This window comes from Lampetra fluviatilis, chromosome 17 (genome assembly GCF_964198595.1).
Source record: "Lampetra fluviatilis chromosome 17, kcLamFluv1.1, whole genome shotgun sequence".
Lineage (NCBI taxonomy): Eukaryota > Metazoa > Chordata > Hyperoartia > Petromyzontiformes > Petromyzontidae > Lampetra > Lampetra fluviatilis.
In genome coordinates this window covers 868,197-1,001,423 of record NC_136291.1, presented here as the reverse complement: position 1 = coordinate 1,001,423, position 133,227 = coordinate 868,197, and the positions used below count along the sequence as shown (strand labels likewise).

The 133,227-nt window shown below is 54.1% G+C and overlaps 4 protein-coding genes across 10 annotated transcripts; all 4 read right to left on the bottom strand.

Moving 5' to 3' along the window:
• Nucleotides 1–26,115: 26,115 nt before the first annotated feature.
• GMDS (GDP-mannose 4,6-dehydratase) lies at nucleotides 26,116–36,005 on the bottom strand. Its single transcript, XM_078864228.1, has 11 exons — nucleotides 35,922–36,005; nucleotides 34,090–34,167; nucleotides 33,569–33,590; nucleotides 32,940–33,073; nucleotides 32,450–32,582; nucleotides 30,363–30,665; nucleotides 28,184–28,288; nucleotides 27,398–27,525; nucleotides 26,984–27,199; nucleotides 26,683–26,751; nucleotides 26,116–26,190 (listed from the first exon to the last, which is right to left on the bottom strand). The coding sequence occupies exons 1-11, from the start codon at nucleotides 36,003–36,005 to the stop codon at nucleotides 26,128–26,130; spliced, it is 1,335 nt and encodes a 444-aa protein (XP_078720354.1). The 3' UTR covers nucleotides 26,116–26,127.
• LOC144936802 (NEDD4-like E3 ubiquitin-protein ligase WWP2) lies at nucleotides 34,321–59,406 on the bottom strand. Of its 3 annotated transcripts, none has more exons than XM_078863959.1 (24): nucleotides 59,304–59,406; nucleotides 54,173–54,277; nucleotides 51,748–51,898; nucleotides 51,249–51,373; nucleotides 50,074–50,217; nucleotides 49,538–49,676; nucleotides 48,828–49,015; nucleotides 48,008–48,143; nucleotides 47,497–47,592; nucleotides 46,747–46,921; nucleotides 45,514–45,568; nucleotides 44,681–44,786; nucleotides 44,272–44,406; nucleotides 43,951–44,023; nucleotides 43,340–43,411; nucleotides 42,978–43,066; nucleotides 42,291–42,450; nucleotides 41,896–42,029; nucleotides 41,324–41,464; nucleotides 40,657–40,777; nucleotides 39,976–40,080; nucleotides 39,633–39,729; nucleotides 39,039–39,111; nucleotides 34,321–38,937 (listed from the first exon to the last, which is right to left on the bottom strand). In XM_078863959.1, exons 2-24 carry the CDS (start codon nucleotides 54,240–54,242, stop codon nucleotides 38,838–38,840), a joined length of 2,685 nt encoding a protein of 894 aa, XP_078720085.1. In that variant the 5' UTR covers nucleotides 54,243–54,277; nucleotides 59,304–59,406; the 3' UTR covers nucleotides 34,321–38,837. The 3 variants fall into 3 exon arrangements, 2 of the variants coding, with proteins under 2 accessions (XP_078720085.1, XP_078720086.1); XM_078863960.1 differs by having other exon boundaries at nucleotides 44,702–44,786; XR_013637483.1 differs by lacking the exons at nucleotides 34,321–38,937; nucleotides 39,039–39,111 and having other exon boundaries at nucleotides 39,713–39,729; nucleotides 40,657–40,734.
• Nucleotides 59,407–60,856: 1,450 nt separating this feature from the next.
• Nucleotides 60,857–72,787, bottom strand: LOC144936715 (uncharacterized). 2 transcript variants are annotated; one of them, XM_078863850.1, is made up of 11 exons: nucleotides 72,534–72,787; nucleotides 71,424–71,600; nucleotides 70,330–70,528; nucleotides 67,792–67,973; nucleotides 66,978–67,136; nucleotides 65,306–65,405; nucleotides 64,870–65,027; nucleotides 64,569–64,670; nucleotides 63,576–63,662; nucleotides 62,131–62,246; nucleotides 60,857–61,909 (listed from the first exon to the last, which is right to left on the bottom strand). In XM_078863850.1, exons 2-11 carry the CDS (start codon nucleotides 71,472–71,474, stop codon nucleotides 61,849–61,851), a joined length of 1,215 nt encoding a protein of 404 aa, XP_078719976.1. In that variant the 5' UTR covers nucleotides 71,475–71,600; nucleotides 72,534–72,787; the 3' UTR covers nucleotides 60,857–61,848. The 2 variants fall into 2 exon arrangements, with proteins under 2 accessions (XP_078719976.1, XP_078719975.1); XM_078863849.1 differs by having other exon boundaries at nucleotides 72,541–72,787.
• Nucleotides 72,788–74,823: 2,036 nt separating this feature from the next.
• Nucleotides 74,824–132,746, bottom strand: VIRMA (vir like m6A methyltransferase associated). Of its 4 annotated transcripts, none has more exons than XM_078863955.1 (29): nucleotides 132,631–132,746; nucleotides 130,184–130,299; nucleotides 128,377–128,463; nucleotides 128,196–128,244; nucleotides 124,223–124,418; nucleotides 121,609–121,731; nucleotides 120,777–121,163; nucleotides 120,397–120,592; nucleotides 119,484–120,262; nucleotides 117,362–117,545; nucleotides 115,633–115,963; nucleotides 114,180–114,397; nucleotides 112,624–112,778; nucleotides 111,004–111,086; nucleotides 109,304–109,406; nucleotides 108,727–108,963; nucleotides 107,420–107,742; nucleotides 101,235–101,473; nucleotides 100,503–100,601; nucleotides 99,747–99,897; nucleotides 98,675–98,916; nucleotides 92,881–93,034; nucleotides 87,848–88,057; nucleotides 86,425–86,600; nucleotides 84,948–85,047; nucleotides 79,052–79,224; nucleotides 76,406–76,740; nucleotides 76,045–76,179; nucleotides 74,824–75,701 (listed from the first exon to the last, which is right to left on the bottom strand). In XM_078863955.1, the coding sequence occupies exons 1-29, from the start codon at nucleotides 132,688–132,690 to the stop codon at nucleotides 75,457–75,459; spliced, it is 5,886 nt and encodes a 1,961-aa protein (XP_078720081.1). In that variant the 5' UTR covers nucleotides 132,691–132,746; the 3' UTR covers nucleotides 74,824–75,456. The 4 variants fall into 4 exon arrangements, with proteins under 4 accessions (XP_078720081.1, XP_078720083.1, XP_078720082.1 ...); XM_078863957.1 differs by having other exon boundaries at nucleotides 87,863–88,057; XM_078863956.1 differs by having other exon boundaries at nucleotides 108,727–108,960.
• Between the last annotated feature and the right edge of the window lie 481 nt (nucleotides 132,747–133,227).

Here is a 133,227-nt window from a genome sequence, read left to right as displayed (position 1 = left end):
GGAGAGGGGGAGGGAGAGGGGGAGGGGGAGGGGCAGGGGGACCGCAGCCTCCTCACTTGAGGCTCTGCAGCAGCTCCAGGAGATGCTCCCTCTGGGGGGCCCCTCCCGGGCCCCCTCTCCACGTGCTCCTCACAGGGGTCCGGGACCCCTCTCCCGTGGGGGGCGCAGTCTCCTGCAGGGCCCTAAGAGGCCGGGAAGGGGGGGGGGGCAGTGCAGGTGTGATTCATGGATATTTATTTAAATGAATGAAAATTACAGACTTCACTTGCCACTGATGTTAGCCGTGGTCGGGAATCGAACTCGTATGCATGGGACCGCAGTATAGTGTGCTACGTAGAGTGTGAAAGTTCAACATACATACACATTCACATACACACACATACACAACATACACATTCACATACACACACATACACAACATACACATTCACATACATACACACACATTCACATACATTCACATACACGCGAATTCACACGCACACGAAGGCATCGTCACAAAGACAAAGATCCCCCGTATAGCCTGAACGGACCTCTGGTGCAAGTGCTGTAAGCGAGTAGCCCCGATGAAGGCCAGCACGGCGCACGAGGGGGAGGGTGGACAGCACCACGCCCCCACCGCCTTTGTCTCCCGAATTGCGATGTTTACACATCGCACCAGGTACTCATTTGCGGCCGAGTCAACCTAGGGGAGGTCCAGGCCCAGTTCAGATCTACGTCAGCGGCGTTGGCCATGAGCGGGAATCGAACTAGGGTTCAATCAAAGATTGGTTGATTGAGGCTGTGCGCTAACCGCTGCGCCACCGATCCCCACGCAGACACACGCAGACACGCAGACACACACATACACACACAGACACACGCAGACACACACACGCACATACACACACAGACACACACAGACACACGCAGACACACAAACACACACACAGACACACACACGCACAGACACACACAGACACACACAGACACACACAGACACACACACGCACGCGAAGACGCCCACACACGCACATACACACGCATACACACACACGCAGACACGCACAGACACACACGCAGACACACACAGACACAGACACACGCAGAGACACGCAGACACACACACGCAGACACACGCACGCGAAGACGCACACACACGCACAGACACACACACGCAGACACACACACACGCAGACACACACACGCACGCGTCTCACGAGAGTCAGGTGTGTGCGGTGTGTGCGACGCAGCTCACCTGTGCACCTGGGCGCGCAGGTTGTTCGCGTACAGGTCCGGGTCCTTCCGCTCCTCATCGCTGGGCGAGTACACTGGCAGGTACTGCGTCACGGGGTACACGTGCACAGCGGGTGTCACGTGGTACACGTGCACAGCGGGTATCACGTGGTACACGTGCACAGCGGGTGTCACGTGGTACACGTGCACAGTTAGTGTCACGTGGTATACGTGCACAGCGGGTGTCACAGGGTACACGTGCACAGCGGGTGTCACGTGGTATACGTGCACAGCGGGTGTCACAGGGTACACGTGCACAGCGGGTGTCACGTGGTATACGTGCACAGCGGGTGTCAGCTACGCGCGTACGCACCGGGTCTGTGGAGAGTAATAATAATACTTCGTGCATGCTCTGATCGAGTGCTAATCATGACGTCGACTTGTAACGCCCTGAGCATCCGCTCGCTCTCGTGTCTACGTGAGTTGCACTTCTTTCGCACCGTACGTAGCCACCCGTGCTAAGAGGAGGTGCTCTTGAAGGGAGGGGGACGACTCCGAGACGGCAGGCGGACGAGCGGGAAGGCAGTGCGGCCACGCGGCGAGCCGGCGCCACCAACACTTGCCCACGCTCTGACGCCCTCTCTTTATGAAGTTGTTATCGACCCAATGAACGATGCTTAGTGTCCATACACGTGGGAGGAAACCGGAGCGCCCACGCGTGCGAGGGGGCGACGCTCTATCCCCGTACAGGTGTAACAGGTGGGGTTCCACATTTGCTGTTCTGCCTTCCCCGGGTGATCCACCACCCCCCGGCTGGTGCCGCCGCACGGCGGGCGGTGGGCCGCACGAGGGCCGCCACGTGCGGCGTGGCCGTCACGGTGGACGGTGCGTGCGGAACTCGTCACGTGGCAGACGGCGCTCGTCCAGCAGTGGATCGAGGCGCGCGGCTCGCGACGGTGACGCCGACCGCTCGAGCGACGTTCTCGGCAGGACCCTCACCTGGATGAGCACGCGGCATCGCGGCCGGCACATGGTCAGCCACAACACCTTGATCCTGCGGGGTGGGGCGGGGGTGGGGGAAGGGGTCGGTGTCATTGGTCGAGAGGTCATGGCAGCAGGGGGGTGTGTTGTGTGGTGGTGGTGGTGTTGTGTGGTTGTATTGGGTGTGGTTGTGTTGTTGTGCGATTGTTGTGTGTGCGTGTGGTTGTATTGTGTGGTTGTTTGTTATTGTCTGGTTGTTGTGTGTGGTTGTATTGTGTAGTTGTATGGTTGTTGGGTGTAGTTGTGTGGTTGCTGTGTGGTTGTGTTGTGTGGTTGTGGTGTGTGTAGTTGTGTGTGGTTGTGTGGTTGTGGTGTAGTTGTGTGTGTTGTGGTGTGGTTGTGTGGTTATGGTGTGGTTGTGGTGTGTGGTTGTGGTGTGATGGTGGTGTGGTTGTGGTGTGTGGTTGTGGTTGTGTGGTTGTTGTGTGGTTCTGGTGTGGTTGTGTGGTTGTGGTGTGGTTGTGGTGTGTGGTTGCGGTGTGTGATTGTGGTGTGGTTGTGGTTTGTGATTGTGGTGTGTGGTTGTGTGGTTGTTGTGTGTGGAGTTGAGTGGTTGTGGTGTGGTTGTGGTGTGGTTGTGGTGTGTGGTTGTGGTGTGGTTGTGTGGTTGTGGTGTGGTTGTGTAGTTGTGTGGTGTGGTGTGTGTGTAGTTGTGCGGTTGTTGTGTGGTTGTTGGGAGAGGGAGCTCACGGGGATGGTCCGTGCACGGCCCACGAGACGACTTCCTGCACAGAGACACCGAGAGAGAGAGAGACGCAAAGACAAAGAGAGACAAAGAGAGAGACACACAGAGACACGGAGACACCGAGAGAGAGAGACACACGGAAACAAAGAGAGACAAAGAGAGAGACACACAGAGACACGGAGACACGAGAGAGAGAGAGAGACACGGAAACAAAGAGAGACAAAGAGAGAGACACACAGAGACACGGAGACACCGAGAGAGAGAGAGACACGGAAACAAAGAGAGACAAAGAGACAGACACACAGAGACACGGAGACACCGAGAGAGAGAGAGACAGAGACACAGAGACATGATGGTTGGGCCAGTGTCGTCGAGGAGCAATGTCAAAGCCAGGAGGCGATGCGAACTCGAATGCGGTGTGTCCGTTCTGCGCGTCCGCGCTGGTCCACACGCGTGTGCACGTGTGTACGTTGAACTTCTTTCACACCGTACCTAGCCAAACGCGCTAATCGGAGTTGCTGGGGAAGGACAACACCACGCGGATAGAGGCCGAGTTTGCGCGTGCTCGCGGATGACTGTCAACAACAACACAGCAGCGACAACAACAGCAGCAGCGGCAGCAGCAGCGGCGGCAGCAGCAGCAGCAGCGGCGGCAGCAGCAGCAGCAGCAGGCCTGTGCCTACATCTCCTTCATGCAATGGGGGACTGAAGACGCGAGCCACGAGCAGCGCGACTGTGGCCGTGCAACCCAAGCGAGGGAGCCCCACAGTGACCCCACTGGGGCCTGGCTCCTTCAACGGAGGAAGGAGGAGGGGACAGCGAGACGACACCAACTCTCTCTGTCTCTCTCTGAATTTTGAAGATCACATTGATTATATTGGTAAAAAGACAAAAATTAAATTGGTTTTCTGTATCGACACAAGCACTGCTTCCCCCCTATGTTCCGTTTGGAATTGATAAAAGCTACCACACTGCCTCTACTTGATTACTGTGACATCGTGTATACATCAGCCCCAAGTACTGTACTGAAGAAGCTTGACTCAATGTATCACTCGGCCTTAAGATTTTCATTGAACTGCCCACGTAGGACTCACCACTGTGATCTCTACATTGGGTCAAACTTAACATCTCTCAATGTTCGACGGCTTGTGCATCAGATCGTATTTATTCACGATGTACTTACAAAAAAATCCGCAGATTACCTGCTGGATCTCCTCTCTGTTTCAAAGAACAAATGTGACCTAAGGTCTTCGCTCAATTACTAGCTTCACATTCCCTATTGCTGTACAAATACTGGAGGAAGGGCCTTTGCTATTGATGCCCCCAGGGTCTGGAATGCTATTGCCAATAAACTGCAACTTGAGTCACTATCTGTGAGAACTTCACTCAAAACTGCTCTAGAGGAGTTGTACACCCCTCGTTGGCCAGTGCTATTCAGTGGCCTAAAATAAAATAAAATGTTTCGCTCCGGATGATCGCTGCAAAGTATGATCTGTGTTTTGATTTAGTGTGCTGATCTTAAAGGTGCATGAAAAATATTTGCGGTGGTGGTGGCGGTGTCCCGGCGTGCGCGCCTCGCTCCTCACCGTCTCGTACTTGAAGAGCACCACTTGAGCCGCCACCCCCGCGGCCAAGGGCGCCTGGGAGGGGGAGGGGAGAGAGGGGAGGGCGGGGGGTGGAGGGGGGCGACGTGACCCCCCAGGCAACGCAGCGGCAACAACAACCACGGGGCCTCTCCCCTACCTCCCTCCCTCACCACCCCCCCAAATCTCGCACCCCGCAATCTCCCTACAAAATTGCCCCCACGCCCTAATCTCCCTCTTTGGCCCCCTACTCCCCCCACCGCCCCCACCCCTCACGCCGCCTTCCAGGTTCATGGCGCAGTCATCCAGCAACAGAACGACTCGACGGAGAGGCGGCACCCCCACAGAGGCCGTCCATCCACACCGAGACGTGCGCGAGCATGTTCTACCCATCCCATCAGCCACGTGGTTAGTGTCAGCAGCGCTGCGTCAACGAAAACTCCGGAGCGGTTTCGACATTCCGGTGTCTCATCATCGTCATCATCATTGTCATCAATCATTGTCATCATTGTCATCATTGTCATCATCGTCATCATCATCGTCATCATCATCGTCGTCGTCATCATCATCGTCATCATCATCGTCATCATCATAATGGTCGAGGCTTGCTTGAACGAATGCTGCTGAGACTGTCCGATGTTGTTCATCGGCAAGGACCTCCACTCCGTTGGCTCTGGGCCCCGCTTCGATATGACGCGCAAGGCAGACTCATCATTCACGTCGTTGTGGAGAACACGATGACGATGTGAGGGGATGACGAGGGAGATGAGGATGACAATGGAGAAGATGACGAGTGGAGAGGGTGACGAGTGGAGGGGATGACGAGGTGAGGGGATGACGTCTCTACTCGTGTTGGACTTCGGGAGGTGGCGCGGTGGCCTGAGCGGTCAGGGAGGTGGAGCCGGCAGCGCTGCTGGTGGTGACCCCGGGTTCGAATCCGGGTCTCAGTCGCCGTGCGCTAAACCACCGGTAGCTCCAGTGCAGTCAGTTCATGTCTCGGCCCGGTCACCAACGTCGATTTAAAAAAAATGGCAATCTTAAAAGTAGCAATTTGTTTGTCATGCAACGGACGTTACCCCTTAGCAGGGCATGTGGGAGAGCAAACCCCCCGAGTCGCTTGGTGCAATCGTTCTCAGCGGTAGCTCTGTGCAATCTGTTCCGCGGGCCGTGTTGTCCCGCACGACGATGGCGAGGGAGCTCCGAGTGAAGTCTTCGTCTGCGCCCGAGGCCTCAGGGTGGAGAACGTGGAGCCGTCCACTGGCCGCGTCAGCCCAGTGTCTCCCCCCCCCCGTCTGGCGGGTTGGGGATGGCCCCGCGGAAGAGGATACCAAAGGACTGCTTCTGGGAACCGTTCATTTAAGTTCGGCAAATTGCGTTTATGGAATTTTTTTTTTGAGAATTTCATAATGACGCCGAATCCTTCACCAACAACGCATCGTCGCGTTTCAAAGACTAGTCTTTTGGTGAGGTTCTGCTACATTGGGATGTCTCACCTAAACCCATTCACTCTTCTAGATTTGAAGCTTTCGTGACTGCAAGGATTCATACTCTTAGGTTTTTTCGGCAAAGTCACGTAGGTAAAAACAAGTAAATAATAAAGAAAAAAGAAGCTATTATTTTATTATTTACTTATAGAAATACTTATTTCTATTATTTTATTATTTACTTGTTTTTTGCCGACGTGACTTTACCGAAAAAACCTAAGAGTACCATTCACTCTTCCTTTTTGTATGTATGGTATTACGTTGAACTTCTTTCGCACCGTACGTAGTCAACCGTTCTAATCGGAGGTTCGGTTTTCACGCTCTCACCACACTCCCCCTCGCTCTCTCACCACTCTCACCTCTACTCACCACTCTCCCTCCCTCACCTCTCTCACAAGCGCTGCCGGCTCCTTCCCCGCCTCCGTCTCCTCCAGGAACACCGCCACGTGCCTCTGGAGACAGAACGCGGCCCGCACAACGATGATGATGATGCTGCTGCTGATTATGCTGCTGCTGATATTGAAGATTGGGATGCTGCAGATGATGCTGCTGCTGGTGCTACTGATGCTGCTGCTGATGATGCTGCTGATGCTGCTGCTGATATTGATTGGATGCTGCAGATGATGCTGCTGATGATGCTGCTGATGCTGCTGCTGATATTAGAAGATTGGGATGCTGCTGATAGATGCTGCTGATGATGCTGCTGATGATGCTGCTGATGATTGCTGCTGATGATGCTGATGATGCTGCTGCTGATGCTGCTGCCGATGATATTGAAGATTGGGATGCTGCTGATGATGGTTGGGCTGCTGCTGATGCTATTGATGATGCTGATGATGATGCTGATGATGCTGTTGGTGCCGCGTGCCTGTGGGAGCGCTCCCTTGGCTGCCCTCTCCACCCGGCGCCTCGTCTCCTCCGCCGCCCTCTCCGCGCGCACCGCCCCCTCCTCGCCTCCCACGCGGAACGCCTGCAGGGCGCCCAGCACGGCTAGAGGGGGGGGGGGTATTGATTGGGTATTGATTGGGTATTATTAGTTCAGGATTGAGTGGATGGGTATTGATTATTAGTTCAGGATTTAATGATTGGGCATTTATTATTCATTCAGGATTGAGTGATTGGGTATTGATTATTAGTTCAGGATTGAGTGATTGGGTATTGATTATTAGTTCAGGATTGAGTGATTGGGTATTGATTATTAATTCAGGATTGAGTGATTGGGTATTGATGATTAATTTCGGATTGAGTGATTGGGTATTGATTATTAGTTCAGGATTGAGTGATTGGGTATTGATTATTAGTTCAGGATTGAGTGATTGGGTATTGATTATTAGTTCAGGATTGAGTGATTGGGTATTGATTATTAGTTCAGGATTGAGTGATTGGGTATTGATTATTAATTCAGGATTGAGTGAATGGGTATTGATGATTAATTTCGAATTGAGTGATTGGGTATTGATTATTAGTTCAGGATTGAGTCATTGGGTATTGATTATTAGTTCAGGATTGAGTGATTGGGTATTGAGTTGAAGGAGACAAAGGAACTCATTCCCATTTAGAGAAACCCACGCCCCCCCTTTTCTGTCTCAGCCCCCCCGCCCCCTCACCCCCCTCACCCCCCGCCCCCTCACCCCCCTCACCCCCCGCCCCCTCACCCCCCGCCCCCCCCCCCATGGTCACCTCCCACGAGGGGCAGCCCCGGCGCCGCGTCCGCGTCACTGAGGAGGGCCGCGAGGTGGATCGCGACAGGGATGACGTCGAAGTGCGAGGTGTGGGGGGCGACGAGGAGGAGGGGGGCCTCTAGGGGGGTCGCGGGGGGCCCCCCCTCCTCCCGGAGCTCAAAGCCGCACAGCAGCCACAGCCAGCGCAACAGCCGCCGCAGCAGCCGCTCCGCCAGCCTGCGTGGAGCGAGTTGGACGGAGACACACGGAGACACACAGAGACACAGAGAGACACACAGAGACACACGGAGACACACGGAGACACGGTCACACATAGAAACACACAGAAACACACAGAGACACAGAGAGACACAGAGACACAGAGAGACACAGAGAGACACACAGAGAGACACACGGAGACACGGTCACACACAGAGACACACGGAGACACGGTCACACATAGAGACACACGGAGACACAGAGAGACACAGAGACACACACAGAGACACAGAAACACACGGAGACACAGAGACACACACAGAGACACACAGAGAGACACGGAGACACACGGAGACACAGAGAGACACAGAGACACACGGAGACACGGTCACACATAGAGACACACAGAGACACGGATACGCACAGAGACACGGACACACACAGAGGCACAGACACAGAGACATGGATATACACAGAGACGGGGACACACAGACACACAGATACAGAGACTCACGCAGAGAGACACACACTGCAGACTCGGGACCAGCTTCGACATTCAGGATCTCATCAGCAGCAGAGTCAGGCTCGCTGGCTGGAGAGCCGCCCCTCTTAGCGATACCATCAGAGTGTGGAGGCGACTTGGCTGGGATCACAAAAGCGGTGGCCACCGCATCACGTGGTGCTGTTAGATGCGCTTCTGGGGCCGTCTGGAACGCCTCTTCCTTCCGATATTCGGAAGCCACTTCAGCTATGCACCTTTAAATCATCATCATCTAGATTTGACAAACTCATTTCTTTAGAACCGTGTTTTTTTAGTGTGTAACTTGTCCTTCCCCCGTACCTCCGATCAGCACGGTTGGCTACGTACGGTACGAAAGAAATTCAACGTACACACACACAAACAGCACGTCTGTGGGTGAGTGGGTGACGAGTGGGCCGCGTGAGGCTCACGTGAGCGAGGGGGGCCGGGACAGCTGCGTGCCGATGCTGGCGACGAGGGCGAGCGCCCAGGCGGCGCTCGCAACGCAGGCGAAGAGCAGCAGCCGCGCGGGCACCAGCAGCACGGACATGAGGACCACCTGCACCCAGACAGAGGTCAGAGGGTGACCCCCAGAGGCGAGGTCAGAGCGTGACCCCCCAGAGGTCAGAGCGTGACCCCCAGAGGCGAGGTCAGAGCGTGACCTCCCAGAGGTCAGAGCGTGACCCCCAGAGGCGAGGTCAGAGCGTGATCTCCCAGAGGTCAGAGCGTGACCCCCCAGTCAGAGCGTGACCCCCACAGGTCAGAGTGTGACCTCCCAGAGGTCAGAGCGTGACCTCCCAGAGGTCAGAGCGTGACCCCCCAGAGGCGAGGTTTCAGCGGGATCCCCCCACCCCTTCCCTCCCCCAGCTGAGAACTCATCAAGGTGCAGGTGAGAGCCTCATGAGACAAGGGTGACTTGGGGGCATCAGTCTGCCAGTCGGGGGCGATGGTTGCTGCCGTCTGTACGCGTCATTCGCGGTGCCATTTTCGACAATTTGCCAAATTTTTATCCCGACCGGCGGCTCACGCGATGGCCGACTCTTGCAAATGACGCCAGAGGATCGTTATCGTCGGCCGTGCGGCAGACGACGCGAATTGTTGGCGTGAAGACGCTCCGTGGTATTGATCAGGGCGGCCGCTGGGTTCGAACCGTGAAAACCTCTTGCTACAAGTGGCGTGACGCGCTGCCGCTTGGCCGTGCCATCGTCCATCGTACAACTGCATCGTAAAACAAAAAAGTTTTGCTGGCTGGCTGGACGGTCACGCCCAAAGGACGTACGCGTTGCTGGTATAGTACTGCACACACACATATATCCATAATATACACACACACACACATCTATAATACACACACATATCTATAATACACACACACATATTTATAATATACACACACAGCTCTTCCCTGGCAGCGAGATCGTGCCCCGCTCTGCACGACTGAAGCAGCGCAGGGCGAGTCGAGGTTGGGTCGCGTTGGCCGCCCCGCGACGCGAATCCAAGCCCGGGAGCGGTGGCGCAGCGGTTAGCGCAACGCGGCTTGGCGAAGATGGCGAGGGGCCCGACCACCGTTTGGGACATCGGTTGCCACTGACGTCAGCCGGGGCCCGGAATCGAACTCGGGCGGCTGGGTTCAAAGCGTGGCGCACGCAAACAGCGGCGCCACCGCTCCCTCCTCGTGTGTCGTGCATGCTCCTCGTGTGTCGATGTCGCCTGCTGACCCTCCGCCCCTACTGGACATCTGTGCAATAAAGAGCTTTATAGCTCATCTGATTCCTCGTCCGCTTCGTGAAGTCAAGATTCTGGTTGTGTGTCTGTGTGTGTCAGTGTGTGTGTCTGCGTGTGTCAGTGTGTGTGTGCGTGTCAGTGTGTGTCTGTGTGTGTGTCAGTGTGTGTGTCAGTGTCTGTGTGTGTGTGTCTGCGTGTGTCAGTGTGTGTGTGTCAGTGTGTGTGTCAATGTGTGTGTCAGTGTGTGTGTGCGTGTCAGTGTGTGTGTCTGTGTGTGTCAGTGTGTGTGTGTCAGTGTGTGTGTCAGTGTGTGTGTCTGTGTGTGTCAGTGTGTGTGTGTCAGTGTGTGTGTCAGTGTGTGTGTCTGCGTGACGGTCGGTGGCGGTGGGCCCACGGCTCGCCCCGAGAGTCGCTGACGAGGCGAGTCGCATTCCACGTGGGGCGAGACGTGAAGCGCGCGGTGAGAGAGGCGAGGCGTGGTCCTGTCTGTGTGTGTGTCTGTCTGTGTGTGTGCCGTGTGTGTGTGTCTGTGTGTGTCTCTGTGTGTGTGTCTGTCTGTGTGTGTGCCTGTGTGTGTGTGTCTGTGTGTGTCTCTGTGTGTGTGTGTGTCAGTGTGTCTGTGTGTGTGTGTGTGTCAGTGTGTGTCTCTGTGTGTGTGTCTGTATGTGTCTGTGTGTGTCTGTGTGTCAGTGTGTGTGTCTGTGTGTGTGTGTCTGCGTGTGTGTGTGTGTCTGTGTCTGTCTGTGTGTGTGTGTGTCTCTGTGTCTGTGTGTGTGTCTCTGTGTGTGTCTGTGTGTGTCTCTGTGTGTGTGTGTCTGTGTGTGTGTGTGTGTCAGTGTGTGTCTCTGTGTGTGTGTCTCTGTGTGTGTGTCTCTGTGTGTGTCAGTGTCTGTGTGTCTCTGTGTGTGTGTCCCCGTGTCTGTCTCTGTGTCTGTCTCTGTATCTGTCCCCGTGTCTGTCTCTGTGTATGTTCCTGTGTCTGTCCCCGTGCCTGTCTCTGTGTCTGTCTCTGTGTCTGTCCCCGTGTCTGTCTCTGTGTATGTTCCTGTGTCTGTCTCTGTGTCTGTAGTGTCTCCGTCTCCGTGTTTGTGTCTCCGTGCTCTGACGTTGTGTCTCGGTGGCTGCGTCTGACTCGTCGTTTGTTTCTCTGACCCGAGTTCGATTCCCACTCACGGCCAACATCAGTGACAAATATCTAAACTGGTCCTGAACTTCACCTAGGTCGTCTCAGCCTTAAATGAGTACGGTGCCTGGTACGGTATGCAAACATCACCAACATCCTGTATAGGCTACACGGGGGACATTTGCCTTTATTTGTATGTGTTTATGTATATGTATACACGTGTGTATGTTATGTGGGTGTGTATATGTTACGTGTGTGAGTTTGTATTTATTATGAGTCTATGTTGTGTGTGTATACATTTGCCGTGTGTGTGTTTATATACCTTGTGTGTGTGGGTGTTTGTGTGTGTTTGTATGAGTCGACTCAAATGAGTACCTGGTGCGGGGTGTAAACATCGCCACTCGGGAGACAAAGGCGGCCGGGCGTGGTGCTGACCACCCACCCCCTCGTGCGCCGTGCCGGCCTTCATAGGTGCTGCTCGCTAACAGCACTTGCCCCAACAGTCTGCATGGGCTACAAGGGACGGGCCTTTGTGTCTTTATGCACTCTCTCTGACCCTCACCCTGGCTCTCACCCTGGCTCTCTCCTTGGCTCTATCCCTGACTCTATCCCTGGACTTTCTCCCTGGCTCTCACCCTGACTCTCACCCTGACTCTATCCCTGACTCTCACCCTGACTCTATCCCTGACTCTCACCCTGACTCTCACCCTGACTCTCTCCCTGACTCTCACCCTGGCTCTCACCCTGACTCTAACCCTGACTCTCCCCTGGCTCTCACCCTGGCTCTCACCCTGACTCTCACCCTGACTCTCACCCTGACTCTCACCCTGACTCTCACCCTGACTCTATCCCTGACTCTTTCCCTGGCTCTCTCCCTGACTCTCACCCTGGCTTTCTCCCGGCGCGACCAGAGCGCGATGGAGCCCCGTGGCGTCGCCTCCATTCGCCTCGGATCAGTGCGGGGCTCGGCTCCACGCGAGGTCACGAACACGCAGGGACGGCAGGGCGAGAGAGTGCTGGTTGTTGCTGGCCGCTTGACGTGTTGGACCTTGAGCCCCTTTGCTCAGCGACGCTGTAAACAAAACACGGGCAACGCGCACAGTCAATGTCCCGCATTGTCCCTGTATCACACACACACTCACACCTGTGTACCTGTGACACACACACACACACCTGTGTACCTGTGACACACACACACCTGTGTCTCACACACACACACCTGTGTCCCTCTATCACACACACACACACACCTGTGTACCTGAACCACACACACACACCTGTGTGACACACACACACCTGTGACACACACCTGTGTCTCACACACACACACCTGTGTACCTGTACCACACACACACCTGTGTGACACACACACCTGTGACACACACACACCTGTGTACCTGTACCACACACACTCACACCTGTGTCTCACACACACACCTGTGTCCCTCTATCACACACACACCTGTGTCTCACACACACACCTGTGTACCTGTACCACACACATACCTGTGTGACACACACACACACCTGTGTACTTGTGTAGAGTTGAACAGTGGTTCACGCGGCGCTGGGTACCCGCTGCATACCTCTCGGTGCGTCGTGTGTGGGCGTGTATCTAACGCGGGCATGATTTGTGTGCTTTGTGCATGTCGTGTGTGTGTGTGATTTGTGTCTATGTCTGTGTCTGTGTCTGTGATTTCTGTGTGTTTTATGTGCATGTCGTGTGTGTGTGTGATTTGTGTCTATGTCTCTGTGTGTGTGTGATTTGTGTGCTTTATGTGCATGTCGTGTGTGTGATTTGTGTCTGTCTGTGTGCTTGTGTATGTTTGTGTTATGGATGTATGTGTATGTGCGTATATTTATGGATAAACAACAGCATTGGGGAGACAAAGGCGCTCGGGCGTGGTGCTGACCACCCACCCCCTCGTGTGCCGTGCCGGCCTTCATAGGTGCGACTCGCCAACAGCACTTGCCCGCACAGTCTGTTAAGGCTATACGGGGGATCTCTGTCTTTGCGTGGGTGTAAGTTATTGATCAACCTACATTTGTGTGTACGTGTGTGATGTGGGGAGCGGTGGCGCAGTGGTTAGCGCAACTGCGCTACGAACCCGGCGACCCGAGTTCGATCGGCGCTCACTGCAAACATCGGTGACGAATATCTGAACCGGTCCTGTGCCTTAATAATGATCTAGATTAGCGTGTAAACAACAGCACGGGGAGACAAAGGCGCTCGGGCGTAGTGCCGACTCACAACACTTTCCCGAATAATCTAATCCGACTATACGGTGGATCTTGGTCTCCCTGCATGCGGGGTGTGTGTTTGTATGTTTGTGTGCAGTGGACGCTGTGTGTACCTGTGTGTGTCTGTGTGTATCTGTGTACATGTTGTTACGCTGTGTGTGCACGCCTCTGGCTCGCGCTCGCCTGTGGTACCCGTCACACACCTGAAGCACACGTGTGTACCTGTGTGTATCTGTGTGTATCTGTGTTTATCTGTGTGTACCTGTGTGTATCTGTGTACATGTTGTTACGCTGTGTGTGCACGCCTCTGGCTCGCGCTCACCCGTGGTACCTGTCACACACCTGAAGCACACGTGGCGAGAATGAACCTGCCCTTGTTCCCCGCAAAGCACCCGCACCTCAGGTGTGGGCGGGTCCCTTCCGTCACCCCCCCGCCCCTACCTCCTCCAACCCCTGATAATAAAAATAATAAATATAATAACGCCCCTTAAATTACCCATGCAAGCCTCATCGAACCTCAAGACTCGCTTCCAGGAGGGTCCTGCTACACCGATGTGTGGGGGCGCCACGGTGGCGAGGAGATGTTAACTACCTCGCCTGGTATGCAGGAGGTCGTGGGTTCGATCCCGACCCTGATGCTTGCTGTATATTTTGAGTTGGTGTGTCTCTCTCTCTCTCCCCGTGGTCGCGTGGATTTTTCTCCGGGTCCTCCGGTTTTTCCCCTCCACATTTAGAATCAACATCGCCACGCCTTTCGAGTGTTTGGCTGCTGTAAAATTCGACACGGTGCTAAGTTGACACTAAGTTACGTGATCACGTGTGGCCAGGTCACTTCTAAAAAAAGATCTGTGTATCTCAGTGGGCTTGACCTGGTGAAATATAAAACAAATAGCTGAAGTAGTTGAGTTTCTGTTTGGCCAATTCATTTGTTAACGCTGCGAGTTCAAATCCTGGCTGGCGGTTTCGACTCGGCTTGTCGAACACCAAAGGAGGACTCGGGACTACAACTGCTGACGAAACACTCCCGAAGACGAACACGCACACACGCACGCACACACGCACGCACACGCACACACACGCACACACGCACACACACACACGCGCGCACACGCACGCACACACACACGCGCACACACGCACGCACACACACGCGCACACACACGCACACACACACGCGCACACACGCGCACGCACACACACGCACACACGCGCACACACACACGCACGCACACACACACGCACGCACACGCACACACACGCACACACACACGCGCACACACACACGTACGCACACACGCACACACACGCACGCACACACACACACGCGTGACGCGGCAGTCGGGGCAGGCCGCGGGTGCCGAGGTGGGGGGGGGTCGAGACCGGCGATGGAATGGCAGCCAAAGGCGGGACAGCTTAACACGCGGGCTTTTGCGACCAATATTATTCACAATAAAGATTGGCCAGATCGCCGGATGATGCTGGATGTAATTACCAGCGAAACGTCGCAGTACTCACATTGTAAACGTTGTGGATTTACTCTCCAACACACCGGTGGGCTGAACTAGTAACTAATTGGCGTTTTGTCTACGTGACAAATCTCTTACTAATTGGCTGTGTCGGGTGGTGGAGGGTTACGACACAACATTAATACTTACGCGATATAACCCAAAAACCTTTATTATGAAAGGCGAGAAAACTCGCCCCGAGACTCCGGCCACGTGGAGATGGAGCGATGTGGAATCTCGCTCGTCGCGGATCGCGAGACCGTGACAAGTGGCGACCGCTTGGTGGAGGGGGGCTCCCTCCAGCAGTGGATGGATCATGGCCGATGATACTCGTGAGGATTCGCAGTGGAAGTGCGGCTGACCGTCTCTCTCATCCCGCCTCTTCATCTCGTCGTCGCCATCGCAAGGTGCCGCCTTCAAACAGCGCCCGAAGGTGGCGCGCGGTCAGACGGCGTCACTCCCACGAGGAGCCGTCTCCGATTGTCCAGTCGCGAAACTCGCCCTGTCCAGCGCTCCCTTCGCTCATGAGTCGAGCGACTTGGGCAGCGTTCTTCATCTTTATCCAATTCTTATAACTTATTTTTGGCGGGGTTGGGGGAAAGGCCTTCATCCAGCAATGGTTTGATAATGACTGCCACGGCTGATGATGACGCTGCTGCTGTTGCTAATGATGATGATGACGCTGCTGGTGCTGATGATGCTGTTGCTGATTATGCTGTTGCTGTTGTTGCTGACGATGATGCTGCTGCTGATTATGATTACGCTGCTGCTGCTGATGATAATGATGCTGCTTCTGCCGGTGATTATAGTGCTGATGATGATAGTGCTGCTGATGATGATAAAGCTGATGATAGTGCTGATGATGATAATGCTGATTATGATAGAGCTGATGATGATAGTGCTGATGATGATAGTGCTGATGCTGATAGTGCTGATGATGATAGTGCTGATGATGACAGTGGTGATGATAGTGCTGATGATGATGCCGATGTCTCAGTGTAAGGGGCCCAACCCCTGCGCGATAACTCACGACATTGGCACCACCGAGTGGGGGTGGGTGGGTGGGTGGGTTGGGGGAGGGGGTTGGGGGGGGCACGGGGGAACTTCAATTACGCGAGGTGCCCCGTGGAGCCCCGCTCTGCTGTAAACAGGTGCCGAGTCAGGAGCCCAGGAACAAAAAAAAACATCCAAAACTTAAACAGCCGCGACGTGTGTGGCCCAGCGGAGAGGGGCGGACATGGGGTGGGGTGGGGGGCAAGGGAGGGGGCTTTCTACTTGACCAGGCGCTGACAGTCTCCTGGTCCCAGGGCTGGACCAGTCAATGGTTCTCTCGCCCGCTCGACGGCTCTGCAGGTCCCCAGATCATCCAGGACCTCAGGAGCCCTCCTGCAGCCCCTCAAAGTCGTCCTCTCTCGTGCCAGACCCCCCCCCACGCCTCTGTCCACCCTGCAGTACAAATGGGGCGCAACCACACCAGGACATTCTGCTGTGTCGTGGCTATCGCCGCACTCGGCTTGGGGAGTTCGGAAGTCGCCGGTTCGATTCAATCTCCCGGCGCGGCAGTTTAAAATAACGGGAGCGAGTCTCAGAAACCGCCTGCCCCAAGCCACGCACCACAGCGAGTCGGCAGGCCGCGCGTGGTGGAGAAAAGCGTGGGGACTCCCACCTCTCCGCCCGGGCGTTTGGTGGAAGAGTCGAGGCGACATCCCCTGCCGAGGTGCTTACCCCGAAGCGCCCCCGAGTGGCGCGAGCACCTTCGCCTGAACGTGATCGGGGAGTCGTTGCGCGCTCCGCCTCCACGGGTCCCTTGCCCCTCGCGACTGCCGCGCCACGCGCCGCCTGCTTCGCTCTTAGCAGCGACCCGGGAAGTACTCAAAACGCAAAATTAAGCGCCGACCTACTTGCTGTGCTGCCTGCTACAGCTGGGTGCGTCTCGCTGCGCGTGTCTCCCCGTCTCCGTGTGAGCCAGCAACCCCTGACCCCGCAGGCGTGTTGTCGTTACGCGGGATGGCGTTCACGACGAATTTACGATTATCGAATGGGGAAAACAGATCGATTAGTAGTCAGCGCCGTAGATGACCCGATGAGGTTGACTAATCGATGCTATGAGTTGTATTTGTACATCATTGTTGACATCGAAATTGAGGACACGTGAAGTGTCGAGGGCTCAGATACAGGCACCCGCAGACACCCACAGACACCCACAGACAGACACAGACGCTCACAGTCACTGGCGCATCGACAGATACACGGGCAAAGACCCCCGCCCCCTCCCCGCCTAAACAGACTGTTGGGGCAAGTGCTATAAGCGAGCACCTATTAAGGTCTACAGAGATGCACACACAGACACACACACTGATATTACACACACAGACACACACACAGATATTACACACATCATCATCATCACCACGTGCCTGCCTACGAGTAGCCGTGCAAATCTGCGTGTGTGTGCGTGTGTGTGTGTGTCACACGCACGGAGCACACGTGTGCACGAACACACACACACCGCGGCAGGGCCGTGAGATTTCAAACACACTGACGGCTGAGTTTATGCGCTGGCCTGGCCGGAAATCTTTTTCCAAATAAACACAGATTGTCACTGCATGGGTGGCCTTACCAGCCCGCCCGCCCGCCCGAAACAGCGGCGGGCGCTGTGTGCCTGAGCGAGTGAGCGTGAGTGAGTGAGCTTGAGTGAGTGAGTAAGCGAGTGAGAGTGAGCGTGAGTGAGTGTGAGTGAGTGTGAGTGAGTGAGCGTGAGTGAGTGAGCGAGTGAGAGTGAGCGTGAGTGAGTGAGCGAGCGAGAGTGAGCGTGAGTGAGCGAGTGAGAGTGAGTGAGTGAGCAAGTGAGCGAGTGAGAGTGAGCGTGAGTGAGTGTGAGTGAGTGAGCGAGTGAGAGTGAGTGAGTGAGCAAGTGAGCGAGTGCGAGTGAGCCTGAGCGAGTGAGCGTGAGTGAGTGAGCGAGTGAGAGTGAGAGTGAGCGTGAGTGAGCAAGTGAGCGAGTGAGAGTGAGCGTGAGTGAGTGAGCGAGCGTGAGTGAGTGAGCGTGAGTGAGCGAGTGAGAGTGAGTGAGAGTGAGCGTGAGTGAGTATGTGAGCGTGAGTGAGTGAGCGTGAGTGAGCGAGTGAGAGTGAGTGAGAGTGAGCGAGTGAGTGAGCGTGAGTGAGTGAGTGAGCGTGAGTGAGCGAGTGAGAGTGAGTGAGAGTGAGCGAGAGTGAGTGCTAGTGAGCGTGAGTGAGTGTGTGAGCGAGTGAGCGAGTGAGATTAAGCGTGAGTGAGTGAGCGTGAGTGAGCGAGTGAGCGTGAGTGAGTAAGCGAGAGTGAGTGAGCGTGAGTGAGCGTGAGTGAGTGTGAGTGAGTGTGAGCGAGTGAGAGCGAGTGAGAGTGAGCGAGAGTGAGTGAGCGAGTGAGAGTGAGTGAGTGAGCGAGTGAGAGTGAGTTGAGTGAGCAAGAGTGAGTGAGAGTGAGTTGAGTGAGCGAGAGTGAGTGAGTGAGAGTGAGTTGAGTGAGCGAGAGTGAGTGAGCGTGAGTGAATGAGAGCGAGTGAGTGAATGAGAGCGAGTGAGTGAGAGTGAGTGAGTGAGTGAATGAGAGCGAGTGAGTGAGAGTGAGCGAGTGAGCGATGTTTTTAAACACAACCAGCGGTTGGGACCGCCTCGGACCCGACCATCAAAGACACCGGACGGTTCAACTGATGTCTCGAACACGGTCACTGGTCGGGGGAGGCGACGCGTGGGTTGGTGAGAGAGAGAGAGGAGAGACCGGGCCGCGATGGGTGACGGTCGGTGAGGTCCTATCGTTCTCTGCCTCTCAAGTTCGTCAGCTCGGTGATGGGAGGCAAACTTCACCGCGCGACTCCGCGAGTTCCACGTGGACCCCCCCCCCCCCGCTTCACGGTTGTTTGAGCCACCTCGCGACTGGCTGTGATGTGTGGGGGGGGGGGCACATACGACGGTGGTGCTGTCAGCAAAGAGCGCGGTAGGCGGGGTGGCGGGGGGCTCACCGCACACCTGCGCCGCGCGCGCGACTCCGCGTGGCGCCCCCCCCCCCCGCCGCTTTCCACGCGAGCGCTTCTCAGCTTAGACCATAGATGGCTTCGTCTGAGCCCCTCTCTCGTGTGGGCGAGCAGAGGGGAGGGATGGAGATGGAGCAGGGGGAGACGGAGGGGTGCTGGAGGTTTTGTTGTAATTACCTTGGGGCGAGCGACGCACGCACGCACGGCGGCGGAGAGAGAGCGGAGAGAGAGGGGAGAGAGAGAGAGAGAAAAAACGGTTGTTTATTGTTCACTGTTGATTTTTCTTTCCGTGTTGTGTCAACACGAGGGCGAAACACACGGGGCGAGATGTTTAATCTGAAGCGGAAAGCAAAACAATGACGGGTGAAGCGCCAGGCGCGCCGCTCCGCGCGACACAGCGCAGGTTCCAGGGCGCGCGGCCACCTCCTCTCAGCGACTCTCCAGAGCCAGGCAGAGACCGCGACTCTCCAGAGCCAGGCAGAGACCGCGACTCTCCAGAGCCAGGCAGAGACCGCGACTCTTCAGAGCCAGACAGAGACCGCGACTCTCCAGAGCCAGACAGAGACGGCGACTCTTCAGAGCCAGGCAGAGACTCTCTTTCTCCCTCTCACTGCGAGGCTGCAGTAGAGTCGTGGACTCGTGGATTGTGAGTTTGAGACGGTGTTGGTCGTTGGGACGCCCCAGGCGGGAGTCATCGAAAGCCCCCGTGGACCGATTTGATTGATTTGATTTGATGGTCACGGTCCTCTGGAGGAGTTTGCGGACTCGAGAGGAGGCTGCGTGGAGTGCAGGAATGTGGGCGAGCTCGGGAGCGAGTGAAGGAGCCGAGCGAGTGAAGGAGTCGAGCGATTGAAGGAGCCGAGCGAGTGAGTGAAGGGGCAGGCGAGCGAGTGGAAGATCCGAAGCGACTGGGTGAGTGTGGTGGTGGTGGTGAGTGAGAGATCGAGCGATTGCGTGGCGGACTGACCGAGTGGTTTAGCGAGCGAGTGGCCGGGGTGGTTGAGCAACCAAAGCGAGTGAACGAGTTGCCACGTTGGATGGTGGCGGTGCATCATCAACCCGAGCTGCGACTGCCCTTGCCAGTGACCGAGCGACCTCTCTGGGTAGACGCGTGAGCGACCGACTCGGTGGGTCGAGTGTCTGAACTAGCAGGTAGAGCGGAGTGACCGCGCGGGTTGCGCCAACGCGAGTCTCGAGCAGACGGGGAGACGACCTCACGCTACTGGCAGCGTGGAGAGGAGGCGAGCGAGTGACCGGCTGAGTGACCGACCGACCGACCGGACCCAGCCCACGCCGCCTCGCCTCGTCACCGCCGACGATGTCCTCCTCCTCCTCCTCCTCGTTCGTGTGCGGCGCGAACCTTCACGCGCTGGCCGAGAGCCTCTTCCTCTACCCGGGCTCCCCGGCTCTCCTCGCGGGGCTCCACGTGCCGCCCGCGCTGCAACGCGGGTGCAGCAGCGGAGCAGCAGCGGCGGCGGCAGGAGGCGCCGGAGGAGTCGGAGGCCTCGGCTTGGGCGGCTCGGCAGCGAAGGAGTCCCCGCAGAAGCCCCCATACAGCTACATCGCGCTCATCGCCATGGCCATCGAGAGCTCCCCGGAGCGCCGCGTCACACTCAGCGGCATCTACCGCTTCATCATGGCGCGCTTCCCCTACTACCACGACAACAAGCAGGGCTGGCAGAACTCCATCCGCCACAACCTCAGCCTCAACGAGTGCTTCGTGAAGGTGGCGCGCGAGAAGGGGCGGCCCGGTAAGGGCAGCTACTGGACGCTGGACCCGCGCTGCGCCGACATGTTCGAGCACGGCAACTACAGGAGGCGCAAGCGCAGGGCGAAGGCGGCGGCTGCTGCTGCTGCAGGAGGAGGAGGAATGGCTCCCTGTGTTGGTCGGGGCCCCTTCGGCAGGGATGGAGGGGACGGCCCCGGAGACCCGGCTGACGGGAGCTCGGGGGAAGGGGTCGGGGGTCGTCACCACCACGGATGCGCGCCGGGGCCGCTTCCCGTGGCACCGACTCGTGATGATGAGGACGACGGCGGTGGCGGTGGTTCCTCTCGTGATGCTGGTGGAGCCGCTGGTGGTGGACCCCAGCCGCTGATCGCGATCAAGGAGGAGGACGAGGAGGACGGAGCGGCGGACGAGGGCCTCGTACTCGGGGCCCCGAGTCGCGGGCCGCGCGGCGGCGTCTGGGCCACGGCGCCTTCCTCGGGCCGCGCTGACCGCGACCCCGACGCCAACTCGGAGCCCTTCCCCGCCAACAGGGACCGAGGGGACGCGGCTAAATCCGGGCGCAGCGGCGGCGGCGTGGGGGGCAAAGCGGCTCCGCGCGCCGCCGCCGCCGCGGCCGCCGCCACCGCCGAGAAGTGGAGGACTTTCAGCATCGAGGGGATCCTCTCGGGCTCGCGACCCCCGTTCGCTGCGGACCCCCCGCCCAGGGGGCCCGTGGCCACCGCGGGCTGCTGCGCGCTGTGCCGCTCCCTGTCCCTCGCGCCGCTGCCCCCCCCGCCGCTGCCGCCGCTACCGCCGTGCGGCTTCCACGCGGCGGGGCCGGCCCTGCTGCCGGCCTGGCTGGCACCCTACGGGGCCCCCTACGGATTCCGCGTCTCCCTGGCGGGCGGGGCCATGTGCGCGCCGTGCGCCCTGCACCCCGCTTGATGCGTGGACTCGTCAAGTGGGTTGACTGGGGACGCTCCCCGTCACAACCCCCGCGACGCGTCGGTGTGCCCAGGACGCACGGCGACTGCGAGGCGAGTGATGGACGTGAGCCCCCCCCCCCTCCCCCCCTGGAACTAAAGCAGCATCGCAGTAGTGGGAGTGTTGTTGTTGTGATGGATTCTGTCTATTTACAAGCCTCACCGAGTCTCAAGAGTCGGTTTCTAAGAGCGTCCTGCTAGCGACATTTGGGATGTTTGGCCAAGTCGGCGTTTTTATTTCATGGAGCAGAGCCGCGAACTCCAACCAGAGGCCGGACTCCTCCTCCACCGCCTGCTCCTGCGGCTCACGAAGACGTCCCTCGCGACCCTCACGAGGGACGCGCAGGGAACGGTCTCGACGCGTGGCCGTCGTGAGGACGCAGACACGTGGCTCGTTCCGAGCGCGTTCCGCGGCGCGGAGTTGGGGCCACGGCGCTCGCCACACCCCCCACCCCACAGCGCGCGACCCCGACTCGGGCACTCGGTGCGAGCGCACGGCACCCTGGGGGCACGCCGCACGGCACCCTGGGGTCCCCTGGGGGCATCGAGCAGCCGCCACCACCACCCGGCAGTTCTAGCGAGTACTCAGCCTCGACACCAAGCAGCAGCAGCACCGCCTCCTGGCATCATCTGGGTTCCACAGACCACACGGCACCACCCGGCTAGCCTGCACCACTATCCAGCAGACACGCGCATTAACCATCAATGACCCAGCATCACCCAACACCGCACCCGGCACCTACCGCGAACCACCACCCAGCGCCCCCCCTCCCCCATCTCCGTCACAGTAGACCCGAGTTGCGGATAAAGCGGCGCATCCACCCCCCAGATGTGCGGCGCGTGGTGGCGCTTCGTGAATGCCGCGACACAAGAGGGCGAACTCCCCCCTCTCCCCACTCGCTCCTCTCTGGAGCAGCCGCGCTGGGAGTGGCCGCGTGGCGGGCTGCTCCCCGATCGGTGAGGAGCCGGCCACTCGGTGCCCACGTGATCGCAGACGCTGCTGCTGCTGCTGCGATCCGGTGATGTGGGGGCAGCAGCAGCAGCAGCAGCAAGGGTTGGTGGATCACGCACAGATGTTGTGGGAGACTCTCTTCTACTCCCCGCGGGCGTTGAGGAGGTCCCGTACCCCTAGCTCGCCAGGAGAAGGCGGTACAGCAGAGTGTGGACTAATCGCCATCTGTTTCCATCTGTACGGGGATAGAGTGTTGCCCTCTCGCACGTGCGGGGCTTCTTCGGGCGTTCTCGGTTCCCCCCCCCCCACGTGTATTAAACAAGGGGACCGCCTCGTCACCAATATCGCCTCCCCCCCCCCGCACCGATTCGCGTTCACAGGGCGCACCCCGCGGTGATGGTGCTGGTGGCGACACACGACGCAACTGCTTAACACAATGACCACGTTGTTGTTGTTGTCGTTTATAAACTTTATACAGATTCTATATATTATATATATATGTGTGTGCGTGTAGAGAGACGAGGACAAGCATAACGGGGTTCTCTCTCTCTCCCGATGGGTGCGTTTTTTTATTCCGATGCTAAACGTGCGGTCGGTCGGTCGGTGGATCTGTCGTCGACTCCGCCGCCGTGCCGCTGCCGGTCTGTACCGGGCAGCTGTAACCACCGCTTCAGCAAAGTTACGCAATAAACAAAACGTTACCAACTTCTCACGTGCCCCCTCCTCCTCGTGCTTCCTCCTCCTCCTTGCCCCCGCTTGTTCCTGAAGGAACGCGCCGGATAATAAGACGCACCCCCCCCCCCCCCCCAACGGGTGCTTGGCGTCAGTGACAAGTCACACAAATGCGGCCACGTGGATTCGCACGCGCGCGGCGACCGGATTACTCGACGCATCCCCACAAGTTCTGCTCGAAACAAACAGGGGATGAAGTGCGCCGTGTCATCTGGAGAACACGGCGGTACGCCGCAGCGTGCTCCGGTCGCGCCACGGTGCGATGCCCGATGTTTCGTTCCGCGTGCCGCTGGCAGGGTCTTCTTCGGGAACGGAATGAAGGCAAAATGAAATCCCGAAGAAGCTCCCAAGCGGCACGTGGGAGCGAAACGTTGGACACCGCGGCGGACACCGGGAGTTGCAAACTCCCAAAAACGCGCCGTAGAGCGCGCGGCTGGAGCTCGTTCCTGCCGTCAGAGTCGGCGGAACGACGCACGGATCGCCCCCCCCGACCCCGTCCCCAAAGCCAAGCAGGGACGAGGCCTGGGCAGCGCAGCGACCGCCACCAGGCATCGCGCAGGGCGGCGGCACAGGCCGCTGCGAGGCCACGCGGGAGGGAAGCCGGCGGAGCGAGGCCACCGGTGTCGCGGGGAACTTCGACGCTGCCAAGTGCGGAAGAGCCCAGTGGCCCCCCCCCGCTGTCCCCCGCCCCGAGCGCGTGGAGCGGAGGTCGCTTGAAAACATCTCGGGAATGGTTTCTTCGGTATCCGCTTCCACGCTCCGCCACCAGAGCCGCCGTCACTCACGCGGCACGTCCCTTCAAGTTCACCGCGGCGAGTAACACGCAGCACGCGGTCACGCGGTCTCACCGTCACAGCCAGCGCTTCATACGGCACCCAACACATCCCGGGTCACCGGCGACTCGCTGCAGCCACCGCATTCATAGCGGGCGGGGGGTATACTGGATGTGGTGTGCCGGGTGTGTAAATATTCTCACCGTTTGCCGACCCGGAGAGAGGCGGCTGAAACTAAGCGCTGGCGGAGCGACGCGAGGCCTCACGGCGACGCCGTGAGGCCTCGCGTGGGAGCGGGGGGGAGGGGCGAGACCGGCGGGGTCAGGTCAGGTCAAATGGACGCTACGTGACGTCGTTCAACTGGGACCGACTGCGCTCCCACGAAGGTCTGGGACGCCGCTGGGTCGTTGCGTGGTTTGATCCGGGGGGGGCGGCCTGAGGGGTGCCCGGGGGGGGGGCACGGCTCGAGTCTGGGACGGCGTTTTCTGAACAAATAACTGACGAAAATATTCGTGGACAAAATGTGATTATTTATTTTATTTGAGCCGACGGTTAAATGATGACGACCGCTGCCCGAATCAAAGCTCGTCCACACTATGGAACCCCTCGTCGATCGGCGTTAGCGGTCAACCGCGCGACCCCCCTCTCACGCCGAGACGCGCGACACCGTTCGCCGTCGCGGTCAGCCACGGCAGCACGTCCGCTGCCGGATGAAGGCCCTCCCAGAGCCGTCGGCCGCCTCTCGCGACCCCGCGGCCACCGGTCCGCTCGGCCGCCCGCTCGGCTCTCCAGGTGGCGGGGGGCGGCCTCCGGCGCGGGGTCACTCCCGCGGCTGCCGCTCGGCCCCCGTTCCCGGCGCGGGTCTCGGTTCGGCTCCGACCACAGGGTTCTCTCCCGCTGGCGCGGGCAGCCGTCGGCCACGCCGTGTGCAAGCGCCACGCGCCGAGCCGCAGCACCGCGGGCTGGAGACCGACGTGTGGGACCGTGGTGTCCGCTACCGCGGTGTCCGCTACCGCGGTGTCCGCTACCGCGGTGTCCGCTACCGTGGCGACCCAAGTGCTCTGGTCCCCCTAAGCCGAATCTCTCCTCCTCTCCTCCCTCGTAGAAAAATAATCCCCCCCAACCCCTTCCATCGTGGACGGCGCTCATGTCCCTTCGTTGTCCAGCGCCTAGAGAGGGACTTCCACTCGGACGTTGCAATCTCTCGCACACTCACTCACACACTCACTCACACACTCAATCACACTCACTCACTCACACACTCACTCACACACACACTCATTCACTCACACTCACTCTCACACACTCACTCACTCTCACTCACTCACTCTCACTCACACACTCACTCACTCTCACTCACTCACACACTCACTCACACTCACTCACACTCACTCACTCACTCACAAACTCACACACACTCACTCTCACACTCACACACATTCACTCACTCACACTCACTCACTCACATACTCACACACTCACACACACTCACACACTCTCACTCACTCTCACACACACACTCTCATACACACTCACTCTCCCTTACACAGACTCACTCTTCCTAACACACACTCACTCTCACACACTCAACACAAATTGTTGTTCTGCACCGGGATCTTGTGGGAATGTCGTAGCCAAGCTCCTCCCCACAGCCCCCCCCTCCTCCTGCACCCCCTTCCTCCCACCCCCTCCCGTCCACCCCCCCCGACCCTTACAGAACCCCCCTGCCCCCCACCCTACAGAGTCACTCGACTCACCCCCCCCCCTCCTCAACTCCCCCTCGGAGGCCAGCTCCCTTCTACACCACCCACCCTCTAACACCCCCCCCCCCCGCCTCCCCCCACTGATCCCCACCTCCCCCCCCGCCTCTCCCCACTGATCCCCACCTCTCCCCCCCCCCCACTTTATTCTGGAACCTCCTGCCCCCCCCCGCTCCCCCCCCCCCCCGCTCCCCGGGGGTCTTCACGCGTTGGGGTTCTTCTTCATGAGCTCCATGTCAGCGCTCACCATCTCTTGCACCAGCTCCTGGTGGGGTGAGCGGCGAGGTGAGCGTCGCCACAGAGACGACGACAACAACAACAACCAAAATGACAAAGGTTCCCCTGTGTGGCCTTACCAGGCAGTTGAAGCAAGTGCTGTCAAGAGCGCCTATCAAGGCCGGTACGGCACAAGAGCGAGTGATGTGGCCGGCACCGCCTTTGTCTACCCATTGCCGATGTTTTACACACCACACCAGGTACTCATTGAAGACCAAGTTGACTTAGGGGAGGCCCGCGACCAGTTCAGATATTCATCACTGACGTTGGCCGTGAGCGGGAGTCAAACTTGGGTCGCTGGGGATGGCGACGTCACGCGCCCAGCTGACGTCACGTTCGCCAACTTTACGGGAAGTCACCCTGGACCCAACGGGAGCCCCCCAACTCCCCACTTGAGCCCCTGCTGCCCCCCCCCCCCCACCAGTCTCTCCCCGCTCCTCCTGCGTTTCATTCTCAACGAGGGCGGTGGACGAGGACTCACCTCGAAGGTGACGCGCGTCGCCCAGCCCAGCTTGGCCCGGGCCTTGCTGCAGTCGCCCTGGAGGAAGTCCTGCAGGGAGACGTGGGGCGGTGAATCGCGCGGCGCCAGCGGACGACGAGGCGCCTTACACCGCGGCGCAGGGCTAGCGGCGCAGGGCTAGCGGCGCAGGGCTAGCGGCGACTTCGGCGCAAACGATGGGCCGCAGTTTAAACCTCCCTCTCCTCGCCCCCAGTGCCTGTGCTCTTCCACAACACCCCCACCACCTCCGATCGCCCCCGTCTCCCCCGCAGCCCCCACTCACCACCTCGGTGGGGCGGTAGTACTTGGCGTCGACGCGCACGTGCACCTCCCCCGTCTCCTGGCAGCGCCCGACCTCTTGCAGGCCGCCGCCCTCCCACACGATGCTGCGGCCCACGCAGCGGAAGGCCCGCTCCACAAACTCGCGCACGCTGTGCACCTCGCCCGTCGCGATCACAAAGTCGTCCGGCTCCGGCTGCTGCAGCATCAGCCACATGGCCTGGGGGCGGACGAGAGGGCGGACACGCCGGTCGCTCGCACGCCTCGGGACGGCTTCTCCCGAGCCAGCGGTGGGGGGGGGGTTAGGGACCGACGGGGGTGGCAGAGCGCGGCCGCCCGCGGTGCGAACGGGAGACGGGGCGGGGGAGAAGCCGGGGCGCTGGGGTTGGCGGGTGGCGTGGGTGGCGGGGGAGGGCACCTCGATGTAGTCCCGCGCGTGCCCCCAATCCCTGCGTGCGTCCAGGTTGCCCAGGCTGAAGCAGTCGAGCTGGCCCAGGTGGATCTTGGCGACGGAGCGCGAGATTTTTCGCGTCACGAAGTTGGAGCCTGCGACGAGGTGAAAACGACGATTTTAGATAACGAAGCCACCACCACCACGACGACGATGGTGATAATCGTCATGATAACAACTACAACTGCGGCGGCGTCGTTAGCGTCTAACGAGCGCGACTTTGTCGTGCGTTCACCATCATGGACGATGACCGGGGAACTGGGGCCAAAGTTTGGGCAGTGAAACAACGGTTGAGGTGGTGTCCAGAACTACTTGTCAAGCCAAGCGCTGGTAGTCACAAGTTATGGGTCAAGGTGTTTGAGAATGGCAGTGTGGCCGAGGTAGCGGTGTGGTGGTGTGGCTTCTTGGCGGTGTGGTCGGATGGCAGTGTCGTCGGTTGTTGGTGTGGCGATGTAACTGGGTGGTATGGCCGGATGGTGGCGTGGTTGTCCGTGTGGTGGTGTGGCAGGACGGCAGTGTAATCGGGTGGTGGTGTGGCCGGGTGGTGGTGTGGCCGGGTGGTGGTGTGGCCGAGTGGTGGTGTGGCCGGGTGGTGGTGTGGCCGGGTGGTGGTTTGGCCGAGTGGTGGTTTGGCCGTGTGGTGGTGTGGCCGGGGGTGGTGTGGCGGGACGGCAGTGTAACCGGGTGGTGGTGTGGCCGGGTGGTGGTGGTGTGGCCGGGTGGTGTGGCCGGGTGGTGGTGGTGTGGCCTGACCCCGTCGAGGACTCTCGTGGTTGAAGAGGATGCCGTTGCAAGCGTACATCCCGTAGGCCTCGCGAAAGTTCACGACGATCCAGTACGCGTACAGCTTGGCCGCACCTGCACGAGACAAAGATCCCCCGCGTAGTCTTAACACTGTTGGGGCAAGTGCTGGGAGCGAGCATACAAGGGGTGGATGACCAGCACCACGCCGGCTGCCTTTGTCTCTCCGGCGCTGATGTTTACACACCGCACCAGGTACTCATTTAAGGCTGGGTCGACCTCGAGGAGGCCCAGAACCGGTTCAGATATTTGCCACCGATGTTAGCCGTGGCCGGAATCCAACTCGACCGAGCGATGCTTACCGAGTTCGTTGTCATTCACCGTACATCTCAAAAATGTTCATAGCAGCTGGCCACAACAACCCCTTCCACCAGGCCCCACTGACCAGCGTGGTGAAGTATGGTCAAGCAACCTCCGTGCCCGACACGGCGTTGGCGGGGGGGGTGGCGGGTGGGGGCCGGGGTGCTCTTCACGCGCTCGGCGCATCGACCGACCCCGCGACTCCCGAGGCGAACGCGACTGGACACCCGGGTCCCCCCCCCCCCCCCCAAGGGGCTGCGGGCCCCCCCCCCACGGGGCCCCCTGGCGGCCCGAGCTGCGTTCTGCACGCAACCCGCGCCGGGCCGACGCGTGCAGCGCTGCACAGCGCACCTCAACTAGAACGACTCAAATTTGTAGTTTAATTTGACCAGCTAATGCCCACCGAGCTCTGTAGCTCTTTTTTCAGAAGCGGCCTGGCCACAAATGACAGCTCAACGAAGTGGCTTATCGCGTGGACGTTGAGAGCAGCGACCAAATACTCTCTAAACGCGCGGTGTCGATTCTGAACGTGGTGGGAAAAACCTGGGGACCTCGGAGAAAAATCCACGCCAAGCTGCCAAGGGGGCCGGGGCTGGAACGGATCCTTTAACCGCAGTCGCAACATTCGCACAACTCGTACGTACACGCTTCCTACACTTGGCCATGTTGCTGCTGCTGCTGCTGCTTTGGCGGTGATGCACAAGCACCAAGAACAAGGGTCAACACATTCGTCAATAACGCTGCTAGTTTTGTGAATGAATCTTGGCAGGCAGCAGCAGCAGCGGTAGCCGCCGCCGTGTTGTGCTCAGTGGGAGCCAGACGCCCCGAGTCGAGGTCTGGTACTCGCCACGACGAGCGGTGCTTCACGCGGTGGCCTCAAGCTGTCACCGCCACCTCGTGGCCAATCACACCAGCACGTGTGTGCGTGCGCGTGTTTCATCCAAGAGTGGACCCATGTGCGTACAAACACATCCGTGCATGTGTAGGTGCGCGTGTGTAGGTGCGCGTCGGACCGGAGTGTGAATGTGCGCGTGTGCGTGCTCTCGTTCGCGTACACGTGTGCGCGTGCATGCTCAAGCACAAAACAAAGATCCCCTTGTAAAGCCTCAACAGACTGCTGGGGCAAGTGCTGTTAGCCAGCACCTATAAAGGCTGGCATGGCACACGAGGGGGTGGGTGGCCAACGCCACGCCCGGCCGCCTTTGTCTCCCCAGTGGCGATGTTTACATACCGCACCAGGTACTCATTTGAGGCAGATTCGAACAAGGGGAGGCCCAGGACCAGTTCAGATAATCGTGATTGGTGGTGGCCGTGAGTGGGAATTGAACCTGGGTTGTAGTGCACTTTAAGGCCACGTCAAGTGTCGAACGCCGACTGGCAGGTCATGGGACAGACCCAGGTGCCATGGGTGGACTGACTGAGATCACTGGCCGATGCACCACCTGTGCCCCCTATTGTGCTGACTTGTGTTTTAGCCACCTGGCGCTCCTAACATTGTTGTGAGCGTCGCTCCTCCGCCCTCCGTTGTTGCTGGAGGGCAACTGCCTCCAACTGCCTAGTAACAGCGTCCTTCACGAGCCTCCTCCACAGAGGCCGATCTTGACACCGCTGGTACCAGTCTTCGACAAGTTCACTCAGCTAAACATCTTCCCGTACCGCATCAGTCCATCTCTTCTCCAGTCCGTGTCCTGCCCATTTAGCCCCCTCTAACTGGCTAAACACAATCTGCTTGGGCATTCGGTGGCTGGGCATGCGGGCTACGTGACCCAACCAACGCACAGACGCACATGCACGCACGCACGCACGCACACACGCACGCGTCTGCACGCACCGTAGGGCGAGCGCGGGTAGAAGGGGGTGCTCTCGCTCTGCGGGATCTCCTGCACCTTGCCGTAGAGCTCGCTCGTCGACGCCTGGTAGAAGCGCACGCGGTCCGCCAGGCCGCAGGTGCGCACCGCGTCCAGCAGCCGCAGCGTCCCCACGCCGTCCACGTTGGCCGTGTACTCGGCCAGGTCGAAGGAGATCTTCACGTGGCTCTGCGCGCCCAGGTTGTAGATCTCGGCCGGCCGCACGGCACTGATGATCTTGACGAGGCACGAGCTGTCCGTCAGGTCGCCGTAGTGCAGCTTCATGCCTGGGGGGGAGGGGTGGGGGCAGGGTTGGGGGGGGTGATAAAACCGCCACGTCTTGAACGACGATGACATCAACGATTGTTAAAGCTCCCTAGATTAAAAAACACAACAACGAGAACATCAACACACCAAATCTCACGCCACGGCAGTAACACCGCAGAAATATAACACTGCAGAAAACACAATATCAACCACATCTACAACAACTTGTGCGGCTAAATTCCTTCCGAGCGGTGGCACAACGCACGAACGAGAAGCGACGTAGACCGGGAGAATGTTTCGCTGCTAATGAACTTCCTGCGCCCATCTCCCTGCGCCTGCACTCCTGGCACCACGATGGTCAGCCCCCAGTCCAGCAGCGCACCGACAGCAAGCGGTGTTTGTGTGACACCGTCCACTCGAGAATCCGGTTTGGCCACGCGTGGCCGACACCCGGACCTCGACGGTGCCGGCTCGGCGACTCTGACGCGAGAGGGGGTCGGCTCCCCGACTCACGGGGGCAGCTCGGTCATTGTCGAGGCGCGACCGGTTCTGCCAGATCCTGCCGCGCGATTCGGCTCTCGCCAAATGCCCCGGAATGCCCCACGGCCCCCGCAGACTCGGCAAGATCTGGGAAGTTAAGCGGAGGCTCAGCCTGGATAGCGCTTAAGACGGGCGACCACCGTGCATAACAGGCGCTATAGGCTGCTGCTGCTGCGGGATACATGGTCGGCAGCAGAGAGCAGTGCGGCAAAACCCATTTCTGCAATTGTGGTGTAACTCAGGCGAGTGGTGAGCCAGGTAGGATGATGATGAATCCATGGGGAAGGGTAAATCGTGTCTAAGTGGGACACTGTGTCTTTGTATAAAAATACAATTAAGTTGCTAGTCCATTCACCTGTTGGCTTTGCAGACCAATGTTGACCAGCAGTATTTGTTTAAAGCAATAGGACTCCGGGCCTCATCAGCAGAGTCGTTCTTGTTGAACAAGTGCTGCTGGACACAACCAGATGTTATTGGCAAGAGCACTCCGTATATACTACGGGGCCCCCTGCTCAATGGGAAATGCAATACTGCATTGTTTTAAAACTCATCATTATTCTGCGTGGTCTTGGAGCATTGTGGGGAAAGCCATACATAGGCAGAGCTAAGCTCTGTGTCTGCACAATAAATACTGGACTGGACTGGCTGCACATATTTCACCCTCCACGGTAAAAAACCGAGCAGGACCCTCCCGAAGAGGAGTCTTGAGACTCCAGTGAGGCTTTGCTGGGGCAAAAATCCGCGCAACACAATCACCTCGGTCTATTTACTTTCCAACCCTGTGTGCGCGATCCAACAGCAACTGTTTAAACAAGACAACTCTGGCCCCGGCTTCGACATTGGGGGGGGGGGGGGGGTCTCATCAGCCCAGGGCAAGCAGGGGTGGGGGTGGGTGTGGGTGTGGGTGGTGATTGTGAATTCAATCCACGGGATAGACCAAAAGGGTCGGGAACCAATAACAACAAGACGAGACACTTCGAATTCGGTATAAAAAAAAAACCCCCAAGCGATATTTCAAGAGCCGCAATGCACTGCCGCGGTGGTGAGCACGAGACGGTGGTGAGCACGAGACGGTGGTGAGCACGGGGGGGGGGGGGGTGGTGGAGTGGGGGGGGAGTGGTAGAGTGGGGGGGTGGGGGAGTGGGGGGGTGGTGGAGTGGGGGGGTGGTGGAGTGGGGGGTGGGGGTGGTGGAGTGGGGGGTGGTGGTGGAGTGGGGGGTGGTGGTGGAGTGGGGGGTGGTGGTGGAGTGGGGGGGTCACTCACTGCCCTCCTGGTGCGTGGCGGGGTTCTTGTACAGGTGCTCGATGCGGCCCGTGTTGAAGGAGCTGGAGCGCCGCACGATGCCGTGCACCTCGTAGCCCTTCTCCAGCAGGAACTCGGCCAGGTAGGAGCCATCCTGCGGGCACGGCCACACGGGGGGGGGGGGGGGGTCAGAATAGTGAATACAATGTCAACGATGACGATGCAAATAAAACTGCTGCTGTTGATTCTCATGACACTGCTACGACTGCTCCTGCCGGATGATAAAGCTGCATGATGATGGTGCCGATAACGGTGGTGCCGATGATGATAACGGTGGTGCTGATGATGATGCCGCCACTGATGATGATGATGCCGCCACTGATGATTATGGTGCCGATGATGATGCCGATGATGATGATGGTGCCGATGATGATGATGGTGCCGATGATAATGATGATGGTGCCGATGATGATGATGGTGCCACTATTCCTGGCTCCGTTAGACCGCGCACCTGCCCGGTGATGCCGGTGATGAGCGCCACCTTCCGCTCTCCGTTTCGCTCCGCATCGGGGGACGCGTCAACCACGGCCTGTGCGCCTTTCTCCAGGTCCACGAAGCCCCCCCTCGTGCCTCCCACCCCCTCTCCTGATCCCCTCCCTATGCCCCCCTCTGCTCCCCTCTCCTCGCCCCCCTCTGCTCCCGTCTCCTCGGCCCCCCTCCCCTCTGCCCCCCTCCCCTCTGCCCCCCTCCCCTCTGCCCCCCTCCCCTCTGCCCCCCTCCCCTCTGCCCCCCTTCCCTCTGCCCCCCTCTCGTCTGCCCCCCTTCCCTCTGCCCCCCTCTCGTCTGCCCCGCTTCCCTCTGCCCCCCTCTCGTCTGGCCCCGGCCCCTCAGGCCTGGGGCTGCTGCTGCTGCTCGCCATGCGACCGCGATGCTCCGTGGTCCTCGCTCACGTGACCGCCGCAGCTGATCGCGGCTCACTTCCGGCGAGTGTCGAGCGAGACGTCAACCAATGGCGCCTTCGCACGGGTGGAGGGGGGGGGGGCGTGTTAAACGGAGCCTTGGCCAATCGGGGGCGAGCACGCGCCGGGGATGGGCGCGTGCTCACCCCCGCGTGGCTGCCCCCCCCCCACGTGGCGCTACCGGCCACCCCCAGCGGGGGCGTCTACTGGAGGCAGGCCGAGGCAGGTGACCCCCAGGGATGTGGAGGCAATAACAACAACGACGGCGCTTTAGAGAGAGACGCTGGCCAGGCTGAATATTGAAAGTCAGACCGTGATGTGTGACACGCCTGGCCCAGAGGCGACGCTCCGTTATATCCCGAGGGAGCGCACGCGCGTTACCTGCTTTACCTGTCTAAGTTTGCATGTAATTTTACGTTTCTCGGTTGTAAATATGTAGCTGTGGAATGCTTTGCTCGGAGAAATATTATTCTGATTCTGCTCACCTGGTGGGGTACCGCATTAAACTTGCTGATTACCTGCCAGGTAACGCACTTGGCTACACGCGTGTGGGCTAATCGCGAGGGTTCTGCTAGATTCTTGGGCTACACTTGTTGAGTCATCCGACCTCCCTCCACGCCTGAGGCCAACTTTGTGACCCACAACCCCACGGCTGCCGGTGACCGTGGTGGTGGTCAGAGACCGGGCGCGTCACCGCCGCACGTTGTCCACGATTGCGTCCCGACTTGCCTCCGTGGTGACCTCGAGGATCCATCCCTCTCGCACCGCAGTTGTCATCGCCTGGCTCGGACAAGTGCGACTCACGTGAGCTCCGTGCAGTGTGGACCTCATGCGGCTGTGTTGCTGCTGCTGCTGGTCAGTGCGCATTGTTTTCACTCGGCGATACCCATTCACCCCACCACCCACCCACATCGATGACCCAGGACAATCGCATCGATTGTGATATCTTTATTTCGGATAAAGGTTCTAAAAAGGTAATCTTTTAGAGAGAATAAAAATAGATTTACACTATTATCCCAGCAATGGGCGCCGCGAGGTAACCTGTCTATCGTCGTTTCAAAGTGTTACAAACGAGAAGTGAGACGCTCATTTCCACGCTCAACGATCCACACTCCTGCAGCACGACGCTCCACTTTATAAAATTCACAGCTTTTCCCTAAATAGCGGAGAGGAGGGGGGGGTACGGGGAGGCGGAGGCTTTTTTTATATCGAAGAAAACAAATCATGAGATACTTTATAAAATTATATGTATATTATATTTGTACAAGACAATTGTTATAGAACCACTCATCAAAGTTTGCAGCCTTCGTTGTTTTCCCCATCTCATCAACAACATCATCATCACACAGCGCAGATTCCGGCACGGGCCTTCATAAGCATCGCGAAAGATGCTGCTGCTGCGGTGACCGCACTTACTCCCGCGGACGACTCACTGGCGCCACATCTCTCCAGGACAATCAAGACAGATGCATGAGCGGAGTCGTCAAAGAGCGTCAATATTCAGTAGCAAAGAAGGGGAGGGGGGGGAGAGAGTCCCAATGAGCAGCGGACAACGCCACACGAAAAGCGGGCAAACTGAAAACGAGCCGGGCGTAGCAGCCGTGAGCGAGCTTATGGGTCGCGGCAAGGTCATAACTGCTGAAACAAACGATGCCAACAGGCCAAATGACGAGCCATATATTGTTTACATAGGAATACGGAACGGAGGTCATCCTCAGTGTTGGTGATTACCGTACTCTGTACGACGTCGCTCACGTGCACGTGCAAGCACCTGGTAAAACCACTGATGGATGAGGTTATCTCCCATGCCATGCGGGTCGTGGAGGGGCTATTTAACCATACTTCACCAAGCTGGTTACTGCGGGTTGGGGAAAATAAACAAACTTAGTGGGACCAATTTGCTCAATAAGAATCAATTGTGTTACTTCACTCAAATTATAATATCGATCTATGGGGAATGAATGAAAACTAAGTTTATCTCACCACGTGGTACCAACAAGCACATATTTGTCCTGGCTCCGTGGGCTTTAGGGCTTGAGAATTAAGCATCGTGGACGAACTTTGGGCACAAAACTACAGTAGCCTTTGTCACTGGAAAATCCAGCTCACCCGGTGGAATCGCCGCTGCATTAGTGAAAGAGGGGAAAATGCGTTCCTTTGACAAGAGGCCTCCACACCCAGCGCCTCTTGCACGGCACCGCGCGGGTGACGCGCTCAGAGCCCTCCCCGTTCATCCACCACGAGCGACAAGGCAACACACTGGAAAGTGGCCCTAACGGAGTTGCTGGAGGCCAGGTAACAAGGTAGCCTTTAACGCCGAGGGCGAGTGCTCGCGGTCGTTTGGCTAATTGGTGATGGCTTGGGGTTCGGTGCCACCACCTGGTTGGCTGGGATGCGCCACATCCCAACACCGTTTGCTCCTCCCTCCCACCCTCTGCAATTAAGGCCTATTCAGGTGTTGGCCGTTTTTTGTATCGGGCGTTCAGAGCGATGTCACGCAAGGGGCGCGGCACATCCCGGCCACAACTTCCGACCATCGAAGGGGGCGCGAGCAGGGAGCGAGTGTAGACACCGCGGTCGTCCCTGCCGCTCAGCAGGTCAGGCGAGGTCACATCCATCTCGTGCAGTGGTTCTGAACATTTACTGCAGCCTTGCACCCCCCCCCCCTTTGGTTCTCAATCGTTAAAATATTTATGTTAATAAATACATAGGTTTGATGAAACAAAGTAGTTGTGCTTAAGTGCCCGTGCTTAATTTGTGTTTTGATGATTTACCTTCTAAAAAAAATCTGACATGTCTCGCACCCCAGGTTAAGAACCACTGACCTCGTGTTAAGTTCAACCTTGCCCACACAAAAAACCATCCCAGACTCCCATTCTTAAAAACATTCTCATGCAAGTACTCTTTTTCCCTGGGGCAGGGTTCTTAATCTGGCGGCGAGCGGATGACGTGTGGCTTGTCGAGCTACGACCCCGCTGAGAAAGAGCAACAGATTGGCGAGATGTGAGAGACGAGCAAGTAGGCGGTAGCCGGGAGCTGTAGACAAGAGGTAAACACGTCCTGTCTACAGCGCCACGATGCAAGGTGAAGTTTATCTGTACACGTGACACTCGTGAAGTTACAGAGATCCTGTGACATACGACATCGGCCCATGAGTACCTGCTCGTTTTATTATGTGAGTTGCCGGCTGAGCATCAGCTGTTGCTCAGAGGAGATATGTGCAACAGCCGAGCGACAGTGCGACCTGTACGTTGAACTTCTTTAGCACCGTACGTAGCCAACCGTGCTAATCGGAACCGTGACAGCGGCTGCCACACAACTCCGACCCAAACCCAGCCGTGCTGCCAGCAGCAGCAGCAATCAGCACTGTCTACGGTGCATGGCAATCCACCGACTCTGCAATCACTACCCCACACCAAGGCGAGTCAGCTTACCCCGAGGACGCCCAACCCTGTTGTCAGTAATCGATTCAAACCGGTGATTAATTTCGTGGCCAGGTCCGTCTGGATCTGCGCGCCCGGCACACCGCATCCAGTATAGCTCTTGCCATGGCCGTGGCTACTACTAGTTGTGCGCTCAATCCAAATTAAGCCCGGATTCTAATGGACTCGAGGGACCGATTCCTTCAGGTGAATCTTGGTATTTCGAGCTGGAGAGGCGTGCTGTGCAGGGAGGGTGGCAGCAGTGTGCGGACTTCGACCTGTGTTTCAATATTGCAGTGGAGTTAAAGTAGGCGTACATGAAGCCATCAGCTAACATTTGAAAGAAAAACATCTATACACAAGCGAAACGCACGGCCGTTCTCAATCAACGAAACAGCCAGAGGAGTTAGGAAAATATTAAACGGTTACCTATTAAAATAAACCTCGCTACAGTAATAGACCATCATCGTTACACTTTGTACATATTCCAATGCAGCAGCAGCACCACCGACAGTACTGCTCACAGCATGATGGGTCAAACGTCAGCCTGGGGTCAGACCAAGGTCATGTCAAAAAACTTGCATTGCAGTGCGCTCACCGCGAATGGTTTGTCTCTATGATGCAGCATCGCCCTGACCTCCCGAAGCCGGCTAGAGAAGTGAGATTTGTAGCTGCACGTGAATTTTTAGGGTGTCGCTAAAGCAGAGAGTCCACCATGTGACGTCACCGATTACGCACATTATTGGACGACAACGAAACCCAGCAAAATATTCCCGATCCTTGGGGCACGTGTCGGTAAAGTCTCTTCATTAAGAATAAAAATTCGCCTGGAGTTTACGTAGAGGACAGGGGCAACGGGAGGAGCAAAGGTCACGGCGCAAGCAAAGGTCAAGATGGGAGCATTTGGGGGGGCCCCGTCACGTTCTGCCGATAGCAACGAGACCACCGCACTCGCCCCCCACGATCGATGTGCAAATCACAATTAAAATCAAGTTATTACAGAATGTGTGCAAGAGATGTCCCACCCCACTTAAAATAAGCTCATCTCTAAAATGCAAAGGGTACACAACTTGCGCGACTTATATCTCTCTCTCTCTCTATATATATTGATAAATGACTATGTGTTACGTATATATACATGTACAGTCTCAGCGTCGAACATGTAAATCATTGCCGAGGACCGTCATGGAGGCACGTCCAAAAGCGGATGTCCATGAGCTCTGTGTGAAAGAGCGAGTAGACGGGGCGAGCTGATAAACGCGCCCCGAGAGCGTTCATTTACAAACAGATCCGTTACGAAAAATTGACGTCCCACTCACCTTGCCCCCTTTGCGTGATGGGGACAGGGCGGAACCACAGCATGACAGTGCGCGCACACACACGCAGCACGCACGTCACCGACACGCATGTTACACTTCATGTATGAAATTTTAAATCTCTGTGTGCAATTTAAGTGAAACACTGAAAGAATCAACGTAGAAAAGAGAGAAGAGACTTTTCTACTTTCGACTAATACAATACGATAAAAATATACACGTTTCTCGAGGGTTTAAAATCAAATGCTGGGAATTCACTCGCGCAGGCGGTCCCCCCACCTCCTCGAGCGTCTGGACCTGAGTTCGGCCATTCGGCAAAAGAAACAAACCCTCCGGCGCAGTGACGACGGACAGGGAGAGCAAAGCGCAGGCGCCGGAGGAGCGACGCGGTCACTCCGCACTGCCCCCAGGAGAGGTGGAGCCACAAAACTTTTAAAATAAACACGCGGGAGGCAGTCGCCTTGCGAGCGATCTCTACGGACGCCCCCGCAGGAACAGAGCCGCAGGTCCACGCGTGGCCCGCGACCACGGCGCAAAGCCACCTCGGAATAAACTCCCAATGCCGAAGAGCCGAGCGCCGGTGGCGAGCGGAGATAAACAGCGGGGGGTGGGGGGGGGGGTCGGAGGGCGGGCGGGGGGCCGGAGCTCGCGTGCCGCACGGAAGAAGGGGCGGCAGAGAGCGGCGGAGGGCAGTGGGTCAGGCGAACGGCGGTCACTCTTGTCCGAAGCCCTCGGTCTCCTCGATGGCGTACAGCAGCTTCTCCTTGAGCTGCTCGAAGCTCTTGTAGGGGGGCAGGTCGAGCCGGTTGAAGCTGAGGGGGACACGGGCGCACGGCGGTCACGCGCGGGATAAGGGACCTCCGCTGGCGCCAAGGTGAACACGGGTGGCGGCGGCTGCTGCGTGGGAACTCACCAGGTGTGACTCCGGGGGAGCCACGTCTCCTTGCCCACCTTCTCGATGCAGAACTTCTGAGGTCCGTTGCTCCCTGGCGTGGCGACACGCAGGGAATAGTCGGTACAATCCGGGTTCAAGCGAGGGAGGGGGGGATGCGAGTAATCACACCGCTTTGGAGGTAAGGTTTACTGGAACGCTTAAATATTTCCAAAAACCCCAAACTGTTTGGCAGCGAGTATGGCCTTGAACAGGATCCCATGATTTAATTGGAGTGCTCTTACCACTAACATCTGGTAACCCAGCAGCATTTGTTGAACAAAACCGACTGCTGATGATAACCACAAGGTTTAAATATGTCCAAGATTTGATTCGCTTCAATAAATGCTGCTGCACTAAAATGTTTTTTTTCTATTTAGAGACATGCTCTGCCACTCAACGGTTCATTCAGCAACATCTGCAGCCGTCGCGTGGCTCTTAAACTCGGACGCAGGATCTGAAGCGTTGCTACTCGCCAAGCCGTACGACAAGGAGGTAACAGCAGCCATGCTACTGGTGGGGCGGTGAGAACGCGCTGAGCCGCCACAGGTGCCGGTGCGAGGGGGGGGGGCTCACCGATCAGCTCGGCGAAGCCACCGACCGGCAGGCGGCACGTCCCCGTCACGAACTGCAGCAGCCGCAGCCGCTTCTCGTTGTCCATCTCCTTCACCACCTGCGTGGCGGCAGAGTCGGCGCGTGCCCACCACGCACACGATGACGCACCCGTGTAACCGGCTCACGATTCGAGCAGCACCGTGCGCACACACATCACACACTTGCCGTGCAAACCGCAACACTCGATAAAAAAAAAAGCCCACTACGAAACCCGACGCCCTGCCCCCTTCGACGCTACAGCACGAGGCCGCACGTTGATATCAACCGCGGAGGCCGTGAGCACGTGGTGGAGAGCGGGACTCGCCTGCCAGAACCACGAGATCTGCTTGCTGCTACGGTTGTAGTGCCTGTAGATGGTGCTGCGCTGCCAGTCGGCGAGGTCGATCTCCTGCATGCCGCACAGCATCACCTGCACAAGAACACATGCACGAGCGCGTGAACAACACGAGTAGAGTCAAACACGCACCACACATGCACGGGTGAGAAATTACTAGCCTGGTGAAACACGTAACACACGAGCCCACGTGCACAAACACACGTGTGTGTGTGTAAGATTATTACTGAAATAAAAGTATACGTAAATTCCCGTTTAGGCCAATAGAACAAGACGGAACAGGACAAAAGATACGAAGGAGACGAACAACAGACAGCTTGTGTGCTGCCAACAGGGGATGTTCATGTTTTATTATTTTTAAAAAAATACAAAATAAAATAGATTTCTGGCTTTCCGTACATATCGGAAATTTATTTTGTAAAAATAAAAGTCCAGCCTCATGTGTGGCTGCCGCTGGACCAATCACAAGCGCACACGCCGTTCGGTTTAAATTCTCGTGCACCAATCGGTTCAACGAAAATTAAACTCGATTTTGATCAATTCCAAGACCGTAGGAATCACTAATCGATTAAAGCCCTGGCGGCGGTGATGACACCGGGAACTTGGCCTCAGTGTAAACGCGCGGGGGGGGGCGGGGGGGGGGGGCGTCACCTCGAGCTCCCGCTCGTCGAAGTAGAGCAGCCACTGCAGCGGCACCACCTCGCTAAATCCGTCCAGAAAGGCCTTGGTCTGCTCCTCCACACCGCGCGAGAACCGCCACTCCGTCATGAGCCTGAGGCGCACGCACGCGCACACGGAGCGTTACACGCAGTAAGGCTCAACGCGCAAAAGGTCATTCTATAAAATAAACATTCATTGCTAGGGCTGCCGTGATGTAATTGTTCACGATACGATGTGAGCTTTCACGTGGCAATATGTAGATTATAATAACTTTATAACATGTATTAAAAACTGTATTGTATTGTACTTTTTTGTACCTCCAGCGTGAATAAAGATGAATGATACATTTTTCAAGTGAAGTTCACGAAACATAACCCAGCCATAAGTTTTCCAATCGTTACAACTTTACAATCTGCAATGCTGATACCGCACATGCTGTTGGTTACACAATCAATTATTAAATTAAGGTTGGAAACGAAGATGCACTTCCATGGCCCTCAGCTACTCCTTTAACGTTCTGCAGAAATCTAATTTAAGGGGTAAACGCAATTTATTCACCAGAGTTAAACTCGTGGCAATATTCTCATCGACAGTATCAGGACGACAAGCTAATTGGCCTCATCATCGGTAGGCACAGCCCTCGTCACGGCCGCCTCACCCGATGTACTCCTCCTTGTTCTCCTCCGTGACGAGGACGTCGCTGCCGTCTGGCTTGAGGTCGTGCGAGCTGACCTTGCCGAGCAGCTCCATGTCCACGGAGAAGAACATCTCCAGGCCACACTCCTCGATGTTGTTGTCCCTGCGCGGCACGCAATCGAGCGGGCGGTTAGCAGAGCCGGGCAAAATCGTCCGACGTCCCTTCAAGTGAACTGAACGTTGCATCGCGTGACCTCAACATTCAAGTGACCCTGACCTTGACGATGCCGGAGTGACCGCTGTTACAAAGCAACCTTCGGCGCCGGCTGAGGCTATCGGTGTGGAAAATGCCCACCGCGAAGCGGCTTGGCACTCCACACACACACACAGAGGCATACTTTGAAAAATATTTGTTAAGTAATGAAACTTTTTTTAAAATTCTGTTAAGCCTCATCGACACCTCGTGAAGGTACGTGAGCCGTTGTGCACTGGCGCAGTGCGTCTTTGACAAGGCCATCATGAGCCCCCGACTCAACCCACGGTCGATACCACAGAAGTAGCAAGTGGAGACAAGGAGCGGGAGGAGGGCATCACCTGAGCCAGATGAGGGAGTTGTAGAACTCGGGATCGATCGACTCCAGGTCCTTGATGGTAAGCTTCTTGTTAAGCATGCGTTTGTAAAAGGGCAGCGAGAAGCCCGTGTCGATAAACTTGCCGTGGTACAGGGCCTGCGGGGGGCAGCACGGGGCAGCACGGATCGACGTGAGCAGTGAGCGAACACAGCGATTGCAGTTGAAATAAAAATAGTCTTTACACTTTCTGGCAATAAAGCAAGTGTAAGAGGTTCAATCCCCAAATAGATGCCTATTGCAAGGCATCAAGTCAGCATTAACCACTGGCAAAAATGTCCCAGAGATACGAAGAAGCAAGCTGTGGGGGTGGCAGTAACCGCGAGCATGCGGGCCGTCGTGCAGGTCATTGCTAGTCACCATGGCGATGAAGCGGCCGATGAAGCGGAAGTAGGCGAGGTGGTCGGGGTTGATGCTTGAGGCCGGGTTGATCTGCAGGCAGTAGTTGTTCTTGCCCGCGTACTCAAACAGGCAGTACATGGGGTTGAGCACCTCGTGCGAAAGCAGGAAGAACCACTCCCTGCTCGCCGACATCAGCGCAGAGGGGGGCGGGGGACAGGCGGGGAGCGACGCCGTCAGGGTGGAAGACGCCGGTGGGGTGGGGACTAACGGCACGCGGAGCTCGATACGGACCGCGACTTCTTTTCAAAGGGCCTGCCGCGACGTGAGGCCAACCCACTTTGAATTGGCCCCGAAAATCCTTTAAATATATATAAACGATATTCTATAACCGGTGCTGTGCGCATCTTTGCTCGTAGCACCAGTAACAAAGGGACCCATAACATCGCTGAGAGACCAATGACTGCCTCTCTCTTACATAACATGCAGCGTCTTGAATTTGAGATGCTATACAACTCCACAATATAACGGTTTTGTTAATCATACTCAACACCTCATGGCTGCTCACCGACCTCAAACAACACCAATACACAACGGTGCACACTCATGTGTCCCCGGCCTCGTACGTGCACACCCGCACACGCACCCACACAACGGGCACACACAACCACCACCCCGATCTCCCCACACCAGCGCCACGGTAAGTACCTTGCGGGCCCCCCGTAGTCCAATCCCTCCTCTCCCCGAAAAATTACGTAGAGCCGCCTCCTCAGGTCGTAGGCCTTCATGTTCATTATCTGCGGGGGAAACGCTCCCATCCATGTTACAGGGCACTCATCACCGCGGGGGGGTGTGGAGGGTGGGGGGCAGGGGGTGTGGTGGTGGAGGGGGTGGGGGGGCTCACAAGGCAACCAGCACACCACATCCGGAGGACCTCTCACTGTCACCGTGGCTAATACCACCTGTCAAATTGCGTACCACTCTACCACTCTTTTTAAAGATATGAAGCCTTGAGTGTAGCAAGCGTTGGCGATGGGCAGCCAGGTAGTGGAGGAGAGGTATGAGCTCACCTGGTTGTAGGAGTCTTCGAACAGCGTTTGCCGAGTGACGCTGATCTTCACGTGGCTGGGAAGCGCGTTCGACTGCGGGCAGGAGAGAGAACTCTGTTGCGTTACACCACGGAGAGGAGCCCCCAACTCAACCTGCTCCTTCCCCAAACCCTGGTCTACTCTCATCTGGACTTGCACGCACACAAACAGCCCTTTTGTCCATCCACTGCTGGGGGAAATCCTCCCAACAATGGGGGCTATTTGACCATACTTCATCTCGCCAGTGTGGGTCGGTGAAGGCATGGAGCAAAGCAATCGCTTTTGCTGCACTGCCCTCTAACTGCCCACCGTGTAGCCCCCCCCCCCCCCAACCTCTAACAACCTGCAGTACATAGTGGTCACCCATCAAAGCGCTGTCCAGGTATAAACTGCTGAGCTGCCGCGATGTGACGAGGTCTGCTGCATTGCGGGTGATTTTATCGTAGGCTAATTTGCGAACCTGATGTGCAGATTGTGTCAATCTCAACTGTACGATTTGGTAATTCCCGAGTGTACGGCTTGTCGTATCATACACGTCGACGACTTCATACACGTCGGTCGCGCGAGCACCGAGGGTTGGGACGAAGGCCTACCTGGCAGAGGTAGCGGAACTGTCCGAGCTTCCACCTGAAGCTCCTCTCGTAAGCGATGGGATCACCCTTCCCGCTGGGAGACACGCATACACACGGGGACACACAGGGGCCGTAAGCTGAACGGACATTTCGACCAGCAACGTGTCCCACGTGTCGGGTAGAATTCCAAACTGTGGGTGGGACTGTAGGAAATGGGAAGCAATGTGGGCACCAAAGTGGCAATGCTGCAGACAGGTATAGGATCAAGCGAAGCGGGTGGGATGGGATCAAGAGGGAGCATGTGGGGAGCCGCTGTGTGTGTTTGGGGGTCGCCGTTTTTACCCGGCAGCTTTGGCGCCGGGCCGGGGGTCCTGGAAGGTGGTGGTGCGCATGGTGTGGTCCACAAAGTAGCGCACTCCCTCGTTGGTGAAGCGCGTCTCCCACCCATCGGGCAGCGGCTCCTCGCTCAGAACGCAGCTGTGGGACGGCGCGTGGACGGGAAAGGCAGACAAAGCAGGGAAGGACAGCAGACGGACACACACAGAGTGACAGATTCACAGAGAGCGGTTCAAATGTTACTGGAGTGAAACACGGAGCTGTCCGTTCACGCGTTATGGTGTTAAGGTGTGCGAGTATTGTGCTGTTAAGGCGTGAGAAGTTGTGTTGTTAAGGCGTGCGAGCGTTGCGTTGCACGGCGTGTGAGTGTACGTGTGCGCGCGGTGCATGCGTGCGTGTGCGTGCGCGTGCGTACGTCGGGGCCTGGGCGGCGTACCCCTGCGTTCGCGGGTCCTCCCACTGGGTCGTCCGTGTGTTGTGGTTCACGAAGTACATGCGCCCGCCTTGCTCTATCCGCTTTTCTACGCGAGCACACGCACGTGCGCTCAGAAGGGCATTTCACAGATCATGTCGCTATGCCGCTGAAACCTACGACTGCGAGGGGGCACGGGGGCAGGCCGAATCACTGCGTCCACGCTCCCAGCGCACGACACGCCTGCTGAGAGAGGCCGGGCTGCAACGTTTTACGCGAGTAGGAGACTGAACAGATGCGTTTGGGATTTTCTTCACATTGGCGATGATGAGTGGGGAGTGATATCTTAGCCGGTCCTGGCCCAGGAGCACCCCCCCCCCTACCTTCATCAACCCACACTGAGCAGCGTGGTGAGAAACGGTCAAACAACCACCATGACCAACACAGTGTGGGAACGTCCCCATCAAGCAGCGGATCGACAGAAGACTTTCACTGCGAGTGGACGTCAAGACGTCATCACGGCCAAAGCTGTTGATGCCACCGCGCTCTGCTAGCAACGCTCTCTACCGGTGCAGAGGGGGTCATTATATTATTATAAACACGATAAATAATGCCACAACTTGCAATCAATAACAGTTACACAACATCTGAACGAGAACAAACTCACCGGAACTTTGTCCTCCGATCGTTAAAAGAATTGCAATGTTTACTCTCCATTATTGTTTTACTTTCCCCCATTCATTAACACACACGCGTTGTACAATCAATGTCGTTATCTTCAGAAAGATTTAGCCAATTTTTACGGTCCGACGTTATCCTTGCGGGTGCACATTTACCCCATCCAGAGGGCAGGGCACCCAGGGGGTCGTTTTCTGTCGGCAAACCTCCGGTCTGAAACGAGGAAACAATGCCAGGTCATTTGCACCCACGCCCGGCAACAACCCCCCCCCCACCCCAACTCACGTTGAGCGTCCCGGCGACAACAAAACAATCGCGACGGCGGCAGTCGAGGGCGCGACGGCCCAACTACTGCGCGCGCTGCAGCCGGTTCCGACACTCGCACACACGCACGCACGCATACGCACAGTCCCGGCTACGCGCGGCACGGGCCATGCCGACCGAGAGAGACGGCGCCGCAGATCCCTGGTGGGTTCCGACGAGCACGCTCCTCAAGGTGCCGTGAGTTTACCGGCGAATGCGTTGGGCTGTTCGCAGGCTCGTGTACGGAGACAATTGAGTTTTACGGACAAAACGGCTCACGTGCTGATCTGATCGCACGTTCATTTTACGTACGAAACGCCAAAAGGCGACAGGTGGATCTCAGAGGATAGCTCTGTGATATCCACTTCTGTGGGAAGGTCTCTAACGCAAAGGAATGCACTGCTCTGTGAGAGACCCGAATGTATACTTAGTCTCGTGATATATATCAGACCCCAGAATTGGGATAAAATTGTGGAATTTTTTGTTTTCTTCAAACGATAAAATAACATATGTAAAGATGATATGCAAGTCCAAATGATATCCTATACATTATACTGGTAGGAACGAAGTGAACCAGCCTACAAGAGATTATATCGTCTGTCCGTCCGTCCGATGTCCGATTAGGTGTAGCAACATCGCCCCCTACTGCAAACACTTGGCAGGACCCTACAAAAACCTTTAGACTCAGTGAGGCTTTCCTGGCTAAACAAGTGTAACATTCCCTTATAATTCCCTGAGATAGTTTTTAATTAAAACATTTAAATTAAAAATTAACTCACAGCGGCCTAAAGCCTACAGCTAGGCCTAAAGCCTAGAACTAGGCCTCAAACTCTCCCTTCGTATCGTACCCCCGCCATTTCATTTTATTATAGCCATTCATTTGTTCGTTCCTACCAGCCCACCCCGCAGGGACCTGTTATAAACAGCATGCTGGGCAGGCAGGCAGGCAGGCGAGTGAGAGAGAACCAAGACAGCGAGGAAGAGAATGAGGAGTGAGACCGCGAGTGAGATGGTAGCGAGTGAGATCACGAGTAAGGGAGCCCCCGCCTGTGAGTGGGCGAGTTGGTGGGAGAACGAGCGGCTGGCACCTGGAAGAGGAAGCGTTGGTTGAAGAGCTGCATGGCTCCCTGCAGCTGGTTGCGCTGCGACTGCCACTGCTCGAAGTTGCGCACCGACTCGGTGGTGGGCCGCTGCCACGTGGTGGTGCGTGTGTTGTGGTCCACGTAGTACACGCGCCCGCGCACGTCCACACGCCGCTCCCAGCTGCCGCCACCACCGGGGTGGCGGGGGCAACAACGCACACAGAGCCACGTCTACGCTGGGAGCCTTAGTCAGCCATGACAGGGTGCATCACCAACACACACACCCAACACTCGCCCAAGAACAAACATGCCCCAATACACACACTCGCATGGCAATAAGCACAAAGATCCCCTGTATGACCTTAAAGACTACTGTGCTGTTAGCGAGCACCTCTAATAAGGTCTAAACGGCGCACGAGGAGCTGGTGTGGCTAGCACCACACCCAGCCAACTTTGCCTCCCCGATACCTGGTACAATGTGTTTATACATTGCACTAGGTACTCATGTAAGGCTGAGTTTATGGAAGAGAGTCCCAGAACCAGTTCAGAAAGTCACCACTCATGTTAACCATTACCTGAACATTACTCGTCGCTGGGTCTCAGTGCAGTGCAAAAACTTCTACAATCTTGTTGCCCAACACACACGCACTCAACATACACACCCCAACACACACCCCTTAACACAAACCTCACCACGCATCCCAACACACAAATACACAAATGAGCGCATCAATAAAAGCGGGTAACGGGCCCTACCCGGGCGGTAGCGGCTGCGGCCGCTCCCACGTCGTCGTCTTGGTGTTGTGATCCACAAAGTAAAGTCGGCCATGGGGGTCGGCTCGCTGCTCCCACCTTGCAGCACACGGTGGTCGGGGGGTTGGGGGGGGGCACAGCCGGTCAACGCAGTCGCCCCACAATGCGTAACGTCACCACCCCAAAGGGTGGCACAGTAGGATTTCCACAATGTAAATTTTTCACAAAATTACGACGAATATTGTGATATAATTTTCCCAATAATCTGTAATTGTAATTCACAATGCTACTGCATTGCAGTTCGCTCGAAATAAGCCTGGATAAGTTAGAAAATCGTGAGAACTTTACAATAAGTAATGCTGATAATGCAAATGATGTCAGTTACATAAGAGACAAATAATTTGATGAACTACTACTCCATTGCTTCACAAGCAACGAAAATCGGAAGGAACGATATTTTGCAAAAAACGGACAATACAATTATCGTGGACCCTGATGCAGTGGGACGTCTTACCCCGGCGGAAGCGGCGTTTGGTCCTGGCCCTGCAAGTCGGGCGGCGCGGAAGACGCGGGGGAGGGGGCTGAAGGAGGCGCGGGCAAAGGGACAGCGCCAGCAGCGGCTGTGGCGCAGGCGACCGCAGCCGTTCCCACTGTTGCCGACAGACAAGAGGAAGAGATTGCATATCATGAAAACACGTCGTCATTTCCCACCAATTTTATCCCGGTTGTGAAACAACAAATCGATTTGGATCTCTCGGAGCAGTGCAAACCTTCCCATGAAGTGAATATCACTGAACTACCACTGAGATCCCTTCAAGTAGCCTGGTCCATCAGTAGAGGGCAGCACCTTTACACCTACTCTGCCGTACGAGCGTAATGTTCGTCGCGTGACGTTCAACCCGATATTTTAAATTCTCAGACCTGAAATTTGTCCAAATTCGGTGCAGAACCAAATGTAGTGTGAATGTTGATTTTGTGCAGTTCTTGGTGTCCGGGGTGACACCATCAACTCACTTGCATTTGAGAACCTGGTTTAATCTCAAGAGGCTGAAACCAGGATTCGTACCCAAGCTGTCAGCGGTGCCAACTCAGCCCTCTGACCCCTAAATCACCCAGTGGGTGTTTAACAGACTATATCAACAGTGGACTAGATAAACCATAGACTATAATAACAGCGGATAGGTCAACTTTAGTGTTCATACAGCTGCAGCACAGCAATCTTTGACCTCTGAGCCACCCAGCCATCTTCGTGGAATACATAACGAAAGAGAAGCCGCCAGTGTGCGTTTGCAAGCGGGGTGCTGGCGGACGAACCGTGTGCCCGGCACGCTTACCGGTGCCGTTGGCCTGCACGGTGGGGGCCGGCGGCGCGGGCGGCGGTGGCCGGCGCGGGCGCGGGTTGCTGCGGCTGCCCGAGGGCCCGGCCTCCCCATTGCCGTTCACCCCCAACTCCACCATGGAGAGGCGGGCGTGGGTACTGTCCCCTGACGCCTCGCCCGCTCGTGAAGGGTCCACCTCGGATCTGCCGCGACGAGCGGACAGCAGGCGTCAGGAGGTATCGGTTGGCATCGTGACGCATTCGAAGTTATTGGGAAGTAGATTTCCTGACGTCAGGCAGCACGAGCAGTGCCACCTCCATGTGCAAGTGTTGAGCAACACAAGTGATCATATGATGTTGATACCAGTGTCCAGGTCATACGTGTAGAAAAACATTGAAGGACGGTGTCGAGTCGTAGATCGTGTTTATAAAATAAACAAATATCCACACAGTCCCCAATGTCGATGGACAGTAAACCTTCAGCTGGGTCAGGTGCATTCAACCCAGTGAGCAAACTAAGTGAGGTGCTCTGTGAACATGAGCAGCTGCGGCCATGGCTGAGGGCGCGGTCGAGGTCGTTTAAACGTCGAGGTCACGCGAGTCAACGCTGACGTCGTTGAAAGCGACCCGAGACAACGTTGATAATAAGATCCAACGCGTAAGCGCTTGGGTCACGGCGCGGACGCGAGCGGGGAGGGTCGCTCCGGGGTAGGGGAGGCCGCTTACTTGGGTCTGGGCCGCGCGGAGGTGGGGACCGGGGGGGGCGTCTGCGAGGAACGCTCCGGGCTCGTGTCGGAGGGGGGGCTGTCGGGCTCCTTGTCCTCTCCCGCGTGGCTCACGTCCCCGTTCTTCAGCGCAGCGGCCACTGAGACAGCACAACGACACCCTCCCTCGTGTCACACGAGAGCAAGTCACAACCCCGGTCAGAGGCAGAGCGTCACCCTCGCACCAACGCAAGTCCCCGTGCAATTTGACTTTATATGAATGACCCAAGTGATGAGAGTCACGGACCAGGAAATCCAGCGAGGGGTCTGGAGGGCAGTATCAGAGTGCTATTGGAACATCACACGGAGAGCATAGTAGACAAACGTGCAGACACACCAAAGGCAGATGGGTAAGATAAGAGGGGGGAAGATAGGGAAGGGGTCGACATGAAAGGATAGGGGACAGGAGGGGTGAGAAGAGGAGCGGAGGGTAGAGGATGTCAGTGGAGGGAGGACGGGAGTGGAGCGGCGAGGACGGGAGAGAGAAGTGTCGCGCACCCTCCGTGTCGCCGCTGTCCGTGCCCACGCACAGGGCGGCCATGTCGACCGTCATGGCATCGAGGCACACCTCCAGCTCGTCGACCGGGCTGCGCACCTTGCCGTTCTCGGCCGTCAGCGGCAGCTTGCAGCACACGTTCTCCACTAGGGGGGGGGGCGCGTGGAAAGGGGGGCACACCGGGGGAAGGGGGAGTGGTAGGAGCAGATGAAAAACGTAAACGCATAAAACACAACGCTGAATGCCTCTTGAGTTTTCGAAATGACGGCAGACAAGTCCTGATTGCAAGATTTTGCCATTTGGCGCTTTACTTGTGATTTGACATTCAGTCACTTTCTCAAAAAAAAAAAGTAATCATACACACATGCGCTGGTTTTTACCCAGATAATCGGATTAGTTGTGAGTCTAAACACCGCTATGAATCGGTAAAAATTGCCACTTTTAAAACCTGCAATGAGTATAATTGCCCATAATCTGAGCTTTTTAACTACAAACGTAGGAAACTGAATATACAAATAAACAGCAAGGTGTCAGCATAATAAACCAGTTTCTTGAGTTATTGTGCGAAGCGCGACGTCATCGGGCAGGCGCAGGAAAGCCCCCTGTGAACCCTGGGAGCTTTACTTCTGTTAACCCACCATTTGTTGTGTTGTGGGCAAGGTATCCAAGCGACCGTGTCTAAACTTTCCACCCAGGACCCCTGTTTTCCTCTAATTATTCGGTTGGGTCTCCCCTCCCCTTCCTACCCTGTGCCCATTCCCTCCTCCTCAGACTCCGCTTATCAACAAAGCGGCGGCGTTCCACGTGAATGATAGGGTGGCCCTGGGTTTTAAGATGAAACTCCACTCTCTGGACATCGCTGCCACCACCACCAATCTGGTGGTCCCCATGATGAGGAATCCTATCATCAGCACCGCCACCCACCACCACCATTATAAAACTCCGCCAATGTCACCACCGTCACCACCACCACCACGACCACCACCACCATACTACTGCCACCAACACTTGCTGCCATTGTTACCACTGCTTCCAGCACCACCATCATCCACCACCATTAACGCCACAACCATCACCGCCGCCAACACCAAAATCACCATCGCCACCACAAACACCACCACCCACCACTACCGCAACCATCATTGCCACCTCCGCTGCCGCTGCTGCCGCTACGTACGTCTGCCGTGATTTTCAAGCAGCTCCTTGTGGATGTCGACGACAGCACGGCCCAGGAGGGAGTTGTTCTTGAGCGGGTAGTATGCCCACACACGGAACTCCAGCCGGCTCGTGGGCGCCGCCATGCTGCGGGCAACAGGGCGCCAGTTTATCATCATTATCATCGTCGGCCATGATCAATCCACTGCTGGATGAAGGCATCCCCAAGTCACCCCTGAGCCAGATTCAGATGTCTCGGGGGAGGCCAGCGTAGCACGGTTTTGGTTCCAGCTCGGCTTAGAAAACCATCTGTACCATGAGGACCCTGTGCTAACTTGGAATCAGAATATGTATTTATATTGAAGAAATCCGATGAGCTATAAGGGGTTTTAATGGTTCGTGTCGGTATAAACAGAAGTCACAACAGGCTTCATCGGGCCGGCGACGGTGGTCCCCGCGGCATCGCTGGTCGGCAGCGGCACGGCCACCAGCGGGGCTGGGCGAAGCATGCGTGCGCTTACACGGTGAAGTGCTCGGACCACTGAGGGTTGGGAGAGAAGCTCTGCTTCTCCGTCTTCTTGGAGGTGTCCACCTGCCCGTCCACCAGCAGCTCCACGTAGGGGTTGCCGCCGATGAGGCTCCGCTTCACGCCGTGAAGTCGGGCGCTCACCACTGCCGGCAGAGGCGGGCACACAATAACAAACATTCCCGTGATAGCCTCAGCAAGCTGTTGGGGTGAGCGCCGATAGCGAGCACCTATGCGGGACAACACGGCGCACGAGGGGGTGGTGTGACCCAGCAGGCTGCCGTTGTCTCTTCAGTGCGAACGATCAGTAAATGTTGAATATAAAAAAATCAAACAATTTCATCATATGGATAAAGACGATGACAATCCAAAAGCAAGGTTACAGAGGGAGGGGTGGAAAGCAGGAGAAAAAAGGATGACAAAACCTGAGTGTAGCCGGCGCGATCGGGACACTGAGCATGACTACAATGGTAGGACCAGTTAAGGGAGCCCAAGGTCACGATCCTTGGACAAAATTATTACACCAGAAGATGCCAGAAGATCAGTACTGATCTAACAAGAAATACAGTGGAGAACGAACACTTACATTTGATGCAGCATGTCATGGGTATAATTGCATACTATTTGTAATTGTAATAAGTGGTGCAGTGCAATAATAACTTATGCTACCTGAATGTCAGGTTGCTGACGTAAGTCACACGAAGAATTAAGAGTCTTTAACCTCGCTCACTGACTATTTGTTATAAAATTATACGATTACTAGAAAACTGTATGAAAGGGGGGGAGAAGTGAGGGGGCAAGGTCTGTTTGGTATAATACTCGCCACTGGTGTTAGCTGGGGCAGGGAACCAAACTCTGTTTGGGTTCATTGCATGGTGGTGCTAAAATGATGGGACTTGGTTGGCAGTGGTGCACAAGTCAAAAATATTCATCGTTCACGCCGCCAAATAACTAAAAAACGACCCTGCTTTAGAAAGGAAAATCCCTGAAACCGTCAGCCTGTTTTACAACTTTCTGTTATCAGGAATCGTTCATGAAGAATGTGGTAAGTTGTTTTCATAATTGTTGATTGCGTGATTTCTCCGACCTGGTTGGCTGTGATTTAAGAGACGTGACGGGAGCAAAGGCGCTCAAACATTGCGAGCTACAGTGTGAAACCGCGTACGAGGGGAACTGACTCGCAAAAATATTTGACTCGGTCAACTGGTTTACTACCGCACATGATCGCCAAAGTATGTTTGGCTCTATCTTGGAAAAATTCTCAGCCAAGGCGGTGCGGTCAGGAGGCTGTCAATACGAGCGCTGTACCAGCCCATGAGCTTCCCGCGTCAACACGACGAACGACCACTCGCTTACTGCGCCATAAACAACCACCACCCCTCCACACCCGCATCGCCCATTACGCAACGGTCCATGTGATACACAGACAGGCCTTGCGCAAGGCAACGATGTCTAAAATGCTTTGAGAATATAATGAAAGCATTAAGAAGGTTGCACACTTTTTTTTCGTCAAAAGGCATTTCCACCAAATCTTGCTTACGTGCAAAAGACTTAATTAAATATTCAACACAGACCGAACCTGTCCCGTGCACTACGCACATACCACGCACTCAAAACACAACCAGACGCGCCTCAGGCAATGGGAACGTTGCGCACGGAAACCCGAACACAGTCAGCTTTCCCGTAACCAGGCGAGTCGAGATAAAAACGTTAGCGGCGCCGATTCCTTCCCAGGTACATGAAAAACACTTTATTGTACATTTTGGGAGGCCCCCCTCATCTTGAGCCCCTGTGCAGTTGTATGACTCCCCCCTCCGACTCCTCTCGTCAGACCTGCCTGTCGCCGTGACGCAGAATCGTCGCGTGCGAGAGGCTCAGGTAGCGTCACTGTTGTCATGCCGGAGTGCCCCACCCTCCATGGCACACGGAATTTCCAGGTGACTCACCGTGTGGGGGGGGGAGATGCGATTGGGTTTGCCTCGATAAAAAATTTCACAACACAATATCATGACCATCATTATCGGTCACGATCAATCATCTGTTGGATGAAGGCCTCTCCGCTTAGCACCTACACAAAAGCTGATTTCATCGCTCGATTTCCCCAGTGGACCTCCTCTATCCCCTCCATTCCTTGGCTGCCACTGTCACAATTCTTAACCACCATCCATCTTCCCTCATAAGTCTTATATACAACCAAAGCCCATTTACTTTTCCTACCAGTTTGAATGTTGTCTTTAACCTGTGTATATACTTTAATCCACGTTGGTGGCAGTGCCCACCTGAAACTATGTTTGTTGCGATGTGTAAAAACCATGATATGTTGTAGCACTGGCGTATCGAAATGGGTACCGGCACCCATTTCGGCACTGAGCATGTGTATGCTCAGTGCCGAACCGCGGTGACGTCGCTCGCTCACTCACCGGTGACCTGCAGCTGCGTGCGACCGGGCGAGGCGTTGCTGTCGTTGTGGGGAGGACACGCATTGGCCATATCACCGGCTGCCGTCAGCCGCCAAAAGGGACACCCTGCGGCGAGCAGCACAGGGCAACCACGTCACCAGTTAAATCTTCGACATTGAAAACGCCAACCACGTTACATTTGCAATGCGACCACGAAGTAACCAACGTCTCAGAGCGCAGGAATACAGAGGGAGAATGGGGAGGGACTGGGCAGGGAATGGGTAGAACCGAGCAAGGGAGAGAAAATGTATAAATTAAGGCAGTTTGTAAGAACGGGGGTTGAAGAGGAAGATTTCGAGGCAAGCTTTGAAAGCAGAGAGATAGGACCAGGGGGAGTGGTCTGGGCAGGAACTTCCAGAGGGTGGGGTGCGTCGTAACAACAAAGGCAGGATAGCAGTGGGGTGGCGATGAATGTGGGCAATGCTGCAGGCCATCCGAATACTTGAGTATCTCAAACAAATGCAGCGAAACAAAAACTCACTGTGCGTTTGTTGCGGAGTTTCATGGGGAAAAGCATTTGTAAGCAGAACTGCATCCTCTGCTAAACACACCTGGCAATTCGGCAGCAATTTTAACAAGCCCAGCTGACGATGGGATCCCGACAATTTAAATTGGTTTGACGTTTTCTCACTGAAACAAATGCTGCTGGATAATATTGGTCTGAAAAGCCAATAGGCTGGGATACAGAATGGAGATGTGCCTTTAGTTTAACAGAGCTTATCCCATAGCTACACACCTCGGGACTGTGACAACATTAAACAGGACGCGCCAGATATTGGAAGCTAAGCAGGATTTCAGCCTGGACAGTGCTTGGATGGGTGGCCACAATGTCCAAAACATGCTTCGTAGGCTGCTGCCTGGCTACATGGTGGGTGGTAGAGGGCCGTGTAGCTGCCCTCTGCTGATGTTTATGGTTCCTGCTTTCATAAACCCGCACTCACCAGCGTGGTGAAGTGAGGTCAATCACCCACACGGTATGGGCAAGCCCTCAACCAGCAGTGGATTGACAGAGGGCTTTACGTGTCCGTCACAGGCTGTACGACACAAGCTTGCAGCTTCATTAATAAGGCAGAGTATGCATTAAAGTTTTAGTCACGTCTATCACACGGTGGTCTAGGTGCGCACTTCATCTACCAGAGCCATTTGCCGTTTGGGCTGCATCACTCTTTAAGTTCCTTGTTCAAGTGTGCTATAAGCTTGGGACCACCATGTCATGCGGGCAGCCAGTGGAGCAGTTAAAGCGCACGACGTCGTATGCCGCACATCTCTTCAGACGGTCTGCACTGGCGCTTCACGTCTTGTGTTGTAATCAGACAGCTCACAATTCTCTGCAGATTGATTTATAAACAACCCAGATTAAAAATAGCACTAACTTTGACCGGTTCCACTGAATGGAAACAATTAACATGTTGCAAGCATGCATTTAAAAGCGGCGCCAATGCAGCATATTGATCTATTTTAGAACACGGGTCATATAACTAGCCATTGAGATTACGCATTACAGCAAAACGATTGGAAGCAGCCAAACTGCTTCATAGCAGCAGCAGAAGACTACATAAACACCACATGACCACGAGCAAAACGATTTTTCAATGCACAATGACTGGCTCTGTATACTAACAAAAAACAAAGAGATTTAGTAAAAGATGACTTGTCCTTTTGTAACAAGGCTTGATTTAGTATGTAATACTTAGCTAACCATACAGCGTATTATTCTTGGTTCTTTCGGTAAAGTCACGTAGAAGGGAAACAATTAGAAAAACGCCACTTTTTTCAAATTTTCTTGCTGTGTTTTTCACACCTGATGATGATTGCTTGTGTTGCAGTCGAAACGTTGTGAGGATTTTATTGTTTTATATTTTTATTATTTTATTGTTTCCCTTCTACGTGACTTTACCGAAATAACCAAGAATATGAATCCCTGCAGTCACGAAAGCTTTAAATCAAAATATATAGCTTATTATTTGCATCAGGTGAGATGGATCCTAGCTGATACATGGACATGCACACGGAAAACAAGGTTGATTCAGAAGCCCGCCGTGTTTATAACCTCCTGCGTGATCGTCAAGGTTGGCTGCCTCTCTCACACGTAAACATTAACCTGTGTCTGTGAGGCAGGCTAACCTGCCCTCTTGGACGGCAGCTACTATGGTGACCATGATAGTCTGGCACGAGCTAGGCTGGCACAAGTAGACAAACGAACCAGGACGGGAACTGTAACGCAGGGAACTGGCCAAATATAATTCTTGACCTCATATAAACTCTGTGTGCAAGCCACCTCATGCCCTGCTGTCAACACATTTAGTGTTGTATTACAGATCTCTGTTCCAATAGCCATTGTGTGGTGTGCACAAATCATGAATTAATTAACCTTGTGTTTGGCTGTTAAACTTTGAAGCTAGGGATAATTCAAAAGTCCCGATTGGGGACGGTGCTCATCTTCATATATTTTTCTCTCCAAATTCGAAATAACAAGTTGCATCTCTTCAGTCCCAAAAAACAATCCAAGTGCAGGGTATTCAGCATCAGTACCAAAGTAAAGTGTGACATTATGTAAGTTGTGACTATTTCGTGGGGTTTTTAGTCCATCGGGGAGCATTATATAAACGTTGGGATTTTCATATTTGCTAAAGAAATCCCAGGAATCCCAAGTGCAGTGTGTGCTTCTCGCAGGGGCATGTGCTCGACCGTCGTTTCGTGGCGACGCTAATCTCACGTAGCCACAACGCGGAGACATTTTGCCAGGTTTCCGGGCAGTGAACTCAACCTCTAATAGTATTATAATAATTATCCCCAACAACATCATTCCAGCAATATTTTTGAGGCCCACCAGAGCAATTGCTGCTTGCATGCACTTGCTCAGTTACCCCGCATGTCGGTACTGCTCCACACCCACCTTACTAATCTTTCCCAGACACTGGTTGTTCAGTTATGATTTAAGAATTATAAAATTCCAGGTAGCTTCAGCTGTCTGCCGCCTGATTTATAACGGACGATAGTGCACACCTCTGGCTACAAATACACGTTGTCCCTTTTAGGTAGGTATCTGAAAGCACAAACACAAGGTAAACCGGTAAATCATAACAATGCTTGTTGAGCTCGTTGTGGGTGGGATGGAAGGTACGCATGAATTTAGGGAAGTGGGTAAGGAGATAGCTAGAAATGTATTTATATTGGTAGATTGGATTATAGCGTACAGAGCTACAGATTATACCCATCTGTGAAATATAGCACCTTCATGATAGCCATGAGCTCTAAGAGTGGTGCAAATGTATACATTTGTCTTCTTAAAGAAAAGCACATGGAGAGGTGAGGGTAAGTAGGCAGGCATATATGGGTATGAGTAAAAGTCGGTGGTTGCATAATGAAATGACAAAAATCCATCTGAATGAAATCAAATATTTACAGTACATCAGGCCAAGGCTCCTACATACTGATGTTTTATAACAGCATTTGTTTACACAGGCAACCCCTAGACGGGTTATGACTTGAGAATCTCATAGTCAGGCCCGTGAAACACTGGACATCTGTCAAAAATAACTTCACAGCTCATTGGATTCCTCCAGTCTCAACATCCGAATGCAGGAAAGTTCGTTTTGAGCGTCAGTAAATCTTTGGCAATAACATTATAATAAAAAGTTACAATATGGCATTTGGTAGTAAGTAGACACTAATAATTAAAACTCGACACATGTATTGATACCACTACCTTAAAAGGAAAATATATAATAAGGTATGTGGGTATGTAGGAATTATGTTTAACTAACCAAGCCAGAGCCCAATAACACATATTGCTTTTCAAGACAGACCGGGCAACACGAGCAAGGGTAAATTGTTGAAAAATCAGGTACAAAGATGTTACTGTGGTTTCTTTTTTTGCCGATGAGCCTGGGTTTGGCTCCGGGCCTCGAGCATTTTCAGACGCGACAGCCTTCAATGTGTGTGCCTCGCGTCGGCCAAACACGCGCAGACTTGGCACCGCTACGCGAGGACGAAAGGAGTTCTCTCATTCACAGGAGGAGGCTTCCGAGGGTCACGACCGAGGTCAGACAGCCCCTGCACCTGGTCCTTGCACCAAAACTAGTCAACACTTAGTGCGCCCAATTTATTCCGATCTCGGACGCTGTGTTTGAGCCTGGGTATTATTTTGATGTGAAACAGGCCAGGGGATTCCAGGTACAGAACACCATCGGATACGTGCGGGTTTCTCTGCGTTCTCCGCTTTTCTGCCACATGCCAAACACTAATTTGAACAGAAATGTACAAACCTTAAACGTATTAGGACATTCCTGACGAAATTAAGTCTCAAGACTGGGTGAGGCTTTCCTGGGCGAATTAAAAACATTACTTACTGCCTGGCCAGGCGCCTCGGCCACCTTCGCCAGAAAGACGAAGTTTAATACTTGATGAACAGCGCGAGTCCACCGTCAACCAAGACGCCACCACACGACCGCGACTCCGAACGTGCACACAATCGTACGCGTACCACAGTGTCAGCGCCGAGTGTTTGCTTAGCGCGCTCATAAAACACGCGGCACGACGCTTACGAGGCAGTTCAGAGACGGACATTTTAGTTGAAATCGCGGTTCAGTCCGCGCCTCGCTTGCATGGCACAGACACGACACTAACTACACACACGGCTCTCGTCGAGTAACTTACATGCAGAGCGAGGCTGCGTGTATTTAATTCTAACTTCCGGCACACTGCATCTTAAATACTGTAGCTGGACTGTATCGTAACCTTACATCCGGAACTTTAAAGTATTTTTCTTCTCATTGACGAAGCGTAAAACTCGCGTCGGACACAGCCTCGGGGTGCAGCTACAAGATCACAGCGCCGAATCTCTTAGATCGCGTCTTCCTGTCAGGGGCAAAACATCCCTCACGCGCGCCCCCCCCCGGGGGGGTCTCTCAACCACGGGGCGGGGGGGGCGAGGCGAAGTCTTCCTGGGCGGCCCACTCAGGCAAGACAGTGGGCTTTGGCCTGCACCCGCACGCACTCGCCTGTCCACCAAGCCCCGCGTCGCCGAGCGGCGACGACTGAACCTCGACGCGACGCCCGAGCCCAAGCGTGGGAAGGGAGGCCGTCTCACCGCGGCGGCGCGGAGCGGAGGGGCGGCAGCGGCGGCGAGCGACCTGAGGAGGGTGCGGGTAATGCGCGGGACTCAGCAGCTCGCGGCCGCCATCACGCGTGACGTCAGGGGGTGGCATGACGTCACGGCACACATCGAGGACGGCGTGACGTTCACCCACACAATTTTCACTCGCGCGTGACGTCATCCGGTTAAAAGGATGTGCGCAAGAAGACATCGAAAAATGTCGAAGAATGACGCCATACCACATGGCCAACACATGTCGTGTGTGACGTCACGACCAGAGACTTCAGTATTTTGGGTTTCAATGTTTATTGGGGCGTTATAGGGATTGGGCTGTGAGCAAGTGATTATAATCAGCCATTGTCTATCACTGCTGAATGAATGACTCCAATCCACCTCTCAAATCTGTCATCTAACATCTTTCATGACATCTTGGGGGCCGTCCATAAATGACGTCACGCACCTAGGGGGGCGGGGGGGTCAGACATTTGTGTGTGACGAGGGGGGGTTTGAGAAATGTGACGTCACATCAAAATGCGCAACTTTAAATAAATATAGACAACACGTTTTATTTAATTAAATAGACTTTTTAATAAATGTTTTCTCCTACAACATCAGAGTGCAGCGCCACATTAAACACGCACTAAAATGACAATAGTTTAAAGCGATTTAAAGCATGTTTGGGGCCGTCCATAAATGACGTCACGCGATTTTTGACCCTCCCCCTTCATCACACGGCGTCACAAAAAGTCAGACCCCCCCACCTCAAATATGACGTCACAAAGCTCTGCCCCCCCCCCCAAATAAAACATGCTTCAAATCGCTTTAAACTATTGTCATTGTAGTGCGTGTTTAATTAAGTAGTACGTGTTGTCTATATTTATTTCAAGTTGCGCATTTTGATGTGACGTCACATTTCTCAACCCCTCCCCCTCGTCACACATCGTCACAAATGTCTGACCCCCACCCCCCAGGTGCGTGACGTCATTTATGGACGGCCTCTTTTATTTTTGGGGGGGGGGCAGAGCTTTGTGACGTCATATTTGAGGGGGGGGGGGTCTGACTTTCTGTGATGCTGTGTGACGAAGGGGGGGGGGGTCAAAAATCTCCAAAATCGCGTGACGTCATTTATGGACGGCCCCTTGGGTCTTATCTCCAACATCTCTCTTCTTCCCTCTTCTGAAATCTCCCACGTGGTCAAATGAAACGTATAACTGTAGACATCGTATCTTGCACATCCCTTCTCACGCTTCAATATTCTTCAGTCTCATCTCACACATCTCTCTGTCTCTGTCTCTCCTACATCTCGCCACGCCATCCCACTCACTTCGACCCTGCATGTAAAATTCCACTGGCCATGGGTAATACATGCACTCACGCAATGTTGAGAACAATCAAGACAACAAGAACCAGACGGCGTGCACACAGTTTGCTGTTAATCAGTGGCTGAGCTAGATAAATAAACCATGTCCATGTATGTCTCGCTCTTAACTGAATTTTAAATGCAGCAATCTCAGGCCAGAGTTACAAAGTTTAATAAACACCGTGAATTCCATCAACCAAGCCGACATTTTGAGAATATACGCATATATAGCATTAATACGACAAATACTTAGGATTTCGAGTAGGGTACAATATCGGAGTGGTTGTATTGCTTTTACTTAGGATTGGCAACTTAAAGGGACAGCAGCATACATCCACACACACCGCGCCTGAGTTCACAGTAGCAGTGGGTACCAGGCAGACGCTTGAATAGACCTCGGTCCAATGTTGATCAGCATTCCAGTTTGGTGGAGTAGTAGCTCTCGCTAAGGCTGCTATCTGCAGAGGGCCCGACATTAATAATAACTTTTAAAACGTTGAATGTACCTACTCTTGTAAATATCACTAAAAATACCAGTTTTCTGGGTCTCAAGAAGGGGGTGGCGTCACATTGCACCCTCATTGGATCCGCCCCCGCCTACGCCTGCCACAAGCGAGTGGCACAAATGCTGCAATGGCACAAATGCTGTAATGGCACAAATGCTGTAATGGCACACATTCTGTAATGGCACACATTCTGTAATGGCACACATTCTGTAATGGCACACAAGATCATTTACTAGGGACATGACAATTCATCCTCCAGTGATTAAATTAATTATCACGATTCGGAGTCACAGTTCGCTTCAAGAATATATATTTTTGGGGTCTAGTTTTGACTATTTAGCTCGCTCGGTTCTGCTTCGTATAACATTCGCGAAAAAGTCCAATGATGTACTGTAATTGGTCTTGGACAAACATCCCAATGCAGGAAGAGTCTGCAGACTTCAGTCTGGCGTTCCTGGGTAAATAAGTAACTAAATGTTTTCATGATTCGTATCCAAGATTCACTGCAAATATCATGAGCATAAGAATGGATTTTACCCGATGAATCACGGTGCAGTTACCTTCCTATTACTATGGCTTCACACATACGGACTTTCCCTCCCATGAAAGAGGTACACTTGAGGTTCTTTAGTTGCTGATGAGGATGCTCAGGAGCGGAGAGCTTAGCTTTTCCTCAAAAAGGTAGCTCCTCATCTCGGGGGATGTCCAGCTCCGCTTCCTCGTCGGGCGCCGGTCTGTCGGGTGACAAAACGACGTCACAGAAAATCGGGGCCAAAGTGTTCGCCGTGGCGAGGAAATCAACAACGGTCACCGGGCACCACCACTCCCCCCAATTAAAATATGAATCAGTTACAATCAATTTCCATGCCCTCCACCCCCCGCCACCCGAGCCTGCAGGAATGGTGCTGCCCATTACTGCCCATGGCATTGCGGTGAAGGGCAGGCGACATCTCACTCGCGAGTGGACGGCAGGAGCCAGGGGGATGCGTGGAGCTGCTTCCTGGCCTGAGCCGCGAGTTGGCGAACCTCCCGCTGCAGGGCAGGGATGAGCAGGCGCAGGGCGGCGACCTCCTGCGGCGGGCAAGAGGGGTCATGGCGGGTGGGAGCAGTGGGGATGCATATGGGCACCGTTCACAAAAATGACGGAAAGGCTTCCATGAGAGGGAGATCTAGAAAGCCCTTGTATACGACACTTGGCATATTATTCAACACTGGCCGGACATCTTGGAAGAGGTGGGAGTACGCGGTCTTCACATCACCACATATGACCTGCGGATGTACCCATTTATACTGCCGGGTGGACGGCGGTGGGGGGGGCAGAATACAATAAACTTGCCCATTGTTTCAACTGCCACGCTGCGAAAATCGAATTGAAGCGGCGACCTCTGGATTTCAAGTTCAGTGTGCAAACCGTTACATCACAGCCACACTAATAGGACCCAAATCTAGCAGAGTTGGATATCAAGCAGAGTTAGATATCGGTCCTATATAAATCTGGCAGTTTGCCAGCATTGGCACAAGCAAGACTGACCTTGCAGATGGGACATTGAATGTCAAAACCAGACCAAAGTTTGCTTTTGTTGAACCAATCCCGCTAGTTATGCACCCTCAGAAGACCATGCGGCTGATGGGATATGTGAAAACACTTTTGTTTATCTTGGAGGAAAAGTTTTGTGAAGGAGGAATATTGTCCGATTTGGTATTTTGTTACTAATAAAGTACTGTAACGTTAATGTGAGCAAACACCGTTTAATTGTTAATTCCAACCCATAGTAAATCCACCCACGACGTGTCGGTCATGGAGGTTGCTTGACCATACTTCCCCACGCTGGTCAGTGCGGATTGGAGAAGAGGTGTGGGCACCCAGGACCGGTTCAGATGTCACTCACCACTGGTGTTGGCTGTGGCTGGGAACCAAATTCAGGACACTGGGTCCGTAACACAGGGCACGAATAACCACTATGCCACTGCTCCACCCCTAACGCGGCAATAATAAGATACTGATAGCTACGTTCATCATTACGTCAGCTCATTAGCGATGATTGGGCAACATCACCTTGACATCACTCTTCCTGCGTATTTTTATTTGTCAACACAGTGACTTAAAAAAATGACATTTGCTATTCATGAAGCTGCAAACTTATGTCGAACAGCATGAGACTCACAACCAAAGTAGCATACATGTAAAGGCTATTTGTTCCTAGGGCTGGGTTGCATCTCACTGCACGACTTTTAAAGTTCCAGTGGGCAGCAACCTCTGTGTAGACTTGAACTCCTGTTTGCAAGGAAAAAAATGAGACCCTCCCCTGTCGAATTTCCCCCCTCTTCAGAGTCCAATCCATGGGTCCCAGTGCCGTTTCACCGCCTGCACACTCTATCGGTATGCCCGTGGTCTCTTACCTTCCCCTGGATCTCAATTTCCTTCCTTAAGCCCGTATTCTGGAAGCTCTTCGTCCGCAGATCATGGGGGAACTCCTCCAGGTGCTCCTGAAAGTGGGCAGACATTACGTAAAATCAACTGGCAGGGTGGGTGTTTAATCGACTGTATAAACGCTACCTAACAGCTGATGACAAAGCTGCAAGATTCGCCAAATCTGCTGCTGATCTATCCTGTTCTTTACAAACTCACCCTGGGGTCAACTTGCATCACCAAACAGCCATTGTGGTCGCAGCTTCCACCGCACAACTTCTTAACAACATCTCAGTGGTGGGCAGCGGAGCCGTCCCCATGGTACGGCAATTTGGGGGCGACCGCCCCAGGCCCCTCGCTTTGGGGGGCCCCAAGCTTCGACGTCACGGTGTCAGATTTAATACTTCCATTTTAGTTTCGAGGTGTCGGGGGGCCCACGTGGTGGGATTTGCTCCTAGCCCAACACCCCCCTTCTGGAAGTCCCTGGTGGGCAGCATGGACCTCGTCAACAGTAAGGAAACTTTTGTATCGATGACCCCAGCCATGATGAGGACTGTTTGTTGGTAGCTGCTATGTGAATTTTGATAATTTTTTTTAGACTGCGCTCAGTAGCCATGATAAAAAAAAAATCAACAGAATTCTGACCCGCAGCCTTGCCATTGGTGGGCTCAACTGAACTGCATTTGCACTGGACAAGTGAGACACAGGGACATGATGACTCAGAGATAGAGGAACACTGGGATACAGAGAAGTGGGAACAAGGAACCGAGTATGGGCTGTACTGAATGGTTTTGACACCGGACAAGGGCACCCTGCAGTCAACGAGGTCAGATGGGGCAACTGAGAAAGCCCAGAGTGTAAATGCAAACAGGTGCACGCTGCCTAGTCTGCCTATATGGACGAGCCGCCCCAGAACAGTGGAGAGGTCAACTTTCGTGCCGAGAGGTCTCCTCGATGGCAGGGTGCACACTCCTCCCCCCGACCTGTGCGACGCGGAGCAGCAGGGCCTCCTGGGCGAGGGCGTCCTGAGCCGCGGTGCGCTCCAGCTGCTCCTCGTCCTGCCGGCGCTCCTCTGCCTCCTCCACCTGCGGGCACATCCACCGCCCTCTCAGCGCCGGCAGCTGCACGCAACCTCAACATTCACGTTGGACATGGAGGTAGTTTGACCCCGCTGGTGCAGATACAGGAGAGCCTCACCGAGTCTCAGAACTCTCTTATCGGGAGAGTCCAGCGACATTTGGATGTTTGGCCAATTCTGCCGAGTGGTGTTTTGCGCGCCCCAACCTCCTGCTGCCGCTGAAGCGCTTGGAGCTGGCGCTGCAGCTGGGCCTGCCGCGCCGCCTGCAGGGGCCGCTCCCTGCCGTGGTACGCCCGCAGCGAGCGCAGGCTGGCTCGCGCTTCCTCCAGCTGCACCCCCGCCCGCTGCACCCGCCGCTCCAGCTCTGCACTCGCGCCGGGCCGAGCGGACGGGAGAAACTCTTGGGGGCTTGTTGAACGGCGCGATGTGGGTAGAGTGTGCGAGTAGCTCCCCTGCATTGCGAGCATTTGGACTTGACCATCAAGGTAAAAGGCAGAGTCGCAACCCTGCAATTGTTCTCTCTCGACACGACTGGTGGAATGGCCACCTCCCGAGGGAGCTCTAGAGAGCCCCACTCTTGGGTTTTTTGGACTCCTCTTACAGATATTGCAGGGAGACCGCAGCATTTGTGGCCGAACTTACCGGCTACGTCCTGTCGCATTGCGTCCTCCACGCGCTGCTCGTTAGCGATGGCCTCCGACATCTGCCGCCCGTGAAGATCCTCGAGGAGGACTTGCGCATTCTGCAGGAAGGAAGCGGTCAGCCGAGGTCAAAGTGGTACTTCCCGCAAGAATGCAAGGATGGCCTCAACATGAGAATTCCCTCGTCGCGTGCAAGCAGAAAGTAGGAGAGCGCTTCATGGAGGGGAGATACCGAAATGTTGAATTTGGAAAAGGACAAGCGATGAGGCCTCGGGGTACATTCTCAGAGGTGCACGCCCGATGCAGGAAGTTCTGGAAGAAAGGATGCTGGTGATGACGCGGTTTGGTATCATATGATAATAATTAATTGTTAACTTGTAATGCACGCCACGGTATCCACTCACACGCTATCCAATATCGACAAAACAGGTCGTGTCCGCATCTTCGCTGTACAATACTGCCCTCTCCTGGCAAGCGATGCTATGACACTTCGACGGCGGATCATGTCCATGGAACGCGTTACGATGCGATGTGTGATGATGCAGTGTGCGATGATAATCATACCTACTATAATCACCCAGGTATGTCCTTAATGCTCGTGACGTCATTCCACATCGACCAGCCCTCCTCATTCATATTCATGAGCAGGTGACGTCCTCCAAATGGACACCCCCCACCCCCCCCCCCATTATTATTAGCTACTATAATGAGCCAAGAATGTCTGTGTGCAACGCTCGTGACGTCACTCCATGTCGACCAGCCCCCCTCATTAATAATAATGAACAGGTGACGTCCTCCAAATGGACACCCCCCCCCCATTCATAATAATTATCGGGTGACGTCACTTCACATGGGGGGCCGAGGCGCCTCCTCCCCCCTCCTCGGCGTCAACTTACAACCCTCACTGCCAACGCAGAACCCTCACGTCACGCGATCTCCGTCACGCTGTTGAGACATCAAAGTAAAAAGGACGTCGTGATGAACAAGGGATTATAATCTTAAAATGGAATAGGTCTGTGTCACCGCGCCCTTACAAATTGCACACACATTGATGCAATGGATATCACGTCGCGGTCTGCATTTCACTTGCAAGTTTCAGATTCACTGCAATACACCCGTTCTTGGACGGACAAAAGGCGAGTTATCCATAAAAGACAAACGGATGTAGATTTGGGATTCACCTCTAGAAGGGTTAGAGATGGTAGGTCGAGGGGCAAACATTAATTAAACGATAAGTGATTACTTGAAGGGATGGATGCCATACATTAAAACAATGTAACTATTTATATTTGACCAGGTAAGACCTACTGAGCTAAAAAGCTGTTTTCAGACGCAACCTGGTCACTAATGATAGCCCAATGAAGTGCCTTATCACGTGGGAATGTTATCAGCCAAATACTCTAAAAGCACGTCGATTATAATTGTGGAGGGAAAAACCAGAGGACCCGGAGAAAAATCCACGCGATCATGGGGAGAACATGCATACTCCAAATGAACAGGTCTTAGGGTCGGGATCGAACCCACGAACCTGGAAACCAGACGAGGTAGTTAAGATCTCACCACCACCGTGGCAACCCTGCTCGATGGCTCCCTCCTTACAGGATGGAGGGAGCCATGGAGCAGCCACGGGGGGGGGGGGGGGGGGAAGCTGACAAGCGCGAGCCTGGCGGCACCTGGTGTCTCTGGAGCTGGGCCAGCGTGGCGTTCACGTCTCGGAAGGCCGCCTCCTCCGCCTCTCGGGTTTCCTGTGCCAGGCGCTCGTTCGCCGCCTCCAGGGCCTTGATGCGTTGGCGGCGCTCTGCGACGGCGGCCTGCCGGGTCTCCGCCAGATACTGGCCCGCAGCGCACACACAGCGGTGTGACGTCACGAGCGGGTCACGGGGCATGCGGGCTCTTGTTGATTTCTAAGTCTTTTGGAACATTTTTAAATATTGAAAAGTTTTCCCCATTGTGCTACCAGTGTCACGTGACCAGATACATTTTCTATTTGGACCTCTCGAAAATACGACACAAAAGAGCATATCACGGATCTACCTCTGACATGCCCTCAAGTGACCTCTTCCCAACACGGTAAGGGGCAGCATTTTCTTCCCACCTGCATTGCTGCAGAGAAAAATGTTCATCGGATGACAGTCAAACCGATATTTGTAACTCTAAAGAGATAATATTTTGCCACTTTAAGTGCAGAAACAAACTGGTGACCAGACTGAGACCATCACAGTTTCATCAGAGGTGGCTGCTTGGTTTCAAATCCAGGATCTCAGCGGTGCCAACTCAGCTGTCTAACCTCTAAGCCACATGGCCACCACTTTTCAGGATGGTCGACATGGGCCCTAGTGCAAGGCATTCAATGGAACCCCCCCTGTTCATTTACATTTCCCCCCTCTCCAACGTCTGGGCCCCTCCAGCCCATTGGCCCCAGTGCAGTTGCACGGCCTTGCACACACGGTGGCTATGGTGCGAAAAAACGTCAACATACATACATACCTCCAGCACCTTGACGTCGGCCATCTTCTTGCACAGGGCCTGGATGTCGGGGGGCGGTGGTGGTGGTGGCGGCGGACGCTCCACCCACGGGTGGCGGCACAGCAGGGAACACGAGGCGCCCAGCACCTGGGCCTGGCTGGGCCACGCAGGACCCAGGAATGGGCCTTGAGGTCCATGTTCCGCTGCCCAACGTGAATAGTTGTGAGAAAAAAATCAATTAAAGTGGAGTGGATTAAATAACAAATAAACGAATATGAAGGTGAGGCGGCCAGGTAGCCAGGAGGCTCAGAGGTCAAAGCATTGAGCTGGCACCTCTGAATCCTGGATTCAAATCCTGGCAGCCGTCTCTCATCACAGACATCAACGTGAATGCTACAGCCGGCAGTGGTGGCGCAAGCCTGTAGTCCAGCGCTGTGGAGGCGAGGGTTGGTGGCAGGGGCGGCCCGAGACTAACTGTCAGCAACTGGCGCCCGAGACGAACCGTGTCAATCGGCACCCCCAGCCCCAAACCCCAAGGGCAGATCTAGGCTGAGGTTTTTGGTAAATTGGGAAACATTTTGCCCATGATTTCCGTTTAATGTTTTTTAAGCGTATTTTTTTTTAAGAGGCATAATTATTTGATTTGTCCATCCGTCTGTCCAACCAATGTTTCTGAGGTCAGATAAAATAGAGACACGACATTTTTAGAAAAGATTTGTACACGAAGCTGGACGATATTTCAGTCCGATTCACGGGGTTTATTTTTTAAGTAAATAAAATATTTTACACTGATACATTCTCAGAAATGTTGAGAAATTAATTAGAATTCATATTCCCTCTGTATGTGCACAGGAATTTGAATAATGACATCTTCTTTATTTTAATTGTATCTACTTCTTTTTTCCTTGAATTTGGCGCCCTACTTAACTTGGTGCCCTAGGCGACTGCCTCGTCCGCCGATATGGACGAGCCGCTCCTGATTGGTGGATCGGACAAATTACAAAACGTTGCGAGACTCCCTTCCCGTAGGCATCGAGGAGGTGCAACACCCTGGCTCGCCGGCAGAATGCAGGACAGCAAAGTGTGGTCTGATATCAGGTGTCCCTGGCATATAGGAAAGTGTTAACTCCTCGCATGCATGAGTTTTCTCCGGGTCCTCCGACTTCCTTACACATGGGTAGTGACGTAAATGGTGTCACTAGGGTGTTCGCGTCAGCTGCTGCTACAGGAGTGCAACTGTGCGTCTGGAGCCTCTCTCCAGCACCAGAGTAAACACGACGTGTCAGCCAGCCCTCGGGGGCATCGTCCTGGCGATGGCCTGAGAGAGAGAGAGGGCAAGGGAGGACGTGGTCGCCTGAGTGGAGCATGTGATGCTCGGTCGGGATCCTTCGGGAAAGGTCTAGAAAGGGGGCGTGTCCGAAGGCGGAGCGAGGCCACGCCCAGGAGCATCAAGGGGCGGTCCCGGGCGTGTTCTGGGCTCGTCTGTGGACTCAAGCCTGGGTCCCGCGTCTCGTCGTCTCCGGGTCTTCGTCTCGAGTTAACGCGCTACTCACATCGTTAGCCACATCACCTGCTATAGAAGCTGAGTTACGTTCAGTGTTAACCGCTAGGAAAGTTGATAAATAAAAGTGTTGAGGTTCCAATGGTATTGCCTTCCAGTCCAGAGTGTGTGCCTCCGTGTTGAACACTACACATGTATAAGCACTCATTAATCCACTGAAAGCAACTGAATATGTAAAGAACTACTTCGCAGTGGCGGCTTGTGACATTTACACGAGGTGGGGCGCTTGTGAGTGACCTCTGAAAATATGGTGTTCTAATTAGGAAAAATTTCGTAATGTTATTGGTATGAATTTATAAACAATACGAAACAGAACAACAAAGCACTCAAATCCTGTCCCTATGAACCTCAAGTCCACACTGCACGACCCCTTTGACACTGCCAAAAGCCTCGAGCGTGGACCTGCTACATTTGCACGGTGCCACCTCGCGTCGTGACGTCGGCTCATCGCAGCCACGGGCGCCTTTTTAACCGCCCTGAATGGGTCTCAAACAGCGTGGCTACAATGCGCAGCTCATCGCAAGGAATGAAGGCATATCTCTCACTCGGACTCCTTTACAGCCACAAACAAAACAATTAAGAGAATAATATTTTTCATTAGAAAATAATTTCTCATTTCCAGTTGCTTGGTGGGGCGGTGCCCCCACGTCCCTGGTGGACGAGCCGCGCCTGCTGCTTAGCACGAGTTGGCACCGCCTCACAGCTCGGCAGCATTCCAGCTTGTCTGGGATTCTTCTCCGCATGTGAGATGCAATTTGCATGAACGACGCGATATAAGATTACTTATTAGAGTATGTATTTTTTTATTGATGCCACCACAACCTTAATGCTACAAGGTAGGTTGTGTAAAAAAAACATGTAAACAATTCAAGAGAAAATGTAATAAACAAACCAATACAAAAGTAAAAACTGCACAAAATCATACTGGTTTATGGCTCATCCACGATACATTTCCAAGCCAATGGTGAATCTCTCACGCGCCGTGGGTGACTGCTGACCTGGCCGAGGAGTTGAGCTCAGCTCCCGCGAGCTCCCTGCCAGGCAACCCAGGGGGTAGTCGGGCGCCCTGCTGGGGTCCCTCTCCCTGCTCCGGCGAGCCCTCCGCATGCCGAGACAGGGCAGGGTGCGCAGGCCACGCTGGGGGGCCCCTCCACGACCACAGCCGCAGGGAGACCTCCTCTCCCACCTGCTGTAGTCCTGCAGTCACCCACCAGCACCACGTGCCCAGCTTGAGTAAACCCGACAGGGCCTCGCACCTCCAACACACCAACTCCGCTCACCCTCGCAGTGGCATTTGGCTGGCCATCGAACAAAGATGGTCACCGCATTGCGCGCTTTTGGATGTGCTTCTGCGGCCATCTGGAACACTCTTTCCGATATTAGGAAGCCACTGGATCTGTGCATTTTTAAATCAAGATTTAAAACTCATTTCCTTGAAACTGCTTTTTGTGTTTAGTCCTTCCCCCACACCTCTGATCAGCATGGCTGGCTACGTATGTTTTGTGCAAAATAAGTTCAACACACAAATATGCACAACACTTTGCGCAGCCACCATTTCCGTATCCCGAATGTTGCCAAGACCCCTCATGCTGGCCTCGACGATTGCCACTCTCTCTTTTCAGGCCTCCTTTAAACCCTCATCACCAAACTCCAGATAATCCACGGAGGGCCGAATAGCACCATCAAATAATTCTGGCAGACCACACGTCAGCACACATCTTGGTGTAATCCAATAAGATGTATAGCTCGTCTTTACCACGCTAAATATGAAACGCTGTTTGCCAGATTAAAAATAGTTCCCTTTGATACCCCATTAGCACGGCCAAGATGCCTGCATTGACGGATATAAATTGTTTTATGGGCAGTGGCCACATGCACTTGTACATATCGGTTGAAACTTCATTTATTTCAAACTGCTTTTTGTGCTTAGTTTGTCGTTCTTCCCCGATTATCACGGTTGGCAATGCACGGTGCGAAAGAAGTTCAACAACGCACGGACATTAGAGGCCTTCCGTGGCCACGGGCCGAGTGAAATGAAGCCGTGGGTCATGTCCCACCCACAGGCCACTGGCTCCAACAACCCTCGACTCACGGTGCTGCCGAGGTCCTGGCACCGCCGCCGCACGTGGCCTTCGTCCAGCATGGCCGGCGACGAGAGAGCGACGAGAGAGCGGCGGCGGCGGCGAGGTTCAGCGGCGAGGTTCAGCGACGACGGACTTGCGACTCGGCGAGGAGGGCAGTGGGCAGGTGATCATCGCCCTGGCTGTACCTGCACGGCGATGAGATTGAATGCCCGTTCCAGGGGGCGATGCGAGTCCACACTCGTGGTGCTGGTACACGAGGTCCACACGTTGTTAAAGAAGCTCCACTCACGGCAGTACAAGAAGTATCAATGAACAACAATAAAAGATAAAATACACACTCGCGTAATAAGACTTGGCTCACAGGGCAGGCCACTGGGCACTCACCACAGAGGACAGCTGAGCAGGAAACACAACTCTCCCAACACTCACCACTGGTACAATACTCCTCACCACTGGTACACAACTCACATCACTGGCGGTACAGGGCACGCCTGGAACAGCACGCACTCACCACTGTCACCTCACCACACTCACCACTGTCACCTCACCACACTCACCACACTCACCTCACTACACTCACCACACTCACCTCACCACACTCACCACTGTAACCTCACCACTCCCACTGTCACCTCACCACACTCACCACACTCACCTCACCACACTCACCACACTCACCTCACTCACCACTGTCACCTCACCACACTCACCACACTCACCTCACCACACTCACCACACTCACCTCACTCACTCACCACTGTCACCTCACCACACTCACCACACTCACCTCACCACACTCACCACTGTCACCTCACCACTCACCACTGTCACCTCACCACACTCACCACACTCACCTCACCACACTCACCACACTCACCTCACCACACTCACCACTGTCACCTCACCACACTCACCACACTCACCTCACCACTCACCACACTCACCACTGTCCCCTCACTCACTCACCTCACCACACTCACCACTTTCACCTCACCACACTCACCACTGTCACCTCACCACACTCACCACTGTCACCTCACCACTTTCACCTCACCACACTCACCACACTCACCACTGTCACCTCACCACACTCACCACTGTCACCTCACCACACTCACCACTCACCGTGGTGGTTGCCATGGCGCCCGCTTCGCCCTCCACGCCGCCGCCGCCGGGCGCCATGAAACCGCGAGAAGAAACTTCCCCCCTGGGGGGGAGCGATCTCCCGCCTCGCCTCGCGGGCACAAACTCCACACAAACTCCACACAGCTCCTCACAACTCTCGCCTCGCCGTGCTTCCCCGCAGTAACGAGGTAACGAAGGGGGTTGAGTGACCGAGAGCCACCGCCCCTCCAAGGCGAACGCCGCGGGAAGCGAGGGACAACTTCCACCGTTGGCCACGTGGGGGCGCCATGGCGCTGCTGCTGCTGCCGCTGCCGTGTGCCATGGGTGGAAAAACACCTGATTTTTCCAGCGGCAGGCATCGGGTGTTTTCTTTAATACAATTAAACCCGATTTCGGGGAATTAAAACCTGCTTTAATGAATACGAAACTCCGATAGGCTTAGGCTGCTTCCTCGTCGGTGCTGCTATCATCGTACTCGGGGGGGGGGGGGGGGCGTCGGGCACGGGGTAGTCGTAGAATGCGGCGGGCAGGTTGGTCTTGATGAACACGAGGAGCTTCTCCACAATCGTGGGCGCCAGTGAGTTCCTTCGCTTGGAATGGATGAAGCCCATCGTTGAGAAGTGCGGTTCTGCAATTAGAACCAATTAAACCGGATTTCTCCCAATCTCAGATGATCGGGTTTAACATAAAAAGACAATTAAACCCGATTGTAAAACACCCGACTGTGCCACCCTTGGCGCGTGGGGCAGTGGTGCACAACCACGAACAGCAACTTGACGCGCTCCGTGTCACTGACGCGGTGCTCGTGGGGGGTTTCCACTTCTTTCTGGCAACAAAACTGACACCTTTTGCAAGGAATCGTGTTCACATTAACCACAATACTTGCAGTCAAATGCAAACAAAAAACAATACTCTGATAATGGATGCATTGTCCTTGAAACTGATTGGTTTTGTTGCCAGAAAAATGTGGGTAAACCCGATTAGTATATTTGGTACTGGCAAAGGAGGCCTCGTGATAGAGATGCTTACCCCGAGCTCTCATTACTCTGATCGTGCGTTGTCTTTGAGTTGTGCGCCTTTTGGCGTCATCTGGTCGAACACCATGAGACTAGGCTCTAAGAAAAGCTGTCTCTGGTGTGGCCCAATCAGTTTCAAGGACAATGCATTAATTATCAGAGTTGTGTTTTTTGTTTGCATTTGACTGCAAGTATTGTGGTTAATGTGAACATGATTCCTTTGAAAAGGTGTCAGTTTTGCTGCCAGAAAAAAGGGGAAAACCCCGATTAGTATATTTTGGTACTCATGATGACGCTGTGGTCGTCAAAGGAAACAAAATAAACATAGGCGACGTTTCGAGCATTGCCCCTTCGTGGATGTGCTATAAAGGGCCATTATCCGGAACGTTGGCTCTTACAGTATGTTTTTTTCCTTTAAAGCCCACAATTTGTTTGACGAATGTTGCAGTTTTTTAATTATCAGCAGCTGTACGAATTCTGTAATCATCATGGTTCATCAGTTCCGCAACATTTGTTCAAGCAAAGCCTGACGCAGTGACGCTGCTACCGATTCTGAGGCACCGAATGTCAAAACCGTTCCAGAGTTGTGCTTGCGTGGCCGATGGGGATGCGTCGAAATGAATGAAAAGGTCCCGAAAACGCAGAGCAAGGAGCTTCTCTGGTGGTTCGAGTCCCTGGGGGGTTGGGTCTTCGCTCAGGAGCCTGCACAGCCACAATGGCATAGCCGAGGGCTAACACTCATGGGAGTTCATTGCAGGGTGGTGGTCAAATCTGATAGCTAGCCTCTGGAGAGTGCCCCCACTGAGGGCATTTCAGGGATTGCTTACAGGTGGGCTTACCCTGCCGCCACATGCACATCCCACTGCTGGATGAGGAACTTCCCACTCCTTGTTCAGCGGGGGTTTGACCATGTTTCGCCAGGCTAATTAGTGTGAAGGCAGGGAGTGCATGTCGGAGCACAGGCCGGCGCATTTTGCCGCACCGCTCTTTTCCAAGCACGGAGCCGTGCAGTTGCCTGCAACACCAGTTTTATGCACGGTGGCCGCCCACCATCCAAGATCTATCTGGGCTCAGGGATGCTTAGCTTTTGAGATGTGACGAGATCCGGCGCACTCTGGGCGATTTGGGCACGGGATGGACGCGGATAGAAATGTACACTGCTCACACCAGCACACTGATCCACCTGGAGGCCAGGCTGGATATCACTCCACTTCTCACCTGTGCCTGGACGGCACGTCCCATTTTAATAGAAATTGCACACAATCAGTTAAAAGGTGAAAGATTTAAATGTTTATTACGAAGCGAATACTTACATTTGCTGTATACAAAACAAGTTTTTTTGCAAGCGAAAAAAAGTTAATTCTCCTAAGCGGTGAGCGCTAAGCAGACGTCACAGCGAAGACACCGACAATGCTCCATGTGTCCGTCTTGAAGTCCCAACCATCGGCCTCCAAAAGTTGGTGCAATGTATTGTCTCTCGGATAATAACTTACCGCTATGTTTCACAATAAACAAAAATAACAGTTCGAACATAACTAATGGAAACATAAAAAATCGTTCTTCACAGCGGAAATTCACCAGGAATGAAAACCAATTTACTTAACACGCGGTAAAATCTGGCAGTGTAAACAGGTCGTCCCGTGGTAAATGAAAGTCCAACCGTGATCCTGTTTAACCCAAAAAAGGCCAAGCCACCTAAGAGTTTCTTTACCCAGCCCACACTGATGGCAGCGCGTGGGGTGGGATTTGTGTGTCGTTTGGCCTGCACCCTGACGTCTTCTCCACCTTCCTTCATCACCTCCCTCCTGCTCCTTCCATTCATGCCAGCGCAAATTCAGGAGAGGGGCAAGCGGGTGTGGCGGGGTTGACTGGTGTCTCCTCCGTCGGCAGCAGGGAAGTCTTATCGAGTGAAGGAGCGGATGTGTCTGCCTCCGCCACCTCCCCGTCCCACAAACTTGCCGCGCAGGTTGTTGCCACCGCCGCCGCTGCCGCCGCCGCCGCCACCGCCACCGCCGCCACCGCCGCCGCCGCCGCCGCCACCGCCACCACCACCGCCACCACCGCCACCACCGCCGCCGCCCCACGGCACCACGCCCAGGTTACCACGACCCCGTGGGGCCCGGTCACGTGGAGCCGGCCGGTAGCCTGCACGCCGGGGACACGGGGCACAGGCAGGACGATGAACATGGGATGCGGACATACGGACACAGACATAAGTCATCATGAGTACCAAAATATAACAAGGGCATGTGTTGAAAGACATGGGGACCAGACATGGGTAGAGTTAAGAGACAAGCAGAGAAAAATAAATTAAAGACACCTTGAGATGCGTTAGCATGTAGGCCCTACGAAAACAAATTGCATCGTATTGCAATGCTTAAGTCTATAAGCTAGGGGGCTTCAATACATGAAATGCGACCGAGAAACCATTACACCACACGACAACAGTGGGCAGAGGACAGAGTGGCTAGTAGGCCAGACCCTGTACCGGTGGGGGGCGTCCTGACAGGCGGCGTTCGGGGGAAGCCACCCTGCACCCCCCGCGTGTCCGCGTAGCCCCCTCGCGGGAGCGCCTGCGACACCCAGCTGGAGCCACGGCCGCCCTCTCGCCGCCCGTACGTCCCTGGGAAGTGACGCAGCACACACGGGCAAAGCTTTACACAACCATAAGGAACACGCTGTGACCGTGTCACCAGCTGTATCACCAGCCATGTCACCGGTCGTGTCGCAAGCAATGTCACGAGCCGTGACCTGTTTCACAGCAGCGTCACGGCAGTGTCACGAGCAGAGCTACTAGCAGTCACGAGCAGAATCACTCGCGTCACCAGCCGTGCGTCACGATGACCGACCTTTGTTGATGGGAGGGTTGAAGAAGCGGCCTGGCTGGTGGAAGCTGCTGCCCCGGCCACCCCCCCTGCCCCCGGAGAAGCTGCCGCGCAGAGGCCCCTTGGGCATCCCTTTGGGTAGTCGCTTCACCATGGGCGGCGTGGGCAGGATACCCACGGGGGAGCCCACGGCCACAAAGTCGTCCACGTGCATGGACGGCGGGCGGCTCGTGTTCTGCTTGCGCAGCCGGAAAATGTCGTTCATGCGGCCAAGGCCGGAGAACGACCCACGGCCACGGCCACGCGGCGCCGCTGACATGTGGGCCCTCTTGGCCGGCTCCAGGTAGTCGGACTTCCCGCTGCCGACGCACGCAATCACAATTGTTACAACGGTTGCACTCGCATTGAATTCTTACCGAGAAATGAGGTGGAGCATTGGTGCCGCGGTTAGCACACGATGTTATGAATCCGGCGGCCAGAGTGAAATTCCTGGTCGTAGCTAACATCAGCGGCAAGGGATGTCCCAACCGGTCCTGGGTGCCCCCTTCACAAACCAGCACTGACTAGGGTGGTGAAGTATGGTCAAACAACCACCGTTACTGACACAGCGTGGGGAGGCCTATATCTAGCAGTGGCCTGACTCAAGGGTTGTTAATGATTATTATTGATATTGAATTCATATCTCATGCAATAGCCGCAACACATCGCCTTGGCAGTCTGCTCTACTGGTCGGTGGTGATGGAGACATTGGCCTATTTTTGCAAAGATCACACAAAAGGGAACGTTTGCAACATGTCAGTTTGACCCTTACCCTGCAAATACTTATGTTGAAAGGGAGTGCCTATCAATTACTGGTAAAGTGTTTGCACAAAAGCCACAACATGAGCATGAGCATCGTGCAAGTATTTTTCACACCGCCCGCAGTAATTGACATTATTGCAAACTGTAAATGCTTTCAAGAATATACAGGTGGGGAAACAACCGCGTAGGTTTTCGCGCCTGTGCGTTTTCGGGTCGCGCCACGTGTTGTTTGGCATGATGTCCGACGCATCGCTTCACGTGCTGGGGAGTTTTTCAACCCAACACTTTCTGAAGAAGCTACGACAAGTGCAGCAAAACGTCGGACATCATGCTAAATGCGTGGTACAACCAGAAAACACTTCGGAGATCCACACGGACGTGGGAATCATGGACGGTATATATAGCGTGCGCCCTGCTGGCATGCCGCGCCTCTCCTTAGCGCTGGTGAGGAGGAAGCATCCTGTTGAACTGGCCATCCGACGTGGCACACGAGGGGTGACGACACTAAGCCTCAGCTAAGGCTCGTTACCCGCTAGCGTTGGAGGTTGAATTTTTTTTATAAACACAATCTGGCCGGAAGCGTTTTGACTTAATGAGCATATTTGACTCCCAAGCTATTCTCACGCAAGTTATTTAAAGACGACCTTTTCGTGCTGTCACATCTGGGACATAAATCACTGACTCAGGACAACCTGTTCATCAGGATTCCACCTTGGGCGGCAAAAAGGCTCCGAGATATTAACTCTTGATCGATAACTTTGTGAATTCTGCCCTCAAATAGAACACAGTGGTGACATGCCATACATAGCAGACCCTGTGCGAGTCTGTGGGTCCCTGTATCAGTCTGTGGGTCCCTGTATCAGTCTGTGGGTCCCTGTGCGAGTCTGTGGGTCCCTGTGCGAGTCTGTGGGTCCCTGTGCGAGTCTGTGGGTCCCTGTGCGAGTCTGTGGGTCCCTGTGCGAGTCTGTGGGTCCCTGTGCGAGTCTGTGGGTCCCTGTGCGAGTCTGTGGGTCCCTGTGCGAGTCTGTGGGTCCCTGTGCGAGTCTGTGGGTCCCTGTGCGAGTCTGTGGGTCCCTGTGCGAGTCTGTGGGTCCCTGTGCGAGTCTGTGGGTCCCTGTGCGAGTCTGTGGGTCCCTGTGCGAGTCTGTGGGTCCCTGTGCGAGTCTGTGGGTCCCTGTGCGAGTCTGTGGGTCCCTGTGCGAGTCTGTGGGTCCCTGTGCGAGTCTGTGGGTCCCTGTGCGAGTCTGTGGGTCCCTGTGCGAGTCTGTGGGTCCCTGTGCGAGTCTGTGGGTCCCTGTGCGAGTCTGTGGGTCCCTGTGCGAGTCTGTGGGTCCCTGTGCGAGTCTGTGGGTCCCTGTGCGAGTCTGTGGGTCCCTGTGCGAGTCTGTGGGTCCCTGTGCGAGTCTGTGGGTCCCTGTGCGAGTCTGTGGGTCCCTGTGCGAGTCTGTGGGTCCCTGTGCGAGTCTGTGGGTCCCTGTGCGAGTCTGTGGGTCCCTGTGCGAGTCTGTGGGTCCCTGTGCGAGTCTGTGGGTCCCTGTGCGAGTCTGTGGGTCCCTGTGCGAGTCTGTGGGTCCCTGTGCGAGTCTGTGGGTCCCTGTGCGAGTCTGTGGGTCCCTGTGCGAGTCTGTGGGTCCCTGTGCGAGTCTGTGGGTCCCTGTGCGAGTCTGTGGGTCTGTGTGAACTCGTGTCTACTGCAAATGTTCTTCGAGGGCACCGGTGGTAACCACACCCGTTGTCCTCTGAAGCCAGCGGCTGAATTTACAACCTAGACATCGACTTTGAGTTGCTACTCAATTCACATCCATATGAAAGAGAGATCACACTCGGGAGCCAGCCAGGCAGAGGAAGGGGTTAGCCACGGCATTGTACCTGGAGGTGATGAACGTCTCGTGTTTGCGCTTGCCAAGCTTGGCGGCGCTCTTGGTGGCGCGGCTGGCGCCCCCTGGGGAGGAGGGCTCACGCAGCAGCGCCGTCTCCAGCTCCTCGCGCAGGTCCCAGTTGTTGCACGTCTTCTCTGCCAGCTCTAGGAGATCAACACGCACCTGCACAGCGCCGGCAAGACAAAGATCCCCCATATAGCCTTAATAAGTTTTGGGGCAAGTACTGTTCGCGAGCACCTATGAAGGCCAGCACAGCACACAAGGGAGGTGGGGTGGCCAGCACCACGCCCGGCCGCCATTGTCTCCCCAGTGGTGATGTTTACACACGCCATTGTTATTGGTCGCGAGCGGGATTCGAACTCGGGTAGCCGGGTTCGTAGCACAGCGCGCTAACCACTACACTACCGCTCCCCACAGCTCCAGCACTCTCACACACAGACACACATGGGCACGAGGGAGTGCCGTCACACGGATGCTACCATCTCTAGCCCCACCTAACCTAAACTATAAACGCAACAATTTTTTATTTTACCAGGTAAGGCTTGCTGAGCGATATAGCTCTTTAACAGAAGCGACCTGGCCACAAATGATATCTCAATGAAGTGGCTTATCATGTGGACATTTATAGCAGCCAAATGCTCTAAACGCATATTTCTAAATGTGGAGGCAAAAACCGGAGGACCCGGAGAAAAATCCACGCGGCCACGCGGAGAACATGCAAACTCCAAATATACAGCAGCAGCAGGCGTCAGGGTCGAGATCGAACCCACGACCTCCTGCGTACCAGGCGAGGTAGTTAACATCTCCTAGCCACTGTGGCTTCAGGGTCGAGATCGAACCCACAACCTCCTGCGTACCAGGCGAGGTAGTTAACATCTCCTAGCCACCGCGTTTTCCTGGTTCTCACAGCAAGTGCCACTGAAAAATGCCGAAGCCGAACTTGGTTTACATTCTTCATTGTAAACTTGACTTACACCCCATTGTTAGCCAATTTCTGTAGGAAGGCATCCCCCAGGCAGTGCCATTCTGGAGAGTTGTTTGACCATAAAATTTTGACTCGCTTGGTCATTGCCAGTTGGCCAAGTGGGAGGAGGGCAAGGACCGGCTCAGGTATCACTCTCCACTGATGTTAGCCTTGGCTGTGAATCGAACTCAGGTCGCCAGGTGCAGAGCTTAGCGTGATCCAATGCACCACCTCCACCCCCCCCCCCCCCCAATTCTACATGAAAGAAATATTATTTGTGCGAGTGAGCCTGTCAGACTCAGTACATACGCAAGTCAGTTGCAGAGTCAACTGCACATTCAGACCACAAAGAACCAGGGACATTGGTATTGACGATGAGAAATGTATAATCTGTGACATTTGACCGCGAAAAAACAACCCACAAACTAATCATTTCACCACATTAATCTTATTGGGAGTCTTGAAATGTCCAAATATTCTTCCTATATGCATTGTATTTTATCGAGCTTGGAATAGTTGAGAAAATAATACTATCCAGGTTAATAATACTAAGTCACCCCCCCCCCCCGTCTCCAGCTCCCACCTTGGTTAAGATAATATATACGCTCCACACCGTAACAAGCCCCGGCTAGGGTTGGCAGACCACCCAGAGGGCACAATCCCCGACAGGGAAGCCTTGCTGGTACGTGCATGTGCCCTCTGTCACATCCGTTGATATCGGTTCAATAAAAACAACAAAATATAATACAAAGCACATGCTGCTGCGTACTAGGATTAAATGTGCAATACTTGCCAATGTAGCGCATGCATGCTCAGCCAATAATCATTCTCAAAACATAACAAGAGATTATTACTAATAATTGCGCTCTCAGGCTGACATGATGGAGAGGTGCGCTCACACCAGCGAATGTCAGGTTAGATTCGCCCATTTTCGCCATCCCTCCAGAGTTTTGCCGAGCGTGCCCTGGCGATGCAAGGCGCACTCGCCGGAGGTGAGCGCAGCATGCGTCACCAACCGCACGGCAGGACTGGCGAGTTGGCAGCAGGACTGAACACCGTGGATTTAAGTAAAGCCTAGGGTGACAGCTACAATCGGCGTACGTTCCAACCTCTGCATGCAAACGAGCTAACCGGGCAAGGTTCTCATGAGACTGGAGTGAGGGCGGCTCTGTGCCCCGAGGCTGGAAGGGTGGCGTCAGCAGAAAGCAATGACGGCAAAGAGGAGGAGCACAAAAACATTGAAATTACAATTTACCGCAGTCGTGTCACGGACAGTACGTCCTCGCTCACGCGTTTTCGCTATAACGCGGTTCTCTCTGCGAGGGAACACTTGTCGCACTTTGTGGAACGCGCACAGCTACAACGCGGATTCCGAGCGGTCGACGACGAACTACTTTATTGAGCTGCGCGGCGGAGCGATAAGGGAATTCTGGGTATCCACGCAGAACGATACGGCACACTGCGTACCCTCATCTCAGTTGTCGGTGCATCCCCTACGCATTTGACTCCCCCAAATTCCTTCACCACTGGCCCTCCCCACCCCCACCTCTTACATTATATTACGTCTTATGGGCAAATTGTTTTTGCTTAATGCGGAACTTTTCATGAACACATCTATCATGTTAAACGAGAAATTAACGTAGATACAAACGACAAAGTACGTGTAAGTGCGAGAATTATTTCACAATTATAAATGTAATGAAATTACATGTTTAAATTACATGCAAGTTAGTTACAAAGGGAGCTTTTCTGACTTCATCTTAAGCACGAGCAGAATGTTGGATGGGAAATGAGCAGAGCTTGGCATAGACACAGTCCGACATTCAGACACACGCAGCAAATCACCCAATCACCGGAGCACCAACAAATGTAGCATCGATGTCGTTGTAGATAATATTTGTATTAGATTAAGGGATTACAATGGCAGAGCTTAAGTGCCGCCTTGTGTGCAGCAGAGGGCGACATAGCAAAATCTATTTCAGAATTGCAATTCTACAATCGCATGCACAAGGCTCGTTGCATTCACCAACCCGCACTAACCACCGTAGTGACATACGGTCAATAACCCCCACGACCTGCATTGTACGGCTAAGCCCTCATCCCGAAGTTTATTGATAAAGGGCTGCATGTGTTTATCATCAACATATCGTTGGCTAAGACAGCAGACAATGGGCCCTCTGCAGAGTAGAGAACCAGGGTAGATGGCCTGACTCCTTAGGTGCTACTCAACTTTAGGCAGAATCATGATACCGACGAGGGTCATTCAACAGAGGCAGTTAATTTAGTATGCATATAAAATCTAGCACCTGAACAAACTGGACAATAAAAAAACTTTACGTTTGTGAAACCGTGGAATTCCACAGTACTTCCTCAGATTTCTGTTGCCCTACCTGGCGGCCCAGGTAACCAGCACACCACTCCGCCCCTCCCTTCCTCCTGTTGCACGGCGGTGACCTGTGACCCCCCCCCCCGCCCCGGGGGAGATGGAGTGGGGGTGGGGGTGGGGGCGGGTGTCGCCGTGCCGTGGCAGCCGCTGATTACCGCTCTGGGCGAGCGAGTCACGCGCGAAGCCAGCCTACTGGCGTTTAACACGTCCTCACTCCGTTTCCTCATCTCCATCGCGATGGCGGTTTTCTTTCTTTTTGGAAGCTGCTGCCCTTTTCATCAATTCACCCGGAATACAACCGATCTCAAATCGGATCTAGGAAGTACATGAGCAAAAGCGTCGACCATCTGTATTCACGACTCGCTGCTCGTAAATGGCGTAAATTACAGCCCCGGTGCCCGGGTTTAATCTGAGAGGGTGCGGTTCATTCCCAGGGACTCATCTTTGACTCCAGGCCCCTGTGGGCAGGCATAGCATGAGCTCATCGCGACGTTTGCGAGACGTCCTAGCACACGCGCGCACTCGCACACTCACAAGCGCCACACGCCCCATTAACGTGGGCTTAGGATGCTCGCCGTCCTTTGCTGAAGGTTTGCTGTGGTTGGGATATGGGTGGGGACGAGCGGGGGTTTTGCTTTGACACAATGACATCGAGAACATAATCTATTAGACGCATAAAAGAGTGTAAGTGCGAGTTTATCTCCGGATAAGATAAATGTTTTGGGGGGGAGAGGAGTTCTACATGAGCGCTGTGATGGTGTATAGCAGATGCATTATGGGTATGTCAAGGATGCTTTACGTTAAGGTACAATTATGTTCGTAAGTTTGTGCTTGGATGGGTGACTAGAACGCACACGCAAGTGTTCATGGGGCTGTAAGGTTACGCAGTGAGCAGCAGAGGGCAGAGCAGTAAAATCCATTGTTCTGTACCTCTACGCTTCCGTGCCTATGCTCGCTGCCTTCAACAACCTACGATGGCCAGCGTGGTGCAGTACGATAAAATATCAAATAAACTCCATGACCTACACAGTGTGGGAAGGCATCCATCCAGCAGTAGATCGATAATGGCTCTAAGTTTTAGTTCTAAGTTTAATAAACTAAATAGAGTGGGGTTATTTCCCTTCCTGTTGTTAGGTGCTTGCTTTGCCTGGCTCCACCACCACGGCTGACTTTTCACGGAAGTAGCTACTCCCAAAGGCCAGGGCACCACATCACGCCATAGCTTTAAAAATATCTAAAATAAAAATCCTTTAAAAAAACAGAGATTTGTCAATGTTAAGAAGCCACCTCCCCCACACACACGTCAATCTGACCTCGGTGACTTGCAACCGCGGGGGCGTCTTGCACAAACAAGGATGTGTCACGGTTATGAACGCGCCAGCTGCGAATCACCGCCACGATCACGCGCCCCTCGAGTCGGGGTGCCGTGACCCCCAACAGACGCGGGGCCGACACGGCAAGCACGGCGACGCATCTCGTGCGTCGCCCCTCTTCTGCAAAGCCTCGGCTTAGGCCGGTGCTGAAACCAATGAGAGAACGTACGAATGCTCTCAAACGAACCCCGCCGTGTCCCCTTTGACGAGACTCGCTGCAAGCATCTCCGCCGCCGCCCCACCCCCCGTAGGGCGAGGGGGCGGATTTACTCCATAGGGCAGCTCCCTCTTTGGGGTTGCGGCTTAAGGTTGGTCGTATTTTGTTTTCACTGTCGCTACAAGTACACCTTGTCACAATGGTGCATTCCTGCTGAAACATCTCTAGAAGTCACGGCCATTGTAATTCGCGGGTATCTGTTACACGTGGCGGACGGAATGCGACGGGGGGAGGGGGGGTTCCACAGGGAGAGGGGGTGCGGGGCAGGGTGGATCGGGACGCCCGGCCAAACCGGCTCGCCTTAATCTGGCGGCGAGAGGGCGGCTCGCGGCCTACTTGCCAGGCAGCGAGAGCCGTCCCATTACCGTGTGGGCACGCCCAGGGACATTTAAACGTTTACGTGATTTTTGGGTCGGCGCGTTGGAAAAGTTTGAGAATTTCAAGTTGTGCGCCTCATACCTGCAGCATAGTTTAATATAAAAATGTATAACACCAATAACAACGTACTTAAATGAACATGAAAGTCACCCAAGACTTTCTTTTAAGTGAGTACTGGCTGGAACATTTGGCTACTTCCTTATGTGTGCAGTGTTAAGCGTACCATAACTTAACTGGAGTAGAAGGATATCACCCTCGAAATTCAGCAGCCTATTTGCTGTACTACCATCGACGTCGGTGCAGCAGGTTGTTGTCTCAAGACCTCACACGGATCAGCCTTCGAACAAGTGAATTGGTGAGCTGAACAAAGTGTTCACACCACTCGCTGTAGCCATGGAGTCTGGAGATCACCTCTGCGGCGCTTCCGTGTTCACGTAGGCCAGAGTTGTCATTGCCCCTGGCCGATGGACGTTTTGGGTGTTGGGGCCCTTGCATAGCAACGGTGTCAAAATAAATAAAATCTCCCAACGTGTGCACAAAGGCCCTCCCCCCCCACCCCCCCCTTACCATGTCCATCTCCAGGTCCATGTCCTCCACTTGCGAGGAGGAGAGGAAAGGCGACGAGGTGAATCGCTCGTCCGGAGATTCCGTCAGCACAAATACGGTCCTGCGGGGGCAGGGGGTGGAGGGGGCATCGGGGCAGAGGTTAAAGGATAACAGCGGCCAGAGACAACACCATCCGGGGCGGCCCCACTCCCCTCGATCCCCACTAATACCACGAGACAAGAGTGCTGACACCACTAAAACGAGTGCGCAGCGACGCAGAAGCTCAGACACCACTCGCTGGTCGTGTTGACGCAGCGCTACGCTCGATCGCGGCGAGTTCTGCGTGTTACCAATCTTCCATTAGTGTCACCGATCAATTAAACAAATTTGAAACACCCGACACGACGTCACAGCTACGCGCGCTGCAAACGCGAAGGATGTTTCACGTGTTTCTCGGGCACCTCGAGGCGCGCCGCGTCCTGCATAAAAATGGCAAAATTCCAATCGGCCGGAGCGGTGTCACCTGGGAGAGAAGGCGTCAGCAACTGCCGAAGAAGAGCTGCAGGTGCGTATAATTAAAGGCCACGTGTCTGCCAGGCAGTCCCAGGGGAGTTACCTTGTCCAAAACAAGACATCAATCTTGCAGAAGTGAAACGATTGTTCAAGCCGCACTTGGCTCGGCGGGGCCAAGCGGGACAGCACAGCGCGCAGGCCAGTCGCGAAACTCGGTCGCGTCAAGGAAACAGACGACCATCTCAATGAGTCTTGAGACTCTCATGGTTGCTCTCCTCCTCCCCATCGCATCATGCTCCCCCCTTCCAAGCACTTTACTTCTCATTCCATTCCCCTCTATGCACTCCGATTAGCACGGTTGGCTACGTAAGGTTCGAAAGAAGCTCAACAAAGAGACACTCTTCTACCTCTGCTTGCTCATCTCACTCAACTCCCCTAGATGCAACCTTGACCCCAGCAACCAAGGCTTTCTGCTGAAATCTGCAGTCACCATTCACTTAAGAGGGAGGTCGCTCATTCTCCTCTGCTGCCCCCAATTGTCCAGAACTTAATCTCCCCCAGCCTTCCGTGCTGTCGACTCCCTGCCCAAGTCCACGCTTAACATCTCGATGTTTACCATCGACTGCCTGTTTCTCTCTATAATACAAGCATGCCCACCTGATTCGTCAAAGCGTCTTGAAATGCGGAAAAGCTTAAGATGCTATACACATCCAAAATGTACTGTATGAAGATGATCATAACTAACATTGAGTTCTTTCTTTCAGCAAGAAGAACTTCACCGAGTCTCAATAGCAATCTTTTCCAGGAGGGTCACGTAATAAGAAGTCTTTGGCCAGCGGCAAGAGCTTGGGGCAGCCATCACTCAGCGGCAGGAGGCCGATCACGGCCCATGACGTTTTGCATTTGGGGGGGTAAATAAAACCGCGAGCGCGCAGAGAAAGCCCCTGCGTGCGGGGGGAGGGCGGGCGGGGATGACGACACGGACCTGGAGGTGAACATCTGCTGCAGGCTCTCGGGCGGAGGCAGCGTGGGCTCCGGCGGCACGTCGGAGTCCGCCGGCGGCAGCGGCAGGGCCCCGGCGGGCGAGTCGAGGGTGCGGCGCAGCGCCGACATCCCCTCCAGCAGCCCCTCCAGCAGCCCCTCCTCCTCCTTGCCCTGGTCCTGTGCCCCGAGCACACGCACGGCCGCCACCGCCGAGTGTCGGCGTCGACGCTACGAAGCCTGGTTGCGCGCGCCACTGAATCGTTGCGCAATCGGTTGCGTACAAACTCTACTCTGAAGCGACCCATTCTGCGATTTGTAATAACGATTTAGACAACATCACCGGACACATTTGCGCAACAGTGACTGCTGCCGATGCCCCCCCCCCCCCGTATCCGCTTTGCAAGTTCCTCGTTGTGCAACAACTTGCTCAGATCTTGACGATTGCTCAGGTGCGGTGCCAGCTTTACCGCCGAGCGGAGAATTGTCAGAGCCCCGCGTGCAACTAGGAAGCACGACGGAACCTGGAAAGCAGACGGCAATTGCCGTGGTTTTTTTGGAACGGGTCTTCCTTCAAACAAGACGCCACGCAGCCAGCGAGACGGCCAATCTCTCACGCCGGGTTTGGGTGCATTTCGAAGCAGATTCTAGTAAAAAAGAAAATAAGCAAGCGAGAAGCTTTGTACGATGCATGCAAATGTTAGAAACTAACATTTTGATTGATCCCTATAAATTGACTGGGACATTTAAATAAACATGTTATTTACATTTCTAAGTTAATTTACATTCATGTGCAGCGTGAAACATGGGCAGACAAAGCAGCCAACACAGATTTGTTCAGAATGAGGCAAAGACGCTGTGTGCAGCAACCGTTGTCACTGGCGATTCCCAGCGACGATCGTAATGGATATAAAACTCGTGAGCACTGGTGGGTCATGTGACATGAGGGTATGCAATCCTAGCGTCACAAACAGACGTAATGACGTCACCTGAAGTCATGCCATCTGCACATGTGACGATTAATCTGTAACTCAAATCTATTTCTCTTTCACCTCAATAATCTTCATCTCTGGTTAGCAGATCTCTCATCTCTATCTCATGTTTTGCATTCTCATCTCACAAATCTATCTCTTTACTTCCAGACCTCTAAACTCTATCCCCCTTGTTAATCTGTATCATCACACGGATCTGTTAATCTTATCTACAGTTCTCATTTGTCGTATTTTAATCTCAAGACGCTTTCCTGAAAATCTGTCTATCCCTTGTTAACATTTCATCTTCATAATCTAACTTTTTAGAACTTAGGCAGCCACATCCCTTGGCGGCACATAGCTCATCGGGCCACTCTTAGAGCCCGAGCGGGCCACATGTGCTCCTGCTGGCAGCCAGACAAAGAACGCTGCACCCCCATGTACCATGGCCTTTACCGTAGTTGCCTTTACCGTGACGAGTTTCTCCAGCTGGACGAGAGGGTGTTCCACCCCGAGCGGCTCCCCCCAACGGAACTGCTGCCTCGCCTCGGCGACGCTCATCACCCACGCCGCGGCGCCCGCCGTGGCGCCCGCGGCGGCCCCCGCCGTTGCCGTCGCCTCAGCAGAGCTCCCCTCGTGCTCCTCGCCCTCCTCGCCCTCGTGTCCCTGGAGGACGGACAGGAGGTCGCCCGGCGCCGGGGCGGTCGGGTGAGACTGGCACAGGAGTGGTTCTGATATCTCTTCAGTTTATCGAGTTGTTGATAGCGTCGACGACCATTTACGGAATCCATTGTCCATCCCGGAAGTTCCCGAATTGACGAGAGAATCCGATTTGGGGAACGGATGAACGGAATGGGCACGAAAGAACGTTGCAGCTCGCACACACCAGGGTGTGAATGGAAGCCGAGCACAGGCTCATCCCTGCTTGCTATGGAGATCTGAAGGGACCGGGCGCATTCCGGGCGATTATGGTCAGAGGCCAATCACCTGATTTATACTTCCAAACGTCATTCATAGGAATTGCTTTGGGGTGATAATCAAGCAAATCGAGTATCGGTCTCACTGAGCCACCGAGCCGCCTCTGGGTGGCACCTCTGCTGGAGCGAGCCACCCCCAAAGGGGCGTGAGGAGCAGCGCCGCACGCAGGCTGCCGGGTGCTCTCGCAGGAAGGCAGCTGCAGCTGAGACGGACACACAGCACAATGCCTCTGACACGCTGCGATAAACACACGATTGTCAGCCGAATCCCCACAGCTTAAAATAATAACAATGGTCATTTATATTTGCAGGAGAGTCTCAAAACCAGCTCTCAAGATCGCCCTGTATTTGGAATTCTCTGCTATTTTCTTTTAACTATTTTGCTTGTGGGAAGAAACCGGAGTAAAATGTAGAGGTGCAGCCCTGAAATTGCTTGCTTGCATCACTGCTGGGGGAAGGGCCTCGACTAGAGCAAACTCTAGAGGATATTTGGCCTACTCTTCCACGTTGCCTATCCTAGACTGTGGTGAACCCATTTGTACTGTGGGTGGAGAGGCAGCGGAGGGGATTTAAGAACGTTGCCACCTATGTTACTTCAATTGCCGCGCCGGGAAATGGAGCGGAACCGGCGGCCGCTGGATCGCAAGTCCAGTGCGCCGACCCGCTACATTACAGCAGATCTTGGAAACCAGAGTACCCAGAGAAAACCCATAAATACATAGATGACATCCAAAAAACGGTACACACTGATAGGTTGATAATCCCACTTGCTGTACTGCCATCTCCGGGCTTCCATCTCACAACTCGGTGGGATTTTGGGAGTTTCGCAAATCTCTGCACGACCCACCAACGCTTGCGTCCTCCGATTAGCACGGTCGACAATGTACTGTGCAAATAAAGTTCAACACACACATACAAAGTGCTGCATCGCAGGAGCACGCATCCCCACCACGCCCAGCTGACAAAAATAAATATCCGACGAGTCGGGTTTATCCGTCAGCGATGCAGAGCGGCCGCAAGCGCTCAGCCAGCAGCACACTTGGGGGATGGCAACGCAAGCCTCGCAAATCCATCCACTCGTGGCCGCACAGCACCAGAATCTGAATCTGTATTCATCCTGGAGAAGTCCGGTGAGCTGGGCACACCAGCAGCTCGCCGAATTATTATTTAGCCGTCCGTGCCACGGGCAAGAGCAACGATAATAATGCATGGCCCCGCATCAACAATATGAAGGCTTTTCCCAAACGGTGTCATGAAATTGGGTTGTTTGACCAGACTTTACAATGTGGCTCAGTGCGGGTTTGTTCAAGGGAAAGCTTAAGACCGGTTCCGATATCACTCGCCACCGATATTATCCATGGCTGGGAACCAAATTCCGGTCACTGGGTTCGTAGTACAGCGCGCTAAATATCGCGTGATCGGTACCGCATATGTATTCCATATGCTGGCAGTACGAGTGGGTATAATCACAGCATGTCTAGGTACTCCCAAAGTATGTCTCTATAGGCATATGGCGCATGGAAATGCCTGGATGAATTGCACCTTACAAGTGTACTTTTTAAAAAAATGAATATTATTCGGACAGTTTGTGTAGGTATGATCACCACAGTACGTAGGTATGCTGGCAGTATGCGTAGGCATGCTACACCCCTCAGGCTAAGCAGCCGAAAGCAGACTTAAAAACTTGAGTAACAACTTAAACAAAAACTGGAGATTCTGCATGAGCGCGCACACACCCACACACGCGCAGACGCACACAAGTGAACCTATTCGCAAATTTACACCCAAACAAAAGATAAAGATCCCCTCCCTATTGCCTTCAACTCTTGGGGCAAGTGCTGTTAGTGAGCACCTCTTAGGGCCGGCACAGCACAAGAAGTGCTTTTTATGTTTAGTTGGTTGCCCTTCTCCCGCACCTCTGATTAGCACGGTCGGCTTCATACGATGGGAAAGAGGTTGAACATGCATCCATCAAGTTCAACATACGATGGGAAAGAGGTTGAACATGCATCCATCAAGTTCAACATACGAGGGGATGAGGGTGGGTAGCCACGACCACGCCTGGCCGCCTTTGTCTCACCAGTGCTGATGTTTACAACATCACACCTGGTACTCGTTTAATTAGGGCTGAGTCGACCTAGCGGGGGCACAGGACTGGTTCATATAATCGTCACCGATGTTGGCCGTGAGTAGGAATTGAACTCTGCCCGCTGGGATCATAGCGCAGCGCACCAACCACTGTACCATCCACACAACCACACGTACACACACGTGGGCGAGAGATAAACTTTTGTCAACACCTGGCGATGCTGGATGCAATCTCCAGCGAAACTTCATTTCAAATTGTCAACACTTTGCTTGCTGTTCAACATGGCTCCTCCGGTTTGCTGAAACACCAAATCAATAGGAACATTTGACCACGCGGAAACCCAATTTGATTGGCTGTCAGGTGGTGGAGGGTTACAGATTCAAAATAAATGCATAACAGCTACATAATCTAACCCAAAATAAACCAATTGTGTGCCATGAAATTGGCCGTCAAAGTCTACGTGTGAGATTTACCCACATGCTCACTACACAAACGCAAAGAAAAAGATTCCCCAGGTTACAACCTTAACAGACTGTTGGGGAAAGGATAATTTTGACAGGACCTTCACGTTGCTGGCCGTTTGACATTTTGGGCCCGTGCTCAGCAATTGTGCTTAGAAAAAGTAATAAATGGACGTGGGAAAAACACGTCCAAAGTTATAAGCGGCGCAGTGCGTCGGGTCATCGATGTGCGCCACTCTCCGCTCCCCCCAGGCCGACAGCCCAGCGTTCCCAGCAGTTTCCCCGACGCTTCACGGTACAAAAATGTCATTACCTTTTACTTATTATTATTATTACCGCGCGTAAGCAAAAAGTCTTTTGCAATCGACCTTTTAACAACGTCAATCAAACAGAGGAGCTGACGCGAAAATGGACTGCACCAGTGGGGCGGCTCTCACTTGTCACTGGGGCCAGAGGCGTCCTTTTAGTCACCCTCCACGTGGCTCGTTAATTACGTTGCACGATGAATTAGCGCTCGACGCGCGCGCAGCCTGACGTGGACAACAATGCGCCCTGCCCTGCGGCGATCTAGCCAATCTGTACCACAATGAGCAAACTTACCAACATACAAGTACACGCACATGCGAAATGAAGATCCCCCGCGTAGGCTACAAAGACTGTTGGGGCAAGTGCTGTTCGTGAGCACCTAAGAAGGCCGCCGTGGCGCACGAGGAGGTGGTGCCGGGCGTAGCCAGCACCACGCCTGGCTGCCTTTGTCTCCCCGGTGCCGACATTTGCAAACCGCACAGCGTGCTCATTTTAAGTTCAGTCGACGTTCGGGATGTGCCCAAGACCGGTTCAGATGTTCAACCACTGACGTTGGCTGCGAGCAGGAATCGAACGCAGAGCGAAACGCACTCACGGCTGCTCCATGGCTCCCCACACACACGCACACACAAAGCAGCTCGCACAAACGTGTAGGCCTGCATTTTTGTGCGAGTCTGTAAGGGCAAGAAGTACGATGTCTGGTAAGCTTAACCAACTATTTTTCTTCACCCCCTTTTTAATAACCTCTCTCACAAATCTTCCGCCACACCCCTGGCGGAGGAACACATCACCGACGGACGCATCCATTTACAGCAGTGGGGTTCGACAAAGCCTTGCGCACATTCCACCCCCCGCTGTTTGCAAAACCCATGTCGCCGACCACACGGACAACCCCACGTCTTTCCAGCACAGGGCGCTTCAACGGCTAGGATCAGTCGAGAGCCGAGGGGCTCGCGGGTGTGGGGCGGCGCTCCTTTCATTCGCGACGTCTGAACGTGCGGGGGGGGGGGGCGGGAAGACTCGATGCTCGTCTCACAGGAGCCGCGTGCGTGCTCCGGGCTCCCGTTTCGAGGCGCCGATCGTGCCCTCGCTGCCCCAATGGTGAAGGGAAAAAGGGTCTTCAAAATATTGGTTTTAGGATAACTGGGTCCACCACCCCCCCTACCCCTTCTGCCTCCAGACGCCCTTTAAAAATAAATACGCCGAGCCAAAGAAAGCGCGAGAGACGCTCCCTTCCCTGCATAGCTTTGGTGAGTAAACGAGGGTGGCCACGGTTTTGCAGACGGCTGTGTGTCAGGTGTGTGGCCAAGCCCATGTTTAAACTCTGTCACCTCGTGGTCCTCGATCACCGCTTCCTTCAGAACACAGTGGGTGCACAGGAACGGTGTGGGTTCATCGCTGGATGCAGTGGCTCACCGGTATGAATCCAGTAAATCGCTCAGATTTGTGAAAGTCTCAAATCCGCCAGGCTATGAGGTGGCCAGGAGATGGCAGCTCAGCAAGACCTGCTCCATTTCAGTTCAGGTTTTGCAAGTGGCAGGGCGCGCGCAGGGAGAGCGAGGGGGGTGTGTCGCATGCGTGCAGGGTGCACGCAGGGTGAACGCAACGCGTGACCAGCGTGTGCGCGTGGCGCGTACGCAGCGGGGCGCTCGTTACCGCGTGCTCGGCTCCCAGCAGCGGGCGCAGCAGCTCCAGCAGGGCGGAGAGCAGCGCGGTCGTGTGCTCCGCCAGCGCCGGCGCCTCCCGCGTCGCGGCCAGCGCCACGCCGCGCACCACCCCGAACAGAGCGTGGGGGTGCTTCCGCAGGGCGCTGCGTGGGGAGCGGGAGGACACAATCACACAGACACGTGGACAGATGCAAAAATACAAAAGATCCCCCTTATAGCCTTTAACCGACCGGGGCAAGGTGCTGTTACAGAGGAGCACAGATGAAGATCGGCACGACACACGAGACGGTGGGTGGCCAGACAGACAGATACCCATAACAGCAGCAGCAGCTGCCATTTGCCACTAAGCGAGTGACGTCACCACAGCGCTTGTGCCACACTCGGTAGACTTTGAGGTTACAAAGAGTTGAAGGACCACTGGCAGGAGAACATGCGCTGCACTCGTTAGAAATAAACCAAGACACGCCACCGCGGTGCAGCAAATCAAGACGGAGGTCTGCCTCAGGCAACTGGCGAGCGGCACGATACGGCAATTTGGCGGGGCCATACAGATGGGAGCGCAATGTGGGTGGACGGCATCAAGAATGGCATTGAGGAATGCAGCAGCAGCAGAAGCTACAACAGCTGCAGCAGCAGAAGCTACAGCAGCTGCAGTAGCAGAAGCTACAGCAGCTGCAGCAGCAGAAGCTACAGCAGCTGCAGAAGCAGCAGCAGCTGCAGAAGCAGAAGCTACAACAGCTGCAGCAGCAGAAGCTACAGCAGCTGCAGTAGCAGAGGCTACAACAGCTGCAGCAGCAGAAGCTACAGCAGCTGCAGAAGCAGCAGCAGCTGCAGAAGCAGCAGCAGCTGCAGAAGCAGCAGCATCAGCAGCTGCAGATGAAGCTGCAGCAGCAGCAGCAGAATCCACAGCGGGATGATGAGAGGACACGTGGCAAACCCATCAGCTGAGCTCAGGAATGGGGAGCGACGGGTTTGCGCCGGTCTGCTTTGTTTCAATGCCGACGCACAAAGAGCCGGCTCTCGTCTGTGTCTTTAAATAGCAACTAGAAAACGCGAAATGAAAATCAGTATATTTCTAATCTCCCATGAAGAGGATTAATTAATAAAAATGATGAAAAATTCGGCCTGTGTTTATTATACAAGTAGATTTGGATTTAAGGACGTGTTGTGAATTAAAGCCAAGACGTTTAACTAATGTTTGGTAAACATCATTCAGTGAGATGAGTGCAAACAACCGCTGATCACGGCCATCGTGTTAAGCGTCCTTGTTGTGGCATCGCGCTCCCTTCATGCCGGGGAACCCAGCCGAACCCGCCGTCATGTTTCCACACGACGGTTTGCACAATTGATCATCCCGTGTTCTCGACAAATAAAGCAGCCGTGACTATTTTTGGGGCTATTATTTGTGGAACCGTTTGCCTGGCTGGGGCAAACCCACCAGGTTTCTCTGCACACAGACGATTTTCCCCCGGGAGGCTGCAGCAGGAGTGCAAAAGTAAATGAGGCATGGCCAACGGGGTGTGGCGAGACGTGCAGGTGATGAATGCTCAGGGATGGGTCACGGAGTTCGGGGCCACTCCTGCCGATCACGAGATAAAAAACGCCGCCGCCCATCGGGGCCGTGAGTGGCCCCACACCCAGCTGCTGCTGATGCTGCCGCCCAGAGATCCCCCGCCGCCCCCCACTCCACTCAGCCACAGGTAACAAGCTCCCCGCACCCCCTCCCCTTGCCAGCCCTGCCCAACCCACCTCGGGCAGTGGGCCATATTATTTGTAGCCATTACACAGCTCACTCCCTTATTCCCTTCCCTCCCCTCCCCTCCCAGTATCCATCCTATCCCTCCATCTCCTCTTCCCTCTTCACTCCCTCCCTTCCTTGCCCTCCATTCTCTCCCACCCACGCTCACAGAGCTCCATCGCTCCGTCCCCCGCAGCTCCACCCGACAATTATGGCTGCTGCACTGTGCTTGGAGCAGTCAAGCAATGTTTTACTACTTTAATTATTCAGCCACTGTTTGTGTTTGCACTGCGCAGGGCATCCTGTTACTCAAAATGCCCTTCGTGCTTCGCCCTCTGCATCGCACTATCCAATCGCTGCACCTTCCCCGGAATTTCACATTCCCGCGGCTGCTGCCGCCACCATTGCTGCCACTTCTGCTGGTGCTGTTTTGCGCCATCGTCAAGCAAGGCTGCGCCAACGTCACCACCAACGCAGGGCTTTTCTGGCGGCAGGCGCGTGCACACGAATCCCTGGAGCTTCACATAGAGTGGAATAATGGGGCGGCTCTCATCCAACAGTGGACTGATCATCGCTGGTGTTGGGGACGATGACCTCATGAAGGTACAAATGATGGGAGAAAAGGTTCTAACAGGTGATAAAAAAAATCCGTCAACATTTTTTTTTTAAATCAATACAAATGTTTTGTACTACCCAGGATTCACAAGCGAACGCCAACTTTAGATGGCTCCATCACCGAAGTTCCCGCCACCCTGATAATGCGTGCAGGCCCTTGTGTGATAATCCTACGGGGGACCCCATGCTCTGCGCGTGTCTGGAACGTGTCCCCAAAAACTGTGCGCCAGTGTCTGGCTTCAACATCTGATGGGCAAAACTGGACGCACGAGCCTCTGTGAACCCAACGCCTTCGCGTTTGTCAGTGTGTCACAGAGGGGCGTCCGTTTGTAATGTTAGGATGATGGGGGGGGGGGGATTAGTCACATGATGACGGCGCGCTACCCACGCCCATCCCAAAGACCCAGGGTTCACCCACGTCGCACATCGAGCACGTACCTCCCAGCTCTGATATTTACAGAGGCACGTTCAGCCCACCACCTTCAAACACTTACACAATGATCTAAGCCAGCTGAACGTTCGCACGGATGTCATTTAAAGTTTAAACTAACGTGCAAATGTCACCGATGTTGAGGCTGGGCTGGTGGCGTCGCGGACCATGGGGTGGGTACTGATAGATGCCGGCTGGCACGAGAATCATCGGCAGCCCGGCGGGCACCCAACGTTACAGGTCCCCGCACAAATCTCCAATTCGCTCTGCGACGTATTTTTTCGGGTCGTTATCGCGTGCAGTTTGGCGTGACGCGCTGGGAGTGCAACGAAGGACACGGTGCCAGAGAACGCGCCGCACGTCTCCAGCGCACATCGAAGAGCTACCCAGCACAACCACAAAAATCCACGCAGTGGTACATCTCTGATTACACGGCAAATCCTGCCATTATGTGCCACGCTGGTCCTCCAGGCCTGGGGCACACCTGCGTGACGCTATCAGCCGCATCTGCGTCTCCTAGCCCATCCCGGCCGCTCACAATTACCCTCCCAGCCCCCCACCCACCCCCGTCCCCACTCTCCATGCCCGGCAGCCCAGCTCGCTCAAACCAACCCACGGCTGGGGGCTACGAAGACAATCTCCCCAAACCGCCCAGTCGGGCGGGTGCCGCCGTAATCCACGTTGACGCGTCCGTGTGGAGCATATTAGGAAAATCTCTTTGATTAAAATTTCACCTGGCTGCCCCGTGAGGAGGCAGCGGCTGAGAGTGCGACCAGGTCGGGCCGTCTGCAGTCTGTAATTATCGCAGGCTCCCTCCCACTCCCTGCCCGGGGAGCAAGCTGTGCGGCTGCGTAGCGGTGAATGCGCAACGTGCAAAGTGCTCACAGGGTGCATGGAGGGCGCCGTGTGCTCTTGCTAACACTCCATTCCCTGCTGCCGAAGGCGGCAACGTTTGTACGTCCACGTGGGTGGATGGGGTTGGGGAGTAGCACTGCTCGTGGCGGCGGCGGGCGGCAGCACCGCCAAGCGGTGCCGGAGTTTGAGAGCGGCGCCCGCGGTGGCACCGCCGGACGGCGCACAGCCCAAGACGGCGCACGCGCGAGAAACCCTAACCCTGCTCGCCCATTAGAGAACCCCAGCGGGTTTTTTCTTCGGAGTCGCGTTGTTTACATACAAAACAGCGGCCCTGCCGGCGACCGCCCCGCACCTGCGGATTACCATTCTGCCGACGCAAGCGCGAGTTGGCTTTGCCCTACGCCACCCCCCCTTCGCGACGAAGCCACCGGGGCGTGCTGACACGCACCGCCACGTACACGGCTCGAGGCTGCCGCCCACCCTGGCCACCCGCCCACCCTCCTTCCCGACCACCAACCCGCCCCCACGGTACGCGAATTTTTGAAACCAAGCACACATTTTGGAATTCTATTTTGCAACATGTGTTGGCAGTGCTGTACGAGCACAGACCAAGAACATTCTTACTTTCGTCATTTACCCTGCCCATAATCAAAACAATATATTCTGACGCAAACAATTGGGGGAATTTCCTGAACATCGTAGAAATAGTTATTTCATTAACCTTGGCAGAATGCCGCCCTGAAATAATCTACACTTCTCCAGCGGTCGCATGTACAAAGTCTGTACAAGCAGTAACGTATGCTTGCTCACAGCAAGATGATTTATTTGTGCGAGAACTTGTAAAATGGAGCATCATAGACATTATCAAGCCGGGTCTCTTAAATGCAGTGCTGCACTCTTGGGTTATATTTTTCTTCGCTGCATTGCTACGTATAATAATATATTTATTTGTATCTAGCGCAGTCATTCATGCAAATTGCATCTCAAAACGCAGTACAACTCGTCACGTACCAGAAGCACAAAAACCAGACAAGTGGGAAGGCAGTCAGAACCAGTGCCAAAACCTGCCCAAGCTCTGTGATCCTATATTTGAATATTTAGCCTTTTTTGTCAGATGTTGCACAAAACCTCAAAAGTGCACGACAATCCAAGTCCCTGCCAGTGCTTTGTGGGTTAAGCGTCGCTCGTCGCGGCGCACATAAGCGTGATGTCATCCGCCAGCTCCGCGGCGCAGCATCGCGGAGCACTCCCACCGCCCCACCCCCCCCAACCCCCCCCCCCACGTGTGCTCAGCGTCGCAGCGACGCGACCCTCGCATATCGGATTGCAGCCGAGATCAGCGCTCGCGCTGCCTCCCGGCAAAGTGCCCGAGCATCTTAACGACGCCCTCCCCCCCAGCGGTCGTCATTCAACCAACCAGGCCGGCACCCCCCGCCGTGCGGCAGCAGCACTCACGGCTCGCTTACTTAGCAGACGTGGCCCCGGGCCTCCTGACCCCTGCTATTAACCCGTTCGTCCCCGTGCCCTCCTCTGTTTAATGGCAATTTACACCCCCCCCCTCCAAATTGCTTAAGCGCTGCTGCTTGTTCTCCGGGCTCATCCCTCCGCTCGAGGTTCCTGCTTAACGCTCGGCATTCACGTGCTCCCTGGCTCCCTGCTTTTACACTCGCAACGCGCAACCTCTCGTGCCCTGCTGTGTGTCCGCTACACCTTGACACTGCAAAACCTTAACCTTTAGCCTCAACACTTAATTTTATGGTGAAGTACACTAAATAATTTATGGAAAGATAAAGCTGTGAATGCAAACTCTCCACAGGAAAGACTTTTACGTAGTTTCACCACCTCCGATTAGTACGGTTGGCTACGTACGGTGCGAAACAAGTTCAATACACATACGTCACAAAAGAGTTGCCGCAAAAAATAGCATGGGTCACTCTCGGATGCAAACCAAGCGTCTGTTTAAGAAGCACACTGGACAAAACGGACGCGATGCATAATCCCACAAATCACAGCGCACGTCATGCCAGCCAGCCCGGCCCCACGAAAGCCGCCGATCTCCTCCTTTCCAAAGTCCCAACGCGACCCAGGGGCCAGGCGGCGGCCTCACCTCCCCACGCACCACGACGACGCCCTCACGGCACCCACCAGCGGACGTGGTAGAGGCCGTAGCTGTGCTCGGCGAGCAGCGCGAGGGCCCGCAGGCCGCATAGCAGGCCGCGGCCGGCGGGCTCTCCGCCGCGGCCCAGCAGCTCCAGCAGCGCGTCGCAAGCCGGGGCCAACGCGTCGCGGCAGGGCACGTTGTTGTTAGCGGCGAGGAGGAGGAGGAGCGGAGAGTCCTGGCTCGCGGCTGAGCCTTCACCCGAGACGCTCGGGCAAAGGCTGATGTCCTGGGGGGGAAGTGGTGGCGATAAAAGACAAAAACAATGATCGCAATGATGGCGGCGACGACGGTGAGAAATGTCTCGTGAAAACGACGGTAACAATAACGCCGATGGCGACGATGTTGAAAAGCACACCATGACTCGGGTAGGATTCGTGGATTGCGACTGATGGTTTGTGCAAAGGGAATCGTGACACCGCACCTACGGGGGTGGTGCCTGTAAAGAGGCAGCACAGCAAATATGTCACCCGCCTTAACCACACAGTATATCAGCGTTCTTCCTTGGCGCGTGTGGGTTCTGTCCGGCACTCTGGTTTTCTCGCACAAGCGTAAATGGCCAAACGGCAAGGCTCATTTCTGAACGAGACCTCTTGACACTCGGCAAAGATGTTGCTTAGAAAAAAAATAACCACTCTCTCCGAGGCTTCTGCGGCCACCCCACAGATCCGTATCACATGCACTTCATATGCTTTTTACTACTATTATACCGTTGTTGCGATTCATTGTTATTTCAAAGCCTTCCATAATGAGGCAATTGCTGAAGAGAACCAGGAAGCTACGATACAATGGAGCAGCTTTATGGCAAATCATCGCTGGCGATCTTCACCAACCACAAATATCACTTCGCATGCCTCGCATCACTATGAAGTACACATTTGTTCGGGGCATAGAGATGCAACGATGCATAGACCTAAATCAATTCTTCACGCATCGGATCGCATGTGTACGGATTAATGTTTTGTACTCGTGTGTGTTGTATGCAAATGGTTTCATGTGGGAGCAGCACCAGCGGCACCACCAGCAGCAGCAGCAGGCATGACCACGAGCGAGCGATACCTGATCGCACAGCGACTGCAGGATGGAGGAAACGCAGTCCTGCGCCTGCTGCTGGTGCACGGAACCGTCGACTGGCGCCCGTAGGATGGCGAGCATTGCGGGTAGCACCTCGGTCAGACGCTCGTCCCCCTTCACGCTCCCCGACACGATGCTGCGGGACCCCGCAGGGTGGCACAATGGGGGGAAATGTAACGACAACGCGCCCATCCATCGAGTCCATTTCATCATTGGGCTCACTTAACCCCTACGGCTACTCGGCACTATATTCACGACAATGCTAACGGGTATACCCGCCGTAACTTGCGAGGTTCGATCAATTCCCACAAGTGCTCTACCACCTTGCACCTGTGTTTACAAGAACAACGCCAATGAAGACGAGGCCGTGTTGGTAGTACTCGAGCTGGTGTAGGAAATTCCACATTCCGACAATGAGCAGCAGTGACCCTCCATTGTAACAATGCTGCCCACTACCCACCAAGTGGGATCAATCTTCGTCACTCCACATGGATGACAATGATCGGTGGGGATTGACCACAAACCGGATTTTACAAACTCGTGAAGCTTCGGACTGGGAATCGAGCGATCTTACTACAGGCGGCCAGATGGGCCGGAACTTTTTTTTTTACTCCAAATGAAAGTCACTTCCTGCTACGCATACCTGGTTGATCTGACAGATTGCTTACCTGGAACTGCACAGAAACTTTTACAAATGCAAATCATCGAGCAGGCGCAGTGGGAGTGGGAGTGGAGGGGCACCTGAGGAATGCTGCCTTGCAGGACGCGTGTGCTACCAGTGCATCCAGGAAGCCGAGAACGCGAGCGATCAGCGGCGAGCACAGACAACCCACGCTCTCACTGCAAAGACAACGTGCACACACAGACAAAGATCCCCCCGGTAGCCTTCACAGAATGCTGGAGCAAGTGCTGTAAGCGAGTAGCACTGGGGGTGGTGTGGTCAGCAACAAGCCCCAGCAGCCATCGTCTCCCCAGTGGTGATGTTCACACGCAGCACCGGGAACTCATTTAAGGCTCAGTCGACCTAGGGGAGTGGGGTAAAGTTTTTAGGTTTTAGAGGAGAGCCTATGGCTAATGTAAATGGGTTCGAGCGGATAACAAGACGAGGGAGTTCAAATTCTGGGTCAGAGAGCAGGATGGTTCGGCATTGGGTTTTTACCTTAAGACGTTTTCAGGCAACAAGGAGTGTTCATAAAAAAATGGGAGGCCGTAGAGATGGAAACAGATGGCGATTAGTCCCCTTGCTGGAGTGCTTCTCCTGGCGAGGCAGGGTACGGCTCCACATCCTCGACGCCCACATGAAGGGAGTTTTACAACTATTGTGCGGCGATCCACCAACCGTCGCTGCTGCCTTCACAGCGCTGGGTCACATGCAGCAGCAGCGCCCAGCAGTGAGCAATAGTATTGGGGATGGGTGCTAGAGATTCCACCGCGGAGTAAACGGCAGCGTCGGGAGTCAGGCTCCGGCCGTACCTGGCGGTGAGCTGAGAGTGCAGCAGCTGCAGTGCTGCTCGCAGCACCATGAGCGCTGGCACCGCGGCCAGGTCGGCCAGCTGCACGGCCACGCGGCGCAGCAGCATCTGCAGCGGCTGGCAGCCGGTGGCCGCCTGTACCGACATCAGCTCGGCCAGCGTGTCTGCCTGCGCCCGCAGGTGCAGGCTCCACAGCTTGCGCGTGTTCAGCGCCGTCGTCACATCCTGCGCCGACAGGGGCTGCGTAGCGGAGACGGGAAGAGGGACGCGGTCATTCGCCAGTGCAGGGCGGCACACCGTATAGCGGTGGCGTCATAATGGGGCCTGTGCCAGACTAGGTACACTTCAACTGGAGTGACTGCAACAAGAGCAGCAGCAGCAACAGCAGCAGCAGCCATTCACCACCGAGTGGCAGTGATGTCACCACGTTGCTCGTGCCCGGCTAGGTACCCATCAGTCAGTCACAACAACAGCAGCAGCAGCCATTAGCACTGAATGGTGGCGACGTCACCACGGTGCTTGTGCCAGGCTGGGTGTATCTTGGCCACGTGGAGAATGGTGGGGGCTCGCTGGCAGAAGGTCATGGGAATGTAGTCACAAGCACAGCCGTTCGTGCGGAACAGCACAAAGCAGCGCAGCCTCAGGTACCCTCACAGGAGGAAGTAAACCAAATGAGCCAGTGGCTCTTATTCTGCGGACAGATCTATAGCCTGCGTGTTCTGGCCTTCAATAAATACAACTTCCATCGTTAGAGTTCAAACTTTAAAGAGCACAATTTAGTGATCTTACTGCAGGGACGCGTTAGAAAGTACCGAAAACTCACAAGCGTGACGTCACAGATTTTATGGCGTTATTGTTCTCATTAACCAAGCTTCAAACTTGTGCAGGACATCCCGCGACGCACAGGGCTAGGTAAAAGGCACGTCAAGGCGCATCCATTCCTCGATCAACATCGATTTCGACACTTGCATACTCGGAGGTGATTCACGGTTCTGTCTCTCCAACAGACATCTACAAATTGATCAGCGAACCTGCTACGGGCCAGTTAGCGAGATGCTATGGAATGCGAAGACAAGAGAGTTTGGGCAGGACGTGTGGCTGGAAGGAATGACGGCCGTGGGCGTGCGAGTGCAAGTGTGCGGTAGTGGAGCGGACCTCGCTTGCGGAAATAGTCAAATGAAGGAAAGGCACCCGGGAGAGGGGGCGTCCACCAGGGAGATGGAGCAATGAAATCGGCTCGTGTGCAGGCTCGCGGTGGAACATTGTGCATCGCGAGACCGTGACAGAGGGCAACAACATGTGGAGGCCTTCATCCAGCAGTGGACAGATCATAGCCGATGACGATACATTATATGAAGCTCTGTCGTTCTGTTTAGTGAACTTGCTACAAGAGCAAGTGAGAGAGATCAGACAGAATGTAAAATTAACAATAAAAAATATATTTTTAAAATCATAATCGCAACCCCGAATCTTGACAATTAATCAAACCTCCAGACCCGCCCGCCTTGGTGAAAGGCGCTTTACAAACACAAAATAGAATAGAACGGTGACACACCGGTTGGGTATGCACGAGATCTGAGATAAGAGAAATTGGCTTTGTTGGGCTGCATCTTCCTCCTTTAAGCCCAAGTGTAAGCAGCGAACACACCCAAAAGGCGTAAATAAAAACACAACCACACCTACCGGCACGGCCACATACCTGAGCGCACGACTACTCTATTCATACATCATCACCGTTGTTATTTTAGCGCTCTACTTGTAGAGAGTAGTCTATAGAAAGGGACAGCTCAACTAAAATGCAACTGCCAGACTTGTCACCCGAACCTCTGCAGGAGTCCACATCATCCCGAGACTCTGATGCCCCCACTGGCTCCCAATCCATTCCTGCACCGACCGCAAGATCTCACTCACAAGTCCATCAAGAACCTCCATGAACTTGCTCCCCACCTCCCCCCTCCACTCCCGTCTTCCTATCACTCCCCTCTCACCTCCATCTGCTCCCCCCCCCCCTCCATGCAATCTCCGTTCTGTCAAAGCCCTTTGGTCAGTGCAAGATCACTTTATTCTCCTCGGCTGCTCCCACAGCATGGAAATTCCATCCCCCCTGGAAACGGCACTGTTGACTCCCTGTCCCAGTTCAAGTCGAGGCTCAAGACCTTCCCCTTTTTCCTCGGTCTACTGCTGCCTACACTTTTCTCGCTGTCGCGTAAACATGCCCACTGTTGATGCGGTCGCATCTTAAGACGATCCGTAAATCTACACTGCATTGTTACCCAGGCCCACGATTTGTAAACTCCTGCACCAGTCGCTACACAGTGCACAGTGGTACCACATCCCCTCATGGGCAGAGATCACGTGGCCAGGCCAGGGGCACGTGTCCTCACCAAACGCCGCACACCTGAGCGGGGGTTTTGCTTGGATCTGAGTTTGAAACCCACTTGCCGCCCAACATGAAAAGCGACCTTGGGCAGGCAGACGTGGGTAGGGAGGGAGGAGGGAGACCGCCGTGCGAGGGGCACGGCGGTGTTGACGCGGACGGTTGGAGGCCAATGCAAACCGGTCCATCTGGACACGACCAGACCCAACGCAGGTGGGACGAGCACGGCCGGAGAGGACCTCGCGCTCACCGCCACTGCGGGCCAAGAAGGCGCCGGGGGCCGATAGAGCGTCGCCACCTTTGAAGTGTAACGCCACGTGGTCGCCGAGCGTAGGCACAACATGTCAAGCTGCCAGCAACAAACAGCACGATAAAAAATTGCCGGAGATAACAATCAAACAAATTTCTGGAATTGATGAAGGAAATGGCTTGGGGGGGAAAAAAGGTGATGGGCGGGGAATTCAAAGTCAAACATATCTGAAGTAGAATATCTTCACCATATCAGCAGAGTGGAAAACTACATGTAAACACGTTGTCATGAGCGGTGGATTATTATGCAACTAACAAAAAATAAAATCCGGACGTTTAGTGTCCCAGGAAATTTTTCATATTTCCTAGGACAGCAGCTGCCTAAAGGGCAAGACGACAATCCAGAGAAAACCAGGACAGGTGGTGACTCGAGACCGAGGGACGGACCACCATCAACAACTATGCCCTTGTGCTCTCTCGCCCCACGCAAGGCAGCTTACATGGGGAGCGAACGCACGAGCGGCGACAGATAATAATCCCTGCACGAGGTCACCCAACAGACCCCTGGTGGACACCGGCCATTGTCGCCGACGGTTTGAGTGAGAACGGGGAGCGCGCCGAACAATGTCACGACAGATTACGGCGGCGGCGCGGCCGTGTCGAGTCACTTATCATCGGGCTCCAGGGTCGGCGACCGCGATTGAAGAATATTAATTCCCATGAGCCCCAGCGAGACACGCGGTCTTAGCCTGCAAGTCCTGACATGCACGCGCGGGGGAGAATATAATAAAGAAGTCAATTCACCGAGTCTGGCTGGCTCTTGGCAGCCTTCCCTCTACCAGAGCAAGCTCGCATTGTCCTTCCCCGAAGCCAATTGATAAATAGAAATTCAAGCCCTTATTTTTAGTTTTTAAGGTCTGATGAAAAAAAGTATTTGATTTCGATGAAGCTGCAGCATTCATCGCATCTGCTCCCCACGCCCCTGCACGCGTGCGGGCGGCGATAGTGGGACTCGATAGTGGGTCTCGATAGTGGGACTCGATAGTGGGACTCGATAGTGGGTCTCGATAGTGGGACTCGATAGTGGGACTCGATAGTGGGTCTTGATAGTGGGACTCGATAGCGGGACTCGATAGCGGGACTCGATAGTGGGACTCGATAGTGGGACTCGATAGTGGGTCTCGATAGTGGGTCTCGATAGTGGGTCTCGATAGTGGGACTCGATAGTGGGTCTCGATAGTGGGACTCGATAGTGGGTCTCGATAGTGGGTCTCGATAGTGGGTCTCGATAGTGGGACTCGATAGTGGGTCTCGATAGTGGGTCTCGATAGTGGGACTCGATAGTGGGTCTCGATAGTGGGTCTCGATAGTGGGACTCGATAGTGGGACTCGATAGTGGGACTCGATAGTGGGTCTCGATAGTGGGACTCGATAGTGGGACTCGATAGTGGGACTCGATAGTGGGTCTCGATAGTGGGACTCGATAGTGGGACTCGATAGTGGGACTCGATAGTGGGACTCGATAGTGGGTCTCGATAGTGGGACTCGATAGTGGGTCTCGATAGTGGGACTCGATAGTGGGACTCGATAGTGGGACTCGATAGTGGGACTCGATAGTGGGTCTCGATAGTGGGTCTCGATAGTGGGACTCGATAGTGGGACTCGATAGTGGGACTCGATAGTGGGTCTCGATAGTGGGACTCGATAGTGGGACTCGATAGTGGGTCTCAATAGTGGGACTCGATAGTGGGACTCGATAGTGGGACTCGATAGTGGGTCTCGATAGTGGGTCTCGATAGTGGGACTCGATAGTGGGACTCGATAGTGGGACTCGATAGTGGGTCTCGATAGTGGGACTCGATAGTGGGACTCGATAGTGGGACTCGATAGTGGGACTCGATAGTGGGTCTCGATAGTGGGACTCGATAGTGGGACTCGATAGTGGGACTCGATAGTGGGTCTCGATAGTGGGACTCGATAGTGGGTCTCGATAGTGGGACTCGATAGTGGGACTCGATAGTGGGACTCGATAGTGGGACTCGATAGTGGGTCTCGATAGTGGCTCTCGATAGTGGGACTCGATAGTGGGACTCGATAGTGGGACTCGATAGTGGGACTCGATAGTGGGACTCGATAGTGGGACTCGATAGTGGGACTCGATAGTGGGACTCGATAGTGGGACTCGATAGTGGGACTCGATAGTGGGTCTCGATAGTGGGACTCGATAGTGGGACTCGATAGTGAGTCTAGCACAACAATCTCACCGAGTGGGACGGCGCATGCTAATTATTAGGGCTGGTTGTATTCGGCTGCGGTGAGAAGGGCAAATTATTAGGATTCAGTGGAAAAATTGGCCAAACTTTATGGGTTGGGGGGGGGTTCAGAAGTTTGTTGGTGGAGAGTTCTGCATATGACTTTTACGAGCAGAAGAACTGCATTCCCGAGGCATCGCGCAGCCTCGCGGAGTTAATCCGAGGGGGGGCGGGGCAGGGGGCGGGGGGGCCTCCCGGAGTCGAAGCTTTTTTGGTGGGGGCTGCAGCTGCACGTCAAATTACACACGGGAGAGATGGGCGTTCACGAGCGGGGCTTCGACGCAACCGCGCACGCGAACGCTCGCGCATCCCCAAGGCGCGAGCTTACGCGAAAAAACAACTTATAAAACCCGCAGGCACTAAAACCGCGTGGGGCGCTTAACTGGCCGGGAGAAGGTCCGCGCGTAAGATTTAGGAAGGGTTCAGCTCAAAAGGAGAACGATAAAACGGCGTTTGAACTTTAGAACGCATCAATAAATATCACGCTTTCCTCATTGCCAACCTCCCCGGTCGCCGCTCGCACCTGTTTGACCACGGCCGCGATTTGTTGCGGCGCTAGGCACGGTGCGTAAAAGAACAACGCGGCGCTCCACGCGGGGACCTCGACAGGCCAAAGTCCACAAAATCCCAACGACAAACCGGCCGGCTGCGAGGCGGCCGACGCGGCCGCGTGAAGATGAGCGCGGGCGATAACGCGCCGCCGCCGTGCACTTCCTCCTAAAGGTCGGGGGGGGGGGGGGATGGCTTCACCAGATCCAGGTACAGTGCGGCGCGCCCAGAGCCCCCTCCGTCCCATTTGGAACAAGACCCACGAACCGGAGCCAACGCACGCAAACAGATAAAATTCTGTTTTGATGAGGAAACATTAAACCTATTTTCATTTTGCATTCCTCTCTAGCATGACATTCTTTTGACTATCTCCCCCACCCAACCCTCCCCCCCCACTGCGTTTGTTTTGGTAACAAACACAATTACGAAAGCAGCTCAATGCTTTGTGCGAATTATTATTTTTTACAACCGAGATGAGATAAGGGTCCAAGGTGTAGGCGTGGAGACCCTCTACCCGTGGCCGGAGATTACCGGAAAAATGCAAACGCGGCCTCGCAGCTCCCGGTCGCATCAAAGCAGCGGGCACCACAGGGGCCGGCACCGACCGCGGCCCAGAGGGCACGGGGTTTTTGCTCGACCCCGGGCGACCAGCGGACGAGCGGAGGACCACGGGGGAGACGTTGGAGCGCGGCACCTCACCTCCGCGGCGTGCATGGGCAGCGGCAGGGGCAGCAGCTCGGTGAGCAGCAGCAGGCCCGAGTAGAAGCTCTCGGGCGCCGCCAAGGTGCAGTCGAGCACCTCGCGCAGCATGAGCGACCACGTGTTGGAGGCGAGCGTGTCGCCCGAGCCGGCCGCCTGCTCGCCCACGCCCTGCGTGAAGGCCAGCAGGGTGTCCACGGCCAGCGTCTGCACCTGCTGCTCCTCGGCCTCCAGCTGGCCCGACAGTGGCACCGAGCACAGCACCGTGTGCAGCGACACCAGCGCCGCCGGCAGCCGCGAGTCGCGCAGCTCGAAGCCGCCACCTGCGCCGGGGACACGTCGTAAAGTTCGCAATGGTCAAACCGGTCACGTGGCTCGGAGAACACCGGCCTCCCGCGTGTACAGGGTATGGCACCTCAACCTCGGCCAAACTGTTCTCACGGGGCTTCCAAAAAGTATGTATATTGAACTTCTTTCGCACCGTGCTAATAGGAGGTGCGGGGGAAGGGCAACAAACTAAAACACAAAAAGCAGTTCTCAAGAAATGTGTTCTCAATCTAAATTGAAAAGTGCATAGCTCCAGTGGCTTCCTAATATCAGAAGAGCGTTCCAGACGGCCGCAGACGCGCATCTGAACGCGATTCACGACGGGGGCATAGAGCGGCATTGGGATTCTGTGCTTCGGTTTGGCGGATTGTTTGCGACACGTAGAGAAATTGTGGCCTTGTAAAACACGGTTGGAGCACGTGCTACAGTACGAGCGATCGGTTGGCTGGTGTTTGTGGATTAGGGGTAGGACGGGGGTCAGGTTGGTCAGTGTGCTCCGCCCCCTTACCCCTCCCCTACCAAGTACAGCTGTTTCACTTTTCATTTACGTGTCACCACTGCGGGGTCACTCACGCCGACAATGCAAGCCACGCAGGTGTTCTCCGTCATGGCAAAGAAAAAGCAGAGCGCTTTGCCAGAGCGTTAATGCGAGATGCGACCACAATATCCAGTGATGGCGCAGTGGTTTGTGCACTGCACAATGAACCAATGGTTCAACTCCTGGCCATGACTAACAACAGTGGCAAGCAGTAACCGAACCGGTCCTGAGCACGCCACCTTCACCAACCTGCACTGACCAGCATGGTGAAATACGGTCAACGAACCCTCATGACCGACACCGCACGAGAAGGCCGATAACATCCCATAGTGGGCCGACACAGTGGCTGTAAACGGAACTCTCTCGTCGTTACGGTTCTAGACCGTGCGACATGAGCCATCCCCGCTAGCCATCCCCGTCGACCCAGCGCCAGGCGCGGTACCTTGCGGCCCGCCGCCCAGCAGCTCGGCCAGCATGGCCTGCAGCAGCGAGAGGGCGCACGTGGCGATGGAGAGCACCAGGCTGCGCTGCAGGCTGGCCATGGCGCCGGCGTGGTGGCGCCACGCCTGCAGCAGCACGGCGCTCAGCTTCTGCAGCACGCGGATGAAGAGGTCGAGAGCGTCGGCCGAGAAGAGCTGGATCACGGCGAGGTTCCAGCGCAGGTCCTTCTGCTGCCCTGCTGGCGCGGGCACACCCATCCACACACACGCAGACGGTCGCAAACTTAGCGCGGGATCCAAGGGCGAATAACGACAACAGCAGAGGAAAAACCAAAAGTTGGGTCAAAGGTTAAAAAAGCCAGTGATATCCAACTGAAAATGAGCATTGAGATAGTGGCTCACCTCCAGCTTACCAATTGGCTAGAGGTAAAATGTTCACATCGACTCCATATGAATGTGTAGAACTTCTTTCGCACCTTACGTAGCCAACCGTGCTAATGGGATTATCAACAAGTTATCGATAATCATGTTAGCAAAGTCGGATAAAAGGCAGACTTTAGAAGCGATCGTCGCACGGACCTTTGATGGGCGGGGGAGGGCAGGCGATGTGCTTGAGGACCCTCAGTGCCGTGGCCAGGCCCGGCCCCTCATGGGCAACGTGGATCGTTAGACTGTCCAGGTTCTGCAGGTCAAAGGGCACACACGCCACACGTTACCCACACAGTCCTGACAATGCTGCCCAACTCCAGCCCTTGCCACCCACTCAGCAGCGTTGGCGGCAGCGTCCGAGACGATGCACGCAACGAGTAACCTCCGTGGGAGTTCCACAAATTGCCACATTATTGGCATTTGCTATATAAATTTAAGAAAATATTATTTTAGATCGTGTGCAATGTCTGTGTTGTATATTCTGTCGTGTTAGTTTAGACTGGTTAGGTACATAAGTGGATACTTTGCAATAACTATGCCTATAATAAATAATAATGTCAAGTCACTCCCGGATGAAGGCCTCCCCAAACAGTGTCAGTCATTGGGGTTGTATGACCGTGCGTCACCACGCTGGTCAGTGCAGATTGGGAAAGGGGCCCAGGACCTTGCCAGTGATGGTAGGCGTGGCCACAAATCAAACTCAGATCGCAGTGTGATAACTACTGCACCATCACTCCACGAACAACACATAGTTGGCTACATATTTGGAGTGTTAAAGGTTTCCTCCTGTAATTATTCCTTTTAACCAGTGGTGATTACGACAGAGGTGGCGAGACGTTTTTCCACATCTGCCTGAATGTTAATTCTTTTGTGCCTGGTACCAGATCTATCTGCAGTCGAATGTATCAAGAGCTGTGCGATTAATGTAAACGCATTAGCAAACCTTAACAATTCAAAAATCACCAAAATCACCCCCTCGGCCACAACCGATAGGGCTCAAGAGGACAAGCAGGGCCGCGCCGGTGGTGTTGTGTGTTATTCTAAGTGGACGTCATTCAATCACATGGCATTGTTTGCTCGCTGAATGCGGCAAGCCACCCTAATTCCACTGTCACACGGGTCTCACGAGACAAAACAGGTTTTTCTCAGCCTCCATTTCAGGTGCGGCAGGCAGAACGAGCGGCGGGGCGACACCGCACGCGAGACTGAGCTCACATCAACCGCGCGGATTCCAGCGCGGAGGGCTGTTGGTCGCACCTGACAGTGACACTCCTGCGAAAACCCGTTTGGGCTGTCGCGGCCGGGAGCGACCCGCGCGGTCAAACGGAGCCACAGAGGTGGCGGCGGCCGGGAGTCTCAGGAAACCGATGCCGCGTCGGGAGGCTACCGACGACCGGCACCACCGAGATCCCGAGTGTGAGTCAAGGTGTCGGCCACGTGCGATTAAAACCGGGTTGCTCAAGCGCAGCAAGTCGGTGGTTTCAGCAGCCTGGACGATCACCTGTGACCGTGTAAATATGCAACTGTGAAAATTGGTTGTTTAGCGTAATTTGTCTTGATCTTGGGTTGGTTTCATGTGACAAATACGCTTTGTTGGCGACGTCATCTTTCAGGAGCCAGTCTCACACAAAGGTAGTGGTGCACTGCACATTGCTTCAACGTGCAACAACATCGCGCCAATGGAGTCCAAATGGGGGTATGCACACAAAGAGCAAGAAAATGGAGGTTTGATACTGACCTTGCTACTGGATAACTGATACAGGGACCAGGATTTGCAATGCTGAATTTTGGACAAAGCAGCCACTGATGTAAGTGTAGCAATGTGCTGTGTGTGACCAGGTGCTACTCGCCTGTTTGATGTACTCCGTGAGTGCGGGAATGGAAGATATCTCAAAGTGCAGGTCCTTCACCGGCTCCAGCCACCTGCTCAGCTCTGTGATGACCCAACAGACGTTCGCTTGCATCAGCTTGATCTCATCGTGCCCGTAGAGGCCCGACCATTATTTCACCTTTATAATCCTGGACCCACATGCCCCTTCCCCCCTACTGCCCACCTGAGCTGGGAAGATTTAGCCCCATTCTACCATGACGGCACACAGCCGTAATTATACATTCTGTACAAATCTTCTGCGCTGTGCCGAATGGGTCTCGTGGTGTTCAGGAGAGCTCTTGCTAAAAAATCAGACTACCTCGAAATATTTGTTTAACAGGTCACATGCTGCTGAATGTTGAAACTGGTCTAGGGGTTGCATGTTTAAACAAATCCTCCCGAAAAAGACGAGGCCAAAAAGCCCATTCAGCTGATGTACCAAAACATTATATTATTTTACTTTACATAGTGACACACCACCATGCACGTTTATTAATAGATGTATTATTTATTTTAAACCTCAAGTGGCGCAGATACCATCGCGCCCATCCCAGCACGCAGCCATTGTGTTGAAACCCAAGCGCATGTCGCGTCAGGCATGACAAAATCCAATCGAAGAGTGACTCAAAAGCGGCGAGATTTTAAAAACTTTCCGCATTGTTCCAACTGCCACGCTGGAAAATAGAACCGGGGCGGGGGGGGACGACCTCCGGATCAAAAGCCCAGTGCGTAGACGGTTCCACCATGGCAGCATCCTTCACGTGGGAACCCGTTCGCAAAGCGATGGTTAATCCGTACGCGAATTACAGCGAGTTTCACGCGTCTGTTGAGTGTTGACGTGGCAATATAAAAACCGCGTCGGCCCTGTCATTAAACACAAAAAAAAGTGGGGCTGTACACCCGTGTGTTTGTACAAGTTCACTTCCATCACTCAATTACGAGAGCGGGGGGTGGGCACACCTGTTTGTGGGATTCTCGGAGCCCGGGCTGGCTCGGCCACATTCTGCCGAGCCGCTGGGCTCACGCCAAAAGGTGGCGTCTCTCTGCTTTTAATCCCCGAGTGTCCCCTTCCGCTGGCATCGCGCGCCACGGTCGCGGCAGCCGTGTGGTGCGGAGAGAGCGAGGCCAGTCCCGATAGAATGCGGGGATCGTAGAGGTGCAGCGAGTTGTCAACAATCTCATTGGGAAGAGGTTGCGTTTGTTGTCGTCGTCGTCATCACCGTCAACCACGATCAATCCACTGCTGCGCGAAGGCTTCCCCAAGCAGTCTACATCTCTCGCGGCCTCGCGACGCGCATTTAGAATATTAATTTAAGTAAAATCTCAATCTTCACCTTTGCCGAGTGTAAGCAAGATTTCGACTCGCGACAGGCGAATTCCAGGAGCGAGTGGCGCTTGCACGGTGCGTGGCGAGTTTACAGCACGTATCTATATGTACACATGTCGAACTTGTTAAGCGCTGTACTTTGCCAATCTTGCTCATCGGAGGTTGCGGGGGAAGAACAACAAACTAATCACAAAAAGCAGTTAATGAGGCAAGGGGAGTGCGCAGGGGGTGCCGCGTGTGTGGCGAGCGTGCGGGCGGGCTGGGCGGACGCACCCTGCAACTTGGCGTTGCCCTCGTCTTCCTTGCACAAATGCAGCAGTGGCGTGCCGTAGTGCTCCAGCATGGCCACCTCGCTGGACAGCTGCACCGCCAGCAGCACCAGCATGCACGCGTAGTTGGACGCCACGGACTTCTTGGATTTCACCTCGCTGTGGAGGAACAAGGAAGCGACATTTGAAAGACTCCTCTTCCTACAAACCAGCCCCTTCCCCCCCCCACTTTAAAGTAAAACAATTTCTAAGATAAATCGGTGCAGGATTGAGAACGAATTGTTTGGGGAGGTCGAGGACGACTTGGCGAGGCTTTTTGCCAGCAGTGGATTGATCGTGGCTAAGGCTACGATTTGAAAGTAAAGAAAGCGTCAAACCTAATGTGGTTCCTTTAGCACCCCACTCCTTCCAAAGTAAAATTATCATTATCAGCCATCGTCAATCCACTGCTGGATGAAAGCTTTCCCAAGCTGCCACCACCTCTCACGATCCCGCAATTTAACAATCGGAGGGCCTGTAGATGAACATTTTTGTATCGCTCCATCTCTACAATGGAAGTATTCACGGATGCATTTCATTCCTTGGCTGTTGTGTACAGCCGTTTCCACAAATTCACCAATTTTATTCATATTCACGATTTCTTTGAAACACCATCACTTCTGTGCCAAATCGTAGTCTTTATCACGACTGACAATGATGCCAACGATGATCTTTGAACATGTTTCATGTAGTTATCTCATGTCTTGAGCCTACCATCTCAGTTTCCATTCAGCCAGTGGGCACTGTTGTGCTATCAAGATAAATATTAAATAAATACTGGCATCCAGTACATAAACACATATATGCTAAGAGAGTACACGGTGCGTGACAGCTGCCACGATCAGCCACTATCAGAATCCTTACAAAGCCAGTTACCATCATCGAGAGAGTATATCTAACTCCATAGCACAAACAATGCCCACGAGAAAAGCCCCGAAACCCGGCCGCTCTCGAAAGCCGAGCAGAAATTTGAGCCTGCAATGCGCTTGGATGGGAGGCCAGCGTCGCTGAAGGAGGTGCTACAAGCTGCTGTGTGTCGTGGACGGCAGAAGTCAAGTAACTCTCGCAGCCTGGGCGGGTCGGCCCTCATGCACCAACAGATTTACAAAAAGACTGCTGTACCAAAAAATGTCCAGCTCTCCAACTCTGGCCAAAAGATTTATACATTTGGGTCCACCAATTGAAGCCTCGTGAACACAATGTAACGAGCACGAATCTAGAGTATTAAGTTATGTTACGGTTTAGGGACTCGCCCAATTGAAAGCTGGCGAATAATACAGAGCAGCAATCAAAGAAAAAATGACTGTTTGACAAATACACAAACGCCCCACTGGTCGGCTTCTGCCCAGCTGATGCAATACCCTCCAGGAACAACAACCGCGTGCCGGAAAGCGTTACGTAACCCAGCGACTCATTCTAGAGTCTGGCTGGCGGTGCCACCAATGGCAAAACCGGGTGGCACCTTCAGGGCGCAGGGGCGGCCATCGGGGCGTGCCCACCGCCCCCACGTCCCGCCCTTACCCCTGCTGTCCCTCCTTGCAGCACTGATCCACGAACGGGATGAGGCAGCCCAGGTTCCTGTCGAGGCCGAGCACGTGGCAGACAGCGGCGCGGCCCGTGGGGTGGAAGGTCATGAGGTAGAGGGAGTGCAGGATGCCCAGCACGCCCGAGTTGTCCGTGTCGCCCTCGCCGCCCACCCGCGCGCCGCACTCGAACAGCTCCGACACGCACTGCAGCGCCTGCCGAGGGCATCGCCGGGTGGCACGGCGCAGCGGGCATCACGATGTGCACCGCAGCACACCGGCGTCGCGACACGGATGTATGACGGCACGAGCGTTAAAACGCGCACGGCGCAACAACGGCGTGAAAACACAGGCATTGAAACGCAGGGACATCATATCAACAGGCATCACAACAAAATCAGGTGTCATGACAAAACATAACCATCACTACACACAGCATTCAAAATAAGTGAGCATTACACCACACAAGGACAGCACACCACACAAGGACATTACACCACATGGACATACAAATGCACAGCCATCACAACACGCACGCATCGCAAAATAACAGGAACACAATCCAAGGGCGTAACACAGGCATTGCAACACAGGCATTGCAACACGGGAGGCATAACAATACGAGCATAAAACGTAGGCTTTCGCAACCAATATTATCCATAAAAGGTTATTGGGTTAGATTTTCCACAACGCTAGCTGTCGCCTGATGATGCTAATTGTACCCACTGTTGAAATGTCGTACTCCAATTGTAAATGTTGTGGGTTTACTCTCCAACACATCGGTATGCTTTACGAGTAACGAATAGGCACGTTTTGTTAACATGACAAACCTTACTAATTGTCTGTGTCGGGTGGTAGCGGGTTTAACGAGACATTTATATTTACGTAATCTAAGCTAAAAACCTCTGTTATGGACAACAGGAGTAGTATCACAACATTTGGGCATCACAAGACACTGGCTTCCGACAGAGAACGTACAGCCACCAGGAATCCTACAAACACATCTCAGCGGCCTAAAATAACCATACCCAAGTGTAAACAAAACACATTTCCTCTATACCAAGTTTATAAACGATGGGTCACTATTGCTGCCAAAGCTGCCAAATATTATAGTCACGAGGTTAACCAAGAGGCGGCTCCATGTGCCAGTCTAGAGCAATGGCACCTATCGGCAGATGGGAACGAATCTCCCCTTTCCCGCCAGTTAAACGAAGACGCCAATCTCATCCTCCCCGCCTTCACAAAACAGGCAGGGTGATGTATGGTGAAACAACCCCTCAATTCGCACAGTGTGGACAGACCCCCACAGACAGCACTCCCAGCCAAGCTGCTCTCCCACGGACGTTCAGCTGGGCACCGTCACCGCTCGCGATACCCTTTTGTGAAATGGGCCTGTGGCCCAGGACGGATTCGCTCGCGCCTGGGGACGGGGTGCGACGTGTCAACCCCACCTGCAGGCTGTAAGCCAGTCTCAGCGCCAGCGCGGGGTCGCTGCCGGTCCCGCCACCGCCGCCGCTACCGCCGGCGACGGCGCCGACCCCTCCGCCGGCCGCCGGCGCGGGTCCGTCTTCGTGATCCGGCTGCTCGGCTAGCTGTGCCAGCGCGCGCACCAGCAAGCCGGCCGCCTCGGGGTGCGAGCCGAGGAAAAGAAGGCCGGGCTGCGTGGCGGCCAGGCCGGCCAGCACGTCGCGGCTCGCCTGCTGGACGCCGGCGTGCAGGCTGGCAGCCGGCGTGCACAGCAGCAGCGCCAGCGACTCCAGGAAGTGGTGCTCGTGCATGTACCTGGTGGGCGGACGGGCCAACGAGTTGGTGAAGTCGATTAAGGTTTTTGCGGTCATGCTGCACGCCTCTCCGATTTTTGGGAGGGGGATTTGCCATCAGATTAAAATCGATTTGTGTGCTCATGAAACAAAGCATCGAATAGTGCAGAGGAACAGCTTATTTGAGATTAGTGCAAATGATATGCGAATGTTAGTTTAGACTAATGAGATGGAAACAGAATGAACAATGCAAATGAGGCAGGGAAGATGGTACAAAATAAAACTAAAAACAACAAATTCTTGAAACAGTGACACAAAATCGTGACAATTCCATTAATCGCAGCAGGGTGACGACTCACTTCAGGCACAGACTTGGGTACAACACACCAAGACCCCATGTAGGGTTGTGTTTACGAAATCTGAGTTATCCACCTCAACCATGCAGAATGCAAATCAGAGGCTTGGGCATGACCCATCATTCGAGGGGCTGCTGTCTTGCCCAAGCTTGGGAACTGATGTACTTGGGGCCATCCATGTAGCAGGTACGCAAAAATCTGTCAAAACTTGACCCCTCCCCCCCTCCCTGTACGCACGCAAACTTTTTACACCCCTGCGTACGTACGCTTGACGCACCCCCGCCCCCCCGAATCCTATAGAACGGCCGATATTTAATCCACGCAGAAATTATCAAGGATTAATAATATTAACGTGTTTAAGCAAACAGACAGTCCACCGCCGGACTATCTAACTCATTTGAAGGCCAATGTAGACAAATAATTATCGAGGCTTCACCCCCCCCGCCCTCCGTTTCCTATGCGTACATTGTCAGTAGACCCCCCATACGCAAGCGTACGCATTTGGGTTAACCCCCCCTCCCCCCTCCATGCGTACGTACTAAATGGATGGCCCCTTATGCAATATAAACTTATATACTTTTTGTTATCCGTGATTTGCTTACCTTTCCTATACCTTACACTCTTGTCGTTTTTTCTATTGTTTGTCGTTGTAACTTTCTAACCTGCCCAGACTGGACAATTGTGAAAAAGAACATTGGATTTCTCCAGGATAAATAAAGATTCTGAATGAATGGCTGCCAAAAAAAATAATATGCCGGAGAGTCTAACGTCAACGAAATTGAGCAATAAAATAATATCAAGGAGTGAGATGGACCGTGTGGAATGGCAATAGCATAGATGTGCCTTTGTACAGCAGTGGATAGAGAATAGCTTACAACGGTGGAGACACAGAGAGGCTCAGATTCGGCAATGGAACGATAAAGGCTCCGAGCACTGCTGCTAATTAATTAAGGCAACCACGGTGTCGCCACCTCTCATGCGATGTAACAATCCACTTGGCACCTGATGAACATTCGATGGTAATGATTTGGCGGTAAATGACGCGGGCAGCATTGGGCAGTTACCGGAAAAGCGCGGGCATGGGATCGTCACGTTCCGGCGGTCCGGTGATGCGTGCGGGCGTTGGGAAGCACTTGATGGGCAGCTGCAGCATGCAGTGCGGCGCTCGCACCAACAACTCCTGCATCTCCTCCAGCAGCATGGCCAGGCGGTCCAGGTCACGTGCACCAGTGCCGGCCCCACCGCACACTGGCCACAAACGCACCACACAACAACAACAACAACCGTTACTCCACTATGTGACGGTGCCATCATCGTGTCGCTTGCGCCAAGCTTGGTGAACCTTGAGGCCACGTAAAGTGTCAAACGTTCGCTCGCCGGTGGTTACGGGACAGGCCTGGGCGCTGTGGGTTAACAGACAGGACTGCGCTACAGCATGAGCTAGAGAGCAGATGGGCTGATGTGGTTAACGAGGGCCTGATATGGACTTGCCGATGACTTGTACCAATGATGTCAAGGTTGGCCCTGTTGTTAGACAATTGGACGTGGGTTGGCACCTATCCTGATTTTTCGACGATGTCCTCTTGTTGAGGCAGCTGCTGTCCTTGAAATGTTGTACCTCTTCCCAGGACATTAACAGTTCCAGATTTGGTCACTGGCATAATAATAAAAATACACCACTCAAGACAATATATTCACATGTAGTTCTCCCCTATTCTGGTATTCTGAAATCTACTTTCATGATATGCCCAGGATTTTATTTTTCTCCAATATGGCAACTCTTAAGTTGGAGGCAGCCGCCCTCAAGCAACATAGAACAGAGGAGCGATGCTCACAAGAAGGCGCAAGCACACAGACAGAAACATGCGCACGTGCATGCTTGCACCCACGCTCTCCAATGCATTGGGGTGGGACTGTGAAGCCTCACCCCAAATCCCTATCGCAAGAAAGGGTAGAGGGGGGAGACTCGGTGTTGCAACCAGGACGACCAGACAGACCACCTGCCAGGGACGGGCGGATCCCGCAAAGCACGGAGGCAATCACCTGCGAGACTGACTGTCGTCGTTCAATTCATTTCTTATTCTGGCATCGTTTGACAGTGGCACCAGATAATCTCAAACCTGTGCTTCACAATGTGATGTCCCGCATGAGGCAGGAAGGCTGCAGCGCATTGATAAAAAGAGCAGGGTAACTTTCCCCGAAAGTGGAAATTTGACTCGCATGTTGCATCAAACAACGAGGAGCATAACGAACCGTGCGTTAAAGTTGACTCTTACATTCACAATGCATCCAGTACATTGGTGTGTGCGAGAATCAATTATTTGGCAAACGTGTGTAAATAGTTGAGATTCAATTAGTTCACACTACCATAGGTAGATTCTATAATCTTCTAATCTTAAATAGCTTCACAATGCCAGTTGAGGTGGTTCTGCCACCATGTAAGGATACTCCCCCTGGAACTCTACCGGGCACATCCCACTGGGCGAAGACCCCGGGGCCGGCCCAGTACACGCTGGCGGGACTATGTCGCTCGGCTGGCCTGGGAACGCCTGGGAATTCCAAAGGAAGACCTCGAGTCTGTGTGTAGTAGTGTAGTGTATCGTAGTGTAGTGTATAGTGTAGTAGTGTATATGTATAGTAGTGAATAGTGTAGTAGTACTAGAGTCTGTCGCCAGGGAAAGGGAGGTCTGGGCCGCCCAACTCAACACGCTGCCGCCGCGACCCTCACCAGGACAAGCGGCTTGAGAAACGAACGAACAAGCGAATGCTATCAAATCTAGTCGGATCCATGCAGGTTATATAGATGCATGCCACTACAGTACGACCTTTCCTCTGTCTATGACTGAATCACGAGAGGTGAATCATTAAATCCAGTGTCAATTTCTCACCGAATATTTTCAGTGATGCTGCGGGACTGGAGAAGGCAGCAAGGGACTCGTAGCCACAGTCAGAGTAACACTATGACACGTGGTGTGCTGGGTGTGGAAACATTTTACAGGTCGCTAACCTGAACAGACCCGATCCCTAATCACGCGTCGTTCCGTGTTGACGCTGGAGTCAACGAGGAGATCTACGCGGCTCACGTCGCTGACTCTGTCAATCGCAGACGCGTGCGCTGCGCGTGGTGTTCCTGCGCAAGTCGAATCGTAAACAAGCGGACGCAGCGATGGCCCGGCGGAGACGTACTCGACTCGGGGTCGTCCGTGTCGTCGGAGCTGTCCAGGTCGCTGTCGCCCGTGCCGGTCCCCTCAGTGCTGCGCCTCCGCCGTGGCTCCTTGGAGCCCTCCGAGAGGGCCTCGACCGCGCGCTCCACCTCCACCACCAGCTCGTAGAAGTGGCACTTCTGCAGCACGGCGCTAGCAGCCGTCGCCACGCGCACTGTCTGCTTTGACAGGATGAGGTCCAGCAGCCTCTGGTAACCGCTGGCGCCGCCCGCTTGGCCCGCGTCGCCCAGGAAACTCCGCACGCCCTCCTTGGTGCTCACCAGGCTGTCCAGGGCCTTCATGGCACCCAGCTTCAGCGAGGAGGCCATGTGCTCGGCAAACAGGAGGTCCACCACCAGCTCAGTCACGCCGGCCGCCACCAGCGCCCGCGCCTCATCGGCGCCGCACTCAGCCAGGGTGCCGGCCAGCTTGAGGCCGCCCTTGAGCTGACGCAAGTTGATGGCGATGGGGAGGACGAGGGCGGCGTCCAGGCCCAGGGCGTGCCGGCACCACGCCACGAGGCGGCGCAGCACGTCGCCGTGGGACGGGGCGGCGGTCGCTCGCAACCAGCTCAGCCCCTCGGGCAGCAGCGCCGGCGCCTCCTCCAGCGCTGTCACCCACTTGGGGCCGCTGCGCTCCAGGTCCTCCTCGTGGGCCTCCAGCAGGTCCCGCAGGCGCTCCGCTTGCTCCGCACGCTCCACGCTCCCTTCCTCCTGCTGCTTGGATTCGTTGGAGGCGATGCTCGCCAGGGCCACCTCGAACCTGCGCGCTCGCGAGGATCGCACCATTACGTCGTGTTGACAACAACCCCAGGGCGCGCTGCTTGCATCGTTCGTTCCGTCGGTTGGTGTGCCGGCGAAGGTGGCGACACACTTGGTGAGGTAAGCAGGGCTCACCGGGTGAGGTAGGGGGGGCTGAAGTGTGCGAGCGACGCCAGATCCTTGTCCAGAGGGTCGTAAGACATGGCGGGCACAGATGCGAGCTCCTCTGCTGTGTAGTGCTCCAGGTCAAAGTTCGGGTACTTATACGCTCCGTGCTCCGCGTCAGGGATGCACTCCTCATCACTCGATATCTGCTCGTACCCATCGTCCCCTGGGTAACAAAGGTGGAGAGAGTCAATTCGTGTGCATCGCCACTCTGAGTCGACGGGAAGTAAAAACTAATATTTTGACGATAATAATGACAACGATGATGGATATGACGATCATGATGACCATGACAACAACGACGACGACAAATATGACCAAGAGACAATGACAAACACAACAACACTGACGATGAAGCTTCGCCAGGCTCGTACTGTCTCCATCTCCCTCCTCATCGTCCTCGTCGGGCATGCTCTCCGCCGCGTGGCTCTCCCCTTCCTCCCCCTCCTCGCCCTCCTCAGCCTCCATCTCCTCGTCCACCACCTCGTCCTCGATCTCTTCCTCCTCCTCCTCGTCCTCCCCACCCGTGTTGCCCTCCTCCTCGCCGGCGGGCTCTCCCTCCTCCGAGAAGCGCTCCTCCGACGGCTGGGAGCACGGCCGATCTGGGGACACCGCCGGGAAGAACTCCTTCTGGGAGGCGGCGGCGGCGGCCGCGGCGACGATGGCGGTGGCGGCGGCGGCCACGGCAGCTGCGGTGGCGGCGGCCGCGGCGGCGTTCGGATCATCCCGCGAGATGGCTGCGGTCGGACAGCAAGGGGGCCGGTCGTGGCTTTAACCAGAACCTTCAGTCATATAGGTCAGATGCATTCTCCCAACCACATTATAATGTAAATAAGATTCATAATTTAATTTCGGGATTGGCCACGTTGGAATGTGGTCAATAGTTGTACATTAAAGTCCCCTTCTTAACCTCCTTCCGTTCCTCTCTTTTAGCTGCACCTCTTCATTTCCCATTCGCTTCCTCTTCTCTCGTCTTGCCCCTTCACTCCTTCCCATCTCTCCCCTACCCTTCCGTGATCCCCAAGTAACCCTCTACCCCTCAATCGCTGTCCTCAATCCTTGTCGTGCGCCCCTGCCGACTACATCATTCCATACGGTCTCCGTTTTGTAAAAGGGGCGTGAAGTTCTTCACAGATAGATTCAAGAATCCACTGCTGCCGTGTCATTGTCCGGAGGACTCACCGACTGGGAGGATGGGCACCTCATCGTCGTCGTCGTCAGGAGGAGGAGGACCAGGTGGGGTCCTGGGCCCGCGGGGCTGGTGGCGGGGAGGGCTCCGCACAAACTGCTCCTCCACGTCCCACTCTGCGCACAAAGACAAAGGGTCCCCCATGAAGCCCGACAGGCTGTCGGGGCAAGTGCCCTGAGCAGAACTTATGAAGGCCGGCATGGCGCCCGACGGGGTTGGTGTTGCCAGCACGATGCCCAACTGCCTTCGTCTCCCCAATGCTAAAGGTCACAAAAACCACACCGGGTCCTCATTTAACGTCAAGTCAACTCAGGAGAGGCCCAGGACCAGATCAGATATTTCGTGCCACCGATGCTGGCTGTGGCCGGGAATCGAACCTAGGTTTCAGGGTTGGTAGCCGCCGCTCCCCACACTGCGCACGCACACACACACATAGAGAAGCATGCGCGTACACGACACATTGCCACACCACGCAGCACCAAACCAAGAGCATCAGACCACAGCAAACACACCACAAGCAAGCGAGAACGCAGGGCACTGCGCGACAGCGAGCAGCAATCCTCCACCCCACAAGCAGAACACCGCATCACACCGCAGCACATCACACGGCAACACACACATATATATACACAATATACTATGCGGATCATATAGCGTATACATTTGACTGCATTTAACGATGTTGAACAAAATAAAATATTTGGGCATAAAAAAAACAGAGGAGAGGGCGTCAACCATACGCAGAAGATTAAGAAAATATTTTTTTTGCCTGGAATTATGGTTCAGGGCAGGGAGCTGACGACACAGATGGCTGGGGGAAGTTCCAGACTATGGGGATGGGGGTAGCAGAGGAGAACGAGCAACCTCTCACTGAGTGAATGTTGACGGGGGGGGGGGGGGCTTCCACAGGGTGGAGGGGAGCAGAGTGAGACGAGAGGAGATGGGCAGGGCAGGGGTGAGGCAACGTGGGCGGAATTTTAAGATGTTGAGAGCGATACATTCCACGATGTGGAGCAGCCCATCACCACCACCACAACAACAACCGCCGTCGTTCACCAAGTGGCGATGACATCACCATTGTGCTTGTGCCAGGCTAGGTTCACTTTCAATCTAAAAAAATCCTACCACACCACACGTCACAATACATAAAAATAAAATTCATGCAAAGAGTTTCATGAGCGGTGGAAGTTGTCGTTACTAAATGCAAACATTTATGTTTCTGTAACTCAAACACTCACTAGACAACGGGGATAAGTTTAAAACTGTTTAACATTTTAAGTGGAAAAACTGGTTTCCTTTGCCAAGGGCCCACAAACGTGACCACCCACACCCACGCGAGACATTCAAGGTGTCAACAGTGCCTCCACCGCGGTCGAAAGCCCACAGCCCCGGTCCAGCATCGCAAAGATGCCGCAGTCGTTTTCCCACCAAACGAGTCGGTAAACCACGGCTCGGTCTCGCGGGCCACCGGCACACCACGGTGGGACTCTGGCAAGGTCACCTCCCTGGCCGCGGGCGGGCGGGTGGGCGGGAGTCTGTCACCGCGACGGTGAAGGATCGTTTTGCGCACTGGCTGTGTTCGCCTGCCAAGCACCGAAGGATGCGTACCGTGACTTATCCGGGACCTTCCCTGCCCCCCAGCGCTCAAACCGGACAGGCCGCTTTGCTACGCACCACCAAGCCGCGCGGAATAGCAAGGGAGGGTGGAGAGGGTGGGGAGGCTCCTGGAGTTCAGAATTTTCATTTAGACTGGAGGAGTAATCCAGTGAGCGATGAAGCTCTTTTTCACAGATGTCCATCATGGGCGGGTAAGCAAGCTACAACAAACAATCCGAAAAACGATAGGAGTTGGGGAGGGGAAAGGAGGGAGGCTCCTGAAACGAAGGGCGGCCCCAACGGCAGTGCCACCGACGAAGGGTCGGGCGACGCAACCGACGCGCAAACCGCCGTTGTTGCTAGCGCAGCGCCGCCCTTTGTGAGTGGCTCGTTCCGCAACGCTCAGCTAACGATCGCCGGGTTCGACAACGGGGAGATTCCAACCGCCGTACGATGGCAAACACAATGGCATTTCACTTATTTGCCGATCACCTTGATGCACCTGGATGGTGTAACGTGCGCAGCTCAACTGTGATTCACGGAGAGAGAGTGGTGGCGGCGTATTTGCTTCCCTTTACATACCTAATTAAAATAAGTAAACAAACTTTTTGTTGTTATTTAAATGCCCAAACAGTATGACTGTCGCTCAACCTGCGAACCCCACCCAAATAAATACCTGAGAATGTTCAAAACACGTGTCGATTCTTAAGGCTCACGATTCGCGTGTGGAATCGTGCATGCAAGAAGCGATGATTTACGATGTATGCAAGTTTCACCTTGAGGCTAATGGAACGAACAAGACAACAATATATATATACACACATCTCGATGCAAGTCTACTGGCCTACATGCGAGTCCAGAAACCACCGTGTAAGTCCGAGTCTCGCTAGATCAGCGCGGTTGGCACGTGCCCTGGTGCAAGAGACGCTCCATAGCTACGCCACTGTGTTCGGGCGCACGGGGATTGGGATTCGGGAGAGTAAGGCTTGGCGGGGTGGAAGGGTTAGATACCTCGGCCTGCGACTTCGTCGTACTTCTGTGGCCGCTTGTAGGGCACCGGTTGAACCCCGGGATGCGGCGGGGGTGGGGGTGGTGGAGGGGGAGACTCTCGCTCGTGGGGGCGGGAGAGGCCCCTCTCCACCACCCCGTAGACGGCCAGCGTGAGAGTGCTGTACCAACCGCGCACCACCAGCCCATCAGTGTTCACCTGCACGCACACACCACACGGGCACACACAACCACACAGTGACACACAATACAGACACACACACAATAACATGGATACCCACACAATGAAACAGACCTATACACACACACTGCCACAAATACAAACACACAAACTTACACACAATGACACACACCTTGACACGAGCAAACAGACATTTCAATACCCAGATAAATAAACAAGAACCCTCTATAGCTGATATTGAGCACTTAGACAAAGGTCTGCATGGAGTGGTATAGCACCACATCAGGCCGTCTTTGTATCCCCGGTGCTGACATTTACACATTACATCAAGTGCTCATTTAAGAGTTGACGGAGTGATTAGTGATTAGCACAGCGTGCTAACCCCGTACACATATGTATATAAACACACACACACTCACTCACATAAAAACAACCACAAAGATACCCCGTTTCCATACAGGCTGTTGGGGAAAGTGCTGTTAGCGAGTACTTGCATGTTTTGTAAATACATACCACTACAGACATGTACACCCAAGGTCCAACAGAGACACACATGAAATCATGTGGATTCAAGGATCCAAACGGAATTACCAAGATATACACAATTGCATTTCACCCACAAAGACCATTTATGGGAATTTACCAATCGTTTTATTGGTCAGCTCGAGTTACTTTACGGATCACCAAGTAATTGTCAACATTCATTCGGAATATCTGCACATACATCATGTCTGTCTCTGCGGAAGCATTGTACGTTCATCACAGCTAAGACAAAAAAATACCGCTTGTCAAAATCTGAAACAAATCGCTGGTGGGGGAAGGTGGTTGGCGAGGTGGGGCGTCATAGGTTAGATACCGTGGCAGAGGAGGGGAGAAGTCACAATCGGTCTTATGCAAGGTCTTCAAAACGGGGAATAATATGGATAATATGAATGTGGGAATTCCAGACAGTGGAGGCAGCAGAGGAGAAGGAACGACCCCTCCACCCCTGCCTGCCCCCCCACTGAGGAAATGGAGCCCGAGGAGGAAGCGACAATCGTAAGGGCACCAGGCCCGCACTACTATATTCGGACAACACATCTTATCCCCTTTTAACAATTACAGCACTGTCAATCCAACACTGGATGAAATCCTCCCCATACCATGTTGGTCAAGGGGGTTTGTTTGACTATACTTCACCACACTGGTCAGTAAATGAGTGCAGGTTGGCAAAATGGGCATGAGGCCAGGTCGACCGGTGCAAATATCCGCTTGCCACGGATATTAGCCACGGCCGGGAATTGACCTCAGGCGACTGAGTTCATAAAGTACGGCACTAACCTCCACACCACCGCTCCCACTCTTAATGCATTTCCAAGCAGAGGACTGAATTAGATACCAAGGCCGACATAGAAATGGGAAAACTGCATCTCCTTGCCTAGCAGCGGCACATCACTACGTCTCTCGGTCCTCAAACTTTATCTCATCTACCCAGCCGTGCCTTGCATTTTAATGTTTGGCCAGCTCCTACTTTGAGTGTTCAACAGTTCAATTTAAAACAAAGAGCAGTGGCACAGTTGTTAGCGCAATTCGCTGTGAATCTGGCAATCTTGAGTTTGGTTAACGGGGGGTTGATCAACATCGGTAACGAATAATATCGGCACCGGTCCTGGGCCTTGCTGCCCCTTCACGAGTGTGGTGAAGTGGTAAAACAATCCCCATGAGTGGCAGTGCAGGGAGGCGAGTCGTGGATTGACGGAGGGCTGTACATTACACCGGGAGGAACCTCACATTAGATAGCAATAAACATCGCTCCCCCTACCACGGGTGGGTTTACACAACACAAGCCATGAGCACGGATGGCATTTGAGGCGCGTTTCTAGACTGAGTCACCCACCGCCTCTCACACCGCACGCTAAACCACAGCAGCAGCAGCAGCAAACCTCAGCAGGAGGAGATGGCGGCTAGAATCACGCAGGGTTTAATTTCTCTCCAAATAATTGACAGGTTGCTGATGTACGTGACAAGTACCGAGTGACCACAGCCAAATGCAAGAGGTGTTCTGGATGTGTCTGGATGTGGAGTGCCACGAGTAGCGACTCGGGACAAACCCGGGTGACTGTAAGCCCTCACTCCACACCGATCGCGACCGTCCCGCAGTGAAATCTCGTCGAATAACGAACGCCCTGCGAGCGGCACTGTCCAACTCCAGCGCGACCTCCTGAACGGTTCGCCCGCTCAGAGAGGAGCGCCGCTCTCTCTGCTGCCCGTGTATTGGCACGCACACGCGCTCACCGTTAACGTCACGTGCGTGGCAAGCCCTGACTCGCACCAAAATCCAACAGCTGCAACTTAATCAGTGGTGCCAGCTGAGCTACGATCCATTCAGTGCAAGGGGGTTTAAGGTAGGAAGGCCGTGGTGTACATTGTTTGGGCACCGATGGCCACACACACCCTACGAAGCCATGAAACGTTCAACTGTGACAATATATTCCTTAATAAGAAGCCACGATACTCTCACTGTGGGTTATTGGAACATCCTTTCAAATGAGTGTTTCAATCGTCTGCCGTCTAATCTTCTGTTACGAACCACTTTTTTACACCGGTTTGAACACTTAGACACGAAAAGAGGGACTCTGTGTGACATCCTCATCATACAGGGCTTGATGGAAGGAAAAATGAAGACTGGATGGCCCAAGATCAATTTGGATGGCAATTGTGATCATGTGGACGGATAAGACCAAGATTGCGGGGGCAAACTAAAGTGGATATTTGACAGCCGAGGCATTGGTGGCACCCCCCATCAACTACTGGGCATCTGTGAACAAGAGCTTTATAGCTCATTGGATTCCTCCAGTATAATAAAGATTCTGATTCTGGTCACTGTAGTTAAGAAAAAAATGATGGTGATAATGAAACCCTTCACCGGTAAATTGAAGTAACACAAGAAAACCGTACATGTGCATGGATTATGTAACACTTCCAGCACACATTTTCCCTTGAAAGTGTTTAATTAGCAATAATAATGGTGTCAGGCGAGCAGGAAGCAGTGCGTCCGTAAGCCGCGATGAAACAACAGGGATCGGATAGCGGCTCTGCTGGGGAGGGCGACACTTTGATCAATGTAGTCAGGCTTCCAACGTCAATGTCCCGAGTAGGAACACAACTTTTACAAGAAAATATTTGTTCACCTTGGATCACTTTACGGGAAATATGGTGCCCCCGCGTTAAGAGACGGACACACGGGCAGAGCTCATACGTTCACACTTTCAACCCAAGTTGGGAAGCGTTCACGACGACTTGTTAATATACGGTAGTTTTAACATTCGGGCCTGGGCTGCAGAATGTCTCTCCCTTCGACTGCCACCGCCAACCCATGCGCATGTAATTAGTGGGCAGCAACAGAGTGGAAAAAAAAAAGCCAAGAGACTGCAGGTGAACAGGTGCGAGCATAGGCATGCCGTGGGCAGCCCCACAACCTATGCTCGAGGCAGAGCAAACAGGTTTGGGACTGGCTTTGTAAAAACATAGGAAGTGTGCCAATACCACAGGCAAATCAGGTTTCATTACCATTATTCATTGGGACTCGTTATACCCTGCTATTAATCTACCAACTTAAATTAAAATGTGCCCAGGGTCTAATGCATGCGGCACATTAAATGTATTCGAGAAAACATTACGATAAAGTAAAATGCTCTCCTCCTACGGCAGAGCCATAAATTCATTTCCAATTATTCCAACTCATTACAGTTCCAATTTCATCATCGTAACAAGAGTGACTAGGGAGACCTAAGGGCACTCGTTTCTAAAACTTACCTTATTGTTCGGCTTAAATATGATGGATGAAGGCTCCTCATAATCAAGGCTGCAGGAAAACAAATTAAAGTGCAAATTAATTACTTGCCATGAAAATTCAATTCACATAGCCCATTGACAGCACAATATTGTCTTCACATTTTAATTATTACGTGCGTGCGTTCAGACAAAACCCCTTTACCTTCCGAGCCTCTCGAACACTGACAGATTCGGTTTGGTGATGTTGCTGAAAAATAGTTCCAGCTGAAACGCACGTGGCGTGGTCTCCCTGTGTGAATACATACACGCACACACAGGTAACACAAAATTGGCATTCCAGTCCCTCCAGAAAAACGCGGAGTTTTTTGGTGATTGTTGCAGGCAAAAATCGTTGATTATGCGGCACGTTTCCTTAAAAAATGCGATGGAATATGCGGGATATTTATGCAATTTTATGCGATTAAATTGCGGGAACTTGCAAAAATTGCGGGAATTTGCAAAAATTGCGGGAACTTGCAAAAACTGCGGTTTGATGAAAAAGAGAAAAAAAAGTGATTCCCCCAACACCCTATTCACTAGACTACCACTTTAATGTAAAGAGTCATTTCTTATTACTTCCTATGATAAGCAAGCATACTACATCACAGAAAGTGCTGGGAATATTTAAGTTCTCATCTTGTTTTATTTCAGACCTTAACAAACAGATGGCTCAAACTTACAAAACATTGAGTCGAACAAGTTCTGTAGCTTTACAAAATGAATATGCTACAACTTCTGTAAAAATGAATAAATAAAATATTAAAAAATAAAATGTGTGCTTCCTGTTTTACAGAGGTAGCTATGCAAAATAATTTGCCCCCACTGTCATGTAACACACTGGGGAACTGCTTTGCGCGGTCTTTTGCGCTTATGTTTGTTGGCAAATGAGAAAGATTTGCGGGCTTCATCATGGTTTCATTGGCATCGCGGGGTTTGCAGCTTTTCAATGATGTCGCGTAATGAGTGACGTCACTTCATAACGTTCCCATGGCAACAGGGGAAATGGCTGCGCTTGTGTGAAGTAAACGCAACATTTTTCAACTTTCTGCTAAGATATATGTGACTTTTTGCAACGAAAATGCGAGGATTATGAAATCATGCAAGCCCGCATATTTTGCGCGCGGAAATCTGCAATTTATGCGGCGAAAGTGCGGCGTATTTGAAAAAACGCACCCCCCGCATAAATATGCGGACTTTGGCTGATTTTGCGTGAAATCTTGCGATCGCATAATCGCGTTTTTCTGGAGGAACTGGCATTCTCAAACACTGGCACACTTAAGAAAAAACATGCCTCTCCCCACTGTCTGTGTGTGTGCAACTCAGTCCATGTGGCGATTTATCTCGGATTGATATTGCATGCACTTTCAGGTGAATGGTTCAGCACTATCTGCTTAAAATGATGACAGATGAAGAAAAGAAGCAAATAAGCTTCCTCGACTGCTGAGAATTCAATGTGAGCAGAACGGACAATCATTTGGGGAATGATTACGAGAGTGGCCAATTAAATGCGACTCTTTGAGCGAGCAGTGCGTGAGCAAGTGAGTGACTGGTTGACTGTGAGTGAAATTGTGAGGGTGAAAGTTCAAGTGATCTAGCTTGCGAGGTGAACGAGTGGACACGAGTTAACTTTGCGTGAGCGAGTGAGCTGACGGAGCAAGCTTGTGAGCTTGTTGACAGAGTGAGTGAGCATGTGAGTTAGTGACGGAGCAAACGTTTGGCTAAAATTTGAGTGAGCGCATGAGCGAGCAGCCAAATTAATTATGAGCGAGCAATGTAGGTTGAACTTCTTTCGCACCGTACATAGCCAACCGTGCTAATCGGAGGTGCGAGCAAGCGTGCGGGGTGACCGAGAGTCGGTGTGTAAACTAATTGTGACTGCATGTTGGTGTCAACCGAGTGAGCACGCATCTGTTCAAGCTGAACATGAGTGAGTGGGCGAGTGAGCGTGTGGGAAAGTGAGCGAGCTGTACCCATAAGCGCAGGGGTCCGGCAGGTTGCTGTGTGCGCGGACGCCCTGCGGGATGACGCGCACCTCCTGGATGAGCACAGGCCCGGGGAACTGGACCATGTCCACCTGCCCATTTTGCTGCAGTCCAACACAGGGGGGGGGTCCCCCCACCCCCATTATCGAGATGACGACGCTCACAGCGGCGCTCCTTCTGCTTGGCTCACACTCCCATTGCCGCAGCGCGTTCACACACTCCCCCCTTCATCGTAGCACGTTATAAACAGCAGCGGCAGTATCATTCGCTACAATAGCAACATTAGCAGCATTAAAATTAAGTAGTAGCAACAGCAGTAACACTCGTAAACAAAATGAACAGCAGGAACAGCAACAACGACCAATACAGGCGGGGGAAACAACATGCAGAGCAGGCCTGCAAGAGTAAGCACAGCCACATTAACTCCAGTAATAGCTACAGGAGTTTCAAGTAGCAATAGTTAAAGTAATAGCAGTAATCGTTCTAGTAACGGCAGCAATAGCAACAAGTGCAGCAGTATCACCAGGTGCGGCAGGAGCACGCATATATCAACAGCAGCTGTATTAGGTAGAGCAGTAAGCAAAAATCTGAAATATCTGCAGCAACAGTAGAACCAAATTTATTGACAAAGGTGCAGCAGTGATTGCATCAGCTGGATGTGATGCAGCAGTTATTACAATAGAAGTGCATGTTACAACACCCGCAGTAGCAGATACATCAGAATCATTAGTTACAGAATTAGCAGCATCGGCTACATCAGGTATAAAGTAGCAGTAGCAATAACAGCATCTGCAGCATCAATACCAACAGCAGCAGTAACACAGGTATCAGCAGTAATGACAATACTAACTGCAGTAGCAACTGCATTCGTTGTTTTAGCTTCAGAAATATCAGTAGCAGCAGTACATATAAATAAAAACAATAACAGCATCGGCTGCATAACGTGCAGCAGTAGCAACATGCACTCAAACTGGCAACAGCAGGAATAACATGATGGTCTTCATCGTCTGCTGCAAAACAGCCGCAGTAACAACACGATCTGCACTCGCAACAGTATATGCAGCAGTGACAATAGCATCAGCTGTTGACAGCACGTCCTGGAACATTAATAACAGCAACAGCTGCAGCAGTAACAGCATGACCAACCTGAACTGCATCAGTAACAGCAGCAACCATAGCAGTAACCAGTTAGCAACATCAGTAGCATCAGCAGCCATAGCAGTAACCAGTTAGCAACATCAGTAGCAGCAGCAACCATAGCAGTGACAAGTTAGCAACATCAGTAGCATCAGCAACCATAGCAGTAACAAGTTAGCAACATCAGTAGCAGCAGCAGCCATAGCAGTAACAAGTTAGCAACATCAGTAGCAGCAGCAGCCATAGCAGTAACAAGTTAGCAACATCAGTAGCAGCAGCAGCCATAGCAGTAACAAGTTAGCAACATCAGTAGCAACATCAGTAGCAGCAGCAACCATAGCAGTAACAAGTTAGCAACATCAGTAGCAGCAGCAGCCATAGCAGTAACAAGTTAGCAACATCAGTAGCATCAGCAACCATAGCAGTAACAAGTTAGCAACATCAGTAGCAGCAGCAACCATAGCAGTGACATGTTAGCAACATCAGTAGCAGCAGCAGCCATAGCAGTAACCAGTTAGCAACATCAGTAGCAGCAGCAGCCATAGCAGTAACAAGTTAGCAACATCAGTAGCAGCAGCAGCCATAGCAGTAACAAGTTAGCAACATCAGTAGCAGCAGCAACCATAGCAGTGACATGTTAGCAACATCAGTAGCAGCAACCATAGCAGTGACATGTTAGCAACATCAGTAGCAGCCATAGCAGTAACAAGTTAGCAACATCAGTAGCAGCAGCAGCCATAGCAGTAACCAGTTAGCAACATCAGTAGCAGCAGCAGCCATAGCAGGAACAAGTTAGCAACATCAGTAACAGCAGCAGCCATAGCAGTAACCAGTTAGCAACATCAGTAGCAGCAGCAACCATAGCAGTAACAAGTTAGCAACATCAGTAACAGCAGCAGCCATAGCAGTAACAAGTTAGCAACATCAGTAGCAGCAGCAGCCATAGCAGTAACATGTTAGCAACATCAGTAGCAGCAGCAGCCATAGCAGTAACATGTTAGCAACATCAGTAGCAACATCAGTAGCAGCAGCAGCCATAGCAGTAACAAGTTAGCAACATCAGTAGCAACATCAGTAGCAGCAGCAGCAGCCATAGCAGTAACAAGTTAGCAACATCATGAGCAACATCAGTAGCAACAGCAGCAGCAGCGAGGCCTAGTGGATGTAAACACGGGGCCTGCGCCGACGCTGGCCGCGGTCGCGTCCCGGCGCCTCTCGGCTTGCGCTGCGACCTCCCGCAGGAACCCCCCTCCACCTCCCCTCCGTGGCTCCTCGCCCGCCTCGCCCGGGCCGCTCACCTCGACTCCCCCGTGCTTGAAGGAGTCACAGAAGAGAAGCTCCACCGGGGGGTCCGCCATCGCCAACGCCGCCTCCGCCTCCTCCCTCCAGCCTAGCGACCACCTACGGCGCGCCTCATTGGTCGCGCGAAGCCCCCCCCGCTCCCCCGGTTCCGGCTCCCGTTGACCAATGGCGAGTGCGTTTACTCCGGCGGTTTACGCCAACCAATCGCGAGCAGCGCTAGGCGGGGCCAAGTCGCTGGAGCCGGGAGCACGTGGGGGGGAGCCCCGCAGCGGCTGTCGCCTTTACGAGGGGACAGTATAAGGCGACGTTTCGGGCGATGGTCCTTCTGCATAGCGCATAGAGGGATTATGGACACCAAGATACATCTCGCATCCTCTTCCTCATCCCGCACCTCCGATTAGCAACGTTGGCAACGTACGGTGCGAAATAAGTTCAGCATACGTACACAAGCTACCTGGCCTCTGTGTGCTGTGAAGAAAAAAAGGACCCTTAGGGGCCGTCCATAAATGACGTCACGCACCTAGGGGGGGGGGGGGGTCAGACATTTGTGACGATGTGTGACAAGGGAGGGGGGGGTTTGAGAAATGTGACGT

Coding starts and splice junctions, on each gene's coding strand:
- GMDS (XM_078864228.1), bottom strand. CDS start 36,005: ATGGATGTGACCTCGCCTGACCTGCTGAGCGGCAGGGACGACCGCGGT. Junction 33,591..34,089: donor GGGACGCAATCGTGGACAAC/GTGCGGCGGTGA, acceptor TGCCTCCAGTAG/ACGCCCCCGCTGGGGGTGGC. Junction 27,526..28,183: donor CCACGAGAGTCCTCGACGGG/GTCAGGCCACAC, acceptor ACCTCGTCGCAG/GCTCCAACTTCGTGACGCGA.
- LOC144936802 (XM_078863959.1), bottom strand. CDS start 54,242: ATGGCCAATGCGTGTCCTCCCCACAACGACAGCAACGCCTCGCCCGGT. Junction 49,677..50,073: donor GGACAGCGGCGACACGGAGG/GTGCGCGACACT, acceptor GTGCTGTCTCAG/TGGCCGCTGCGCTGAAGAAC. Junction 39,112..39,632: donor TGGCTTCGCCGAGCTGATCG/GTGAGCCCCCCC, acceptor TCGCCACGCCAG/GGAGCAACGGACCTCAGAAG.
- LOC144936715 (XM_078863850.1), bottom strand. CDS start 71,474: ATGCTGGACGAAGGCCACGTGCGGCGGCGGTGCCAGGACCTCGGCAGC. Junction 65,028..65,305: donor AATGCGACAGGACGTAGCCG/GTAAGTTCGGCC, acceptor GCGCGAGTGCAG/AGCTGGAGCGGCGGGTGCAG. Junction 61,910..62,130: donor CTCCTGCCGTCCACTCGCGA/GTGAGATGTCGC, acceptor GTCACCCGACAG/ACCGGCGCCCGACGAGGAAG.
- VIRMA (XM_078863955.1), bottom strand. CDS start 132,690: ATGGCGGACCCCCCGGTGGAGCTTCTCTTCTGTGACTCCTTCAAGCAC. Junction 121,164..121,608: donor GGTGCCCATCCTCCCAGTCG/GTGAGTCCTCCG, acceptor GTCCGACCGCAG/CCATCTCGCGGGATGATCCG. Junction 101,474..107,419: donor TGCCCATGCACGCCGCGGAG/GTGAGGTGCCGC, acceptor TCCGCTACGCAG/CCCCTGTCGGCGCAGGATGT.